Here is a 107,289-nt window from a genome sequence, read left to right as displayed (position 1 = left end):
AACATAAAGGAAAGTTCCTGCTGAGAACAGCATTCCCACTCCTGTTGCATTCATCTGGTTATGAGAGGAACTTCCAGTCTGTCGACAAACACACACACAAGCATGCAACAGGTCAGAACCAGACAGCAGAGATGTGACCCTTACCAATGTGAAGCATGTGTTCTCTCCCACCGCCTGCAGTATGAAGTAAGTGCTGATAGCAACTATGGGCGCTGCTGCTGAGAAGGTCAGTAAATGTCCCTGAATGTCTTTCTTCTCAAGGCCTGAATGCATCAGGAAGGAAACCAAACCAAAAGCAGCAGGAGCCTGTAAGTCAAGAAAAAAGAACAAACAAACAAAAAAAAACACAGATGCCATCAGTTCTGTCACATCTTATTAAATATGTCTACATCTTCTTCCAGCTGACAATTTCTCTCACCTTGTGTAGAATGACCGCAAAAAAAACAATCACTTGTACAGTGGCTTGACCTGTGGCGACGGCAGCGCCCAGAGCAAATCCATCAGCTGGAAGAGTGCAAGAAGAGTTATTATTGTTATTATAAATCACAGCCAATATTTAAGAAAGTGGTTAATGTGATTTTATAATGTGCACTAATGTGGGTTTAAGCGATATCTCAACTCAGCAAATGTTTGTTTAAGCAATTTGAAAGCAAAGCCTCTTAGCCATGCTAAATGAGACTTAGATCTCACAGAGTGCAGGAATCCCATGATAAGTCACATGAAGGAATGAATAACTGGGTTTTGTTGGAAATTTTTCATGCTTTTGTCCCGAATATCCCTTTGCAGTTTAAGCAAATACAAACCAGCAGATAAAGTGGTTTGCAAAACATTTTGTCAGAGTAAAACTGTTTTCAGTTTTCAGTTATGTCTTGTTAGGCATTAAATGGTTTCATATTCTGTTTTCAAATGATGGATTGAATTGTGTTATTGCTGTCATGTGTTTCTTGGCCTCCAATATGCTGTCGATTTATTAATATTCTCAGAAAAATATGTTACACCTTCATAGAGCAGCTGGATTTATACAGCGACAAAATTACACACAAATGGACTGAATGCATCTGGTTATACTGAATTTATTTTGGTGTGCAATTTTTTCTTTTTTCATCCACCTCACAAATATGCCCTACTTTGTTTTGCTCTATCTGTCACACAACTTCCCAATAAAATACATGGAAGTTTTTATTTTACAAAATAAAATAAAAAAAACTTTAAGAAATATGAATACTTATGCAAGTGAATGTCCAGAGGATATTTGATTAATATACCTGCAGCATGGATAACTAGCCCCAGAGTGGCTGTGATGTGTTTGTTATTCAACAAATGTGCTGCTTGACCTGAAACCAAACGTGTTTAAATTATCAGCATACGACTGGAAAGCTTGATATAAAATGAAGCGTAAAGTGAAAGTTATTTAAACTTGCCACGCGTGGAAATGTATCCTCCAATCTGATCAACAACAAACATGAAGGTAAACCCGAACGTCAAAGCCACGCTGATATAAAAGCGAGGTGGGGCGCTTCCCTTTGTGGAAGGCGCCGTTTTTTCACTAGCATTCGGACCAGATGGAGCATCAGAGGAAGACTCTGCAAAGAGAAGATGAAGACAAGAGGATGGGACAACAAAGCAGGCGATGGGACAACGTTCAGACAGGTGAGCCTGCTTTCAGGTATGATTTAAATGGTTTACGATGAAACACTCATGCAAATTTGATGGGAGCAGATGGACTGTATCACATCACATCTGTTGTCAAGACAACAAGGGAGAGAGAAGGTAGAGTGGTGCAATTCAGCTTCTTTAAATTTCAAACAGTGAGCTCACCTCTCCACGAATCCTCCAGTAAGCCCACACCCTCTGGGATGGTGATGGCCAACGCTGTGCCGCACAGCAGACCCGCCCCCAGGATGGACACAAACTGCAGGCTTTTCTGTCAGGAGGAAAGGTCAAAATTCAAAAACACTCAGTTGTTTTCCTATCAAAAATCTAATGTAGTATATTGAGACATCAGGTCATGTGAGGCGGTTTAAGTTAGCCATTGCTAATATTCAAAAATATTTGAGACCCCTCTAAAACATTAATAACAGCCCAATCTAATAGTTCTGAAGCTAATATCTACAGTTTTTTTTTATTTCAGCTTTAGGAGTACAACCAATCAGCACCATGGAAAATGAATGGTGCTGCTGGATTGATTGATTGCTTTGCATGTGTCAGCCAATAATGTGTCAAGTATTTTTGCATTCCAAGTTGCATATTCTTTTGAGTATTTTAGACATGCTCTGCTGAAAAATCTGCAAATAGGTGGGGTTTTCTGCAAATAACTTGGAGTCACATTCCACAAAATATCTGCAAATGGTGAATCCGCAAATACAAAATAAATTTGGTCGCATTAAGCAGCTAAACCCTCAACATCAGTGCAAGAACAAAATAGCCGTAAATACCCAACTTGGAAAAAATTAAGCACTGTGTTGCCTTGGTGGCTGATGGGTTCCTTAGTCACTTCGTGCTTTGGGCTCCACTCAATCTTTGACTGGCCCTGAAAGAGCATCATCGCTATGAACTGAACTATATTAGAGGACTTATTTAAACCAGCCGTGATAAATCTGCCTGCTGACCTTGTTTAACGAGGAAGTTAAAGTCATACTTACCTCAGAGAGTCGGAACAACAGTGGGATGAATCCTAGTAGGAAGGTGCCCACAAACATCGCTACAGATATACAAGTAATAGTCAGTCCCTCGTCCATGGCGACGGAATTTTCCTACAAGTTCTTACTCCGTTTGCCGAGTCTCATTTCATGTCAGCAGATCAGATTGTTCTGAAAACTGAAAGTCTGCTTTCATTGTTTCACCGTAACTTCATTTGTTTACTTCAGGAGACGGAAACGGACGGCGCTGCGGGTTTCCACGTCGCACCTCCGTCTCCCTGTCCCTCCTCCAGGAGAACCTCCTTCACCGCCACAGCCAGCCTCCACAGACCGTCTCATAGAACCAAAGACCAACAGCCCGTGGTTGCTCATCTCCCACCTCTAAACAAGGGCTGAGGTCTAACCGCACCTCACTCGGTTTCACTATGCGCGATGGTACGCGGTATTACGGTATCTTCGCTTAGACGCTTTCAAAATAGAAGCCTATTTCCGGTAAATCTTTGTCACATTGTCGTACCAAGAATATTAATTTATCTTAACCCTGGCAGATTAAGATAAAAAAAAAGTTAATAAAGGGATTTGTTTCTGATAGGAAATAAAAAAGGAAACTCTTTAAAATATAATAAAATTATACAAAAAGGGTATCAATTTTGAAAAGAAAATAATTTTATTTACATTCAATGCAATTCAAAAATACCTCATTAGGTCCAGTGACAAATTAAATGTGTTGTAATTCAGCCAAATTTCTTCAAAACTTTTGTAGACGCCAATGGCTGAGTAGGTCGGGTCACAGCCAGGGACAGTGTGTCCTCTCTTCAATAAAACCAGGACGACTAAAAGCTGATATCAGTAAACATTTAGGACAACAACATTGTTTTGTTCTTTTCTAAGCTATTTGTTCACTGTTAACAGAAATAGATACAGTAGCTTCAGCTGTTGGAAAACAAAAATTCAAAGGAAAGTAACAGAAAAGTTCACTAAATTACAAAGTTAGAAAGCATTTTTTAATTGAGAAAATTTTTTTTAAAGTAATGTCCGGCCAGCATCTGATTCCTGCTAGCTTGGAGAGCCAGACTGCTTTCAAAATTAAGCTTCATTCAGTTTGGTATGTATTTTCTCAGCTTTCAAAAACTGGGTGGAAGTTTTATGGCACATAAAATGTATCTTAAATATTTATTCTGCCGAGAAGAATCTGGTGCGGGTTTGTTGTTTTGTGGGTTTTACTTATACCTGTCTAAACAAGTCCAGATATCAAAAAGTGCTGCTGAAATTTCTCTTTTTTTAAAACCTTTGTTTGTGTTAAAAACAAAACTTGAAATGACTTAATTACCTTAACAGCATGTTTTGCAAATAAATAGGAAATTCATTTGGAAGAGACGCATTAGAAGTGGCAGTAAAGCAGTTCTCAAAGCCTGGAGTTAGAGACTGCAAATTTAAGTGAAATTCAGGCTTTATTCACCATAAACCTCCATTCCTATACATTACACCAAGTGAGAGATGAACTGAGACTAACAGCCAAAGTTGATTAGATGCAGATTTATTGATGAGACATCTCCATGGCAGAACAGATGCATACAGCAAATATCTGCATGGGGCAATGGAGACAATAACAGAGTTATAGGCTGAATTCTACTGTTACTTTAACATGTAACATTAATCTACAAAACAGACATTTAAACATATTTAGTGTGCACACACATTTTACCAGTTTTTCTAAATATATAGTGTAGACATTATTATGATGATCTGTTGGCTGTTGATGAAAACAAAACATTTCTTTCCAGTTATTCCAGTGATTTAAACAGAACTAAATGAGTACAAATGAAACACATGATCAGCTTTAAGAATCCAATGAAATGTGAAAACAAACAACTAGACATAGACGAGTAGCTACAGTATAAAACATTCAATTCCTGATTAGCTGGGAAACAGTTCTTTCAGAGATTCATTAGTAACATTTTATTTATCAAACAAAGACTACAGTAGGTGCTAAAAAACCCATCTCCCTCACAGTGTGACAGTGTTTGTTATCCTGACTGGACACATTCAGAGATCTGCAGTTATCCCACATTTATAAAAGGAGGTATAAAGCAAGTCACCTTATCATGACAAGAGAAGCAGCAGATAAATACAGTAGTGTCAGGTCAACAGTCTTACTCGAACCGCGATGCGTCAACGAATGATGCCATCAAACCAAATGGAGGCCATTTTGGCCTATTGCAGTTACCACGTACTACTCTGTCATTCATATCAGTGAGAGAAATATTAGTGCATTATATCCAACAGTGATTGATTAGTGGTTGTTGTTTTTTTTGTTGCATTATTCACCAATGGTTTCCTTGAAGGTTAATGGGGCAAGTCATAGTGTTGTGTTTAAAAAAATAAAATTAAAGTAAAAATTCAAAAGATCCTGAGAAACTGCATGGGCACTAGATTTTAAATGATTTGTTATGACATGTTAGCATTTGGTTAGAGCCAATGAGAAGAAACTTCAGAGAACTAAATTAATCTGGATGATAAGTATGGAGACATCCTTGTAGGACAGGTGATTTCTTCTTTTATAGTTACATTGTTTTTATAAAGTGGTACAAAAATGTAAAACTTCTTCATTGGAGCATCTATAATGTGAGCGCTTAACTATTGCAGCCAAGACCTGACATGTTATGGGAAATTGTAACAGAACTCAAATACTACAGGAAATTAACATTTCCAACATACGGTATGAGTCAGTTGTTCACAAACAATCATCATTGGCGTGAATGCTGTTAATTTGAGTTTTTTTATGCATGAGTCTATTTTATTCTAGAGGGGATTGATTAAACGACAAATAACTTCAAGGAAGTTTCAAAATTAAGAATTGGGAGAACAAGTTTGAATTACCAAGGATTTTTTCCCCTATATATTCAGTAGAACTGAGGTCAGTACCATTCCAGAAGCTTAATGATTTTAGCTTTATCCATTACAAGATCAGTTTTGACGAGTGTAAAGGATCTTTGATGAAGCTGATGAAGTCCAAGTTTCAACCACCTGAACTTGTTAACGATGTTCAGGAACCAAAAGGCTCAGGAATATAAAACTGGAAGGTATCAAGATAAAAAGCTCCTGCTCCAAACTGAACTGAAATCTGATCACGATGACAATGTACCAACAGTCATGCATCATGCTAAGAGACTGTTTCCCTGCCAATCTAAGAGGCTGATTGTGTGGAATATTAAGGAGGCTACCTCTAAACTCTTCAACTTCACCTCAAATTAACAGCTTGAGGCATATTCAGGAGTCTCAACAGTGCAATGTTCCCAAACATTCATGGAATCAATACAGCAAGAAATTAAGCTTCTGTAATGGCGTAAAGACCTCATGAAAGAAAGCCAGCCAGCTTATATGAAGTCAGCTGTTTCTGATATGAAGAGTGGACAAAGACTGAGACAAAAAAATCTATCAGAAATTTGTGACAACAAAAACTGAGGTTTCTCTACATCTTGCTTAGGACATGTATTGAAATTTGTCTAAACCCACAAACTTGTGCACCCAGTTAGCTTTGTTTAAACACTTTTGCTGAATTTGCTTGTTGTATACCCACATCGCCTGCTTCATTCTGATGATGTGTTGGATAAACGTCTGACTGCTACTGTACGTCGCAAAGTCTGTAAATAAAAAGTTAGCAAAGAGGGATGGGGTGAGAAATGAATTTAAACAAATCATAAAACTTTAAGCAGCCATCTAAATTCGATGCCTATTCTCTAACCTCTACGTCAAGCTGTAAACATTAACGAGAAGATTTAAACAAAAACGATGCATAACGAACTAGTCATAGTGTCATCTGAAAAGGCCTCCTCTGAGCAACAGATTCTCAGCCTCCAGTTTCTGCTGCGATAGCTGTGCAAGGAACCCCGCCCTATTCTGGCATAGGGGGGGGCAACATCAGGAGCAGCAGTCCCTACAAAGGCTCAGAGGTTGAGCATTGTGCCAGTGTAGTGTGCTACGATGAATTAAATACCATATTCCACAGTTTAAAGTAGCATCAGGCTGGACAGAATTTAAAATATCATGCTTACAATAAATATCAGGTCGAAAAAGGCTACTTCACAAATCCAGAGTTGTATAGATGTAGTGTCAAAGCCTCCAGGAGTGTTAGTAGCAATTTCTTTTATCTTTAAAGGCTCCTATGGAATTGGAAGAACCGTTTTAAATCCGTCGCTAAAGCTCCAATTAGGCCGACATTAGTAAGCTGCTAATTCATGGGAAGCTTCTAAAGCTGACAGTTAGACACACCGATGAAGCATTACGAGAAAAAAAAAACAACAAAAAAACAGTTGCTCCATCCTTTGAATTTACATGCGACAATGCAGTACCTCAGAGAAACCTGAGCTCCCTGTTTCTAACATTCAAGTACAATAAAGTTAAGAAAATACAGAGAACTTCTCTCCCTTCACAAAAAAAGGCAAAACCTCTTCATTTGTGCATCAGCATCTTCCTCCATTGGTTGATAAGCAGTGTTTGGGTAGAGCCTTGTCTTTTCCGCTCTTGCCTCGTCAAAGTAGATTCCCACTAGATGTTCTTTTACGAGACCTGATGAAGAAGACGTCCTTGAGAAACAACTATTGAATCTTTAGTAGACGGTGTGCTTATGTTAGTCAGGGGAAGGTCCCTTGATGGAGGCTGAGATGCTTTGGTGAACTGCTGGTTCACTTCCATGTTAACGTCACACATTTAGTGCACTCATCAAGTTTCGTTTGACGTTAGTCTTTGTGTCCCAGACTGCCTCACTGCCGCACCTCGTTCTCAATGAGACTGGCCTCCCCGGACTGGAAGTCGCTGGTCAGGTTGTTTCCAGCCTGGATCATTTCCTCATCCTGCGAGGACCCCTGCCCGTCGTCCTCTCCGTTGCCTGATCCAGCCTCCTCCGACGAGGGATCTTGAAGTACTTGACATATGTATGTTTGCTGTGGGAAAACACAACACAAAAATTACTTAATATTTAAACACATCTCAAAAGCAAACAAACAGAAGAATTGTATGTTATATTTGCCACCAACTGCAAACTTGATCCCAGCATTCTTGATCCCAGGCTATGAAAAAACTTGCTACATAACCCATCAAAAAAGATAAATCTGATGTATTTCATAAATTCCATCTGTTTCAATTTGCTATGTCATTTCTCACTGACTTCTTTATTTAACCTTCTTAGGTTTTATTGCCAAAGTGTAAGAATTGAAATAATTTTCGCCACAAATTGTAGGTTGTTGTTCCAACCTACAACTTTACCTTCTTTGGAAACCTATTTGTTTGAGATTAAGGAACAAGAATGAGTTTCTACCGTTGTCTTGCCGGCAGATGAAGGGCTTGCTGAGTGTCCGTCCTCCATTCCATCCACTTCCTGGTCAATCTGAGGCAGAAAAAAAAAGACACTTACCAAAAGTAGTAGGTGCATACATAATCATAAGAAGTATGAAAACATAAAATAACCTTGTAGTTGTGAGCACTTAAGTACTTAAAATGCCCAAAGCAGACGTGAGAAAGGCAAATGATGATTGTGATGATCAGAACCACAAAAGTAAACATGGATGTTGAAGCAGTAAACCCTGAATAGAAGAGAGACAACCTACATTTAATGGGTTCTCACTCATTTATAGGTTTGAAAAAGTGTGAGACAGGGCACCATAAAATATCTGCCCACAATTATGTGACCAGTAGAGGGAGCTGTCCTCTTACCAGAGCGAACGGTGGAAAAGAACAGAAGCCAAAAGAGGCAGAGGATAGGAGCCGCCACCACCTGGTTAACAGCTCCATAATGGATCTTCTTGTCCAGTTTTGTTGGCAGATAGGCATAGTACATATTGTACCTATCTGCTAGGTGTTTCAGCAGCATGTACATCAGCCCTGCACAGGAAGAAAGACAAGGAAGTCAGCAAACTAATCCAATTAGTCCTGTAGATAAGCTTCTGGACACAGAACAGAACCCCTGCATGTGGCCTGGCCTCTGCATGCCTAACCTGCAGCCACTTGATCAGTGTGCTCTATCGATGAGAAAATGAGACGGAGTGAGCAGTGCACAGAGTTTAAACAGTACGACTCACCAAATGGGACGATGATTGGGCAGGTGATGCTGTAGGTCATAACCACAGTGAAGACACACATCATCCAGGCGTAAGCTGCCCCAAACTGGAACTCATAAGCTTGGTGCTAAAAACAAACAAACAAAATACATTTTTTTTCTTACTCTTTTTTTTTATCATACATCTAACTTTTTGTAAAAACAAAAAAACAGATCATGTAAAAACTTATTTTCAGTGTGTCTCGTTTGGATTTATATGCTGAAGACTGACCTTCTTCACGTTCCTCCTCTCGGCTGCAGAGCGAGCCAAGGACAGGCGGATCATGTACATCAGTAAACCGGGGATCCTCAACAGGTCGTTAGCATTACCAATGAATGCAGAAGCAATGACGTAGTTCACAAAGAAGGCTCCATTGTCAGGGAGGAACACACACCTATAAAAATCCCAAGAGAAAAAGAACAAAACATACATTTTTGAATGAAAATGATGCAAAGCCTACAAATATTGATGAAGGATTATTGAAGTTCACGTCATCAAACACTTTAATGAATAGCGGTAGCTCCAGTTTCAAGTTAAAAATAAAACAAAAACAACTCCTGATGCTGGAATTCTGACTTTAAAAGTCTCAGAGAAGTCAAAATTTCAACACCCAAAATGGCCGATCTGCATTTAAACACAGGAGGGAGAACTTCAAGCCAAAACTCATTAATCAGTATCCTGACTGACTGCATCTCATTTGACCAGTGAAGCTCTTAATACTGTACAAGCTTTATTTGTCGTATTGTCTTGTATTTATTCATTAAAAGTGTAACTTTGCTTAATTTGGTAAATAATGACACTTTCAAAGCAATGTTGAACTTGTACTTGCATTAAAAGCCTATTAAAATTTTAAACTTTGCATTAAAAGTGTCATTATTTACCAAATGACACATCATGTTGGTCTAATGCACATCCCTTCAAATAGTCTTACCATTTATGCCTTTAATCATGCAGAATTTTATTTATATTTTCTCCAAACTTACTTAAAGTTGGATATACTCAACTGAGAATATCCAACATATTTTTGAAAAAATATGTGAAATTAAAACATTTGAGGTTTTTTTTTAGCAAAACTTCACTCCTCTATGGCCAATTTATCTTAACCCTCTGTTGTAAAGTTGGAATCACAACAATCCCACTGATTTTCCACATCACACTAAGCTTGGGTATGATGTTTATTTAATACTTGTTTGCAAGTTTTACATCCAAGGAAAATCAAAACCAGCATAAAAAAATCCAAGCCCACCATACTTACTCAAACCTCACTGTAGCTTCATCCAAAAAACTTTTGTCAAAAAGCCAGCGGAAGAAAACATCCAAACTGCAAAAATGAATGAAAGACATTAGCTCAAAAATATAAAAAAAAGGTCTACAATTATTTCCTTATATTACATATTAATAATTTGTTGCAAAGCAAAAAATAAAACATGTAACACCTGCTGAGTCCAAGGGAGGGCAGCAACAGGACCATAAAGATCAAGAAAGTGTAGCATTTGTGCATTGTGGTTCTGTTCTCTCCTGACCTGTAAAACAACATTAACCATTCACACACATTAAAACATGATGCTCCTAAAATTCAAATACATAAGAAAACAGAAGAATTGAAAGTAGTGAATAATAAACATACCGGGTCCAGTGGGCTTCGAAGAAAGCGGAGTAGTAGACAATGGTGGGAAGCAAAGCCGAGAAAGACCACAGCAGGAGGGTGGGGAAGAACTGGGTTACGATGGGGTTCTGGGATCAGAAAGACATGAGTGAGGCATTAGTATTTAAATCTATTTGACTGACATTTACCTGTTGGTTTTAAGCCAGACCAAATATAAAAAAAAATAAATAAAAAAATGGTTCCAGTTTAAAACTCTAATCTAAGATAACCTGAAGGCCAAATGTCATGTAAAAAGGATATTTTTTTTCTCTATTTGTGATGAAACATATGGTAAATGACAACTGAAAATAAACTAAGGTAAAAAAAATAATATAATTAAATATAATTGAAGCTATTCACCTTCTTTCTATAGTTATTCATTAAAAAATATTATTCACATTCTCATGAGAGAATATGAGATAATATGAGATAATTACTATATTTGTAATTTTTTTGTATGTCACGTTTTACGGTGCAGACTAAAACATAAAAATGTTAGAGGTCACTACAATACCCTCAGTTAAATAGATACAAATCTGAGGCATGTGAGTAAACGTGTTTCAAAATTGTCTTGAGACACTCCCATGCCTGAAAGTGCTGGCAAATTATAACAGTGTTTCTATATTTCCATTTACAAATTGTGTACTTTTTTAGAACAAAAAAAGTTGGATGTTTGGATTTTCTTATTCTTTTTTTTATCTAAACCTCTGAAACAAGGGAGAGCTGTGACAGGATTTGGATTCAGCATTTCAACAGTGTATAATGATAAGATAATTGTCTGATGAAAAGGTAATATATCAAGGTACAAAACCTAGAAACTCTTTTTTTAAGTGTATTTTTCCAGACTTGGGGAAGGAAGATTTTAAATTAAATTACTTTTTCAAAATAAGAGACCCCCACAGATCAGCTTTGGATACTTACATTTAAGTACTCCACTGGTTTGGTGACGTTAAACTTGTCCATGGTGGTGATGATAATGGCTGGGGTGGTCAGAAAGAACAAGAGAAGGAATAGGACGCAGTTGATGATGAAGCAGCGGACCCACCATTTAAATCCTCCCAATGACAGATGCTCCCTGTGGGAAAAGGGGTCACACAGCGGTGAGGCAGACACGGTGTGATAACCTGCAGAGATGGACACAGCTGGCCAGAAAACTAATACGCTAGTTTAAAAAAACACCCACATTATCAAGAGTTTTCCCCAAAAAAGTTCTAATGTGGCATTTAGATTAATACTTGGCATGTGAACTAATCACAACAGCCAAAACCCAGCAATTGTTTTCCTTCTGTGACAAAAGTGTTTGTTCTCACCAGTAGACGTTTTGTGGATCGGGGGCGTAAGTGACGGTCCAGTTGGAGGTGTGCAGCCTGGAGCTGAACTGAGAGCTCTTGGGTTCACGACGGCAGTAGCAGCCTTGGCACTTGCAAGCATTAAAGTCCTTTAAAATTCTGACAGACAAAGATCCAGCGATTGAAAACAAACCAAAGTAAAAAACCAAAACAAAAAAACACATTGCAGTAAAAACGACTAACAAATTTCAGCAGTTCAGAAGCAAATTGACAAACATGTCTTCACTTATCTAAATGAACTTACTTGGCAGTTGTGGCCTCATTTTGAAAAGTGACGAAGGCCATTCCTAAAGGCTTCTTGTTAACTTTCTCTCTCTCTTTCCTGTATTCATCCCTTAATTGTGCCTCCAGCTTGGCATAATAACTCACAGCTTCTTCCTATAAGAAGAAAACACAAGTCCATCACAATAAATTAAAATACAAGATAGTTTTAGTCATTCAATGCAGAAAATGAAATTTTAGAATCAAATGCATTTTTTATACATCAGGAAATGCTTATATCTGTTAAATTTGATGGTAATGGATTACATATAATATTTTTAAAAAATCAGTTCCTCAAAGCAACTTAGAGAGTTAGGTAAAACCCATACAAATATGTTTTTCATACAGAAATTTTGTGACCACTGATTTGTAGTGACAGTAATGATTGAACAGATTTTTACTCAAATATTTGGCAGACATGACCTAATTCCTCCACAAAACCTTAGAAACATTTCTTTTTTTTATGTGATCTGATTGGGTATTATATAAATCAGCACACATGTGTTACTCCTTAGATCATACAAAAAAGGCATCTTGGAGCCATGGTCCAAATGGCACAGGAAGTCAGCCATTTTGTCTATTGTACTGAAGTGGCATGTGAGAGAACTCCTCCGCAGGTTTTAGTAACATACTTCAAAATAACTCAGAACAAACACTCAGTATAGTCTGAAGACATTTTTAGGCAGCTAACAGTGGGTTTTGGTGGATCAAAAGCACGTGGGCATGTCCAAGTCTCGAAATCTGACTGTCCAAAATAAAAAACGAGTCAAATAATTTGCACATGTCATCGCAGACCAGCTCTCAATACGCTGAAAGGAAGTGAGATGTTTCATTGGTGGGTGTCCTTCCCTCAAACTCTGACTCACAAGGTGTCTGATCACACAGAACAAGGTGATCCTCAATACTACTGTGAAGTGTGACTGCTGGCTGGACCACATGGGTGTGACGAGCAGTCATTTCCAGTATCGTTTTCATACGGTTTGCTCTAAATCACACATGCAAGATTAGATTTGCCCCAAACTGGATATGAATGATCTTTGTCAGCCAACAAACAGCTCAGTTAAATTACATTTTTTCTTGCATTTTTGGTTAAAACGTGTTTTGTTCTTCATTAAGCAAAGTTACTCACAGCAAGGATCCAGAAATTTTACTCAAGTAAAAGTAGCAATACTTCACAATACTATTACCAACGTAAAAATGAAAAGCACATCGAAGTAAAACTATGGCTAAATGTATTTTTTTTTAACAGATTACTCAAGAAAATGTAACTGAGTAAATGTTACTAGTTACTACTACTTACCTCTGCATACAATCAAGTTTAAAGCCCAGAGGTGCATACTGAACATCTAACTAAATTGTTACAAGTCAGCCTTTTGCACTCACCTTTGTCAAAAATGGCATCAAATGAAACTGAATGCAACTTTGTTTTCAATAGACATCAATGCTAACTGGGTCAAACCCGTATCCTTCTGTACTAAGTCAGATGGTCAAACAAGCATAGCTTTAAGCAAATTACAGACCTTGCTAATACATTTTTTTTTTAAATAAGTATTTTTTAAATATATCACATGGGATACATTGGCTGTTCATACACTTCTGCCTAATATCAGACCAACCTGTTTCTTTCCCTGTCTGTCCTGATTCTTTCTCTCTTTTTTCTCTCCACCCTCACAGCTGAATGAAATGAACTTTGTGGTAAGTTTGTTCTTTAAAAAATAGAACACATATAAAAAAATTACATTTTAATTTAAAATTATATAATTTGTGGTCCATCCAGGTGGATGCTGGATGCATCACAACAGCACTGCAGTGTTATATTGAGGGAAGACATTTTAACTCAAGTGCATCACTGCCACGTTCTAGAATGTTTTATAACTCACCATCTAGTTAAACAAATAATTATTGTCTTTACAGTAAATTAATATTTTTCCTACTGTAATCTCTTACATTATAAATTCAGCACACAGCTGCAGGACAACCATGACCTGTCATTGTACCGGTAACTCAAACTAACCTGAACATTCACAAGCCTAGTCATGATAGATTGACATGACTTACCTTGTCTTACCAATGTCTTTTAACCACATTGAAAAGCTTTTTTCATCCCTAAAAAGTCTTTATCCTTCGCCCTACTCCCTACTATATCGATCACATCATTTACACATGCACAAAGCTGTTAAATACAGAAAATCCAGACTAGAAATAATTCTTACACCACTGTTTTGGGTGCCCTCTGTAGCACAGCACACCTATGGATTGCATATTGTGCATACCCACAAGTAAAGTATTGGCTTTACTCTTAAGTAAAGCCAATACTTAAGAGTAGGTAAAATATATATGTTGGAACAGTGCTAAGCAATAAAGTCCAATAACTGACCTCTTGGCTTACATATGAGAAGTCTCAAACCAGTATATCACAAAAAATGTAAGTTTCTCACCTGTTCGCAACCTTTAATGATGCAACAGCAAAGGTGTCCACAAGGCTTGGGGTTAATCATGGTTTTCTCATTCTCCTTATCTTGCAGGTCAAGAAAGAATTTTTTGCTACGCTCTGCCTTCTTTCTGAATACATAAATAGAAAAAATAGCCATGTCAGACAGAGGAGGATCTATTTCTGTCAGGGAATTTATGGGACAATTCTCAAATGTAATTAAGAAAACATTTGAGGGCAAACAGACACATCCTTCATCCAGTACCTTTCAGAGCTGAGATACATCAGCTTCGATACATTGTAACAGATACGAGCGTCCAGGACAATGCAGTTTTCGTATGCAAGCCTAACAGAACAGGCAATGAGGGAGAAACAAAAAAAAAACAAACAAATATGTTAATACATTTACCAGCATATCTTTATTCATCTAAATGCATTTGAATTTACATGAGCAGTTTTGTAGGACAGGAACAACAACAACCTCCTCAGACCAACTTGACACATGACTTGCCTAATTCTACTCATCTGATTTCGATTAGGGACAATTACACATATAGGCCTGGCATTGTCCGCTCCCAGACATGGGGACGAGGACAACACAGCTGTTTTAACAGGGGAAGGCATGGCTGTCATACATCTTAACCCGACAACCGCCGTGTTGCTTCCACATCAATATAGTAACTTTACTTGAACACGAGCAGGGCTTGATATGAATTATGGCTCTTCAGTCATAATACATCCATTAATTTTTTCATGTTGCAACCAAAAACCTCAATGTATCTACTGGGATATAACGCAAAGGATATGCAAAAAAAATCCCCAAAAGAATCTTCAAAAAACAAACATTTTGATCAAATTGATTGACACATAAAGTCCCAACAAAATACAATAAAGTTTAAACTTCTGGAGAAACAAAATTAAAAAGCATATACATACACACACACACAGAAATCCCAACTTACTCAAAATGTTGCTTTATCTCCCTCTCTTCTGCATATTGTGAGATGCCATTAACAAATAAAGTGCGTTTCACCTTCATGGAAGAGGAAAAAACAGAAGCAATTACAAACAACATGCAAATGCTTGATGCCATGTAATGATGCTCCAAAAATAAGAATCCATACCAAATCGTCCTCTTTGTAGCGCATCTTTGACGTGTGCCGCCTCATGCTGTACACTGTTAGCAGCAGGTAGAGAAATGCAAAGCTAGTGTGTAGCCATAGTAGTTTGTTCCTGTAGAAACAAATAAAAGAAATAAAACATTAGCAAAATAAAGAGTTAAAAATAAATCCACAAAATATCTTTTATATATACAGTACAGACCAAAAGTTTGGACACACCTTTTAATTCAATGAGTTTCCTTTATTTTCATGACTATTGACATTGTAGATTCACACTGAAGGCATCAAAACTATGAATAACACATGTGGAAATATGCACTAAACAAAAAAGTGTAAAACAAATGATAATACCCCTTATATTCTAGTTTCTTCAAAGTAGCAACCTTTTGCTGTGATTACTACTTTGCACACTCTGCATTTTCTTGATGAGCTTCAAGAGGTAGTCACCTGAAATGGTTTTCACTTCATAGGTGTGCCCTGTCAGGTTAATAAGTGGGATTTCTTGCCTTATAAATAGTCATGAAAATAAAGAAAACCCATTGAATTAGAAGGTGTGTCCAAACTTTTGGTCTGTACTGTATATACAAAGGGACAGTTTATGCAAGACTCACTCTGTATCTAGATTTCCTATAGTGGTTCGTGGAAAACTATAGGCAGTGTCGTCTGTTGGAGGAAAGAAAGAAAGAAGTTCAAGTACAAGTTAAACCTCATTTATTCCTCCTTACACTTTCAACATTCACTATTTGTATTTTCCTCACAGTCACAGGTGTGGCTCACCAGCAACTTAAATAGAAATAAAAGCCGATTCATCATCAGTTAAGTCCTTTTATGCCCTTTTAAATTAACGAACGACAGCAGACATTTATAATTGATAGCAATGTGGAACTAAACACATGAAGTAGGAAGAAAAGCAGCAGCACAAAACTGCTGTCACAAGAAAAATCACAAGAGAAAAATAGAATGTCAAATGCTTACAGTCTTAAAGTTAATAGCTGCAAAATGTCATTCTGGTGTCACATATTTAATTATCTACAGTGTGCATTTACAGGACTTTGGGTAATACATGTAGCCTCTTATACAAAAACAACAAAATGATAAAAATGAAAAGAAAACAAAAAAAGAGGAGTTATAGGACTCTGTCATACTGAAAAAATAAAATATGCAAGACAAAAAAATATATTTTTTTAGTTTTTGTAAGAGTAAACTTCAATTAGCTCACCTAAAAGGTTCCCCGAGAAGTTAACAGGCAAGATTATGCCCACAGAGAGCACACCCACGACTACAAGCAGGCCAATGATGTGCCGCTGAAAAGACAAGTAGTGAACTGCATCTTCACCACACTTGTCCCTTATTTCCTCTTCCCTTCAGAGAGAAAAGAGAAACAGCAGCAGCTACATATGAGTCATTCAGATCAGAAGGAATGTTTTTTTGCCAGCGGTACAGCGGCTTTACTGTCACAAGCAGTGAGGAAGCAGACTCACTTGATACGGAAGACGGCTGTTAGCCAGGAGCAAAAGCCCTAAAATAGGAGAGTTGAAAGAAATCAGTTTTTACAGGAAAAGACATTATCTTCTGCTTGAAAGAACAGTTCAGGTGCAACTCAATAAAATAGAATATCACTGAAAAGCATGTTGTTTAATTTAATGTAAAAAAAATAATAATTAAATATACTAATAAATTCATGACTCCCAGAGGGATTAATGTTAAGCATTTATTTAGAACTTTGGTGATTATGGCTGCAGCTTTTTGAAAACTCAAACAAATTTTTTCTCTGAAAACTAAAATATCATAAAAGACCAATTAAAATTATTTTAGCTCAGAAATGCTGGCCCGTGCACTACACAGTGGATGTACACAGAACTTGGTCAGAGCTCCTTTTGAATAAATATCTCCATCAATGCAGCGTGGCATGGAACTGATCAGAATGGTTTTGCTGAGCTGTTAAGGAAGCCCAAGTCATTTCAATAGGAGCCTTTGACTTGTTTGCATGGCTGGTTTTGAAGCCTCTTACCTTCCTTTTGACAATACTCAATAGATTCATTGTGGGGTTTAGGCACAACACATTCATATCGTGATCATTGAAGGTATTGGTACTTTTATTAATGTTTGCATCGGATCTGGCGGGAAATTAATTCACTGACTGGAAACGTTTTAATGCTGCTGTTCTCACTGTTGACTCAGCAAAAAATAACCAGAAATGACAATTTGAAATATAATCATTCTGGGTAATAAACTGACATGAGTTTTATTTTATGGAAATATTCTATTTTTCATTAAGATGCACCCATATTTCATATAAGACACAAGTTTCTTACTGTGTCTCTCGGGTCCATGTCCATTGAGCTTGATACGGACGTAAGGCGTGCATAGCGTTCATTTGGTTCTGGCAAAGGGGAATTCACGCTGCAAGCAGAAACACACAAGATTTGCATGCTGCTGCATAGAAACGGACAAAGATGACATTTGTGACACCAGCTATGTTTCAGTGCTTGGTGTCATAGAAAAGAGAGGTAAAGTACAGCATTGAAAAGATGATAAAACTGATCAGAAACATTTGCCCTGAAACCAAGAGAGGAGATTTTACCAGAGGGAGCCATGAGAGGAACCTCTGTAGTCACATTTCATGCTAACATGCTTTGTTATCGTTGTTAATAATAAAGACTTACAAGCACTGCAGAGTGAAGGTTCAATGATAATAGTCGGAGAAGGACATAACGAGAGATAAACTTTAGTGATGCACCAGGAATTCAGCCATGACCGGAATTAGGTCATTTTCAGATTTAATCAGCTCCAGCCTGACAATAGAATTTTAAAAATTCTATTGTTACTTAACAGTAAATGCACCGTATTAAGTGTTTGGAGGGCAACCAGTCAACACTCTTCAGTGTGAATGATTTAATTGAGTAAAGAAGACTCAAAGTAAGCCATTTACAGTGTAGTTAAAATACCTACATGTGAATATACTTATTTTGTGTTTGAACTATGTTGCTTTCAACTTGAACTGCTAATGTTGGTTGTCTTCCAAACAAATAGCAAATCTCATCATTTCAAGCTTGCATGGTCAGACAAGTGTGATGTTATTTCCTGAATGCATTGTAACTCATCGTAAATTAACATATAGTAAATGGAGACACTGGTCTCTGACACTTGCACTATGACAACACATCTACTCCTCATATAAATGGCCACTGAGTACTTATAGCACCAAGGTCAGGAAAAAAATACAGCTTTTCTTACAGCCTCCTTTTTTTAAAATAGTTTTTAAAATACATTTATAGAGTGCAGAACTGAATCAAATTGGTATGCAAACCCATTAGAAGCTTCTCTAATAGGTTTGTTGAGTTATTCCTCCAGAGCCATCAGCACCCTTTAATATAAATCAATATGAGCTTATTTAATATTTATAAATTTGATATCACTCCCGCTGGGAGGTAAAAGAAACAGTACAATATAAATTCAGATGGTAAGGTTGAAGAACACCATGACTCTGCTGGAAGTAGATCAATCCTATGTTCAAGTATGAGATCACTGAAGGATCTAACAATTCTAATGAAAAGGAATGAGGAGAGAGCCCGAGGCCTCCTCTCCCACATTCATGTGAGGAGAAATAACTCATCTAAGACACTGAACAACCACCAAATACAGGACCGGGCCCGTCTATGTACAGCTGCACATCAGGGAAGTATTACCTCTCCCCTTCAGTGTCCAGTCTGTGTGGCTCATGCGGCACGCTCACACAGGAGAACTTCAAGCTTCATAAAAGGAGGTCAATACACAGATTAGTACACGCAGATCTGATTAGGACAGTGACAGAACAGGGACACCCGACACCAATAGCACAAGAGTGACATGGAGAAAGAACTGCCAGCAGATTGGTACTCAGAAATGGATCAAAGAGGAACAAAAATAATGAAATCATCAGGACAAAAAAACCCACTGCAGCCTGAGCAGAAGGGATACGAGCGGCGAGTTAGGTCAGAAAAAGAGACAAAAACAACAGAGGAAAAGGGCAGTAAGTAGCTCTGCGATGCGGCGAGATGAACATACTATTCCCGATCATCCAGACGGCTATACCGTTGATCCATCTCTTTTTTTCTGATAAAAAAAACAACAAAACATACAAAACAAAGCAAGAACCATTAAGCTCACATAAAACCACTGGGAACAAAAAAGAAGGGGGGTGATCAATTAAGAGAAAAATCCAGTAGCCATGTTGCATCACACGTATACCAGTGAAAGCTCTGTTCAACCTGGTACAAATTATTTTATCTTACAAAGTTCTGCTTGTTTTCTTTACAAAGTTCCATCATGTATTTGGAGGTTGTGTGAATCTACAACTCCATATCCTGTCAGTTAAAAAAGTCTCCCATGCTGCCACCTCCTCCCATCCTCCCTTCATGCTACAGGCCCATTCTCTGCTCATACGCAGCTGGAAAAACAGTGTGGCTGTGACGCAACACAATCACAGCTGGGGAATGTGGGTAATGGAGCACTGTCAAGGACTCTGTCCGAGGTCCGTCTGACTCTGTCTTTTTCCCCTCATTGTGAGGAAGTGGAACACCTCAGAGCTTGGGGTGACTCATAACCTGGAAGTTACCCAACTATTTTCATTTCTTAGTCTGAAATGAAATATGGGCTAAATTCCTAAATGTTAATAATAACAACTGCTCTGTATTTATACCTGTATTTATGAGCTTTGAAGATCTAAAAATGTGTGGCAGAACTCACTTGTTGCCACTAAAATACAAACTGCTGACACTCTTTTCTGACTCCGCCTTATTATGCCTGTTTCTGTTCGGAAAAACAGAAGGGCGGCCAAACCGAGCCAAGTACAGGTCCAGCTTGTTGTTGAAGAATACCTTCACATAAAAAAAAAAAAAATACGGACCCCCATATAAATTTATGCTACTTTGAAACAAAAGTGACAAAAATTCAAATTAAACAAAATTAAATATCAAAGATAACCTGAGTAAATGCAAAAAAGTAATTTTTAAATAATGATTTAATTTTTAAAAGAAAAACAGTCAACTAAAAGAAATTTTTTTTAAAAATCAACCTTTCCCTAGGATAAGGATAAGTTAAATCTTTTATTAGCTTATTCACATCAGCCACACCTTGGCTTGTTTTCAGCTCGCATTTACTCATAAGCATTTGATTTGATACCTATTGCATCAGTCACAGCCACCATAACCATTACCGTACTTGACATGTAGAATCAAGAAATCACTTAAATTCTCAATCCTGTCTGGCTACATAAAATTGAGTAAAAGACCTCACAAAACAACAGATTATCGCTGAATCTAAAGAAATACATGCAAAGACTAAAAATCAAAGTCGTCTCTGACATCTATCAATTTCATTTCTAAGGGGATTTTTACATCTATAGTTTGTTTACTTTGATACAAATCAGTTGATGAGTGGCTAGGCTGCCAAATATTTAAAGTACTGCAGGAGTCACAGGCTTCATGAAGGACTAGCGATCATGATTCAGCAATGAGAAAGAGAGAGGGGGTGGAGGGAATTGCTGCCATGGGGAAGATCCAAAGGGAAAAAACCATTGTGCCGTGTTCAGTTTGTTGGGCAATAAACAACACTGCAAACAGTGCTGAAACTTGAAGAAATTCCAACAGTTATGTAGATTTAATCCAGAAAAATCCCTTCTTTAGAGATTTAAATAAGAGGTCTCAAATGGGAGAACTATTGGTACATTCAATAATCTTTTTTCAAAAGAAACACTTTCAAGTTAATCAGTTTTCAGAAACTTTTTAGTATTTTGAGGTTTTCTGCAAAGCAATCGCTCTTTCTATGGTAAGTAGTTAGGCAGTTTTGGAGTATCATACCATCACAAATGTAAACATGCAGCGTTTACTGAAGTCTTTAACTAGAACTATGCACTTTGGTCTGACATGACTAAAGTTGAGCTTTTCAGCAGCAGATGCTGAATGTCTGTCAGATGTTAAATAAAGAATAAATATCAGCAAAATCACTACCATCCCTTCTGTTAAGCACAGTGGAGGATATGTGTATTACTTCCCTGAAAAGCCCCAAAAACCTGGTTAGAGTTCACATTATCTTCCAATTTTGGAAACACGGGGACATGAAGTAAAACTAAAACAAAACAAAAAATAAATAACTGCTGCCCTCCTCCGTAAAACTGAAAATAAGTCAACTTACATCTTAATGATCTTAACATGTAGCCAAAGCAAAACAGAAGTGTTTTAATCTCAAAATAAACTTTCTATACTCATCTTAAGAGTATATTGTCTATATTGTCCAGCTCGACTCTGGACAATATAGAGACATTGTTTAAAGAAGAATGGTAAAAGGTCATTCTCTCTGTATGCTACATTAGAAAACTAAGAAATGTCCTATTAAAAAAATGGGTGTTAAAGTATTGGCAGCAGGAAAGCTTAAAAATCTATATTTCTTTATTGAGAAATATTGAATAAATGTTCTATTCATAATAGAGGTTGTGTTTTTCTAAAATTCCCAGTGTGAGATTGCTTTAACTTTAGGGCTTCTAACAAATCTTTACCCGGGGTGCCAAGAAATGTGGCTGTGACTCATACAATGAGTGTCAAATACATACAGTAACTGATAAGTAAATGCTAGCTAATGCATAGCCCCATGACTGAAACGCAATGGTGCTTTTCGTTGTTATTACAAAGTCATTTAAATATTTGTGAGCACTATACCTGGGAAATGAACTCAATAAAAGTCCCTTAAGGTGTGTTTCCAAATGAATTTTATGTTTATATCAGCCAAGTGGTTTATTACAGTTCAGTTCAAGCAACAAAATGTACTGTAATGTTGCATTCATTTCTGTATGCAACATAATCAGGATAGCATCAGCTTTTTTTAACGTGAAAACTCCACAGTATAAATTCTATTCAAAACATAAAATGTTCAGGAAGTGTTAAAGAAGTTGGTATTCTGTATGTGATGTAATCCAGGTTTCTTTAACAAACCTCGGTTGAGGTAAAATGCTTATGCTATCATTACAGTAACCCATAACAGTAACATGCAGCAGGAGTAAAATTTTTGCATAGATTAGATCAACAAAACAAACTATCCATGGATATCACAACAGCTTCAAGCAAAAGGAACTACAATGCAGGTATATTAATAAAAATAAAATAAAATAAAAACAATTTAACTTCCTTTTAGAAAGCTTGAAACCCCCAGGAAAATGCATCTGCTTTTTATACATTTATAATTGATTATATAATTGTGTTTACAAAACATGTGTTATGAATACTCCAACGGGTAGTGACCATAATTCTACATTTCCCATTGTTTGGAACAAGTTATTCCAGGAACCTTGGCACGCGTTTCATTACCTGTCGGCGTCAGTCACCAGGGCGAGGCGCCCATAGTCCCACGCTCGCTTCCTCAACACAGAAAACACGAACAGCAGCAGCTACAGGGACACAACAAACAGTGCTTGTTAGCACCTTCACTACCATCATTTACACTACAGAAACCAACAGCATGAAAGTTGCACAACAGCTTCACAAAGCTCATCATTTCAAAACACTTTCCTGGAAGTATCTTGTTTTAATAAGGAAAGGTTCAAGTACATGTAAGTCATCGCTAGGGCAAGCTTCTGAACGCTGCACAAATGTTTTGGGCTCCTCAAATGAATGACATAAATACTCACCAAAAAGCACATAAAGTCAAGGGCGAGGACAGTAGGGACACCACCAAATGGTAATCCTTGGAGTACGGTGCTGCGAATTCGGCCCGAATAGCAGAATTCTTTGGAGCTGTTGGTCGAGCAGTTCCCATTGTTACACTGAGGCCCCAACCAGGAGCCCATTGTGATCTTCATCAATCTGTAATTCAATTACTGCAGCATGCTGACACCCTGCGAAGGAGAAACGCATTTTTACAACTTCACATACTGACTTAATGTTGCAATAAAGATATATCCTTCCCATATTTGCATCAAGATTAGTTAGAAATGGAAAAGGCAAATCAGAATATATTAGATCATACATGAGAAACGGTTTCCTACTCAGATCTTTATGTCATCAGTATCAAGGTGCATCCATTTAAAAAGTTACGGTTTCTCAACTGCAAAGAAATTTTACCAACAACACTGCTTCGGTTTGATGTGCTTTTGATGAGATCCGAGAGGAAGAACAGAAGTGACCAAATTTTTCTCCAGATGCGTGCCGGTTTTTAGCCAACACTGACATACTGTGACCATCGCATGTGAATCCATGCTTAGCTGTCATCAGTCACATGTTTAGCTGTTGTTGTGGCTGTTGTTTGACCACAAGCATAACATAAGCAAAACTTATAAAATTATTTTAGAGAAATACTTTTTTTGTTTCTGAATTGTGCATGACATACAACAATGTACATTTGGGAAGAAAAACAAAAGATTATATTCACAGCTTAGTTCTTAAATTACTAGAGATGTGGGTTCTCCCCACAAAAATAAACAGTATCTTTCCAGTCCCTGTAATTTATTCAGATTTGTAAGCAGAGAAGTTGACAAGTCAGCCTGAGCAGATGAAGCATGTTGGAACAAGCCTGCCATGGGTTGGCCTTATATTCCATTTCTTCCAGGTTCTTTCCTGTTGATGACACATCTCTTGTCAATAAAGGACTAGTTTCAGCAGAGTATTTGGACACCACAGTCCAAGTTGTTTCTTTTAAATTCGTCAAAACATTTTTATGAACATTAACATGTAAATAAAAGAGACTATAATTTGGTGACTAATTTCCAGCACTAGTCTTATAGGTAAACTTGTGTCAAATATAAAATAATTAAAAAAAAAACCCTAATAAAATATATTTTAAAAAATGTATTAAAATGTAAATAGGTTCATAATGACATCCTGAATAGACTAGCGAGAGTATAAGAGGATTATGTCTGAAATGCACCTGACAACAAAACTAGAGTCTAAATGATTAGCATTTTTGTTTTAGAAATCCTCAGTTTCAGTCTAGCAGTAAAACAGAAGCAACATGTCCCCTGACTAGGCACACAGAATAAATAATGCACAATGCACTTCAAAACACTGTAATGGATCTAGGTTTACGTGAGGCTTTCTAAAACTAACCTCCATGTTCAGGAAATCAACACAATTGTCAATTTAAAGTTAGGAGCAAATTTCCCTTTTAGCTACTAAAAAAGGTGTATTTCCATTTCAGAATCTTATGGAAAATACTTAACTGATTTAATGGTTTAAAGTTAAAGGCGTTGAATTGAAAAACGTTCAAAGATATTGTCCAAAGGATTCAGGAAGTAATGGTTTTCTAACCGTTTCGCAGTTGCACAGCTCGTCTTGTGCTTTTCTGCCCACTACTATCAACCGAATCCACAATGCTGCTCATCTGCCCTAACACTAACTCATTTATCTTCTCCCTGGAATGCTGTGATATCACTGTAGAGCCACAGCCAGAGTCGAACAATAAACTGATAGAGACTACAGGGTTCAAATGGACCGGTTTCAACCCAAGCAGCACACAGCATGCCCCCGCTGTGTCTTCACCCACACTGATGCCCGTCATGGGCGCTTTGGAGATTAAAGACCTGCAACATGGTGAAGCACTTGAAAAAGATTTAAAAAAAAAAAAAGAAAAGGATGTTTTCAAAAACATATGAAACAGTTTGTAATGTATATCTGCAAAGATTTAATGTTGCTTCAATGTAAAAATAAACAGCCATTGCAAGCACACAAGCAAGTTTATTTTAGAGAAATGGTTCATTGAAGTTAATATACAAGTACAAGTTACACATAAATTCAGCAGTTTCATGTTCTAGTTAAACATCTCTGTTCAGATAAAGGTCTGACACAGATGTTTAACAGTAAGTACAGCAGAAACAGGCATTGGAGTTAAAAAGGCATGCTGAGTAGCGCATGATGGGTCACAACACGAGCTCGGGAGGTTATGTCCTGTCATAGAAGCTGGACTTGCAGTTTCATTTCCTTCAAGGACTTCTTTATATTTGCATCTTTAGGTTACTAGTGTGTACCAAGCTCCCCTTACCCAAAACTACAAAAGCAGAACATTCAAAAGAAATGCTTATGTGATCAAACGGTCCAATATAAATATTATCTGTCTACATGAGTTTATTTTAACCAACTTTTTACATTAATTTCTGGTGTTTCTCTGACAGTTCTAGGAAAGTCACCAAGAGCTTTTTATCTACAGCGTTTTCCATTACTGAGTGAGTCTGTTTGATAATGTCATAAGCGAACTATTTGACCAAGCCTTGTTTCATGCTTTGAAACTGCCAACAATCCAAGCACCATCACACTAACTTTCTAGTGTAAACTTATTTATAGGACTATAAACCAAGAGGAATGAGAATGAAGACTCGAAAAAACACTTGGGAGAGAAATTTAAACGAGTAACTGTTCAGCTTTTTTCTTCAACCATTTTTTCCAGCATGTCAACTTATATTTTAGCACATAAAATAAAAAATTAAAATACTCTTCCAGTAATAAAATATGTGTAATTTCTTTGAACTACACATCTTTGCATCTCTGAAGGGAAATTAATGTTGTGACATTGCAAATGCTTATGAACAAGGAAGATACATGTGGTCCAACAAATGTTTGGCCATTTTTTTGTCTACTATTTTTTTTTAGCTTTCTTCATCTGCTTTGGTACTAAACTTTAAGATGTGAAATTGTGACTAAAATAAATGAACACTCTTATTAGAAAGTCATCTGGCTCGTGTAAACTAAACATGTCCACCATAAAAGTAACGTATTCTGTGTAATTGACATGGTTTAGTCATTTGCAAACATTATTAGACAGAATGATAAACTCTAATTAAAATATCCAAGACTATAATGCTAACATTAGCCTGATTGGTAAATCACTGTCAGCTCCCTGAGATTCAATCAACCAACCTTCTGTATACATTACACGTTACATAACAACGTCAAAGCGTTACGCAAAATCCTACCCAAGAGAGATTAACTGCAAACATGGAAAAAGTTTAATAAAGTTAAGGGAAACTTTAAACATCAGTGGTAGATCTAATTAATACTTCTTACAGTAGGTATTAATGAAATAATACTTAATATTAACATTATTGGCAGATTTAACTACAGGGTGAACACACTAATAAGTTTCATGTCATGTTGCAAGAGAGTTAAAGCTGGAAAAAGTGCCAAACCAGTTAAATTAGCCAGAAGATTTCCCAGATTTTCAATGATTTTATCCTATACAGCCAACAGCAGGTGAAACAGAAAAAAATTGCTTTGAGCCCTTTAGTTATTGCTTAACACAGTGTGTTCATTGATTTGCTTTGTTTTGAGCTTAGCAAAAGTAACTAAAAGATTTATCAATACATGACATACCATAATGAATCAAGCACAAAAATCTTCTAATGCTTTTATTTTATATTCGCTACAAAAATACCTCTATCAAATAACCACTGAAAGCTTGTCCTTTTTTTTTTTACTTTTACAGTTGGTGCATCTTATGTTCAACAAAAATTAGAGACTAAGAAATGATCAGAAAAGAGCTAAATCAGAAATAGCTGCTCAAACGTTAAAGAACAAGCACGTGTTCAATCAATGGCTAACATGACTGAAACTTCATGACCTTGGGAAAAAAATTTAGCTGCTACAATCAAATTTTGAAACTGATGTTCCTTGAACAAAAAATGAAATAATTAACAATTTATTAAATAAGCAATCCAAATGATTTTGGTTAGTACTAAAAGCACAATTATTTAACCTAATCAACAAGAGTTAAAAAAGCAAAATCCCACACACACGTTCATGACAACAGATGTTACAATGTAAAAATTAGCCAGAATGAATGTTCACTACCTACTTCAGAAAAAATTAAATTAAATTTTTTCACTGCTCATGTAAATTCTCATTGTCTGAGAAGCTGAATTGTGGGGTTTCATTAGCTTACATGCTCAAAGTACAGAGAAAAAAACACACTTGAAATATATCACTCTGTAAGAAGTGAATCAACAAATTTTAATTGGTAGTCTTCTGCATTTTAAGGCACAACTGATAAAAAAGGAAAAGATCATCAAAACATAATTTACTTGTAAAATTTAGGATATATTTTTCTATCGTATAGTTCTATGTATTTAATATTATCTTTGGTGCTTTGTAAAGCACCAAAGATAAATGTACAAATGTACATTCAATCGTACAAACATACGATTCAATCCAGTTCATCAGGTAATCCATTATAGAAAAACTGATGCTTCTGGTAAATTTTAAACAAATACCGGTACTGTTTATATAGAGCACCATGGCTCATGTATTCAGACAGCTCACATGTATCTCTTTATAGGTTCTCCATATGTATGGGGATAACTCGGAGATTAATTATCTCTGTCAAGCTCCAACTAGTCATCTGTCCATGATGAAACCAGGTCAGTAACTCCATCAGAGGCTAACAGACCACTTGCAAGATAGCTGAAAAACGACAGTAGTATACGAAGACATGTCAAAATGTCGCCCTTTTTTCCCCTACTGCTGTTGAGATAGACCACAATTCTTGCTTAGGTTGTTGCGTTCATGCATGACAATCTCTGAACTCTTCTTAACTTTTTTTAAAAATAGTTTGATCGTTACCGCGAGTTAGCCTTTAAGTCACTATTAAAATTTAATTAGCAACAAATATCCGATTGCGTTAGGCAGGCGAATCCATGGGTCATACAATCCGGAGGTATTAATGAAATATTCTTAATACTAACACAAATATTTAATTTGTAGTCATATTACATGTATTTATACCGTAAAACACAATTTGAGCAGATAGTAAGGAACAATTTGTTCAGATATATTAGCCTGACGCTAATGGTAAAGAGATAGCTTTACGCCTTTATTGTTCTGACAGCACCCAATAAGTTACTTAACAGACAGAGCTGAAAAAAATCGTCTCTACCAGAGAACACATCCTAAAAATTAAAGTGGTCACTGATATATATAATAGAAACAACTTACTTTCTAATAATGCGCAGCAGTGAGGAAAAACTACCCACTGTTTCCAAGTAGAAGCTAGCGACTTAGCTCTTCGAGAACAGGTTGAGACTATCAGGCAACTAACTCTTGGATAATCTAAGTCCAACGAGTGTCAGCGACAAAAACTGAAGCAAACTAAACGAAATTAGTAAGTGAAACTCTATTTCTAGCTGTTAGTACACATAAACATTGCTCCGCCACCGCGGCTGAGTCAGTCTGTATGCCGGTGGGACAAAAGTCGCTAACTAGAACCAGTCTAACACCAAGTTTAGAGATAGCCCCAAAGACATGTGAGATGCAGATTGCGCATGCGTCTTAAACCTCTTTATTCCTCCTTGGGGCTGGATGAGTAACATCTAGTGTATTGTATTTCTACACACACTGTTGCGCATGTCTGTGACGTACACATAGCAACAGACACGCTTCTGGCTATTTTTCCCATCTTCTTCTGGCCTTTTTCCGCGCACAATCTGGCAACATTTATGACTAGGATACTACTCTAAGTTCATATTAGGGTGAGCAATATTTGTTTGTACTTTTTAGCATTTTGTTAACTCGCTAGCTACATTTAGTAGTCGCTTCCAGATGACGTACGCTTGACATTCGCATATAGCAGAAAACAAGGGTTACCTTATTTTGCTAAATGTACACTCTTAGACCCAATCTGATGTATGTGTCAATTTAATTATATTGTTTTTGTCACAATTATTGTTAAACAGAGAAACATTTAGCATATTTAAGTCTTATTACCTTCTCACGTGAAGTTTGACACCGCTAACATTAGCGTATTAGCTGCTAACCGTTTGCATTTCTTCCACAGGCCACAGAAGATTAGTCGTAATCATGACTTTCCCCCGGCTTTTACAACAACTTCCTGTGCTGCTCGTTCAGACGTCGTCAACAATCCTTCAAAGAAAATTTAGGTAAGAATGTTTTTTTGGGGAAAAATGTTGTATGCACGTAGTTTTTGAAAGGGGCAGTAAGCATATTGTACGCATATTTTAAAGATCTTTGGTCTTTGTATTCTTTTTCGAAAAAATACGCTTTAGGTGAAATTTACAGGGCTTTGCAATACTAATGGAACTTCTTGAACTTTTTTTTACATGTTGCAACTAAATACTTAGCTGCATTTTTGGCATCCCCTCAGCATTATGCAGCTACCACCGTGTTGCAAGGCATTGATTGATGTCCTTTTTAGGCCCGAGCAGCAAAGCGCTGCGAAGGCCTATTGTATCTGTACTGTTTCTTATTACGATTCTGCCCCCCCAAAGAGGTGCCTTTTTGGGGGCTTTATCATATTCAAAAACTCACCAAACTTGGCGGTCGCGACTAGAAAATTTAAAAATTTTGAATTTTAAGGCTGTCGCAAAAATCGCAAAAAAAATTGCTCAACGCCAGCAACTAGCAATTTTCTGTTGACACAATGGTATGAACGTACTTCATCGTAGAGACATGAAATTTGGTACACTTGTAGAGCTCACCAAAAGACTCAGAACTTACATTGAATGTTATAAGCCAACTATCACAGAAAGTCGGCCATTTTGTATTGAACGTCCATTTTTTACCTCGATTTTGACGTTTACAGCCTTCGTATTTGATCGAACTCCTCCTAGGGATTTCGATTGATCGGCTTCAAACTCGGTCAGTCTGATCATAAGGCATGTTTGATTTAAAGTTATCAAATTGGTGAGTTTTGGAGCATGTTGAAGGGGGGTTAGCAGGGGTCAAAGTTCACCTACTCGCCATGAAACACGAAACTCTTATATTTCCTATACAAAAACACATAGAGGGATCAAACTTTCAGTGATTGATCGTCATCGGGTGTCCTAAAATACCCTGTGGTGAAATGATGACATCACTTAGGCCACGCCCCCTGAGAACAGGAAGTGTCATGTTTTACTGTGAACGGTCGCTATCTTAGCCCTTTGACCTAATCAACATGAAACTGTGTCCAGAGACAGAAGACATGTTGGTGTGTTGTGGATTCCAACCCCGACCGGCTTTGACATAGCAGGTGGGCGTGGCGGTGTGGCGAAGTGACCTGTAACGCCGTTGCCATACGTTTGGCTCTGAATTCCACAGTTTCGGGCCCAGCTGCTCCAAACTCACTAGGATGGATCCTTATCCACCCGCCAACAGGAATTCATAACAAAATGTGGTGGGCGTGGCCTAATTTCTCTATAGCGACCCCTGGAGTATTTTAAATGAACAGCCCCAAGCCATGCTTTATCCTAGAATTACGAAACTTGGTACATATGTGTATCTTGTCAGGACGTACAAAAAAGTCTATTAGAGCCATGGTCGAAACCCAACAGGAAGTCGGCCATTTTGTATTGAAGGTCCATTTTGGACCTCGATTTTGACGTTTACAGCCTTTGCATTTGATCGAACTCCTCCTAGGGATTTCGATTGATCGGCTTCAAACTCCGTCAGTCTGATCATAAGGCATGTCTGATTTAAAGTTATCAAATTGGTGACTGTATGAGCTTGCTGAAGGGGGGTTACCAGGGGTCAAAGTTCACCTACTCGCCATGAAACACGAAACTCTTATATATCCTGCACAGAAACTCACAGAGACACCAAACTTTCAGTTATTGATCAACAATAGGTGTCCTAAAATACCCTGTGGTGAAATTATGACATCGCTTAGGCCACGCCCCCTGAGAACAGGAAGTGTCATGTTTTACTGTGAACGGTCGCTATCTTAGCCCTTTGACCTAATCAACATGAAACTGTGTCCAGAGACAGAAGACATGTTGGTGTGTTGTGGATTCAAGCCCTGACCGGCTGCGATGAAGCAGCTGGGTGTGGCGGCGTGGCGAAGTGACCTGTAACGCCGATGCCATACGTTTGCTTCTAGATTCCACATGTTTCGACCGAGCTGCACCAAACTTGGCCTGACTCATCCTGGTGTGATGCCTGACAATGCTATGTCATCATGTTATGACGTCATCTAAGCCCCGCCCCCTCGGAACAGGAAGTGCCGTTTTTTTTCCTTGGAAAGCTCTGTTTATGGCTCTCTTGACCTAATCAAGGTGATTCTGTGTTGGATGACAGATAGGAAGTTGGTCTCGCTTGCTTTAAAGTGCCAAGAGTTTTCAATGGCGGCAACGCCGTTCGTATACGTTTGCCTCTACATTCCACATATTTTGACCGAGCTGCATCAAACTTGGCCTGAGTGATCCTGGTGGGAGGCCCGTCGATCCTACGTCATCATATTATGACGTCATCTAAGCCCCGCCCCCTCGGAACAGGAAGTGCTATTTTTTTCCTTGGAAAGCTCTGTTTATGGCTCTCTTGACCTAATCAAGATGATTCGGATGATGAGCTCTGTCAATGCTCGCTTCTGGCTGAACCGTGTGGGCGTGGCCAAATGGCGAATATCAGTCCCTCGCCATATTCATACGTTTGCCTCTAATTCACACATAGATCATCCGATTGGCGCCAAACGGGATATGTATGACCTTTGTTCACCTCTAAAGAGCCCAACGAGTTTGAAATGTAATTTGGCTCCACTGCGCCCCCTAAGTTAATACATCGGCTGTGTCTCCTCGATGCATCGACCGATCTGCACCAGATTTTTTGACAGTCGTCGGGGAGCGCTGCCGAACGCATTCACGCATGTCGCCTGGTGGACGGGCGTGGAAAATGCGCGACAGCTTCTGCGGTGGCTAGCGGGTGGCGGTGCTGGAAACTGCGGCAGAGCTTCTGCGGTGGGGAGTTGGCTGCGGCTCTGGAAATCGTGCGAGAGCTTCTGCGGTGGCTGGAACCCCCGCGGTGGCCAATAGGCCGGAGCGGCGCTTGCTGCGAGGGCCGCCCGAGGCTGCTTGCAGCTTTAATTTTATTTGTTTTGGTGACAGACACATTTTCAGGCTTTCTTACAGCAACTTCTTTTTATCTGACACTTTCATAAGAGAAAGGTTATGAAGTGCAAGCTCAGAGTTCATGGGGCCATGGTGGCTATTGGCTACTAATCTCATTACCAAGCTTTTAGTTACTCTTTCCATTTTCAGATAATGAATTCAACAGTGTTCACAGATTTTCAAATCTTGGTAAATGTTATAGAACATACTGTAGCTCTGCTTTAAACTTCTCACTCTATAAAAGCTGTGTGTTTTGATCTTTATGAAGATATTTGGTCTCTAAAATAACTGCAAGACCTTCACAGAACAAATGTATTTATACTGAGATTTAATGACACAAAGGTGGAGTCTAATTTCTTTTAATGAGGTGACTTAGGATGCACTGGATGTTCTTTTGGGAAGTCAGAGTAAAGAGGTTGAATTCATGCCCATGCCATTCTTTTCAGATTAATTTTATTTGTAAATAATTTTGGAGAAGATGTATTTTTTTTCAGGTTCATCATTATGCACTGCTTGGTGTTAGTCTATTACTTAAAATCCCAATTATGTTGATGTAGTTTTAGCTTGCAAAAGTTTAAGCTGCGTAAGGAAGGTACTGTACAGCAATAATTTTTGCTGCTTGCTTTTTTTCATTTTCAAATCATAACTGAAAATGAGTGGGACCCATTAGAATAATTAGCATGAAGTACTTTTAAAAGGTTGCTTAGTTTAGAATTACTGACTTAATTTTTATCTTTCCAGTGTCTCAATTGCTACGGCTGCAATTCAGAAAATGACCAGAGTGCGCGTGGTAGACAACAGCTCTCTTGGAAATACGCCATATCACCGCCCACCGAGAGTGATCCATGTCTACACTAAGAACGGCATTGGGAAAGTCGGCGACAAAGTGTTGCTGGCCATTAAAGGGCAGAAGAAGAAAGCGCTCATCGTTGGACACAAAATGCCCGGGGACCGCATGACTCCACGCTTTGATTCGAACAATGTTGTTCTGATTGAGGACAACGGCAACCCTACTGGAACAAGGATTAAGGTCCCTATACCATCAAGCCTGCGTCAAATGGAAGGCAATTACTCTAAAGTTCTGGCAATTGCAAACACATTTGTCTAAATTCATCATGTCGAATATATATTAACATTTAGCTCTTGAGAGTTTTCAATAAAATGAAAAATGGTCAATTTGCAGTTTTCTGCATAGTATTTTGTTGCCACACATCAAATGCTAAAGTGTTATTTTACATATTTGACATTTTACTGAGGCCTCATGTTTACAGCAAATATAACCTTTACCTACATCATAGGATCATCTGCTGCCCTGCAGTTTAGTGGGTCAAAACACAGATTATAATACCGTTTTGGGGTAAATATTTATTGAAGGCACAACATACATTCACAAAACATGACATAAAATGGCACATAAAATTGCTGTTAACAAGGCAACCCTTACATAAAAATCATGTCAGTTTAATGTCAGTAAATGTGATTAGTGTGAGACGACATCACTGGTGGCTTCCTTCAGCTAAACTTTCAGTGCAAAACAATGACTAGTTTCTTCAACTTAAATACTGAACTAGCTTAACATAAAAGTGAAAAGTTGGCATTAACTAGGACTCTAGTGTCACCTGGAGGTGGGAGTTAGGAACTCCAATGAAATTCTGAGGTGATTATTTTTGATTAAAAAAATAAATAAAAATGATTATATTGACAGGAAAAATCACAAATACAGTAACACTAACAGCTTTTAGTAGGCATAAAATGACATAAAATTAGGACATAATTTGACAGTAATAATATTAAAATAAACTTAGTAAATAAAAATGTCAAATTATGATGCAGATTCCAGCTGGTGTATCATGCAAAGGCACATGCTGCTATTTCCAGTACTGGAGATGACTGATTTACATGACTTTTTTTTTTGCTGTGGTATTGCATATCTTCAAAAATATTTCTAGGACACATGTGGCTTTAATGCACCTGCACTTTCTTATAAAGCTCCTATGTTAGGTTGTGTTTGCACTGAGGTGGGGTGTTTTACAGCCTGAGGGGTCCTCAGAGCGGCAGGCACTATAGTTTTGCAGCTTCTCCTGAAACTGCAGGGCTCCTCATCCACACATGGTCAGATAAAGCCACTGAAAAAAGAATCAGAAACAAAAGTTAGACACAACAAAAGTTTTAAATAATATATTTTTTACAATATCACTCACCTCTGTGAGATTCATCTCAGCAGCTCCTGATCCCTCCTTGTCTAGCTGCTGAAAAGACCCTGTTAAATTGAAAGATTTAAGAAGGTTAAGTTGCTTTGCAACACTAGCTGTATTGCATCTAAACTTTAAGTTTTAACCACACAAGTAAGTATTTTATGTGATAGATCAATGGAAAACCCTGATCATAGTTCTCTTTGCTGATTCAGTCAGTGTAGATGGACAGTCATGCCTTGGTAGGCCAGCAGTTGTGCGATAGTCCTAATATTGAGATTAATCAATTGAGCAAAACTCAGGTGTTTGAAGTTTGGATATATTTAGTGCAGAATTACTCACTGAACATGGCTTCAAGCTTGACCAAGCAGCAGATGAAGTTATCAAAATCAATCAGTTCATTCTCTGCATACCGCGCCACCAGAATCTGGTGCAACCGGTTATTCAGTTTAAAGCCTGCGCAGAGAAATAGTACAGGTTTAAAATATGAAATCATTATGTTTCTTGAAAGTATTAATGTCAACAAGAAAGCTGTGAACATTAGACCTGCTGCTTCCACAGCGAGTCGCATCTCATATGAGCTCATGGCTCCTGACTTGTCAAGATCAAACTCTCTGAAAGTGACCTGGAAAATAAAGAGGCAAAAATGTGAATAAAAACAAAGGGATTAAGAGTACACCCCCATTTTTCTCATTTTTACCAGCCACTTTCGGATTTTGTTCCACAGGATCTGAAATTCTACCAGTCCCAGGCGAGCACTGCCATCTTTCTGGCAAAGTACGTGTTAAGGCAGCAAATGACACATGGAGGCAATTATTATGCTGACAAATGCACACATTTTCCAAAAATATAACCAGCAGAACTGGAGTTAACTAGTTTATTTTCATGCAATAGGTCATAAGGATACATCCATCAGATTGACCATGGTTCTGCATGATTCTATGCTGAAGCCATCAGTCTTTAGATCTTTGTCTGAAACAGCAAAATTGTGATTTTTATTGATAAACCATAGACACACTACAGTTTGTAAACAGTCTGAAAACTGGTGCACAAACTATACACAAACTGATAAGACTCCACAGGAACATTAAAATTACTAAACAGAAAACTCACGTCGGGTGACCACTCTGTTGAGAATTGTCCTGAGCTCACGAATAGAGATTTCCATGTCCTGTATAACCACAAAGAAAGAAAAAAAATAGCAGTACCAGATCCATGTTCTTTTTTAACTGCATTAAAATCCTGCTTTTTGCTTAATAAGGTTCTACACCTGAGAACAATCCAAATGCTACAATTATCAACACCATTCCGTTAAATTTCAGGTTACCTCTCCTGCTAGTTGGGCAAACATGGACTTAAATGAATCATCAATATCATCTTCCGTTATTTCCTCCTGCAAGACAAAAAGTAAACATAAAAATCAGAGCTCTATATACTTCAAACAATTAGTTCCAAAAAGAAGAGGTTTGAGAAATTCATCCTTGATGCACACCTCATCTCCAAAATCAGCAGATATTTCATCATCCAGTTCCCTGCAACAAAAAATAAATATGAGATTTCCCTTCCTACATTGTGCTAATGATGAAAATGAAAGAAAAAAAAAGACACACTCTGTCTCTGACTGCTTTTCGGTGAAAACCCTGAGGACGAAGTCGGCCTCTTTGCCAGGCTCGAAGGTGGAGGGCACAATGAGGTACTCCCCGGGCGGCAGTCGCAGCCGAGTGCTCACTTCACGAAGGTTGATGAAGGTCTCAGATCGAGCGCACGATGAATTACTCAAGAAGAAATTTTTCTTCAAGTGGACATTCTGGCAGCCTCTGTACTGAGGACAGCAGGAGACAAATGACTTAACATGGATTTTCATATTTCCATGTCAAATAATATAACACAATGCACTGATCACTGCCAGGTGTGTTTAAAAGATTTGAGTTGCTTTAGTGAGTAGTTTGGTTGCAGTTTAAGGAGCTCTTGTAAATGAATGCAAAATGTTTTTCTGTTGCGGTGTTTCATGTACGTAATCCCAACACATACCTTTAAAAGAAACTCTTCATCTTGCATATGTGAAGCTATATTTTGAAAATTGCCAAATGAGTAACAAGTAATAAGGTTCTCAATAAGGGATCCTGTACCTACCTCCTCTGGAATCTGCAAAAGGAACAGAAGGGAAGATTGTTAATGGGTGGCATGAGGCAGCAGACATTTTTAATAAACTACAGGAGCAGAACAGAGGGGATCCATGCAGTTCATCATGGTTCTCACTTCATAGACAGCAAAGCCAATGGTGTGCATGTCCTGACCATGGCGTCGGTATCTGCGCCGGTCCTTCTGCATGAGGGCTACAAGGAAACTGCACGCCACCTCATCATCCTCTGGGTCATCATCCTCCTCCAGCAACGTGATCTTATACTGAGGATTTATCCAAAATGTGTCTACAGAAATGGAGCATTTATGTCAAGCCAGTTTTGTGAAAACCTACACATTTTATTGAGTTTCTACACATAGCCACTTTTACATATTTATAAAAAAGAATTCTTATGGAAATCTGGACTTTGAACAGTAAGCATCTCTTATTATTTTTAGTTTTCAGTGCTACTGAAACAACACAATGCTGAGACTGGCCTGTGATTTTCTGAGTGTGGTATACAGCAACTACTTTTTTTGCATCTGGAACTACTTAAATTGGCCCTATTTTAAACTCTATAACCCTTGGACTAAGCAGACTCTTTAAAGAAAAGCTTTGTTAATTTTGTGTCTTTGTTAGTATAAATTTCCCTCCAGAATTCCAAGCTGTTTTTTTAATAAAAAAAAATTGTTGTTATTAATTTATTAGAACTTTTAGACACAGTCTAAGCACTACAGGTTCTGTTCAACCTGAATAAAAGGCGAGGCAAGTTTATTTGTATTTTAGCACCAAGCACAAGACAATCAAAAGTGATTTAATTTCACATCAAAGGAAAACACTAAAAACAGAACAAAAAACCTTAAAGCTTTGCTTAAAAAGAGAGCAACATGTCAAACACTTAACAGCATTAATAGGAACAACTCCTAATAAGAAATTTGAAACAGATTAATCGCCTTAGAAAAACTGAATACTGTCTTCACTGATTGGGCAAGCAGTTCATTATTGGGACTTTTTGATCAAAAGCTTCAGTGAACTAAATATTTTGTTGATTCAAAAGAACCAGCAGTTTCTCTGGATATGTCAGGTTTTCAGAGAGTTTGTTCAAGAGTTTAGGAGCAAAACTAAATGCTGCCACATCTTGTTCGATTCCAGTTCTGGGAAAGCAGTCAGCAAGTATCTGAAGACTTTAAAAGCTCATCCTGGGCTATACTTGACAAGAATTTTGGCTCATACCCATTCAGTGATTTATAAACCCATATCAACACATTTTTAAAGTTGTTTCAGAGACTACAAAGGTAGTAAAATGGGACTATTTTGATTGCAACTTGTACACATTTAGTCAATAAATTAAAAGTCAGTAAGCTGTGGGGCAAATCAAAGATAAGAAATTTAAATTTCAAAGATATTAATGTAAAATCATTGCATTTATTAAGCACCAGTAGACATTTGTCCTTTAGGAAAAAAGACTGAAGAAAAAGTCTGGGAAAATTTGGTCCTACTAAATTTTCTTTTTCCTTCAGGATCAGGAAAATGACACCAGATACCACACTGGTGGTATCTCTTCATGACCGTGAAGGAACGCTGATGTTAATATTCTGCTACATGTTTTTGGATTTTTGCTGTTGACTCACTGGGATGGTTCCTGCAGCCCCCGGCCGTGCTGCCTCTCCTCCATGTGCCGTAGAACTTCATAGTGTTCCAGTGACTGAGGCTATCCTCACTCAGGACGTCCGGAGTCAAGTTACAGATTTCCAGTCGGGAAAACTGCCTCAAAAAGTCACTGAAGGACATCCTGAATCCCCCCAAAAAACCAGAAACATTGTTACACTGTGCAAACAATTTCAATAAAAGTTAGATTAAATTAGTTTGAATCACATTAAGAAATAATCATGATAAAAATTTTTTTTAAATAAATCACCAGTGCCACACTTCTTTGCCTTGTCGCAATTATGCAAACCTCTTTTTTGACAATGGAGAAGCTAAATCTTTTCCTGTGACATTTTACAAGTTTGTATCATATAGAGAAAGGAATGTTTGGCTACTCAAGTGTGTTGAAGCTGGGATGTATCTAAAAATTGCAGGGCATTGGGTTTCCAGCACTGGATTTAGGTACTCTGGAGCTAATCTACTATTCAATTTGCAATTTTCTTGTTGAGTTCTAGAGATTTTACTCAAATGCCCTGATATTTTAAAGAGTTCATGATAACATGCAGCCCAGCAACGTTATCTAGGGCTCACAGCATTATAGGTTTTCCATTGTACTTAACAGTAGGCATGAAGTCCTTCAGCAAACTGTCTTCTCCTCTCAATATATGTTAAATTAATAGGATTTTATTTTTCTGACTTTTTCAGTGCCAGATTACGTAATTGCAATGCAACATGAAATAATTTTTAAGGCTTTTCATAAACCTTTATGAGAGAAGACACTGGAGGGTGTTGTATGAAACCAAGCAGTTTGCCAAACAGAAATGTATATTATTCCTTTTAACTTCTTGTTGTATGTGAAGATGTAAATCTTACCAAAACTCTCCGTCTTCCATGCTAAGATGCAGGTCTTCCCTTTCAGATGGGTCAATTTCATCCCATTCACTGGAACTATGAATGACAGACATGACATAAGAAACAACCCTTTAAAGCTAAATGTTCACAAAATTTAAAGGTACATCTCAATAAATCTGAACATCACTGACTTAACTGGTTTAATTCTAAATTTGAAACTCATAATTAGATTTACTGCAAAGAGTGGTATATTTCAGGTTTTACAACTGTTAAACTTAGATGATTATGACTAACTGCTCATGAAAACCTGAAATTTAGTTTCTCATAAAATAATGATATTGCATTACAATTAAGAAAAATCTGTAGAAGAGTGTGATTTTATGGCCTATTATGCTACAATAACAGATGTCCATGAGACAATCAGCAATAACCTCTACAAGGACGATAAGTCACATATGATAATTGTTAATCAAGATGGGTATTCACAGGGTGCAGTCCCCAAATATGTGAGTAGAAAGTTTAGCAAAAGGAAAACACACATGTTGAAATATGCCCTATGTGTTTAATGAATCTACATGATATACAGCTTTCACTTTTTGGATTCAAGTACAGAAATAAATTCACATCTTGAGATGGACCTGTAAGTTTGAATACACTCACTTGTCACTCCAGGCTCCAGTCCACTCCACCTGGCCCCAGGGGTTACGTATTCGGATAAGGCGCACCATGTTGCCAGCGTAATCAACCTGTCACACAGCAAAGTGGTGAGGAAATGTCAAACCACAACTTTAATGCTTTGTGTTGACCGAGTTGCAGAGAGACAAACCTCCTTCAATGCAGTGACAGAGTAGGCATGGCCCTTCACAAGCTTCTTGAAGGTCACAGCCTCCATGTCGAAGGCACTGGTGATCTGTGAGCATGTGAGCAGAAATTTATAATGTAGAATTAAATTGCCGTTCTAGATGAATAGGCGCAAACGACACTTACATCAATAGAGCAGCCCAGCAGGGAGCCCCTCTCCAAGGCTTTACTGATTATCCTGTAGAGATCTTTGGGAGCCTTGCGCAGCTCGTACATCTCAGACACCCCCCCTGTGAAATCCTCAAAGCCCTCGGTGGTGCTTCCTCCAGAGAGAGCCTCATAGGAGCCATTTAGCCTGATAGCAAATAAAAAAAACCTTCAGACTAATTGCTTTTAGCAGCAACACTTCAGAATATCCCTCTGAACAAACTAATGCAAGCGATTTTTCAAACCTACTTGGCATAAGCTTTCTCTAAGAGTGCACTCCAAAATTCATTGCCCTCAGCTGAATGGACAAACATGAGCTCTCCGTCTTTGACAGGCAATCGATCGTCAATCACAACGTCTACCCACTCGCCGAACTGCCAGAACTGCAATGCAAAGCAGTGCATTAAAAAAGAGATCCATCGAGTTTGCGTGAATAGGAATAAAAAAAAAAGGAAGGGTAGAAAATTGTAAGTAAAGAACCTGGAAGTGAAAGATTCCAGCGTAGTCATCTTGGAAGGACTGGCCGTGTGGAACAACCCTATGAAGGAGCCTCTCATTCAGGGTCAGAGAGCCAATGGCTGCCAAGAGCCAGCAGTCGCCTGGAGGGGAAAATCAGAGGCCAGAACCTCACATCAGAATATGTTCTTTTAACTTATTTTCACAACAAATTTATAACTCACCAAGAGCACCCTGACAGATGTCTGTTCTGGTGGCTCCACCCACAATAAACTGGGGATCACCTGTCAGTTCCTACAAAGATAACAGAAATGAGTCATGACAATCAAACTCTTTCAAAGAAATCACTTCTTTTTCTGGCTGCCACCCTCCCATGAGGTTTCACTCTGTAAATACCAAGGAGCTGTAAACAAATGTCAGAGAGGGGAGAGGTCTGAGATGCCAACAGCTGCAGAGGTCTGCAAAGCGCCCGTCCCTACAAGTCTGATTCTGTCCAGGTTTGCAACATGTAAAGTGAGACATGATATGCCTGCTTACATGCAACAGTCAAAATCAAATTCCTGTCCTGAAATTCCTGGCCATCAGTTTGCCGGCAACAAGAAGACATTAAAAAGTTATGTTTTTTAAAATTATTATATTACTTTGTTCTTTAAGATATACTTTTTCAATTAATGTAGCTTCTTTCTACTAACTTAATTAGTTATTTTTATAATTATTTTAAAATTCCTCTGGCTTAACAGAGTGATTATTAACACTCTGTAAGTGTTGCGGCATACTGCCATTCCGCTGGCTGAAAGAAGACTACAAAACTTCCTTTCTTCACTTACCAGAAAATGTGGCAAATTTCTAGTTACAAAAAAACAGTGATAGACATGGTGTGTAATCTATAATGGACCCATTCATCACTGTTTTAAAACCACAATTTTCAACTTAAGCAGCCTCTTAAGCAGTAGCGTGCAGGCTGGCAGCTAGAGTAGGTAGTCTGACTTATTCACCAGCCTGTTAAGACTTGATTTATTATTAAAAGAAGAAGTAGATAAGCTGTAAACATCTTGAACAAAAAGATGTTTAGAACTACAACTCATTTTAGAATGGATTTATGTAATAGATTATGTCTCGTATGTCAAACACACATGTGGTCAAAGGGCCGCGGGCCTGATCTGGCCCGTCATAACTATTTATGTGGCCCTCAAGACACAGAGCCTCATAAATAGAACTTCAAGATAATAGTGGCATGCTTAAATATTATTATACCAGTCAAATCAAATCAGTTTTTATTTTTATAGTGTAAAATTATATGAGTATGTAAAAATGTTCAATATTATTTAATTTTAAGAGGTACTCATTGAATACAGAGAAAGCTATAATATTTTAACAATTTAATATGTAGTTTTATTAATGCATTCAGCCACAAATGGCCCTTAGGAATAATTTATGATCTTCATACGGGCCAAAATGAAAAGGATTTTGACACCCCTGGATTATACTATAGATAAAATGATTAACTAATTTTCTGTTTGACAGTTGTGAATACTGTGATAGCAGTTTATTTTCACTCACTGTTATCATTCACCAATAACGACCAACAGGACAGCATAAACTTTGCCTTGATATTTTCTTACCGTGGGTCTCATCCACTCCACATCTCTGGTTTTAGATGAATAGGGTGCAAGCTCTTTGAAGCCCAGAGATGGGGGCTCAGCGGGGAAGCAGGGGTCTTCAAACAGGCAGCCCGCCTCCACGCACTCCTGCTTCAGAGCCTCGTAGTCCTGGCTGGCAAAGTGCACGGCCTGCTCATTGGAACCCATGCCCTCTGACCGGAGCCTGTTGGCGTATATGCTTGCAGATATCCCACCAACCGGATACATACTGGGCGCAGGACAGAAATATGGAGCGCGTAGACGGGTGCAATTTATAAATAGAAGCAAGTTAAACAGTGACACGCTCTTGTCTGAATGTTACAACATCCAGTGGTATAAGTCTGGTTAGAAAAAGAAAATACAGAAATCTGCTTATAGCAAAAGTTTCTGAACGAAGCTGTAGCACTAAGCTGCAAACCCCCTGGACTATAGCTTTGATTTGCACACACACACATACACACACACACACTCATGCCCTCACACACAAACTTCCAAAGCTGGAGATTTCACAATAGTACTCCTGCACAAATTCATGCACCTACTATTTTTTCTTGTCATATTTGAAAGTGAAAAAAGCTGCATTTTTTTTTTTAAGTGTGATGTGTGTGTATTTAGCCCTATTTTGCTCTGATACCCATAAATAAAATCCAGTGGAACTAAGCCCAGAGATGGGGGCTCTGGGCTTAGTTCTGAAATCACAAAATCGGTTCAGTTTCACATGAGTGTAATTTAATCACAGTAAACATACTGGAAAGGAACCTCTTTGAGCAGAAAAATGATAAACCTACAGCCAGAACTACAGAGGAGGTTTAGATCAAACCATACTCGTGTGTTTGAATGGCCCGGTCAAAGTCCGGACCTAAAACCAATTTAAAAAATTCATGGTTAAGAATTGACATTCACAGATGCTGTAAGTCGAGTTTGGCTGAGCTACAAAATATGGCAAAGATGAACGGGGAAACATTTCTGTCTCTAGAAGTGCAAAGCTGCTAGAAACTAAACCTAAAAGACTTGCAGCTGTCATTGCAACAAAAGGTGGGTCTACAGAGTACCGATTCAGAAGGCTCAATATAAACACACACTGCACTTTTGTAAGTGGAAATTACTGAAGCTATTCACTTTGTGAATGTGCACTACCTTGTGTTATTCTAACACAAAAAGCTACAAGAAAAGCACAAAAGTTTGTATCTGTGAGCATTTAGCTTTCAGAAAAACCTAATGATTCCAGTAATTAGATTCAGACCGTTCTGTAACAGTACCTTTCATTTTAAGTTGAAACATGGCTAAGATGTAGCTGCATATCAAGAGAAAGCAAACTGACCTGGAAACAGTTAGAAATCAATAAAAATAGAAGCCAGCAGAGGATAATTAGCAAGCAAAAAGCATGCACTGATTAAAAAAATTAAATACAATTTAAACACACCAATGCCCAAAATTAAAATTAAAATACTAAAAAATGTGTATATATGATACCTTTTCTTTATGGACAGGCTGAAAGGGACTATGGGGAGGAAGGAAACAGAGAGAAATGGTTATGCATTGATTTAGAGCTGGAAATTAATCAAATGACCAAAAATATTTACTATTTTAACTTGAAAGATGTTCTTTCACACTAAAATTTCTCCAGAAGTTACAAAAGCCTAACATAATCAATACAAAGATTCATCTGTGTTGCTTTCTGGATCTGTGCTAAGGGAAAACTTAAACAATAGTGTAGCTCTGCTCTACCTGAAATGAATCCTAATGAGCAGAGTCTGTGCAAAATATACCTTTTGGGAGGTTCTTTACACAAGTATTCACATCAAATTACTGACAAAGGGTGAATTTTATTGAGATTTTAAGTAATAAACCAACAAAAAAATAATATATAATGAAATGAAAGAAGATCAAGAAACACAGCAGTCATGTGGAAGATGTAGCTCTGTTCAGACAAGACAAAAACCAGACTTCTTGGCTCATTGGTAGTAAGCTAATACTTCACATCAGCCTGAATACAACATCCCTGTCATAAAACACGATGGTGGCAGCACCATGCTGTGGGGATGGTTTCTTTCAGAGTTGACGGGGAAAAGGAGCTAAACATAGAAAATAAGTAGAGGCTCCAAAACATTTGAGATCGCGTTAACGATCTCAAATGTTGTAACACTTTTGGACACCGTGTTTGATTTTACTTCCACTTCATAATGATTCACTGCTACATAAAATCTAAGTGCAATACATAAAGTTTTATGACTGTACCAAATGTGAAAATGTTCAGGTGTTATGAATAATTCAGCAAGGCCCAGGAAGTGAAAAAATAATAGAAGTGAAAGATGTGTTAGGAGCCAAAAGAGGTTATGCTTCTGCCCCTTTAACAGGGGCATTGTTAAAGGAGGCCAGTCCCCAAACGGAGGCCCCTCACGCCTGTGGAGACTCTAGGAATGTCCCTCTGTCAAAATCACACCATAGATCTGAATGGATCTGGTTTTTCTTCAATAATGGGGAAAGAACACAACACTGATCCCTACAGTAACAATGCTGATGGTGTCATCCACAGGACTTTAACCCTAAACAATTCAAAAACAACATAGGCTACCACCTCTCTGTCAGGTGACTGCAGGGGCCAAACAAATGCTGTCCATACAATATGTTAAACACTTTGTGAAATCCTCAGTGGATTCTCTCTTTCAGATGCTGTAAAAAGTCGCAGTAAGTGAGGCCTGCTGCTTGAACCAGAACTGTTCTGCAGCACCTGTTCAGCAGGAGCATACAGGCCTGTCTGCAAGCGGCCTGCATGTTACACAAAAGATTCTCATAACTATAGATGAAAGCTGCTCTGATTTTAGAGCTAAAATCAGCAGCTGAACTGATTCTTTTCACCTCACTGCGCAGCTGTCACTTCCTTTTCTATTCTTACCAGAGCGACAAGGTGCAGCAGATTAAATCCAGCTCTCCGCACCACAATAAACCTATCGGGCACCGTTAATCACACACGGAGTAAATAAAGTGGTTCACTAAAGCGACGCGATCAACTCACCACCGGTTAGGAAAACTGCTTCAGGCTCCCAGAATATGAAACAGAAAGCGGTTATTGTGCTAATCTGTGAATCAGTGACAGGGGGACAGTCTGAGTGGTCCTCCCTCCTCTCAGTCTGCGCTCGCTGCAGATCAGACCAGCCCACCTCTAGAGGAGGGCACACTGCAAGCCGCCAGTACCGCGCCGTAGCCGCTAGGGGCTCTAAAGACCAAAAACATGCTCTCTGACTTGAACGAAATTATAAATCAGGAGAATTAAAAAAAAAAAAAAAAAGATATGAGACGCTGTTAAAAATAAACTACGTATCATGTAATTCTATGAACATGTAGATATTTTAAACTACTAACAAAGCTAATGCTTGGTGGCAAAATTATTTTCTTATTCACAAACTGTTGAGAAACTATAAACGCACCAGGATAGTCTTTCCGCTGTACTGAAGATCAGAGTGGGGTTGGGTGTCACACTTTTTGCTTAATCAGTCCTATTTCTCTGTGTAATGGAGGCCTACATAAGAGTGCCTGGTTAGAATAACCTATCTATTCTTTCAACAGGTACACACCGCCAAATGCAACTTTGATTGATTATATCAATTAGAAAAGCATTTTGAAAGGAACTTTTCTGAAAATTTGTATTTTAAAATTCAGTCTTAATTTTATATCTTAACAACAACATCTAATAGAAGCACCTCTATAATGTTATGAACTGACAAATAGTGTTAAATAAAAAGAACAGAATCAAACTACCAACTCATTTTTCTGCTCCTTACTAAGGATTAAACTATTTCTAATGGATACAGTTAGAAACTAATTTTTATTGCTGTACATTTTGTTAGGGCCACAAACTTCGTTTTATTTCTGTGGTATAAATCACAAAATAGCACATACTTGTGAGGAAAAATGAAGATGATATTAGTTTAGTATTATGTGGGTTTTTAAAAAATTACAAATAAAACTCTGATATTAACTCTTTCTTTTTTCCAAAATTACACAGGCTCAGTCAAATTTTTACGGGGAATGTAGTATGTGGAAATAAATTTTCAGATCTTGACACAGATCCTTGATCACCTCGATGTGAAGTACTAAACTGCTGAGTGACGATACCTTGTCTGTGGCCTCTATGTACATACCAACATTTTGTAACAGCGCCTGTAGGGGGAGAGATTTACTGACATCCCGCTCCGTTCTGCCCTATATAAGCAGTGCATTGCAAAAGTAATCTCACCCCTTGAAATTTTCCATATTTTCACACATTACAACTACAAATTTCATGTTGTTGAGATTTTATGTAGCAGCTCATCAAATGTTAAAAATGAAATGAAAGTGATACATGGTTTTCTAAATGTTCTACAAATAACATCTGAAAGGTGTGACATTGATTTTTATTGAGCTCCTCTAAACATTTTGCAGATGCAAGTTTTTGCTGTTGCTACTAGCTTTACTAGCAGACAAATTTTCTGCAGATGAATACAAACTTTTTTCAATTCAGAAAATGGTTAACCTCGAGTTAAGTGTATAACTATAAACAAAGCAACATTCAGCTCATTACTGCAGACTGAATCAGATTTTTATCACTTGAGATATAATATGTGACAAATGGCAGCAAACGTTAAAAATCATCAGGCTGTCTTGTCATGAGATAAATAAAACTTTTACATCTGACGTTTGTTTAAACTCTTGAGACTTGTCGTGAGGGTAAACAGGAGACATGCCTGCAAGAATAGCAGGCATTTATTTTATGAATCTGCTATTCATAAAATAACCAAGCCTGCCTTTTTTAAGGTTTGGTATTTTTGCCATTTCTCTGTCCTTTTTTTAATACATGACTGGTTTCTTTTATTTTCCTGTTTGTTTTAAACAGGCAGCTGCCATCAGATCAGACCTGCTGTTCATGTTTATTTCTGGTGCTTCAACAGGTTCTCTGTCAGGTTCCTTTGCTCATTTATTGTATCTTTGCTTCAGCTTCTTTATTGCTTCTTCTTAGTTTGATCATCTTTGTACTGCTGAGGGCTATTTGATTCATAAAGCCTCACCTTTTGTTTTGAATTTGTGTACAGCTGAAACAGGTTTTCATTTAGGTTCCCCCCTTCCAGTTCCTCTTGTGGTTCCAGCTCACCAAAACCTCTTTCATGACTTCAAAGACTGAATAAATTTTCCCAGACTTATTTGCTCTAAGCAAAACAGGTCACACAGATGCTAAATGATGCCTTTGAGTTTTAAACCTGTAGAAGGATTTTGAAGGGAGACAAATGATTAACTTTGATCTACCTGGAATGTGATCAGTTTCATAAGGTGAATCCATTTTGAGATTTTTCCTTCCACAAAGAATTGTCTTCCAATTAACTGAACTGTGGTTAAATGACTATTAGTCATTTAACCACATATTTGCTTGTTATTGATACCAAACAGATTGCCTTCTCTTCTACCTTATCTGTCTGGAATCACGGTGGGTTTGGCAGCTGTCCCAACAGAGAGCAGAAAGGGAGTGGTGTACACCCTCAGACAGGGTGCCAGCTTTTTTTAAAACACTGATAAATAATTTATATCTAAAACTGTTATCATCAGGGCAACAGTCATTCCTAACCAAGATACTCTCAGGTTCTCCCAGGCCATAAGGGACATTTATTTCCCCCAGTGAGTCCATAGGTGAGTCTCAGATTGTATACAGATTCGGATAGGTCGAAAACTTTGCTGTTTGGATCATCTCTTTCTTCTCTGTGACAGACCGGAGTAACACCTGCGTTAATGTGGTTATTTGAAATGATTAAAGCATTGTCAAGTGACAATGACTGCTTTAATCATTGATTTTCAGATTTCAGAGTGAAATCTGAAACATATTTCATTCTATCCTCTTCCAGTTTCACATTTGTTTCTAAAATTGAGATACTGAAGTTCAAACTTCATAAATAAGTTTTCACACAATGTAGACTCCTTTTCTTTTATGAAGGCTTTCCAGTCAGCCATTTGATAATGAATTGAGAAGAAGCTGCTTGTTCTGTCTCTGAGGAATGATGAGCTAATAATCCCCAGGTAGATTTTATGCAAATGTGATGGAAACAAGTACAGGCAGATAAAACATGAATTCACAAACTGTGTTCCTAACATTTTTCTAGGAAATATGGTCATCTTTGTTGATGTCTATGGACTTTTGTGAATAATTATTAAGAATTTTTAATCATAATACCATATATGCACAACTTTACAAAATAATTTCCATATTTTGTCATCTGAAGGTCACAAACCTTATTGTATTTTATGGTATAGAACACAAATCTGACGTTGCACAAAAGGATCAGTTTAATTCCTGATTAAACTGAGTTAAAATAACATTTGTTTAGGGCTTTGGTGCTCTATATTTCGGTTGGAGGATGTAAGCACAAAATGAGGATGTTACACTACAACTCTTGACTGGGTGTGTCGGTGCGTGCCTCAGGTTATGAAACACAGCATCTTAAATTTGACCTATTTAAACTGTTGCTTCAGTATGTTGAGGGATCTCTTCCTCAACTCCCACCCATATTTACAGCACACAATCTGTTTCTACAACCATTTTCGGGAAATGTACTTTTATATATTATTTAGGTTAAGTTTTATAGTGTGTTAACTTTGTCAAGCCACATAGATGTTTTTACAAACATTTCCAGTGTCTAATATCTACATTTAGTCCTGAAAATGAAATGACAAAAGGTGGTAGGGGTGTTGTTAGTTTAAGGTGTGTTCTTGTTTTGTTTCGGTTATGGTCACATCGAGCTCATCGTGGATTTGCTTACGCCTGCTGCTGTCTGCACCAGTTGTCTCACCTGTCCACAAGCGGCTCCTCCCTGTTTGTTATCCGACTCCATCTTCCCATCCGTATAGGTAGCTATAAAGGACTCCAGCACAAAAACACTTCTGGGAAGTGTCCCTTCATAGAAGAGCTTCTCACAAGGCAAACAAACCCTGTTATTAAATAAGGAAATCCTGCAAGTGAGCGCTCAGAAAGGGTGAAGATGACCTCCACAGCAGATCGACTGGCCCAGCAGCAGCAAAGGGTGGAAGGCATCGGCACCAACCAGAAGGCAGTGAAGTTTTGCGATCAGGATTATGAGGCCCTGCGGCAGCAGTGTCTGAGCAGGGGACGCCTGTTTGAGGATGGCAGCTTTGGTGCCGAGAGCAAGTCACTAGGCTACAATGAGCTGGGGCCGTACTCATCCAAGACGAGAGGCATTGTTTGGAAGAGGCCAACGGTAAGAAGCAACTTAAAATAATAAGTCTATTGCACAAATATAATTGATTTTTTCAAATTGTTCCATCTGTCATGTAGGAGCTGTGTTCAAACCCAAAGTTCATTGACGATGGCGCCACAAGGACGGATATTTGTCAGGGAGCATTAGGTGAATTTTATGCTTCCATTTTTAATGCGTTACCAATCCGTCTGTAACAATCCCTCCCCCAACTGCTGCCATTACATTTGCATTTGAAAAAACTGTGCTGATCCATTTCCAGCGTATGGTAACACACGATGAGTTTTCTTTTCCTTTTAACCCTTTAACTTTGAAGGCTTCAGAAACCTTCATGTTATACACTAAAAGGTCAAACCTACCAGTGACATTTCAGCACTTCTGATAATTGTACATTTAGTCTAATTTCCTGAAGCTCAGTGGTGTAAACTTTATTTACAGGCATGTGAAGTTAGATGTACTTTCATTATTTGATAACAAAGAAATGTTAAAATGGTTCTCCTATGTGCACACATCCTACTTACGTACTTAAACTTGCTGAGACTGATTTTAAGTTTTAATTTGGTGAAAATCAAGTCCATTTAAATTTACCTGATTGTATATATTTCATTTCTCTCAGCTGTGCACATATTTAAGCTTAAAACAGTTTGGTTAGTTAAAAAATATATGAATTGCTTAAACGCTTCTTCTTTTCTTCAAGCCCCCAATAAAGGGATTTTGGGAATGCTCTTTTTGCTGATTTTTTTTGTTGTTAAAAAAAGGCAACATGTTTAAAATTTGCATCATTTCATATCTCTGAAAACACCCTGACAGATACAAACAGATCTTTATCAATGAACGAAAAATGTAGTTGGGTTTTACTTTTAAAAAATTGTTCTGAGTTACATTAATACCAGAAATAAACTATTTTAGCTTAATTAGTAGAGGTGATGACGGTAAACCTGGACCTACTAAATCGCCCGTGCGTGATTCAGCTAGATGTTCACAAAGCTGCTGCAGTTTTGTCATTTTTGAGAATTAAGGTTTATTAAAAGTGCCATTTAAAGTTATATAGAATTTTTTTTTATTACAACTTTTACCCTTTTCTTTAGCTGAATGTTGCTGATGAGCGATGACCTTGCATCACTAAACTCAATTTTTGGTGCAAATTTCATTGTTCATCCAAGACAAAATTAGCAATGGCAAAGTCATGACTCAAATTTTAGTTCTGTATAAATGGTGTATATTAGTTTTAAGGCAATTACATATTTACTTTAAGCTGAAAATAGTATTATAGTTTGCAACAAAAGTAGTGGCCCTGAATGAAAGGAGTGTGTGTTGAAGGAAATAACACAAAAAACATTAGATTGAAATATTATCATTTTTCGTGTTTTCAAAATGTAAATAAAATGCACAGCAGATCACAAGTGTCCATTTCAATCTCTATATGTATTTCAGTTCACAGTTATTTGCTCTCATGTTTCAGGGGATTGCTGGCTTCTGGCTGCCATTGCTTCTCTAACTCTGGACCAGCGAATCCTAGGACGGGTGGTGCCCACTGAACAGAGCTTCACTGAGGATTATGCAGGGATATTTCACTTTCAGGTCAGGAGAACTTAATACTCACATTTACTCAACAGGCTTCTTTCTTTGGGTATTTTTGATACATAATAATAATAATAATAATAATAATAATAATAATAATAATAATAATAATAATAATAATAATAATAATAATAATAATAATAATAATAATAATAATAATAATTCACCTGCTGAGGGTCTGTTCTGCCCCTCTTTAAAGTTTGATATTGAATTATTTCAAGGAAATCCTTGAAATAATTTTCAAGGATTTTTTAAAATCGTTTTATGAGACCAGATTTATATTTTTGTGTATGTTTTCAACACTTACCGTTTCTTTCAGTTTTGGCAGTATGGTGAGTGGGTGGATGTCGTAATAGATGATCGTTTACCCACCAGAGATGGGAAGCTTCTGTTTGTTCACTCAGCAGAGGGCTCAGAGTTCTGGAGCGCTCTCCTGGAGAAAGCTTACGCAAAGTACAAATCACTCAGACGTGTACGTTTGTTTATTTTAGTGGAGTGTAAACTGAGGAGCTAAATTTGTTCCTCTCCCTTGTGCCTGGCAGGGTGAATGGCTGCTACGAAGCTCTGTCTGGAGGAAACACCATCGAGGGCTTTGAGGATTTCACAGGAGGGATTGCTGAGATTTACACCTTGAGCAAAGCTCCACCAAAACTCTTCCAAATCATGCGGAAAGCCCTGAGTCTGGGTTCACTCCTGGGCTGCTCTATTGATGCAAGTCTCATTTTCATATTTAACTGCACTTCAGTTTGAAAAACGGACAATAACACAGTCATGAGGGCACCTGATTAAAGTGTTTATCTCTGATGGGTTTTTTTTTAGATTACCAGCGCCAGTGAGACAGAGGCAGTAACCGCTCTGAAGCTTGTGAAAGGACATGCATACTCTGTTACTGGTGCAGAAGAGGTAATTATTTTAGCTTCTTGTTTTGTATCATGCCCAAATATACTGCACATTCCTGTTCTTCCAGGTCAGCTACCGAGGCAGGGAAGTTCAACTGGTCCGTGTCAGAAACCCATGGGGAGAAGTGGAATGGACAGGTCCTTGGAGTGACGGGTAAAATCTGACAGTTCAGCAAATTGATAACCAGCGGTCTGTTTTTCTTTAATGTGGACACATAAAAAAGAAGAAGGAATACACAGAACTGGTTCTTTTTTCATGTTAGTCTGGTATGAAAAAGTGTTTGAACCCTTTCTGATTTCCTATATTTTTTTTGCATGTTTGTCACACTTCAGGGTTTCAGAACATCAAACCAATTTTAGTATTAGTTAAAGACAGCACAAGCTAAAACAAAATTCAAGTTTAAAACAAAGTTTTTATTATTAAGGGAGAAAAAAAGCCATTCAACACTTCTTTCACCCAGGACCACATAGGTTTGGATTTTTTTCTGCGTTAATAATAAAAATGTTATTTTGAAAACTGTGTTTTGTGTTTATTTATGTTGTCTTTGACTAATATTTAAATCGGATGTTCTGAAACACTTAAGTGTGGTAAACATGCAAAATATATAAAATTAGGAAGGGCGCAAACACTTTTTCACACCATTTTGCTTTTAAATTGTACTTTAAATGAAATAAGCAAAACATTCACTGCTTGTTATTTTTGTAAAATAGATCCTATGAGTGGAAGTATGTCAGTGAGGCTGACAAATCAAAGTTGGACCATGTGGCAGAAGATGGAGAGTTCTGGTATGTTTATGAACTGCATTTTCGTGGGATGTCATGTGATAGATGACACCTCACATACGTTTCTATATGGGCTTTTAGACTCTACAAATTAAACCTTCAAGATAACAGTTGTGTGCTTAAATATTTTATCAGTCAAGTCACAGCAGTTTTGTCTGCATTCGGCTGAAGGGGAGTGAATATCTTTGCAACAATCTGTAGAACAACGGTGCTCTTGATTTCAGGATGTCCTACTCAGACTTCATCACGCACTTCTCCAAGCTGGAGATCTGCAACTTGACCCCAGATACGCTGGAAAGCGATGAGGTTGGCCACTGGAACAACTACCAGTTCGAAGGGATGTGGAGGGTGGGATCCACCGCTGGCGGCTGCAGAAACAATGAAGGTTGAACAGAAACCTGGAAAGATTCCTGCATTTCAGAGCTCAAAGCTCTGTGTCACTTCCCTTTATTAGACATTTCTCCTCCTTGATCTGTTCCAGCCACGTTCTGCTCCAACCCTCAGTTCGTCATGCGTCTGGAGGATGTGGATGACCACCCTCTGGATGGGAAGCACGGATGCACCTTCCTGGTGGGGTTGATGCAAAAGGATGGACGGCAGAAGAGGAGGCTTAATTGCGAACTGGAGACCATCGGCTTCGCCATTTACAAGGTCTCATGAAGTCATTTGACCCAATTTAAAGATATTAAACATTATCAAAGTATTTTTTCTAAAACATTTGTCATTTTGCTTTGCAGGTTCCAGATCAGGTTTGTGTTTGATTAGTTTTTCAACTCTCTCTCCTTCATTTCAGGCTCAAACTTGTATATAAAAAACTACAAAAGAAAAACAAAACTTTCTCTTCTAAGTACAAAGGCCGCGGCAACGTTCGCCTCGGCCCAGATGTGTTGCTGCGTCAGAAAGCCGTGGCGATGAGCAGCACCTTCATCAACACCCGCGAAGTGTGCGAACGCTTCAGACTTCCCCCTGGAGAATACGCCATCATTCCCTCAACCTTTCACCCTCACAAGAATGGCAAATTTGTTCTCAGGGTATTCTCAGAGAAAGAGGCCAATACCAGGTATCTGTGATACTTTTGCATATGTTGCTGTTTTTCCAGTTCATTAATTACAGGAATAATTCTAGATTTATATTTCAGGCGGCTGGAGGAGAAGATTGATGCTAAAATCAAAGAGGTAAACTTGAAGCTTCTTTTATCTTCAACAGAGCGTCTGCTCAGCTTTCAAAATGCTGGTGTTTTCATTTGTTTTCATCACTCTTTTATAGAAGCAGGTGTCTGAAAGTGACATTGATCCTCACTTCAAGAAAATCTTTAAGGAAATTGCTGGCACTGTAGGTCCAGAAGCACACATGTTCCCTTTAAATTAGGGTTTCAATCATTTTTTTCAAACTCCATTATGGAAAACTAATAGGTCATAATTTGCCCCTTTGTTGTTGAACAGGACATGGAGGTATCTGCCTTTGAGTTAGTTGAAATTCTGAACAACATTGTCTCTAACAGTAAGTATGCCGAGAAGTTAAATATAAAGTGTCTCGCATGTGTTACAGAATTCCTGCTAAAAGTGTGTAAAACCTTTAAAGTAAATTATTTTTTCATTGCAGTGAAATAACTGCACACTGAGCCTAAAGAGTTTGTTGCAGAAAATCTTGCAACAAACTCTGTCTCATCTGAACAAACATCATTGTCCAAGCTAAAGTCCTTTCAAGCAGCTGCAGATGTTTATGTTTCTGATAGGACACAAACAATGGCACAGAGAAAGCATCTAATGGTTGGCATGAAAACTTTGCAACCACAAGATCCTACTCTTTGTTGCACTTCTCTGAAAGTGACCTTTGGAGATGTTTCCTGGAAATATAAATATTTGTTTTCATGCAGCTTTATGCAGAGGCTAGAAATAGAATAAATGTACTGATTAAGATTTGGCTTTTTGACATTTGTCAATGTGTGGTAATGCAGCTGCAATAAAAGATTAACTCATTTTAAAGTTTGTTACACATCTATAACAGCGGTGACAATTATTGCTTCTTTTGGGGTTTTGGGAACTGTAGTTGTGGTGTCTTTCTTTTCATTGGTATCTTTCTTTTCCAGGCTTTGACATCAAGACAGACGGATTCAGCCTCGAGACGGCGCGTCTCATAGTCGGTCTGCTGGATGTATCCTCAATTAAAGATGGCACTCAAAGCAGTAATTCTGTAACAATGTAAAACTCCTGATGTTAACATGAATTGGCAAACCTTTAAAGTCTTAACATTGTCAGAAAGATGAAAATGCCAAGTTGGGGCTAAAGGAATTCCATGTTCTCTGGAACAAACTTCAGAAATACCTGGTATGACGTGGTCTTCTCCTCTCATAAGGCATTAATAATCACTTTTTACAGCTTTACCAGGGGTTCAAGCTTGCTGTTCAAAACACTGATATCAATTTCCATGTTTGAAACTGAGAAATATGTAATATTGTGTAAGAAGAAGGGTGAGTATGAAGATATCAGAACATTGCCAAAGGTTGATAATATTGTGTTTGAATTGCTGAACATGGGCATCAGTGCATAACACAACCATCACTCAAGTCAGTGGCAGTAATAGCAAAGTTTCCATTTGAGTTAGTGAAGTGAAAACTTATATAATGATTTATCCAGTAAGAAAAATGGACTCCTAATAGACAGGCACTCTACGCAAGCATTTAAAAGCTCACTGTTGTGAGCTAAGTCTGTTAACCACCACTGTGAAAAGAAATGTTTGTGACTAGTTATAATCTACACTCTTACCTGTTTATGTATGGCATATTTCTTTAAGGTGGTGCCATTACATACACATCATCATCCATATGGTAGAGCTTTTGTTTCAGAAAAAGGTTATTATAAATGACTTAGTGTTTTGAGGCTCAGTGATACAGCAGATAGACCACAGGCAATTTCCTACCTGTTTCCTGTCAAGTTCATAATAAACGAAGGTCTTTAAATAAATAAATAAACTGTTTATTTGGTCTGAAAACCAAAGAATGTAAATTGTAATTTATTGTGATATTTGCATATCCTGGCTTTCCAATGCGTTTTTAAATGCCCTACAAATAACTGTCAACCAAAAACCTGGCCATGTGATCAAGCTGTTAATGTGTCAATGTAGGAAATCTTCAAGAGTCACGACACAGACAACTCGGGTACGATGAGCTCCCTCGAAATGAGAGCCGCCGCTACTAAAGCAGGTAACAGACATGTTAACAAATGTTCACCGCAAAAGCTTGAGATGAAAAAAAAACAGCTGAAATAAACTGCTGAATGATTATTTTTATGGTTTTGCCTTCTCATTAAATTGCTTGCAAGCCTGCTTCTCCAACACAGCTTTGCAAACGCATGGTGGTGCTTCTTTTTCTGACTCTGTGTTGTGTCTGACGAAGCACTGCAGGAACAAATAGCAAACTACTGACTCAGATGTTTGCGGACGTGCGTGTGTGTGTGTTTGCAAGAGACATGTGAGGGCAGTTACAGCAGAACTGGAAAAGCCAGTTAAGCAGCTCCTGCCCAGCATTCAAATTTTGTTTCATGCATGTAAACTTTGGCACAACAATAAAAGGTGCACGTTTAAAACGGCACAACATAAAACGGTGCTGGTGCCTGATACCTTCCAATAACCATACCTGACCAGCAGCTTGAGGACTAACACCCTTTATCTTTAAGAGTGACACAGATCAGCTACGCGATAACACACAGCTCATCTTTCTTTTTGCAGGTTTCCAGGTGAACAGCGCTGTGCTGCAGGCCATCGTCAATCGCTATGCGGATGCTCAGTTTGCAATCGACTTTGACAGCTTTGTGAGCTGTCTCATTAAGCTGGAAATGCTCTTCAGTGAGTGACACCATAGCAAATAGAGAAATTTCACAGCAATGTTTTTGCAATTGAGCCGACAGAGAGAATAGTGGTGTTTACATTAGTAATGTATATGTTTGTCCGCCTCTCCCACAGAAATGTTTAAGGCCCTGGAGAAAGGAGACTCAGGGAAGATTGAGCTGAACATACAACAGGTGGGGGACATAATAAAATGTCTTTACATGATTGCTATTTGAGAGATTTTTGAGTTAGTTTTTTTTTCTATTTCCTCTTGCAGTGGATGTGCCTGGCAATGTATTAGCTCAGAGGATAAGCACAAGAAATATTCAACAACAAGGAAGAGAAGAATTTGAAAAGAAAATGAATTTATCTAATCCATTTTTTTTGCGCTATAGATTCCACTCAATAAAGAAAAAATAAAAATGCCTCCTGATGTCTGATTTTGAACAATATTACCTGTTTTCTATCTCTACTCATGTCTGAAGTGAGAATTATGGTGACTGAACTGTCCACAAACATGCGAACCAGAAAGGTCCTTCTGGCATGAACAATAAGGGGTGTGGAAACATTTGATCTCACATATCACACAGAGCCTGTTTAACCGAACACACAGTCACATACAAGGGAGAGGCAGCCAACCTCTATAACATATCTACAATAGTAGTAAGCTGCTGATAGCAGACGGTAACTTCTTGTTTTCCCACTCAGGATCTGTTCAGATCAAAAGATGTAGATCAAAGTGAATATATGAGCTCCTCCAAGATGCGGTTGGCCGTCAAGGAGGCAGGTGAGAAACATGTTTATCAAGTTATACTCAGAGAGATGACCAAAAAGGAGCTGCCATAACTGATTTGTAGAAGGTCCCTCATAAAATAATGGAGTTAACGGAAACCCCAAAGCCTCCTCTGCTAATGAAGCAGCAGAATCACTGGAGTCAGATGATTCTTCAGAACCGTTTCACCACAGACTGCTACAGGAGATCCCTCCTGCTCACAGCATTAACCACATTTAAATTACTCATTGAAGAAATTTATGTAATTACTGTAATATTTTTATTTCTCCACTAGGACGAAGAAGTTGTCATTGAATTGAACTGAATTGAATTAAATGTACATGTCATTACAGCAGCTTCACCAAGTCTTAAATGTGTGGGAGTCCTATTTTATTTTGAGGTTTGGAGTGGGTGAGAAACATCCTTGTACCAGTGAATAAGACTCTTTTCTTCAAGAATAAAACACAAAAAATGGAGAAGTTGAATTTCTCCTGCATGTAAGTTTTACAATACCAGTGCTAGCCATTCGCATTGCAATGCTATTTAGAAACTTGTCAACCAAAAATAAAACAGATTTTAGAACCATTTCTCTTAAATTGCTACAAGTTTGAGAGATTTGAACTTGGTTGTTCCTCTTTAACCAAACAAAATTAAAATGTATAGATTCAAACTCTAGAGTTTATATTTGAATCCATTTTGTGTGTGTGTGCGTGTGTGTGTGTGTGTGTGTGTGTGTGTGTGCGTGTGTGTGTGTGTGTGTGTGTGTGTGTGTGTGTGTGTGTGCGTGCGTGCGTGTGCGTGAGTGAGTGTGTATTTATTGACCCTTGTTAATGTTTCCGGCTTAATTCTCACAGATATCAACCGAAAACAGAGTTCAGTACTATGATACGCCAGCAGATGTCCCAGTTCTCACAGATTTGTGAAGTCGTTGCTCTTATGTCACTGCCTCTGCTGGGGCCAAACTCCCAGAGTGCTTGCAGCAGCATGAAGGCTTCAGCTCACAGAGAGCTATGCAGCAGTCATTTCCTGCCCTGCTACGCTCTGGCTTGCATTTCCCCTTTTGGTGCTTCTAATGTTGCTGCCGTCTGCAATTTAAGTCCAGTCTGACCACATTTCCACAAAATCTTTTCTCTTATCATTCCTTTCCTAAACAAATGATCCACTGGTTGACATATATAAATTGTGTTTTGCTACTCTCATACTTTAATGATGACATTGTTGACAGGTAAGCTAGGACCTAGAGCTTGCAATAAAACCGTTGCTTTTTGTCCGGATGTGAGGCGGGACTGCAACTCTGAAAACCATAAATCCACCCTTAGGGGAAGTTACGCCGCTGTGATGATGAGGCAGAGGATCTGTATTTAGTTTCTGCTCAGAAAGGGGGGGGAGCTCCACCAAAGCTGTTGGTCTGAATAAAAAGAAATGAACTCTGTCTACCCTGAGCAAAGATAAGGAGCATTTTTCTTCCAGTGCTCCTTCTAATTAAGGGTGATGTTGGTCAAGGAAATGACAACTAAAGCATGCTAATTATAACCTGTACCTCTTTTTATAGTCATTTTCAGAAAGATCTTGGAATAAAACAAAGTGTAAAAACAAAACTGTATTTCAAAGTGCACTAATGTGGATGTTGCTCCATTAGTAGATTGCTAAGACTGCTAACATTTTTCCCCTCTTCTCAAATTCATCCCTTGATGTTTACCTCTCCTCCTTCAGTGATCAAAACACAACAGAAGAGGAACGTTTTGTTCTCAGTATTGATTTTAAACTTGAAAAAACCAGGGAGCTATTTCCACGGTGGAAACCATTTCTGTTGCTGCAACTCTGCAGGATCACCTGCTGCTTTGTTTCTCTGTTGTGTGGTTCTCTTTTATTGCTCATGAAGTGTCTGACATGGGGTTAACTATACATTATGTTTATTTGATCAAGGATGGTTATAACTGGTATTTTTGATTCATTAAGACATTTTTAATGTTATGATGTTTAATCATCTCCCATCAAAGGACTGAGTCACCTCATGCACCTCATGCAAGTCCTCCAGAGTCCAACTCATGAAAACAATAAAAGTAACGATAAGGTAACTGTATAACCGTGATTTTATGGTACAGAAATCATAATGCCACAAAGAGCTCATTTGTTTTCTACAAATGGCAAAAAATATTCCCATTTGTAATATGTTTAGTTTGAACACTGGTCACATAAAGAAGTGTAATTTGTATCTAAATTGCACACAGTAACTGCATCTAATCATATATTTAAAAGTATTGATGCTCTCATTAAACAAACAGTAGAAAAAATTGTAAAACTAAAATTCCTGACAATACGGATAGTTTTGGAGGATTTTAAACAATATTAATTAAAATTGATTGTGACAACAATAAATTAAAATTCTTCTCATGATAAGAAATTCATCATGATAAATGATAACACAATAAATGCCCAACTCTAGTCCTAAGGTTCCACAATTGATCAAATGCATGTTTGAAATTATTTGGAAACTGTTTATTGTATTTTTACCCAGGCTAACCTTACCCAATGACATTATTAAAATTTTCACCTATTTCAGTAAATCATTTTCCAACGTGAAACAAGTCACAGATTAACTACAGTTTGATGTTTTCAAGTTTTTATTTCTGTTAATTATAACTGTCCACGTACAGCTAATAAAAAAGACAAATTACATCAGATAGATTTAAATAGTACAGAAATGCAAATGTGTGTCTAATAAAAAGTATATTTAACACCTACTTAAAGGTTGTTATTCTCATAAGTTATTTTTAATCTGATAAACAAGCCTTGTCAGAACTCATATTCTACGTTATTGAATATGATTGTATTTTATGAGAAAAATAAATACATGTTTGAGGTGAGGTATTTCATAGAACATTATAGTAGCATTCATAACCTAGAGCTGCAGAATCTGATGGTAAAACCTACATGATATCAGAATGGGACTCCATATTAGTAAGTGCCTCATTGCACGTCACTCATATTGGCACCATTTTGTGTCTCTGTGTTGTAAAAGTTTATAAAATGACCTTATTCAACATTATAAAATGACCCAATCCAGCTATTTGGATTAAATAGCTGTACTGCATTACATTAGCTACTTTCAGTAGGATAAAGCACCAGGACATAAAGGTCAGAAGTGGTTTCTACTTGGAAAAAAGGTTCACCGTAAACTAATAGCCAAGGAGCCGATCTCAATCCAATGAAGAACCGTATCCACCATATCCTACAGTTAGGATGTGGTGGAAGAGGAGATTCCATCACATCCTTAAGTGTTAATCTCCTTAAGGCGTGGAGTTTTACACCACACCTTTAGGATGCGGTGGAAAGGGAGATTCACATCATAGATATGCAGCAACTGTGCGATGCAATCAGGTAAACATGCACCAAAATATCTGAGGAATGTGTCCGACACTGGGACACAGACGCCGAAGACAGCTCTGAAGGCAAAATGGGTACCTAATAAAGTGGCCTGTTAGTGGAAATTGCAATCAATGGAAGCTGCCAGGTCCTGAAACTGTGTAAACCTACAGTGATTGGCCAAATGTTCTTTAAATTGGGATGGAGTCCAAGCTCCCCTTTCTGTCACAAAGAAGCAAAGGCATATAAAGTGGTTTCTTTTAGCTGCCACAGTGGGAGGGATCTTTGTTATTTGTAGACATTTATGGTCTGTTGGAGCTGAACCGTTCATGTTCTTGTTTATCCCACTTATCACTGGCATGTGCTGCCCCAGTTTCAACAGGTAGCTTCTTAAATTCCTTAACCATCTGTCTCCACTTGTCCTACCTTTTACCTTAAAAGGAGACCTAGCTGCGTCTCAGCAGCAGATGGGTTAAACGTGGACAGGTTTGAGTTCCATATAAGGCTATGAGTTGCTAAACTTCAACACCTGGAGTTTAACTTGGAAAACTTAAGTCAGTTTATGGATTTGCACCACTGAATCAAATTATAATGGGGACTTAAACGTTTGGATTTTGTAACGCAATCCAAGCAATGGCAAAAACTGTGATTCAGGCTTTGCACGAGCTATAATTAAAAGCCGAGGTTGCAGCTGTAACTGTATCACACCTGCGCCGAAGTGGGTGGGTCGGTTGTTGGAGGTGTGCTCACTTAGTGCAGCTCCTCCTCTATGAGTCAACCTGCTGTTCTTCCTTCTTATAACCCGCTCAGCAGTCTGACTGCAGCTGCCATTTTTCCTCTGCTGCCTCTATCCTTCACACATCACAAGCACAATGGTGAGTGAGTGAGCGAGCACACTTCCTGTGAGATTGTGGTGGATTTTAGATTTAATGTGATCTTGAATAAGAGTTAAGTTTTATTTGTTTGGCTCATAAGAAATGCAAGCATTGTGTCTTTTTTTTTGTTTTAGTCACTTCCTTATTTTAGAATATGCGGAACATGTGAGTTTGTAGATATGTGGTTTTTAAATAATTTGAAGTTAAAGGGGGTTTAGTCTGTAGCTTCTGAGGCATGAAGTATTTAAGGGGGTGAAAATGAACCTGCTGGTGAAAAGGGTTTGTACAAGGTGTGGTTTGCCTCCAAAATGGAGGGAGCTCTGAACGTGTTTGAAACTTGTTGAGGGTCGCTCAGGCAGTGTTTCTTGTGCTAACTTGTTCCACAATGACTGGAATGCAATTGAACCAAGGCCTAAGACTGGCTGGGAAGCAACACTTTAATTCAAAGAAGAGAGAAGTTTAATGGAGCGTTTATGAACTTTATTGCCTTAACTGGACTGACATTTTTGCACTCAGTTTTGAAGTTGTGAAGAGCTTCCTGTTTCTTCATCTCTCTGTTCTGCTTTTCTTCTCAGAACCAGAGTACAAGTAAAGGGTAGCTGCTGAAGCTCCAATCCAGGCCCAAATTTGACAGAAGGGTCTGGATTGTGGCAGTTTCTAATGCATTAGTAAATTTTTATAGCGCAAAACTGATCATTAATTTCAGCACGCTCCTTCGAAAAGCATTCCCCCCCTTGTTTTTCAGGAATACCTGTTTCAACCCTAAAATGTGAATTTCTGTTTTCTCAGGCATCTGGAGTGCAAGTCGACGACCAAGTGAAGGACATCATCAGTGACATGAAGGTGGTGAAGAGCGACGCGGATGCAAACGAGCGCATCAGACTTGTGGTCTTGGAAATCAAAGAGGGTTATATCAAAGTGGAAAGCATCTTCAGAGAAAAGGATTTGAGTGGGGAGGATGACATCTTCAAGTTCTTCTTGAGTCAGTTGGACAAGGATAAGTGTCGCTACATGCTGTACGACTGCCACTTTGAGACCAAGGAGTCGAGCAGGAAAGAGGAGCTGGTCTTTGTGATGTGGTACTTGCAGATATTTCTTTCAGGCAAAATCAGTCATTTTTAAGTAGTCAGAAATGTGGGGCTACTGTGTTTATGAAAATTGAACAGGATTGGCAAGCTGGCTGACTATTTCTTTGTTCCAGGGCTCCTGAAACTGCACCCATCAAGTCCAAAATGCAGTACGCTAGCTCAAAAGACTCGCTTAAGAAGGTCTTGACAGGTAGGTTTTTGAGTTCTTAAGAATTTAGGCAGTGTTGTAAAAATCCCATGTTTCGACACGAGTGACTTAATTTTTCACATTTATTTAAGGAAATTTATTTTAAAAAATTTTTATGTGTATATATCTTCTCAGGCATCAAACACGAGCTGCAAATGAACGACCTCTCAGATTACGGCACCAGGGACCAATTTGCAGCAAAGATCAGCAAAAACGTTATCAAAGTTGAAGGCCATGATGTCAAATAAATCAAATCCTGTTTTTGAAAAGCCAAATCTGATCACAACAGCTTCTAATCTTCTGATTCAGTTTATTTAATTTGGTCTCTTAAAAATTAAAATAAAATGGGGTCGGGATGAAGTTTCCATATCCCTCCTGTTAGTCTAAAGTTTTGTACATATGGTTAAATTCTCGCATGTTCATGTACAATTGATCTGGGTACATAAGCTGTAAAATACCTTCAGATTTACAAACTCAGTATGACCGGTCTTATAGTTTGACCCACATCTGCATTTCTTAGACTATTACACTGTGGCCACTTGGAAATACTGTACATCTTTGTATCTAAAAGAACTGAAAGTTACAAGAAAATCAATCAATGCATTGTCAAATAAAGTAAGTGAAACAACTTTGTACATTTGCTTTTATTTTTTTTTTAAATCATTTGTCTAGTGGGGAAATTTGCACATAAATTGAGGTTCAGCAGTGTAGATTTTATACCTCCAGAAAGCTGGCTGTTCTGCAGAACGTGGATGCAGCAGAAAAAGTAAAGCGCATTAATTGACTTTAGCAAGCTGCTAACCCAAAAACAAGTAATTCTGAGATTTGACCTATTTTAATGAAATTTGAATGCAATTTAGGGGGAGAATAACTGCAGTGTTCTGTCTTAAGCATAAATACCTTTGATTAAAAATGTGAATGCCTAATTTATCTGACCAACTGTCTTAATGCATCTGATAAACTTAAGTTTTCTATTGAGGCAACTAAAAGCTTTGTGCTCAGCAGCTAACTTAACTTCCCAAAAGTCATTGCATCTTTAAGGAAATAAGATTTCCTGTTTCAAACCATAAAGGGCTGAGCAAATTAAAAATGCAACTCGTGTGTAGCAGTGTCTGTGATGTCACTTCTACTTCTCAGATTCGAACCAAATAAGGAATAGTTTGGCAGGAACTCATCTTCAATTCAAAATGGACCTGCTATTTGCTTTTAACTCTGCATCTGTATGAAACCATGCACCACAAGTTGGTAAACAATGCTGGGTTTTAGTTTCACTTCTACAAAGAGTCTTTTAAAAGCAGATATGGATCAAGCCTGAAACCAAAGCACACAATGTTCATTGTGCAAAATGTTTCCTGGTGTAACTCAAGAGCAAAGAGGTTGAAACTATTAACGTGCTATATTTATGACCAAATTTGACATGTAGCAAGAACGTTGCAGTGTTGTAATACTTCCTGACAACAGACCTGTGACAGTTTTTTTTTTTTTTTTTTTTAACCCAGGCAGGATGTGCGACTGTTAATGGGGGTGTTTTTTGCATGAATGCCACACAGGGCAAATTCTTCTAGGCCCCATCCATAACCACACACAATTCCAGTAAAGCTCTTCAAGCATTAAAGCAACTTTTTTTTTTAATATTTATAAATGTATTTTAAAATTTCACATTTATTCAAACATGTCACAAAAAGTAAGAACTTGTATTCAGTTGATTTATAATGGTTATAGTATAGCAAAGTATCAAAATTTGGCCCAATACATTGGGGCAAATTTATACAACAATATATACTGTTATGGCTAATACCTGATATTTGTTAATATTGTATTATTGTATACCCTTTCAACACCTTGAAAAAAAACAACCATCCTGTTCTTTTCTTCTTCAACTAAACTCCCCACAATCCTGTGCTGTGTCACTATTACTGTAACATGACCAAAAAAATGACTAACTTGTTCCACTGCCCATCAAGAAACACATGGTAATAGGTTGGAAATAAAGATCAGTTAATATCAACCCAAGTTTATTTCTCAGACCGATACAAATATGGATAATATTAGCCATTGTTGATGCTAGTCTTGATATATTGCAAGGTCTTTCTGGAATTGTGATTGCATACAACAATGCCAGATCACAAATCGTACTACCATCATCAAAAGCTGCTTAATTTAGCAAGTTTTTTTTGGGATGCTACTCAGAATCAATTCTGCTGGTTTTTCACCCTCCAAAAATACACGTTTCATATAAATGTAGCACCATCTAAGGGGAAATAAGCTTTTTTTAAAAAAAGGTTTTGTTACCTCAAGAAGCCGATGTCAGACAGTAAAGTGGGTTGTGAATAGAGGGGGACGACATGCAGCAAAGGTCACCTAGCCAGGACTTGAACCTGCGTCGAGGACTAAGGCCTCCATACACAGGTTGTGCTTTACCCCTGCGCCCAAATAATTTTATTTCAGTGGTATGAAATGTATAATCCCTTTATCTTAGATTTTCTCCTTGTTTGAAGCAATAAGTATAAATGATTTATTCCTAGTGCTATTTTCCGCCTTCATGTAGACAGGGGAAGGTATCATTAGTTCCATAGTCCTAAGGTTGATGGAAATGGTTTGTTTTTAACCACTGAGAAAAATGGTGCGTTGTTGTCTCATGAGGATTTTTTATAACCATTATGCATTTATTAGTTTTATTGTTCGTGTTTTCAAGCATACCAGCACCCATATGTTATTTGACAAGTTTTGTGTTTTTAACCCTATTGGGTGAAGCAGGGGAATTTAGTGCCATGCCCTCTAGCTAAATAGTAATGTGTGTTGTTTTTATTGTGACTTGCTACAATTAAATGCCCATTGGGGCATGAATAAAGTAAGATGGAAGCTATCTATCAATAGCCAAGAAGCACTGTTACAATAAAAGTTGGGTCTAAATTTGTTAAATAGATTGTCAGAAAAGTTTGCTATATAAATTTCAGGCTATAGAATGATGGGGAAGAATGCTTACTTGAAAGTTGCCCAGTATACCATCACCAACATCCTCCATGGCAGAGTGAACGACGACACTTTGTCAGGTTCGGATATACCATGCTAGAGTTCAGAGTTCTGAACTCTAGCATGGTATTTTAAAGTTTATTGGAAGAAAAATGTGTGATAGAAAGTGTTTCACACTGAGACAGGGAGAACCGCAGCCATGATTGTGAAATAAAGTTCATCCAAGAGTTTTGACTGTGGCTGGATTCAGTGCTTCAAGAAGTAGAACGGCTGGTATCCATCCACTGATTTCGGTGGAACTGGGCTTGACTAGTCAGCAAATTTTATTGACCTGAACTCCATAGAGTCTATGGAGTGCAGTTGAGAGGAAGATGAGAATCAATGCAAAAACACAACCTGAAGGCCTATTTTAAAGCAGTCTGGGCTAACACCTCTGGTGTGGAGCATGGAGGCATTCACAGTCTGATTGCCTCCATGCCACACCACACTTATGCAGTATTTTATGCAAAAAGACCCTCATCCAAGTACTGATTACATATTCTGTCTATAAAAATGCTTTTTAATATAACATATTTTTTCTTTTAAAAATGCTTAGCTGTAAAATGGAATATCTGGATTATCTGAGAAAATTTTATGTTTTCATTGTCTTCAAGTAAAAAAACAAATTAATTAGCATAAATAATATATAATTAAGAGCACATTGGTTTCAAAGTTTGAACTTAATTACTGAGATTTTGACTTCTGATTTGACATCCACATGTATAACTTAGAATCAGGAAATAAAAAAATATTCTGAGAAAAGTAGGAAATTTCTTGTCTTCAGTTATTTTTACAATTTGGAAACCGTTTTACAGAATCTGTACAAATAAATTATCATCTCAAGTTAAGGCTATGTCCATAACCAACTTTTTTTTTGGATTATTTAGGGTTCCAGCTTTATATTTGTGTGTGAATTTTGATATTTTTGTGTAATTCTTTTGGTTCTGCATTATTTGTGCCTAAAACCGTCTCACCGTTCTTAGGCTGTTGAATTTTTCTATTTGTTACAGATGTAGTTCTTGGTACAACTTCGTCACTTCCGGTATGAAAACTCAGCGCTTCCTCTCTCTCTCTCTCTCCATTCTTTCATGCCTCTTCACAGACATGCAATCGGTAGTGCTCAACTGTAGTTTATTCATTCATACAAATCTGATGTGTTTGTCAGCCAGCTGCAGATTAAAGCAGGCTCTACAATGAACCTTAAAGTGTTCCCATCATTCAACCACATAGAAAAGACATACAAAGTAATTGCACAGATTGAAGCACGTCTGACGCGCATTCACATTCCCTTTTTAACACTGAACTATGGGGGAAATGTTTGGACTATAAAGCAAAGGGATAAATAACTTCTGACATAGTCAGAATCGTAGATGGAATGTGGGCTTCAGTAAAGACTGCAGCAGGATACTCTCCTCTAATCTTACTTTGAAATATTCATTACACAAAAATATTTGATCCCTAAAAGTTGCAATGAAATGCAAACAACTACAGTACAAGAAAGAATAAATTTGGAATGCATAACTAGGTAATTATAAGGCATATTTGGCGGTTTTATTGTAGCGTTCCTGGTGAGCTTCAACTCAGACGGATGTTCCTTCCTTCAGTTCCACAAATTCCCCCTAAAAAAATAAATAAATATGAAAACGTGACAAAATATGTAAAGATTTAAAGCCAATCCGTGTGTTATAGCAGTATGAGACGCACTTTGACCTTCAGGTGTTCCTGTAGTGTTCTCACAGTCTCTCTCTCTTTGGTCAGCTGCTCCTGAGTGGCTTTAAGAAGCTGCTGGAGCTTAGTGGCTGCTTGGCCAAGGTCTTTGGACAGCTTCTTCTCCTTCTCAAGGCGCTCCTGTTCAAATAATTATAGCAAACATAACTATGAATCTGTAAAATGTTTCAAAGATTTGAGGAAAACAAACTAAATAGCCACATAATTGTACTGGTCTCACAGTCAAGTATATACAATTTTTCATACCACTTAAAGTGTTTCCATATTTTTTCATAACAAGCTATAAGGAACTTCATAGGAAACAACATAAACTGGTTGTTTTTGAACACCTATAATCTGAAAAATGTGGGGTAGATTTGCACTTGGATTTCTACCTAACCTGACAGGACAGGAGGGCATTAATTTGTAAAGCAGCCAAGAGGAACATGGCAAGTCTGGAGGAGCTGCAGAAATCCGTAGCTCAAATAGAACAAGATTCCACTGGCAAAACGACTTAGTCTTGCACAGAGCTACACAAATCTGGACTTTACTGAAAAGCAAAAAGAAGATGGCCACTGTTCAATGTGCCACAAAAAGTCCTGTCTGCAGTTTCTTATGTCAAATATGGAGAACAGCAAACATGTAAAAAGAAGGTCATCAAACATGTTGAGAGGAGATCAAATTTGACTTTTAGGAATATGAGCAAAGCTATGTGGATAATCCATATAGCATGTGAAACATAGTATGGGCAGGATCATGCTGTGGGATGCTTTTCTTCAGCAGGTTGTGGTGGATTCTCAGTCGTCCAGGTTATGATAGTCCTGTGTGCTTCAAACAAACTGGTTTCACAGAACTTTTGAGAATTTCCCAGTGGAAGAACTAACTTGCACCCAACAGGATGCAAGTTGGGTAACCATATTACCATTAACAATGGTAACATGGTTACCGTCGTTAATATATGATAACCATGGTGCCGTTTTTTTTGTCTGTTTAATTTGTTTTTTCTTTAAGGATGTTGGTTACTGTGTGACCTGCTGTGTGTTTACCAATTCTGCTGAAATTCTTCATGTTATGAGGGGGGAAAAGTTATATGATGTAACTGACAAATGTACGATAAACATATCTTTAAAAAAACAAAACATAAAAAATAACTTTTAGTCTTCTCTTGTATGAGAGGTGAAACGTCTTTGAGAAATAGAAGAAATCCAGTTACCGTCTAAACACTCAAGATTTACTTTAACAGGGACAACGAAGCTGGTCAGAGTTAATGGAAACATTGATTGAGATCGTAAACACCGCACAACTTTAGATCAATATACTCTCACTTGTATATTTGGGGCTGACTGATTTTTGTGGCTTCTTTTGAATAATAAATAAAGGAAAGTGTTTATCACAGCAGAATGAAAAGGTGCGGTACTGAGCTAAACGTTACATCTGGGTATCCTAACACACCTTGAGCTGAGCTACGTCTTCTGTGTCAGATTGCGGCGCGTCTGCAGAAACTTTTAAAAGATCCAGCTGGGCCTGGAGTTCCCCCACCGTCTTCTGGGCCTGGAGGTCAAAGAGGCATCTCAGTGTGACTCACTACAGCTTCACAAGAACACACGACCAGCGAGCGCACTGGTAACTTCTCTGCTACCTGCTCAAATTCCTCCAAGAGCAGCTGCCTCTGAGTCTCCTCTCCGCGCAGCTTCTCCGTCGTCTGACTCAACTCATTCTGAACCTGGCAGCACACACACCATCAAAAAGCTGTAAATACACACTTTTCCATATACGCATGTGTCAAATCAGCACACTGAAGCTGGTCCAAGTTAGTTTCTTGTCGATATGTTTTAGCTGAAATGTTCAAGTAGAGAACTTATGTTCTGTTCTGTTAATGGAGAAGAAAATTAGTTAAAACAAGATGGATGGGAGCATGCTAACATAGAGGAAGAGCAGCAGTGAGGGTTAAGTGTACTTAGCCAACGCAAACAGTTGTTAGCATACAGAGCCACTGTCAGAGGAGTACTGGACAGACTGGAAATGAAGCAAGTCCTGAATCTAAACTCATCCGTTTATGTTTACACACGCTCGCTTTATTATTATTAGGACGTCAGCTAAAAAACCTGATGGCAAATAAAAAGGATCTTTATTTAAGATTAGACCCAGCTCCTATGGGCCGAGTTCTGGGTTGCTGTTCCAGTCACTGTCTGGTACTTTCTGACAGGAGGTGGAGGGTGCCCTGTGATCCTCGCACCCTGACCTGACTGGGTTCGGCCTCAGCCGGGCCGTTCTGCTCTCCCTGAGTCCGCTTCGTGATCTCGCCCAGCTGTGCTCTGACCTGAAACAGGAAGCCGTCGCCAGTCACTCATTATGCAATCGCTGTGGGTGAATCCCTTGACGTCACTGAGAACCTTACAGAGCAGGTTGTGAGCATAAAGGAAGGATTTCCACTAATTCCTCATGCCTCCCCTCTCAATGCAGTTGCTCAGGTATTTGGATTTGTACAGGTTTGTCTTTGAAGGCCAAAAAAAAAAAAGACAGGAGCGTCATAAAAACTCACCTGTTGGAGCTCCTCCTTGTGTGCCCGGACATCCTTCTGGGCCAAGTCCAACTGGTTCTGGCAATCTGACAGCTGCAGCTTCAGCTGAGCATAGAGGGAACAAATAGAAGATATGAAACAGATGGAATTGATCTAGGTTCAGCTTCTTCACTCATTCCTAAGTAAAATCCAGGGCAAAAAATTGCCTTGAACATTAATGAACAACCAGCATCAGGGTATAAAACAATAATGTAAGTTTTGATCCTCTGATAGAGGTCTGCTCACGTCATCTAAAAGAGTATGGCAGAGGAAAGGTGCTCTGGTCACATGAGGAAAAAACTGAACCTTTCAATCAAAAAGATATTTTAAAAATTCAATTTCAAACTTCCCTAGTTTGAAACTGGAAAAAAAAAGTTGAGTACAAAACATTTAACATTCAAATGTTGTAAATCATGAGTCAACACAACAGTGAGTTTGGCTTCTTTCACAGCTTTTTAGGGCTGGATCTCATTTAGAGTCATCATATCTGGAATGGTTTCTTACACTAAGTTTCTTTTAAAAAAAGGTCAGTTTATGACAACTTTATGTAGCTTAAAAAAAGAAAAAGGGAAATCCAAGGATTTATAATCACAAATTCAACCCTGATGAAAAGGGGTTCAAAGTTGAACGAGTAACACATGGAGATTTAATAAAAAGACAGCTTGTATTTATTGTGTATTTATATAAGAGATTGGTTTCTGCTTGTGTACCTGCTCCACTTCCTCTGAGGTCATTAGGTTGTCTGATTGCTTTTCAAGCTGAGCTTCCAGGAGCATCACTTGTTCCTTCAACTGAACAAACATACAAAACAGAATATTTAATATTTTTACTCAAAACCTCCCTAAAAATGTGTTTTATAGTAAGAAAAACCAACCTGTTCTACACTTTGGTTTTCTGCTTCCAGCTTGCTGACTTTCTGCAAAGCCTGTCAGAGTCACAAAGGGAAGAGCGACGTCTCAGACAGAATCAGACTGAGCATGACCAAAGGTCAGGCTTCCACATACCTCCTTCAGCTGTTCTTCTGAGTTTGCCATCTTTGACTTCCAAACCAGCTCCTCCTCTTCCACGCTTTTCTGCAGATGTTTCAGCATTCCTTCCTGCATCATAATTACACAAGTAGTATTTATTTAATACTAAAAGCTAATGACTGTTCCATGTTATGCTGATTTCATCCACTTACAGTTTCAGCCAAGACCGTCCTGTACTGGTCACATTCAGCCTGAAGGGAACTGTAGTTCTCCTCTGATTCCTTCAGTTTCTCCAGCAACTCCTACATCAAAACAACAAAAACATCCAAAGCTACTTCTGGAAACATTTTCATTAACTTTATATTTGTTTATGAAGGAAAAAAAAAAAAAGGAAATGCTTACTGGCGATGCTGTGCTTGAATGAGACTCATTACTCTGCTGCCTAAGGGCCTCCTGAGCTTTCTGTGTAAATGCTTTTAACCAGTTGGGCTAAAAGAAAAAGAAAACAGAAAGATCATCACTGTGAATTGGATCGCTGTAACAGTATCGGTTAGTGATCTCCATTACTTACCTGCTCTGTCTCCATTGGTATCTGTGGGAAGAGCGACTGAAGAGCTTCTTTGGCTTCGTTCTGAAGAGCTGCTAGTTGAGCAGCACCATTCTGCAGCAGAGGACGATCTAATCAGTTGGCTCATAAACATCAAGTCATTCATGTAAAAAAAACTAAATAAAAGCTTACAGCATCTGTGGCAGCTTTTGCTTCCCTCAACTGCTCTTGCAGTGATGCAACAAGGGAATCCTTCTCAGACAGACTGACAAAAAACAACAGCATAGTTCCTCAGTTCTCAGTTCTGTTGAACCCAAATTAAAGCACAGATACAACAGTTCTCTATGAATTTATGGCAGATGTTCCTACAGTGGTCAGGCAATAAATAAGAGCAATAAATACACCAACAAAAGCAAATTTTGGCCATTACATAAAAGGAATAATCTCTGGAGATAGATATTTTCCATACTCATGTACATTTCTGCATCATATTTCAATTATACATGGTATAATAGTTTTCCCACAGCACAAAAATCAGAGACCAAATGAAAGTCATGAGTGCATTTGTTTAAGAAAAAAAAAGTAATGGCAACAATAAAAGCGATAAGCAACAATATTTAAGACTTAACTAGTACGGAAGATATTTAAGATATTGAGACTGACTAAATTTAAGTAACTTGCAGAACCTCTCAATCCCCGATCTATGTAGGTTTACAGGACAATAAAAAAAAGAAAGTAGTAAATTGTCAAGTTTTGCTTTGTAAACATTTTTCTGTGGATGTTTCGTCTAGTCGGAGGCTAGATGAGTTTTTCCTCACACCAGCTTATTTCCATGTCTCTACACATCCAGACTTTGAGCAGAGTGAAGGAACCCTGGAATCTTCATATAATCTTCACAAGTATTACCAAATCACTTTTTAACACCTTGAACAAAAAGGAATGAAGTAAAATCCAGGTGCAGTATGTTACCTGTTCTGCAGTTGTGCGAGCTTTGCTGTACTGTCCGACTAGAGAAACACAAAACGACAATTTTTGTTCAGTAACACCGCATCGGCCATAGAATAATTTACATTTAACACGGAGAAACTTACTTTTGCGTTTCCAACTTGCACCATCTCTTCTTTGAGGTTTTTGAGTTCTTCCTGAAGTGAGCTGATGAAACTGGCATCCTCACTAAACAGATTAGCATCAGTTAATTTGAGCCTAGCCAGCAGGGATCTCTATCCCTTTGTTTTCCACGATAAACAAAGGAAAATGTCTTACCTCTTATTTTTTTGCTCAAGTTCAGTAATAGTGTTCTCCTATTGGATCAGATTCTCATTGTTAGCATCAGGAATAACAGTGGCTCCACTGGACAGTGGATTTAGTACCAATTGATTGTAACACTCACTGCAGCTTCCTGCTTTATCTGCAGCTGCTTCAGTTCTTCGTGAAGTGAACTCAGCTGGCTGTCCTTTTCTTGAAGGCTGTAAAAAAATAAACAAAACAAAAAATTAGTAAAAATTCTTTTTAAAAAATCTTCCCTTTTACATGTCATGCTTGCAAAACACAAAAGACGACCCACTTACCTGAGCTTTAGATGTTCCAGTTCTGCTGGCTTCACCTGCTGATATAGTGATAAAAATCACTCAGCGTTTTGTCCAAGCAAAAGTCAAATTGAAAGATCAAACAAAAATGTCCTACCTGCTTGCTATCCTCATCCTGTTTGCTCTGACTAGCCTCCAGCAGTGAGTTGATGGAGGCCACCTGTTGCGTGAGCTGGCTCTTCTCTGCCTGCGTCTCACCGAGCTGGGCAGTGAGGGTCTCCACCTGAGCAGAACGCTCCTTGACCTCTGCCTCCAACCTCTCTATTCGCACTTGGTACTCTGCACGGACAAAATGCAACTTGCTCTACACCATAGCATGAGAAAGATAATGAACACAACCCTGCCACGCCTTTCTCTGACCTGACACTGCACTGCTGTCCTGCTGGCTCTGCTCCAGAGTGGCCTGCAGGCTGCTGTTTCTGCTCTGCGTCGTCCTGAGCTCCTCGCTCACCTCCTCCAGTCGCTTCTGCAACGCCTGCTCACTTTCTGCACGGCTCGCCTGGGGGATTTTGGTTAAAATGCATCAGACAGCAGGGGGCAGCAAAGGCTCACTGAATCATTGATTAAGATATGAACTTAGAAAAAAGTGAATTAAATTTTTCGAAAAAATAAACATAAACATACCCTAAGTGTTAGAATCAGTTTGGTAGGGAGGAGTTAACATTTTAACACTTTTGCACAACAGTCTTGCAGAGAGGAATGTTAAGGAATTTAGAGATGATTCAGACAAACAGCTCCCGCACTTTTAGAATGCCTAGTTGCAACATAGTAAGACTCTGGCAAACATGAAACAGCTGTGATGGAGAGTAGGTTAATGATTAAACAACAGGGCATGTCAGCTGTGCTCACTAAGTCGCTACAAATAACCAGTAATAGAGGAAGATGTGAGCCACTGACGGTACAGACAAGTTGCAAATGAACTGAGACGTACTTCCTTTCAGTAAGCCACGGGGTTTGACTTGAAACCAGGAAGTGAACAAATATAAAACCAGTTTCAAAGTCTACATGGGCAATTTATTTACGTTTCATCTTTGATACCTGAGAAATTTGTAAGCTGTAAATAATTGAGTTCTGATTATTTTTCTAATGCATAGTTTCTTCGGATCATAATTCTGCAATCAAAATTCTAATGTTTAAAAAGAAGTGCTAAATAACATTTTTGGGTTTTGTAAAAGCATGCAATAAAGACGGGTGACCAAAGTGTGATGCAGGGGCCATTTGCATCCCTTTGAGTGATTTTTGACTAAAACGGTATAATTTCCACTGATTAGTGCAGACAGACACATTTTTAAATACATTTAAGTGTAACTACAAAAAAAAAAAAGAAACCGTCAAAATAGACACTTCACATAAAGATGTTGGATACAATGCTAATTATTTGTCTTGCGTTTGCTTTTCATTTAAGAGTAAGGAGGATCCCAAACTGGACACACCCAATTATTAAAGCTGGCTTAATAAAGCAAGCGGTTTCGTTGTGACTCGTATCCTCTTCTTCCTGCTGAGAATAACTTAAGATTTCTAGAACAAGAAAACAATGTGTCCAAAAAATTCAGGACATCAAGTGCCTTTCTCTGATATGATACTTTTTTATTATGCTATTGTTATTCATTTATTGTTGAGCAGGTGAAAATTTTAAATTGTGCATGAAAACCACAAAGAGCCTAGGCATGTTTTCTGTCAGGCTTAAAGGCTTAAGCTCTTTTTAAACACCTACAAATCCCTTTATCACCCGTCATATTTATTTAAGATGTTTTTAATCTTAAGAGTCCTCCAGAATCCTCAAGTATGAGGATGGGTTTAAAAATAAAAAAGTTAGAATAAAACATACAGGAGGCTTTTGTAGTTCTTTCCTAGAAGGACAGCTGACAGTGTTGGTGAGTTTAAAAGTGAACGAAAGATGCCTTTTTGTTAAATTTAGTATTTTTCCTGATATTTTCATTGCATGTAATTTTCTTTGTTTACTTTTAAATAAGCTTTTTATTTTGATCTCAATTTTAATTGTGCAATTTTATCTTTGATTAAATATTTCAGCTTTTTTTATTCCCATTTTCTTTAAAACTATAAAATTTTATTTATATACTGACTTGTATTTTATCTTACTTTATTTCTTATTGCCATCATATCTTAAATTACTTCCATCCATTTCTTAGTACTATCAGGGGTTTTGTTTGATTGTATTTGTGCCCAATTTAAAAAATATATTTATTGAATTTGATTGATAAAAATCCTTTTAATATTTGGTCAAACAAATATTGGGCCTTTTAAGCCTAGTTTTTAAACGGTTTTCTGTGTTTTGGTTTTGACACGGTGGGGGACAGGCTGTTTCTTGTAAAGCACAAAGTTGTATGAAGGGTCCTTACAGAAATATTTAATAAAGCTTACCAGATTTAGAATCTTTACAGTATTTTTCTTGAAGGTGAGTTATTACACAGCTACACCGATTCCTAATCCCTGCAGTAACCCATTCCCTGAACACGAGAAGGTCAGACAATAGGTGGGAGAAAAGGGTAACTTTTTTTTCTCCATTTCATAACCAAGTGGCTACTGAAATATGATACTGGATTTAATAGAAAACAACAAGAATAAATCTGCTTCCACATGGAAACCCGAGTACGTCTCCTGTATATTATAATAAAAAAAGTGCCGTTCCCACAGGCCGGGCCAACCTGCAGCAGTGAGAGCTGCTTCTCTGCGGCAGAGAGCTTGGACTCCAGCCCTTTCCTGATGTGCTCATCAGCAAGGAGACTTTCCATCTTCTCTCCGAGCTCTTTGGTTAGCTTTGCACATTCCTGACGCAGCTTGGCCAGCTCTGCATTTTGTCTGAACGGAGAATGACGGAGGAAAAAAATAAAGGAATGCGATTAAGTGAAGAAAAATTTAGAAACTAAGTAATTCAATCACAAAACACCAGGTATACTACATATAAGGTCTATATTTAAATGTAGTTAGAAACTCACTTGCTCTCAGCTTGACTAGTTGCCTGGTTTAGAGCATCACGAAGGATTGAATTTTCCTGCTGCAGACGAGCAAGTTGGGCATTAGGACCATTTTCCAGCTGGTCCTGCAGGCTCAGGATCTGCAGTTTAAAGGTTTTTTTTTTATCAGTGACACTGCAGAAAGACTGGCAAATAAAAGCATCTTTACTTATACTACAATATATTTCAGCAGATAAGAATCCAAGATCAAGTTCTTACCAAATGAATAGTGATATTAATTGAACTAACCTTTGCATTGAGCCTCTGGGTCTGGGCTACATGGTCCTGGTAACTGGCCTGCATGCGCGCTTGCAGAGCGATCATTTCTTGCTCCCTCTTACTCAGCTGAGAGCTGAGCCGCGTCTCCACGCTGGCCACCTTGGATTTCTCCGCCGACAGCTCCTGATGAACGCAAACTACAGTCAGACCCGTTCACTTCACGTTTCTGAAGTTGCAGAGTCACTTCAGGGTGAAGAAAAGTGAAAATAGCAGTCACTAATTTCACTTTTTAATCTTTAAGTGAGACTTTGGTCTGGTAATATTATTAAACACATAGTTTACGAAACAAATGTGATTCGGTGTGAAACAGTGAGGCAACATTTAGATTTTCAATTCAAATTATGGTAAACATTAAAGCTGAGTACTAACAAACTCCCACCTCCCTCTGAATAGATTCTGACAGGAGCTTTATAAAGATTTGTTCCAATAAGAAATCTGGTTTTAATCAGCAAGTTATTCTGTGTGCTTTACTCCAACGCCACCTTCAGGACAAAAAAACCCCAAAAAACCCCTAAATTTAGAGTATGCATGGGTAAGTATGAGACACTTTCATAACCTTCAGTAAAAACATCCCTGCAACACCATATTAAAGCAGAAATGTTTACTAACGACTAACTGTTTTTATTTAACCTTTTGGCTGCCTTGATTTTTTTGTTTAATTTTTACACAACACTGTGTTGATTCAACTAAAGCGTGGTCAGATTGTGTGTTTCAGGGTAATTTTAAATTTTCATTATTTTCCTCTTTCCTTTCAGCGTGTTTGAGCCATCGACTCATTCAAAATCCATTTTCTGGATGCAGAAAAATTGCAATCTGACTTGTTTTCCGTATTTCTGTGAAAACCCCTCCAACATGTCATGTTTCATAGTTATCCAAGAAGGTGAAGATAACTTTTTTTCATGCATTGTAATTCTGCAATTTCATCTTTGACTTCACAACTTTACACAAAGACTAAAAAATGATCAGATTCAGTGCTACAGACTCTGATCAATAAACCTTGGACATACTCAGGCTTGGGTATGACGAGATTTATTTTTTAAGATGGGAAATTGATTTATTTTCTTAGATTCCCAGGGAAAAGTGAAGTGTCTTAATGTTTGCCAGCAGGTAGGGGAGGGACAACACTGTAAGGCAGAAATCTCTGGTTTCCTAAAACTTTCTCTAATATCTCATTAATAGGACTTTTAAATCACAGCAGAGATTGACATACATTTTTTAAGTTTGGTTTGTTTTGTACCTTGGTTCACCTTGACACTAGCCTATGAGCAAATCTGAACAGCAAAACCTAATTTGAAGGATCCCAGCACAGAAAATGTGTCGTGATGAGCATTTCAGTTTTGAACCTTGGTCAGTTCTCGAAGACGATTCTTAGCTGCAGAAGCATCCTCCTGCTCTGCTGCCAGCTGTTTCTCTCTCTCCTCCAGCTGCTTCTTCAGCATGGCAACCGGATCTCCCTTCTGAGTGGCCTAAAAATCACAATACACAGAAAAAAGTACATACCTCTCTTTATGTTGTGGTTCTTTTTTTCCCCCCCAATCACCAACTGCTGAGTTTCATACCGTGTGCCAGGTATCCTGGATGATGCCGACTTTCTCAGAGAGGATCTCGATGAGCCTGTGCGCCTCCCCCTCACTGAACACCATGCTGCTGATGGTGGAAACCAGAGATTTATAGGGCAGGTAGAGAGGAGCATCAGCACAGTCGACTACCGCCGCCGCAACAGCTGCTGGAGAGAAGTAAACATGATAGCAGCAAATTGAGAGATAAGAACAAACAGATTTATTTTTGGAAAGCTTCGGGCTTTCCTGAAGATGACTGCATGTGAGGAAAAAGGACAAGGTTGAGGCTTGTCCTTTGAGTCTGTAGCACTGGGAAGTTTCAGATGGTAAAATGCTGGGTTGCTGTGGCACCAGGCAGAGACCAGCTGCAGGGAAAGGAGAAGGTCAGCCCCTCCTCTCTGCTCATTGTCAGAGGCACTGAAAAGCTTTGTAAGCTAACCAAACAGGGCCAACAGTGTTTGGACAAGCTGCTGTGCTCTACGTCCCTCAGAGCGGCGTGCCAGTCGTTACCCACCGCTGCCCCTTGGTACTGTGGGTACACAGCTGGAAGCTCATCAGTACTGACAGGTTGTTTCTGCCTTGCACTAGACTGCACAATTATATAACCCAACTATGCAGGCATGTCTTCGCTCTCGATTCAGCAGCACAAAACGCATAATCACCAGTGTTGTGGCTAATGTAGTTCCTGGCTCCACGACCGCTTCCTGCACTTCAGAGGAGACGACTAATTTCTGCAATGGAAGCTCTAAAAGCAACAGCAGCTCTGAGCTTTTGGTGACCAGTGACTAGTTTCCTTTTAGTTATTCATATATATTACCAAACTAAGTAAAAATATATAGTGGCGCATTTAAAAATGGAAATACAGCCATACTGACACCACTAAATCAGGCTTCCTACATGTTTTTCTATTTCCGATTCCAAACTTTTCCAGACTCAAATTTCCAGAGTTTCCAATCCTTCCAGCAAATAAAAAAAAATGCAAATGTTTTCTGTGATTTTATGGCAGATAATTATTTGAATGTAGAAACTGTAACTGCTGAAAGAAGTAAGGCGGATAATCTAACAAATAGACACATATAGGTAGAAAGGAATTAGACAGATGAATGCGATGGACAAAAGGACAAATGGACTGACAAAACAGAAAGAACAGATGACATGATGGATAGATTTCTTTAGACAATGTGAAAAGAAATAAACATTTCCATAATTTCTTTTTTCTTTCTGTGATTATCCAGATGTGGAGAAATCTTTAATCCAATGCTACATTTTTCACAGACTGTGTAGGAACTCTAAAATGTTTAAAATACGGCCAAACCTAAATATACAACATGGCTTCTAAAGCAGAATGAAGTAAATTTGTCCTGATTATATTTGCTTACCGGGCTCAGACTTCTTCTTGGAAGCCTTCTTTTTGGGTTCTTGTGTTTTAGCTGGAGCAGGAGCCTGCTGAGACCCCACTGGAGGCACGGCCATTACTGGGACATCTTTGGTCACCACCTCCAGCACTGGGGCAGCCTTGGATGGAGCTGCTGCCGACTTGGCTGGGGCTGTAGCGGACTTGCTTGGTGCCGGGGCAGACTTGTTTGGTGTGGGGGTCGAAGATTTAGCCTGAGCGTTGGTGGATTTAGCCAATGCAGGGGCAGCAGCAGAGGGAGGTTTGGTTGATGGAGGAGCCGAAGCAGATGCAGGAGTGGATTTTGAAGATCCGGAAGCAGACTTGGTTGAAGGTGGTGAAGAGGACGAGGCGGCTGCTTTGCTCTGCACAGCTGGGGGAGGCTGGGTTGCAGGAGAGGCTGCTAAGGACTTTACTGGCACTGCAGCAGACACCATCGGGGCTTGCTGAGTTGAGGCTGGCTCAACCTTCGCCACCTTCTTCTTCTTCTTGTCCTTAGGCGAGGGCAAAGGTGACGGCTCAGCAGCAGTTTGGGGTTGTGTCTCCGCAGCCACTGGAGCTGAAGACGGTTTAACTTCGAGGACTGGAGCAGGCTGAGGAGCAGGAACAGCAGATACAGCTGGAGCAGCAGCAGCAGCAGCAGCAACAGCAGCAGCAACAGCAGCAGCAGGCTCAATGGCTGCTTCAGCTTCAGAGTCAGCAGCTTCTTCAGCTTTCTCCTGTTCCGGGATTTTTCCATTTGGCTTTTCCTCCTTTTTCTTTCCACGGCTCTTCTTCTCGGCTACTTTGTCCTTTTTCTTTTTCTCCGAGCGAACTGACTGTATTTTACCCAACTCTTTGCGTTGTTTAGCAAGGGCCTCCTCATAAGAGGTTTCCTTCATGGAGAAGGTGGAAACAAGGGCGATCCCTATGGCAGAGATCACCATGAAACCACCAAATACCATAATCCCAAGAGTCTGGGGGTCGTAGATATCCATCTTTTGCTTTCAGTAAACCTAAAAGGAGAAACAGGAACCTATGAACAGAAGTAACAATCAAACATACTGTTTACAGCAATAACATAAGCCAGTAATTAGGGTAGTATGGTATTACATGTCAGGTTAAAAATAAAAAAACTGCAATAAACATATAAAGAAATGCTCTAACAAGGTCTTTACGTTTAATAACCTCAAGGTGCCGCTAATATCCCTAAATACATTTGAGTGAAGGCTGCAGTGACCAGACTGTGCAGCTCAAATCTTACCTAAAAAAATACACACTTCTACTGGGGCAAAGCATCTGCTTAAATAACTGAATCCTCCTACTCCTAATGCTGTTTAACAAAAAAAAAACCCAGCATCAATAAGCACTGAAAGAAGAAAAAAAAAACAGAAAAACAAACTAAGCAGGAGTCTGTATTACCCAACAACTTCTTAGCCAATAAAAACTTTTTTTGGGGTGGTGGTGGAGAGATATATTTTGTTTTGCTGTTTATTTGTAATATTTTTTTAGGTTATTTATACTTTTTATATACATGTATATGCATGTTTATAATGTTTGCACTTCCTCTAAAAATATATATATATATTTTTTTTCCTCTAAAATATATAGCAAAGATTCATTAGAAGTGCATTTTTGTTGGCATGAATGTAAATGTTATCACACTTATTTTTTATACTAATGTCAAAAATGTAGACTGTTTTATGAAATTTTGTTAAATGTTTAATAAAACTAACAAAAAATTCTGATAAGAGAGCATGAGCTGTTCTATCTTTAATTTCAAATTCAATAATTAAAGTAATGTAATAAGTATTTTTAGTAGCAAACACTCTATAATTTGATGTATTAATAATTATTAATGAGTATCCACACAAAGAAAGATGTTTCCCTCAAAAGTTGGCAGGTGGTTCGCATTTATTTCCTGTCCTGTTAACAAAAAAAGGCCTGGAAGGTTTTCAACCTACAATCCCAGTCACAAACCAGAATGCTGAGCCTGCGGGGCCAGAAAACCTTCCTTAGATACACTAAAGCACCTTCCTTACTTTTTATCCCAGCACCAGTCTTGGCTTTATTTGTCTATCTATCTATATATTGAAATCCAGGAAATAAAAAAATAAAACAAAGGGAAAAACCATAAAGACCGTTTTCTGTAAAAACAAATTTATATACACCTTTTTAAAAAGGTAACTGTTTAGCAATTTTAGTGCGATCAGAGTCCAGAAAAGTCCCTGTTCATTGCAGGGAAAGAGAACGCTGAAAGGAGAATGTGCTGCTTCCTGATCTGCGGTGTCACACGTCAGTGCATCTCCACTGAGACTGAGCAGAAGAGGAGGACTTCAAAAAAAAAAAAAAAACAACCAAGGATGATTTCAGCCTCAACAGGAGACTCAACCTACTGATGTGTTACAGGCTACGTGTACTTTCCCAACTCTCTGCCTTGTATTCGTGTGCACCGGATTCCCTCTGTGGGAATTAAAATAAGTCTTTATCCGCTATTTATTTCTCTCTCAGGCGTACTGTTAGCAATATCTCTGCATAACTCGTCAGTTTTTATTACACAATAAAAGCAGTGGTTCCACGAAGTTTTTGACTAGTTCATCTAACACATTTAAAGGGATCTGAGGAAAGGGGGGATAGAGGCAGTTAAGACACATTATATGCACAAAATCCAGCATAACAATGACATGGTGCAAATTATCACAAGACATAAAGCTTTAAAACGTTACTTAACAGCTAGCTGTAGCGCTATCAGTATTAATCAATGGATTTCGCTAATGTCCAGCATACCAACTGTTGGTCTACGCAAGAAAACGCTACAAAGCCCGCAAGAAAACCTGAAAATAAATCAAGAACCAAAAGTCTAAATAATCCCTCTTAAGTTTTAGCCGCAGTCTTTCAATCCAAGTAGTTATTTAACAGTTCATCTCGAAGATAGCTGTCCAAGCTAGCTAAGCCTGACTCAATGAATAAAATTTTCCAAGAATCCCATACTTACTGCGCTGCTGCTCCTGGTAAAGATACAGCTGCTTGCTTCAAAAAGGTGCTGGTTGAGGGCAAAAAAAACAGGCTCTGGGTTGGAGATGATGTGACTTCTATGGAAAGCTACCTCTATAATCCAGCTAACTTGAATCTTATTCTTTTTTTCCTCTAACGGCGCTCCCCCCCCTCACTCCGCTGGATCCGTGGTCTGCTGTGAAGTCGTGGCACTTCGAGCTGGCTAGACGCGCTGGCCCCGTGCCCCTTACAGCTACCATAAATCTAGAAGGGCTCTGATTGGCTGAGAAGGACCTCAGACCGGAAGAGGTTCCTGCTGGGAGATGTAGTCCTTCACTGTCAAGTCAAACAAAAGCGGTTTGTTTTTGAATGGAGACCTTCCACAATCACATCAACACAGCGATTAATACTGTTAGACTTTTCAAATACTTTAAGTTAAGTGTAGCAGTCTTTTTAGAAATAGAAATAGAACTCCATACAAGGGAAAGATGAAAGGATTTTACAGATTGCAGAACGGGTTTTTCCTTCTGTAGTCCTAAGGATGTCAACGTGAGAAACCTAAAGATTTCTAGTTGCAATCTGACAAATTATGTTTTCAAAGTATCAAAGGGTTGGGTATAAATTAAAACGCATATTTAGAATAAATACAACCACCAGACAGCAACAGAAAAAGGGGACAACCCTATAGGAACCACCAACTGTCAAGAGAAGCATAACAGAACTTAAAACACCAGAACTTAAAACACCAGGAGAAACAACTTACTGACTAAACGAAGTAAATTCAAAGAATAAACAAATTTTGACAAACTTCACATCTATACTATTGTTAAAACAACCTGTTACACATATATATATGTCCTTTAGAAGAAACAAAATTAAACTGCAGAAGTAGTATGAAATAAAGCAGTTATGAGAGGCCTTTTGATGCAATCAGTGTTTACCATCCTTGTGGTGGAACCTGCTTTTCATTGGGGTGAATATTTTTGGCAAATTTTCTCCTATGATAATCTCCAGGCATTATGAATATTTCAGTTCATATTGAGTTTTTCAAACACATTCACACAACTATTCAGTGAAAGCATGATTTATAATCAATCCTTTTGCCTTTCATTAGGGGATTTAAAGTTTGAGTTGAGTCATATGTAGACATCATACACTGTATGCTGTCTACATATAAAAAGGCCTCTACATCCAGTGCTAAAGTTTTAAGATGAAAAAGGTACGTTTCTGTGCGGAGTGAGAAGTGGTCCTTTAACTTAAAGAATTACACAATTAAAAATTTATGTGGAAATGATTCCAAATTGAAGAAAAATAATGTACAATTTGTTTTAGCCAATAAATTAAAGGCATCTATGATGAAGATGCAGCCTTCAGAGAGAGATATGCTGCCACCCAGATAGTGCCTTATTCAGCAAAATCCTTGGCTATGTTGGAGAGAAAATGCCAAATCACATTCTGCACGTTCCATAACAGCAAAGCTCCGCTGAAAAAGAGTCTGCATGCTGAACATACCTGTCGGTACAATTTACAGTTACTGTGGAAAACAGATTTCTTGTCTTTCTTTTTTTGTCACAGCTACATACTTCAGCTCAGTAAAACACAATGTTAATATCGAACAAATATACCCAGAATAAACTCCTTTCAATCTGTGCAGATTTGTTTATTAAAATATATACTTCACACACTGAAGTAGGTAAATGAATCATCTTTTGGAACAATTACTATTGATTACTTACATAAACTTCAATAAAGTTCTGCGATCAGGTCACTTGAGATGAAAACTAAGCTTCTTTTGGTCGTATAAAATGCTATTTGTGGCATCAAACATCATCACTGTAAAATGCAGTTGTGGCAACGTTATGGCTAGAGGAGGTTTTCTTTCAATGGGGACAGATAAGATTTTTAGAGTTGATGGGTGAAATCAAACCTTACAAAACATGGTTAGACATTCACTTTCCAACAGGACAACATATCCATGTCTTAGGATGGCATAGTCAAAGTAGACCAAAAGCCTGTTGAGAATTAGTGGCAGGGCTTATTAATTTTTGTTTACCTTTGCTTTCAACCTAATGCAACTGAGTTTGGGGTGATTTGCAATAAGGAAGCTGTAATTGCAACAAAATTGTCTCCGCCAAGTATTGACTCAGGTAGCCTTAATTCCTGTACACTCCACACTTTTCTGGATTTCCATTTATGACAATGTGTGGAAGCCATGTATTTTACCCTACCACTTCACAATTATATATAGCTTTGTGTGCTTAATAAAATGCATTGAAGTTTGTGTTTCTAATGTAAGAAAATGGGAAAAAAAGTAAATGGTGATAAACACTTTGTCACAGAGGAAGGCATATCCTTTACTCTGACTTGACAGAAACAAGAAACCAAAAAGTCAGTAAATCTGTAGCTGGATGAAACATCTGGTTCTGTTTCAGTAAGGAAGCACAGATGAATCAACTAGATCAGCGAGCCCTGCAGGTGCACCATTTCTTTAATAAATGCCCTTCAGGGGACACAGTTTCTATTTGAGGAGGCTTTTACGCATAGTTTCTGCAAGTCCTGCTTCAATACTTCAGCCTGTGCCTCATGTAGAACAGTGGGACATCAGGAGAGCACTTTACTGCCCCTATCAAGAGCATGATGATGGTAGAGGTCACTTAACCATGAAGCAGACCAAAGTAGTATTAAGCTTGGGCTGCTTTTCATTCAACAACATGAAATAACAGACTGAGACTGAGAAAGTCTTTGTCTTTTTAGATTTTGCTGCTTTTGTCATAATTCATCACAACAAAGTAGCAACATAAAATAAACATGAAAATACCAAATACAGAAACTTCCAGGAGTGAAGCTGCAGCGATGAGAAGCAATAGCTAAAAATAAAGGCCTTTGTTTCATGGAGTAAAAACAGGCTGCTCGTTTAATGTCTGCGCCTCATTAATCATGATGTTACAAAAGCAGGCCTTGCTCTTTGGATCCGGCATGGTAATATCTCTTTAATGTTGCACTTTTAAATACTGTTTGCTCTGACCACAGCTGGCAAACTAATCTGTTTGCACAGATAATTTGCCATCAGCTCATTGGCTAGAGTCTCTGGTGTTATCCAATCAGTGAATAGACCAAACCTTGGAGGTCATTGTGACTGCAGGACTTGGGTCATCACTATTGACAAATCCATCAGGGACATATATTCTGCTTGTGTAGGAGTCACAACTTTGAAAGTCTCACACATAACCTTTTGCCACCATAGTCCTGGAATGTAAATGTCAGCCCTGATTAGATAAGTCAGTATAACCTAAAACATTAGGTTTCAATTATCGTAAAAACAATAAAATATTACTATACGCTGCTATGATTTAAATTAGACTAGTTAATAATGCGTCATACAGTAGACAAAAACGTTTTAGCCTATCCTGGGTAGCAGTTGTTCATGAATGAGGACATGCAGTGTACGCAGTTTGCACATCATTCCCATGAGATCCTTGGCATTTCCTTAAAGTTTACCTAACACACCACGGTGTCCCATTCTGAGATTCACAGTGGTCAATGGATTTAACACAAGCATGCACACAGCTGTGTTTAAAGGACCCATATGATTAAACTTTGTGGGGGCAGGATACACTGCAAGATAAATAGATACTGCCCCCTGGTGGAGTTTGTAACCACATTTTGTGTAGTATAAATTAGAATGTCACCAAAACGTTCAATTATTTAAGGGATTGAATCCAAAATGTTATAGTTTCACATAAAAATATATTTTAATCCCAAAAAACTAATAAAAAATATATATTTAATACAGGAATGCTATGCAATTGCCATGTTATGTTCCACACATCACAGGGCAGACTGTTGACCTGACACCAAAACCACCCACATAGAAGGTAAGCCACAAAAGGTCATTGCTAAGGAAGCTGGCTGTTAACCAAGCGCATTAATGTAAAGTTAAGTGAAAGGAAAAAAGTGTGGTAGACAAACTGTTCTCAAACTGTACTGCACAGGGTGTTTATGCGGTACTAAGCACCAGATCTATAACTATTGAATAACTTGGGCATCTATTACAGCTCAACAGTCACAGGCTGATTGCCTCCATACCATGCTGCACTGATGCAGTAATTAATGCGAAGCAGACACAACCAAATATTCAGTGTATATACTGTACAGCACATTGCTATACGTTTTAGTAAGTCAGCATTTCCATATTACAAATCCAGTAATGATCTTACGTAATATTAAATTTTTCAGAAAACTGAATTTTGGGTTTCATAATGCAAGTCAATCACAAAAGACTAGAAAAATAAATAAATACATCACTGAATGTAGTGCATCTTTGAGCTTCACTTTTAAAATTATTTACTGAAACAAATCTAAGTTTTATTGAGATGAAGCTGTGGAGTCCACATGGGACATGCAGAAAAATTGACTCAACTTCAAAAAGATTATACTTCTGATAAATTTATTCAATGCCTTTACAAATCCATAAAATGCTATTGTTTGTAAGAAAAGGTATTATGAAAAAGAATGTGAACAGTTGTAATCTTTTAGAAATACATTCCATTTCTTTAAAAAACTATAATGCATTCTAACACTCCAATGAGTAGGACACGATTGTAGAGGGCCTTTTTCCTTTTAAGTGCATTTTCTTCAATTCACAATAAACAAACTGTTTGCAGGATGTTCTACAAATACCTGGTTCATTTTGTAAGACTAATAATAATAATCAAATGAAAGGGGAGAAAGTAAAGACAGACAAATGACATTGTCAAAACTAAAGAAGTAACTTGCAAAAAAATGGTTGGGTGAAGTGAATGTCCTCAAACATATTACAAACTGGTTATCATTGATTTTTTCTTCCGGTTTGTGTTATGCTGTTCTTCAAAATTTTGCGTAAACATCCTTTATAAATGTAGAACATGAGGCAACTTCCCTAAGAAACAAGGACCAAGTGTGAATCTAATTTTGAGCATTGAAAGATTAACATTTTTATTCATTTTTTTCCAAATTCAGTCATGATTTTCTTAGCTGTAAATCAGCGTATGATTTTGAATACAACCATATTCTAGGCACGCTTTTCACTTATGCAAGAGTTCCATTGGAAAACAAAACAAAAATCCTCATGAAGCACATGAATGATGAAAAACAAAACTGGTGTAAGTGTGTTTTTAAAGTAATCTAGAAGCAAAAATGAAGGAGAAAGTTAGATGGTAAGCTGAGTTCAAGGAGAGAAAAAAAGGCAAAAAAACAAAAAAACAGTATGTGCATAAAACTTAGAAATGGAAAGATTTCACATCCATTAAGGGTGCATATATTTATGGAAGGCCTTCATGATGGCAACCTAATTCTCAGGAGACATTCACATTGAGCTATAGCTCCACATTAAATAAGACAGATGGACCAAAGGGCAGAAGACAGGGACTCTGTAAACATGAGGACATTGTGCTTAGAGAATACAGGTGTATCTTGCGGGGATTTAAAGGCGCATCAGATCCAGGTTGGAGCAGACACGGTGTTTGGAGACATGTTGATGCAACATCCCTGGGATGCCGGGATTTGTGAAGATTGGTCACTTAGTGATGCTGGAACATTAATGCTTGAAGACATGTCAGTTGTTCTTGAGGAGATCAACGCATCCTTGCAAAAGAGCCACATTGTTCTGCAGAAATAGAAGAAATTATATGGTTGATCTGAAATAAATGTTTTTTGGGGTTTTCTTTAACTTTCCAATCATGAATAGTTTTAATGTTCAATCTGACATTGTATATGGTGTTTATAAATAGGACACAAATAATCATATGAGAACAGTGACTATTCAATGACTATTCATGGTCCGAGCAAGAGGTTTCAACTACAGACAGCTAGAGAAACGCAGAGGGAAAAAAGGACACTGCTTACCTTGGCATGTTTTATCTCAAGCTCAGCCATTTCTATGAGGTTTTTCCTGAAGGCCACAACTCGTCTGCCCTTGAAGCTCGTGAGTTCTGAAATAGATTGTTGTAAAAAAAACGTTTGCTCAGTGTCAAATATTTTAGAGTTAAAGAAACAACCACAGAACAAGTCTGTGTCCTTGATTAGAGTTGTATCTAATCAAGGACGCAGACTTGAAAATGTTGCAGGGAAGAAGGGAACAGGCTGGTTAAATCTTATTTGTCCCACTGATTCCAATTTGCTTGTGTACATGATAAATTGTCTTCACACTCCACAGTTACTTGTGGAGTACCACAGGGTACAGTGCTTGGGCCACCGATTGCTTTAAAATTTCTGCTGCTATGCTAATGATTTCAGCTTTTAGTTCTTACTCTTCAGACAGACTTTTGTTCTGTTAAGCTGCGACACTTGCTTAATATTTTCCTCTAAATGATGCGATTGGCTTTATCTTTCTAACTCTGACTAACTGTGTGTACTCTCTTTCATCCTCTTGCCTTTAAAACTGGAGCTATATAAATAAAGTGAACTGAATTGCCTCTGAAACACATTAATACACAAACCTTTCTTGGCAGATTCTGACAGCTTGTCAAATTTCTGCAGGGACTGTCGCTGGTGTTCCTCTGCCTGGGGAATGTCCTTGCTCTTCAGTCTGGCTTTATCCAAGGCCTTGTTCGAGTTCTCGTAGTCAACCAATGCTCGGGCTCGCCGGTACAGAAGGTCCTTAAAAATTTTAAACAATTTCACAGGAGAAAAAAAGAAATACAAAGAGCATTTAATTAAACACAATTCCAATTAATCTCATTTTAGCTTAGTGTAAAACAGCACTGTGTCCGATGTTTTCAGCTTGGGTTATTTTCTTATTACCTAAGCCAATTTTAAACTTCTACAAATCTTTATTCTTGTCTTGTGTGGTTGCACTTAATTCGATTTAGGGGAATCAGAATAAAGGCAGGCTGAATACCATATTGTGCAGATTTTTATTTGAGAAGATAAATGAATACCTGAATCTTTTTCCTTCTAAACAATTCTAAACTACTTCATATTAGTCTGCCATATACAATGCATTGAACTATGTGAATAAAAGCTAAGTAAATGTGTAATGGAGTAAAATGAAATTAAGCATTTTCATTGAGGTCGGAACATTTTACCTTGGCCGCCTGGATGTCCCTCATGTAGTATCTCAGCAGCTCTGTGAGTTTCAGCTCTTGGTCTGATGCTACTCTTCCCTCCACTTTCTGCAGATGTATAAAAAAGGCCAAGTTCAGCTTCCATAAATCTCTAGGCAAATTGTAGGCATTCAGATTGTTGTGTGACACAGTTATACTTACTCTTAGTCTCTCAAACAGGTCTGACAGCTTCTCCAGGTTTCTGAAGTGAACATAGAAAAACGTCTGAGCAGTAGCACTAAAAACTTATTTTACTATGTGCAAAATAAGTCTATGTATAGCAGTCACATATGTATTAACCTCACTTCTTATTTGGTGTACTGTCTTCAGCACAGAGGCTGTTCAAAGTGGCAGAAATGTGAATGTAATCATCTGCAATATCTGCAAAAGCAAAAATTAAAATTATGCAAACGTAACATCTCAAAGATTTTTTTTTGGCGATGTTAAAATGATCAAATACTTTTGTGTGAACGCGTCATTTTCTCCGCTTTGGCAGTGGAATCTTTTATTTTGCTGTAGTAGTCTAGCAAAAATGTTTTCTCCTGCTCAAAAAAGTCATCTACTTCCTGTTCAGGAAACAGAAACATAAAATGTTATCTGAGGAAGTCACTATAACACAGCAACTGCCATATAAAAACTAAGCAGTCAATCATCCATGAACTCCACCTTTATTCCTGAGATGAGGACCTCATCTGCAGACTTCACCATGTTTTTGAAGAACCCTCCAAACATCTCCTTGGCATTCTTTCTCCTCACACTGAGCTAAAATAAGAGAATTCAGAAAGTGTTAGAAATGAGTGTGTAGTGGACAAACTTATGTGTATGATAAAGTCTTCAGAAAATTAAATTAGATAAAGTTTTGGTGTCCATAACTGAGTTATCTTGGCATAGTCAAATTTAACAGTAGCCAATGTTTTATTATCTCGCTGCACTCTTCATTACACCACATAAAGTGTCCGAGATTGGCCAGCAAACACAGATAAGTCTAACTGCTGATCGCAGCAGGATGCACGCCATGTGTCACACATTTCTGGTAAACTCTTCCTTTCTTTCCAACCGACAACTCGGAAAAGGAAGTCAGCAATATGAGAAACTCACATCCTGGTCATACTCTAAGAAAATCTGGAAGTTTCTGTCCTTGCTTAAAACAGGGTGAGAAGACAATCTCTGCAGGAAGACTTCGTGAACTTGAACTGTTTTCTTGAAGACAGCCAGGTATTCACTAGAAAGCAACAAGAAATTATAGAATTTAAAAATATATATGTTTGTGTATTTTAACAGCATTTCATAAAATAATAATATTAAACTCACGCCTCCAACTCCTGCTTCATTTTGGTATATTCCTCTTTAGTCATAGTGGCTTCACCTTCCCCCAGTTTGTGCATCTTATCTCTTGGACTCTCAAAATCCGGCTTGGGGGGAGCTGGAGGGATCTAGAAATGTTTACGTAAGGCATAAGATCACTCAAGGATTCTAACCAAATCAAAAGCACAGTAATAACATGAATGCTTCATAATTTACATGTTAAATATGTGCTTCATCTGTGGTACATGCAGCCACCAAAGACAAACTATTATGCAATAACTTCAGTCCCTATTAGACCAACTTACGATCAGACCAGCATAGTCCTCGGTTTCAACCAGAGCATCATGCAGCCAGATGAAATCTTCATGCTGCCTGGGAACAGAAAAGTCTGGCTTCTGGAAGGAACTTAGTGTAGTCTGAGAAAAGGGATAATGTTCTTTGTTAAAAATATTCTTGATAAATTAATTTAATAGAATTAGATTAGAAAAGAAAAGTGCAGCATTTTCATGTTGGGGATTTTTTTTTTTACCTTCGTATGGACTGTGAACTTGACTTTATCCCTTTCACACAGAGCATCAGGAATGTCAATAAGCAGCGAGGTGTCATTGTTCAAGTCTACCGACACAGAGCGCAGCTAAGGAAGAAAATGAAATAACTTAACAAAGATATCCATTTATATTTGTTACATACAGTGATATTTTCAATGTCTATGTCTGTTAATCTTGATGATCATGGATTACAATTACAAGGGAAAAGGCAAAATGAGGCAAAATGAAATGAACTTAAGATTTAGTTGGGACTCCTTTTTGCATATCTGGCCTAAAAATCAAAATAGCCTCTCCATTAACATTGTCAAAGGAGAGGAGCACAGACACTTCAAAATGTCCTCCCACAAGGCTACAGTTAATTTGTATTTTGTAATAAACAGGAGGGAAACACCACCAGGAGACACAGCTTTATCACTAACTGTATAAACTTTACTCTGGACATCAAACAATTAGAATTTGCCTTCTCAATATTGCCTTGAGACTCTGGGCTGACAGGGCTTTGGACAACTAAGCAACAGTGCAGTTAATTTTCTCCTTAGCTCAGGTACAATATTCCAGAGGTTTCTCTGGTTCAAGAGTTGATTAACACAAGAGGCATTTCAGTTCAAGCTGTTGTCATAAATATGTTTGTGTGTTGCTCTCAAAGCACCAAGTCTGGCTGAAGTCTGATCCCACCTTTGTTTCACAATCCTTTTAAGTCTAGGTTATCTCCATTGTGTTCTGCCACACTTTTTCCTTCCATCCAACTTTCTATACAGCCAGCTACTTTAGCAATCACCTTTTGTGGCTTACCATTGTTGTGGAAGGTGTCGACAACTCTCAGCTGTACAAGTGTCAAGTCTTCCAAATGATTATGGAGATCACAACAAAACACTTCAACATCAACATTATTTTTTTGTGTGTATTGGTTCTACTTTTCTGAATTTTTCTGAATAGAAAAGTAGAACGTGACCAAGAGTTTTTATTAGTTGTAAGCCATAATAAGTAAAATTAGGAGTAATAAAAACTTCACCTATATTTCATAATGGACTTTCACTTTCAGTAGCCAATTGTAATTCTAATTTATTAAGATGCATCTGTAAATGTGTCAGCAAAATCTTTGCAAAGCATCTCTTCAAATCTTCAGCCTGCTGATTTTTGTAGCCCAACAATGCACAAGCTGTTCACAGAAATGCTCTGTTTGCAGACACTAGTTTTGCATGCCAAAAGCTATTTCCCACCATCACCATCCGGTATTGTTGGGTAAGACAAATACAAAAACACACTATAAAGTGAAATACAAACTAACCTACTGGCTCCAAAAATGAAAAACAGTGCAAGAGACTTGTGACCCCTATTCACAAAGTATATCAGAACGCTAAGAAAAGTAAACATGGTTACAAAGGGGGGGAAAGAACATGATTAGCAAATATACTATAGCAAATATCTACATCTATTTCAGAGTACTGATATAATTTATAGATAGATGCTGCATCACTGTTATCTAGTTTATTTTCTGAAGATGATATCTAGACCCCACACTTGCTGATTCGCTACCTCAACTGTGGGAAACTACTGGTTAGCCAAATACCACCACCACAGGAGGTGCATAAAACTGTAACACTTCCAAGTACTTCATCCTTAAAGTAAGCAGCAAGCATGGAGAAACTTGCTTGAGCTTAGAAGCAAGGCCCACACCCATTTTGTGCAAATCCAACTGAATTAAGTTAGTTCTTTTGTAAGTGGAAAAACATGCTACTTATTACCAACTTTCATTATTTGACAAAAATGTTTCAGTTGGATACAAAGTGTAACTTCTGGTGCAGCTCGCCATCATTCTTTGATTCTCGAGGAGGAAAGTGTAAAACCCTCATGCCATCTTAGACTTCACTGGTGACACAAGTTAGATGATGGGCAACAATTTTAGTATTACAAAGAGTAAATTCTTTGAGTTGGGCGTTTAGAAAGGTAGCCTGGTATTTTTGCTACTTTACCGCTACTCGGTGTTCACAGCAGGGAAAAACAATAAAAACAGGGGATAAAGTTTTCAGCACTGACATTTTCATGCAATGGGAATCAAAAGTAATCAACTATTTTAACCTACAGACATCCTAATGACATTTCACTCATTGATTAGGCTATCAATATACCGTTGGCGAGTTTTAGCCAGAGGCTAACACCACCAGTCAATAACTTTGCTACGAAAAGAAGCAACCGTTAACATCAGCTAACCGTCTCAAATTACATATCACTAAGCAGTTACCGTACCTTTTCTTTGTCACTTTCGTCTATGGATGTCATGATAGTGCTCAAATTGACGAAAAAGAGGAAAAAAAGAAGGTCAAACTAAATCAAACTCGATGCAGGAAGCCGTCTTCTAGGTGGCTGCGTTAGCTTCCTAACAAACTGTCAAACAATTTTTCCGCCCCCTTCCTGGTGACGAAAGCTCGAAAATACCGCCTTGATTCAACCTGATTGGTTAGAAATCTGAAACGCTAAAGCTGCAATTGGATGAATACTTTAATCAATCACGTCACATGCTCGCTTCACGAAAACTTTTTTATTCTAGATAACAATGTTTCAACATTTGAAAACAATAAAAATGAAAAGCAGTGACGTTTGAAAAATATAAGTAACAAAAACTCAAGGAGAAAATGTATTAGTGCTACATAAATACAGAGGTACGTGAACGTTGCCACCATCGTGTGAATGGCCTTTTACTCTTGCAAACAGTACAGAGGCGGGGGTTAAAGTTTAAGTTTTGTAACTCAGTAATGTAAGGCATTAGTAGCATACTTCTATTTCACATGAAATTATAAATAAATAAATGAATACCCATGATGTGTTCCTATAATAATAATAATATTTTTAAATCATGTACAAAGCTACAACTAAAAAAGGCCCGAAAAGGTCTAAAGTTACACAGTGCAGCCCACTTCAGTCGTGACATACATTTAATTTCTGAAATCATAAATAAAACAATGAAGAGGTATTAATTAGTCAGTCCTTAGTTGTAGGAAGCTACTACGCAGAATTTTAATTTCTTTAAATCAACATCAACTCTTTGAAGAATATGAGTTGCAAAAACATATAATTTCCTTTTGGGGTCAGTAAAATATTTTTAATGGAATTTGAACGAGTGGTTTAGTGTATTTTCAGAAGTTAGACAAAATGCTTATTTTAACGTAATCGTTCTGTCAGGCTTATATTTGCATTTTTTTCAATTATCATAATTATTAATTTATAATCAAAATTAATTAACCATAAACGTTAGTGTTTATTCTTTCGGAAAACAGTTTCCGAGCATTTGTTTTCAAAATAAATTGGCACTCACAAAATAGCGCTTTACGTATTGTTTCGATAAGGCGATTGGCGCCCAATCTTTTAGTCGTCTTCGGGGATGCATTTCAGTGTTACACCTACCCACATAGGTAATGTAGTTTTTGCTGTATCAAACTACAACCAGAAAGCAGCATTATAAACTTCACTTCCCATCTACAAGTTGTTGTGCCACCATAAAGGCGCGCCGGCTAGAAACACAATTGTTTACTTGGCCGAGTTTTAGCTGGAACATGTTGGGGCAAGAACCCAAGTTGTATAAGTGCTAAACTTTGATTTAAAACGCGAAACTACCCGAGACTCGTACTGTTTTGCCGCAAATAGCATCGTTGTCTGAGTGTGTTGTGTTGAAGTCGCAAGAATGTTCGTTTTGAATCGTGTTTTGTTTGCTGGGAGCATCATCGTCCCTGAGAGCACCTCCCTCACAGTGTGCCACTTTTCCGCTGTCCACCGCCTGACATGCCCCAGACGGAACAGTCCCTACAGCTCTGTGGATAGTGAGCGCTACTCTTCTCTGGTGAAATCCGTCATGTCCTCCACTGTCAGCTCTCAGACCCCAGAGACCCTTCAGGCGGAAGATGGCCACGTATATGGACCAGTTGTCAAAGCTCGGACGCCTCCACGGACCGAGCCAAGGCTCCCCAAAACTCTTCATCCTTTCGTAAATCCTGAAAGGACTCTAGAAACGGAGGAGCCAGAGGCGGGACCCCCAGCCCGGATTTTGTTAAATCGGGGTAAGAGTAGGCCGTTTATCCCGAGTGTGACTCGCATTCTTCAGCAGACACTTTCTCCAGAGCAGATCTTCTACCTGGAGAGATGGAAGAGGAGGATGATCGCTGAGCTGGGAGAGGAGGGCTTCAAGGAATATACTCAAAGTAAGATTTTTAAAGATACTATAAAGCGTTTTCCCATACCCAAATATACACTTAAAAACATCTTCACACCATGATACAGCTACTACCATGTCTCACCTGTCTCAGTCAGGAGATGTGTTCAGGAAGGTATAAAATCATTGACAGTGGAACAATTGACAATGATGGTTCCATTGTCAATGGAACAATTGACAATGATGGTTCCATTGTCAATGGAACAATTGACAATGTTCCACTGTCATAAAATATTCTTTATACACAAGAAAATGTTTTATTCTTGTGTCTCATTTTGAAATCTGCTGAAATTCACAGTGAAGTTTATTGTTTTATATTTGTAACCAAACATAATGTGGTTAAAAATGTCCCGTCACACCATACCGGGGGTTTGAAGTTAAATGTGATGTAATACATAAATTTTATTTACATGTTCTGTGAGTCATAAATCAACACAGTGCTGCTTCTCCCCCACCTATTATTGGCCGCTGCCTGTTAGCTACCTCCAGTACTTCTCTTTTGCCTATAGCAGAAAGGCTAATTTGGCTGTATATAAATATTTCTGTTCAAGAAAAACATGACCAGTACAGTGGATGATTAAAACAAAGGTGCTCCACTGGAGTCTTGTCTTGCAACCCTATCATAAAGTTACTGGTGACAAACTACAAATAGTATAAATGCACACTGGCTACTCAAGCAGATAAATACTGTGAAATCATTGTACATTATACCTTGCAACCAAAGCTGATATGTTTTTTTGCCCAGATGTATTTAAACAAGGAAAGCTTTTCCATTCTGCTCTGGAGGACATTCTGACCTCTGCCGACACATGGAGGAACAAGAATCTCTCAGAGACACCACAGTGTCCTCCTGAAGCGCAAGGATACATTCAGAGCATCTCTCACGTGCTGGAGGACGTCAGTGCAGTGAGGGCCATTGAAAGCTCTGTGCAGCATGGTCCCCTGAATTACTTGGGAATTGTGGACTGCGTTGCGCGCTACAGGTAAAACTCCTCTGGAGTTCAGTTTTTCTTACCGCCTTCATGTCTCCCACAGTCCACTTCTCTCCACAGGGGTGTGCTGTGTGCCATAGACTGGAAAACCTCAGAAAAACCCAAACCATTCTTGAGCAACACATATGATAACCCTGTTCAAGTTGCAGCATATGCCGGGGCTCTGAACAATGATGGCAACTACAAATACCAGGTGATCTACCTTGATAAAAGACATCTTATATTTACTTGTGTTGTATTAACAGGATGTAGTTAAATTCCTTTTATCTTCTCTGAATTTCTTGTGCTCACAACACTGTCTCATGTCTTCTCACTGCAGGTTGAAAATGGTCTCATAGTCGTTGCCTACAAAGATGGCTCCCCTGGTCACGCTCACCAGATAAATTCAGAGCTGATGTCAGAGTACTGGAAAACTTGGTTGCTACGGCTAGAAGACTACAGAGAGCACAAGTAAAGAAAAAATAAGAGTCTTTTTTGTTATTAATTTGTTTTTTTTAAGCCACTAATAAGTTTTTTAAGCCTCTTAATGCTTTCTTAATGCCATCAGGAGTGGCAATAAGTGTAACACTTTATTTCCTAATGTTTTTGTAAAAAAAAGATTTTGTAAATATCATTTTGTGGCATAACTGTTGTTAGCAGATTACTACATAATTGATATAAAGTTGACCAAACAGCTCCAAGCATCACTAGTCATTATACTAATCCTCTAAAGCAGATAGATAAAAAAAACGTTGCTTAAATAGAGATTTTAGCTCTTCTGGTGTTTTGGTTTGAATAGAGTATTGTTAAAAGGCATGACTTTCTTGTTGTTATTTATAGTTTACTTCTTAGCAATTATCTGGGTGTAACCAGGCAGATGATTGTTTTTTTTAAATGGCACCACATCCAAACACACACAAAAAAAAACAATTTTTTTGTCTCCTCTCAAACAGCTGTTTATTTGTCAATTATCAAGCGATGTTTCCCATAATCTCACATTTTCTAATGTTTAATTTTCAGGTCAAATGCTTCATCAAGTATGTCTCCTGAAAAGTGATAGATCTGCACTGAAAAGCTCCAGCTTAACAACTGAAGCCTGGATTTGAAATGGCAACTAACAAGTTAGGAATGTTGTTTTTAATATTTGTGACTAGTTCTCCTGTTATTTTGAATGAAAGTCAAACAACTTTCAAACACCTTATAATTATAAATTTATGAAATGTATTTTTTTCGATTAGCTTAGCTTTTGTCATTTAAAAATCATTGAATCCATACCATGTTTCTCTGTACGAGGGATCCTCAGAGAATCCCATACCTTTAAAGAGTTGGTAAGAGGTTTTGTTGTCCTCCTCTATGAAACAGAACACTGGGTAGCCCTGACCACAGAATTTTTTAGCCATGCTGCTAATCAAGGCTTTAGCGTAGCCTTTCCCTCTGTGTTCTGGTAAAGTATACAACATTCCTAGGGCGCAGCACACGTAGGTCAAAATCCAGGAAACAGGGTTTCCTTCGGGATCCAGAACGCAGCAGGATGGGAAGTTTGTAACCATGTTTCGGATCATCCTGGCAGCGCCTTCATTATTTCCAAACTTCCACATCTGATTCACCAAGTCAAGGTGGGATTCATCCAGGGAGCTGAGGCAGATCCCAGAGCTGATGCACAGAAGAACAAACTGACATTTTAGAGCAGATTTCTGTTCTTGTAATGAGATGCTATTTTATTAATCATTTGCCAGAATCTTTGATTTTTTTTAATTTAATAGATTTTTTTTTGTTTTTTTTTAAATAAGCATAGTGTATAGTTGGTCATACCAATCTATAGTAGGAAGCTTGGATGCATCTTCCAATATCATCATGTGACAAAGTGACAGTTGGTTGCTGGGAACATTCCTTTCTGCTGCAACTGCTTTGACTATCTCCATGTGGGGAAGACTGATTCCTTTAACACAAGCAATCATAGCTCACATGAGTAAAACTTAGTTTGCATTTTTATTTCTTTTCATTACTGATAAAATTCAAATAAAATATTTTTCTGTCTGCAGTGCATTGTAAAGGTTATTTCAGTTTGTCACCTTACAACCACAAATTACAACATGTTTTATTGGGATTTGTCTGTGATAGACCTAAACAAAGTAGTGGATAATTGTGAAATGGAAAGAAAATGATGCAAAGTTCTCAACCATTTTACAAATCTGAAATCTGAAAATGTATGCATTTGTATTGTTTATTTTAGTCTGATACTCCTAAATAAAATGACCTCCAGAAGTCACTTAATTAGTAAACAGAACCCACATATGTCTAATTTAATCTCAGTATAAATACAGCTTTTCTGTGAAAGTCTACGAGGTTTATTAAAGACATCATTAGGATCAGACAGATCAGGAACAAACCTGGGGAACACTTTATAAACCATATCACAATACTTGTTAAGGTAATGTTAGATCAGACAAAAAAGTGAAGAGTATGGCACAACCGCCATGAGATGTCCTATTTGCAGCTTGCTACAAACCATGTAACACCACTGTAAACACTGAAGAATCCTGTGGTCAAATGATGCCAACATTTACCTTTTAGACTAGCTGCAAAACACTAGTGGAAAACAAACTGCACGCCACACTAAACATCACATGATTTCTATGGGTAGATAGTTCAGTCTCTAGATGTGCAAAGCCGATAGAAGCAGACCTAAATAAAACTTACAGCTGTATTTAGTGCACACGGTGTATATACATATACATCTCCACGCCACAATTATGAACCTTTCTGGTGGTTTTGGATATAAAATCCCAATAAAGAAACATTTAAATTTCTGGTTATGATGTTACAGGAGGTGTGAATACATTTGCAAAACACTCTATATGTATGAATGTATCGGTACAGGAGGAACCTTCCTACATGATGGTGGAAAGGAGGTGCATAAAGAGTGTGGAAAAACTACAAATTTCACTCAATGAACATATAAAGAAGAATCTCGTTCTGTTTCACAAAGCAAGCACTGATGTGTTGGTTCCACCAGCAAAACCTTTCTGTAATAAAGGCTTTTGAGTACAAGTGGAGCATTCCAGCATAAATATGAAAAGGCTTATTGAAACCTAACAGATGAGAAAACAATATGCTCTTATATATTGTAATCTTTCTAGTAGTTATACGATACAGTGTGAGTTTACAACAGATATATTTTCCTATCAGTGAATTATGCACAGGGAACTTTGAACACAATGACAATTCAAACCAAAGTAACATTTTAACTTGAACTCTGGGGTAATAAAAACAATGTCAGTCTATCATAAATGTGTTGATTCAGTGTACTATGATAAAAAGAACAAAAGAAACATGTTATTACCAAGACAAAGGTACCTGCTCCAGTCAATTACAGAAGAGTTCCTTATTGTTTCGGTGAGAATAGCTTCATCATTTGCAAAAACGATTGTGTCTTTAAACAGATCCGTTTTCTAGAAAGACAACAGGTATGGAGAATTTTAAAAAACTAACATACATAAAGTCTGCATGTATTTCTTCGATAATAGTAATTACCTGTTTATACTGGGGTTTGCAGATAATTACGCTGAACTGTGGCCATCTGTCCACTAAAACAATATAAGAATCTGATTTCACTCGGTTTCTGAGGACCAAGAAACCGTAAATCTGGAAAATAAGACAAGAGTTTTAATCCAAAGTCTAATAAAGTAAGTGAAGAGCGGCAGAAAAACAGTTAAGTTGTGAAATGCAGTCGCTAAATGAATCCACGTGCAGACCATAATTTATGCAGCAAACACACCTTTAGTGACTGAGGAAGCTGTCTTTGCAGTTCAAACTCTGCAACTTTCAGCTGGTCTTCAGTCAGCTCCATGATGTTAAACTCTGAGTATTTGAAGGGAAAACGTAACGTCAGTGTCTCAAGGTCCAGCAGCGAGGGGCGGGGTTACTTCTTTCTCCTTTCGCACTTTCGAGAAAAATTACTTCTTGATCAAATAAACGCACTAGCTATGTGACCATTTCCAAAAGCATAATAATAATAATGATAATAATAACATTATTAGTCTTCTTCTTATTATTATTATGCTTTTGGAAAAGGTCACATAGAAACATGTTATTACCAATAACCACTATTATTATTATTGATAATAATAATAATAATAACTGCATTATCTTTTATTTTTAGTATACAGTATGTCATGTTTTAACAGTATCACAATCTAAAACAATAGATCGTAGAATGTCCTAGACTAACAGATAGGCCATTGAAGACATTTTTAAATCATGTAAAATCTTTATTTTTGAAAATTAGCAAAAAAAAGAAGAAAAAAAACGACAAAAAAAATCAAAACAAGTCCTGGAGTAGAATCAAGTTCTTGTTGACTTACTGAAAATTGCACAGGAATAAACAATATGCCTGATTGGAAACTATTGAAAAGCGTGTCATAGTTTGCATTCATACATGTGGTGCTTTTAGAATAAAAATGCACTATAGTTACATTGAAAGTGCCAATGATAGTTATGAATCATGTTTGAGTCTAAATTATTATTTAATTTGATGCAAATGCAAATTCATCTTTTAATGCAATTGAACAATACACTTTAGGTTTTATCACATTTTGACAAAAAATTAAAAGCTGCTGCTTCATAGTCATTTCCAAGGTTAGAAGTTAAACTCAAACCATGCTGCTCTGTAGGAAGTATCCTCAACGAAGCCCATGTTTTGGAAGAGTTTGTAGGACACCATGTTGTCTTCCTCTATGAAACAATAAACTGGGTAGCCATCTGCATGGAGCTTTTTGGCCATAGTGCTGATCAAAACTTTGGCATATCCTTTTCCTCTGTGCTCGGGAAGCGTGTACAACATTCCCAAAGCGCAGTATTCATACACCAGGATCCAGGCCACAGGCACACCATGGGTGTCCAATATGCAGCAAGTTGGAAAGTTGCTAATTATGTTTTTAAAGTGCCTGTAACCCTTCTCATCCCCACCAAACTTCCAGGTTTTATTCACCATGTCAATGTGGGAGAGGCTGAGAGATGAAATCCTTGATTCAAGTTGACTGTTTGGGGAGAAAAGAAAAAACAAAATTAAAGTTTTCTTATTTTATTATATTGAGCTGTGATGAACTGGCGACCTGTCCAGGGTGTACCCTTCCTCTCGCCTGAAACGTTCGCTAGAGATAGGCACCAGCACCCCTCCCAACCCCGCTAGGGACAAGGGTGTAAGAAAATGGATGGATGGATTATATTGAGTTAATTGTATTTTGAAGCATACCTGTCAACATCTGGTGCACGTAGATGGCTGATGTCTGGAAGATACATAAGATGCACCAATGTGAAGCTCCTGTTGTTCACTTTTTTTTCTGAAGACACTTCTTTGAGTGTGGGAACATGGGAAATATCAAATCCTAAGGGGAAAAAAATCTTTAAACGTCCTCTTATCTTGCTGCTTCAATTCAAAATAGCAAAAAAACATAGAGAAAATGAATAAGTGCGGTTTGATAAGTTCCTTCTTTAGCTAATAGAATTATGCTACTGTAATTATGTATAGTATATTGAAAGCTCATCAAGCTATATACTGCACCCTGCAGGATTTTGTCTGAAATAATGAGAACAGCTGTTGGTTTTCAGCACAACTGACCTCCAATCAGGAAACAACTGCTCCAGTCAACTTCTTCGCTCAGCAGTTTCCTTAAAACTTCCTCATCTGTGCTGAAGAAGGACACCTTCTTCATGAAGTCCTCGGATTGCTTATTCTATATTAATAACCAAAAGTGCAACATTCCAATAACAATAAATCATTAGAAATATTTAGATATGTTATAATATGATACAGTAGAAAATGTGTACATTGAATAAATAAACAAATGTATCTATGATTATATGATATTTGGTGTTTTAATAAATTATACTTAAATAATAAAAATGCACAAATTAATAAAATTTGAATTATGATTTTTTAATTTTTTAAAGAATATTTATAATCCTGTTTTGCAGGATGTGGATTTATTCTATATCAACCCAAACTATCAATGTCAGTGGGCGGTATTAATACTGATATAAATAAGGTGATTGGTCTGCAGTTACGCTGCTTTGCAGATCAGCCAATCAAATATTAGGGTTTATTTGACTAGTAGTTGAAGAGAAATAACTTCAACTACTTTCAATTATTTGGAATCTGATTACTGCAAATAATTTTCTGATTTATTATTTTGTGTATTTAATAAATTGACACATTTATGCAAATATTAATAAAACATATTTTAAATTAAAAAATTCGATTAAAAATAGAATTTAACAAATAATTATAGATTCAATTCATTTTTAGCTTTAAATATTCATATAATAATAATAATAACAATAATAATAATAATAGGCAAATAGTAATAACAAATCATTTCAGATTGTTATTATGATTTTATTTACATTATTACATATATCAATATTTCTTTGTGACTCTTAAGGTCCACGATAATAATGTAAAATTATGCAAATCAGTGATAAAACATTTTTACAGCGTTTCCACATTCGGCCGTGCTGGCCGTGAACTCACCTTAGGATCCGGACGCAAAAGGATCACTTTAAACTCTGGCCACGAATCAACGACAACCTCCACAGTGCTCGGCTTGTTCCTATTACAAGTGTAGAGGAAACCGTAAACCTGAAAACAATCAAAACAGCGGTGATATATATTTTTTTCTTTCTTTTAAGCAGAAAGTGCAACTAATAAAGGCTACCTTATAACTCTTCGGGAAATGTTTTAGCAAAACTCTCTCAGCGGTCTGAAGCTCGTCTTTATTTAGCACCCTCATGTCTGGTTTATGTGTAGCTTGTTTTTCAGTTTTTATGGCGTGTCTCAGGTTGAAGAACTCGATACTTCAGCTTTTTATATACGTATATAAACAATGATTAACAACCGGTTCATGGATTTTCAAGTTGTGGAGTTTAAACAACTTCCTGTTTTAAGTTTTTGAAAATAAAAGCCTTGGATTTTTTTTGTTTGTTTAGCGTTAGTCTGGCATTACAAGCCTTCCTTCTTTCTGTTCATAAAGGTCAGATTTTTAGAGTTAATGCTACATTTGATCTGTAGCATGACTGTAGATCTACCAAATAGAATTTCAGCTTCAAAGGATTTTTTTGTGGTTTTTACGACTTGTAACATAAAGCACCATAAGTAGTGTCAGTAGGGCAGATTTTTGAGTTGTGGATTTGTCCATATCTTTAATTTTTCCACAACTTTATTGCTGACCTACCCAGTGGTTCATGATACTGTTTGTTCAATCACTTTCCTTCCACTTCTCTATCACACTGTCCAATTTGCTGGTCTACCACACGACATCCAAATAAACACATTGGAGTTTATGGTTGTAATATTACCAAATGTAAAAAAAATCTCCTAAAAAAAATTTTATGAATACTTTCGTCAGACTGTATACTGAATTGTTTACTCCCCAGGCAGTTTCACTATCATTTACACAACAAAAAACACCTCATGTATTTGTTTGTTAGGAGTAACTGCACAGCAACCCAAATGACTCACAGGATTAACAGCTGGGTCAGAGAATCATGCGACCTTAATCATGCTATTAGTGAGATTATTCTAAGCAAGTAACTCCTAGTGCATGATGAGAACTGAAGAAACATTCTGGTTAAGAGGTCAAATAGAACTTGACATCTACACAATGAACGGTTCTCTTTATGAAAATTTAACCTTACAAAGAAAGCCTTTTTTATTAAAAACATAGGCACAAATCTACTGCACTAAAACTTAAGCTTGTGAAGAATTGTTATCTCAGCAGTTGGGAAACAAAAACGGTTCTGCTGTCCTTTTACAACATATTCAGCTTAGCTCTGGAGGCTCAATTAATACCATATTAATAAAAAAAAGAAGAGGCCAATTGCTATTCACTTGTTTCTCAACTTAAAATCAATTACAGTACATGCCAGCACCTTAATGCATTGTGGCATGTAAACGTGATGAGGATAACCAGATGAAGTTGAAACCCATCATCAGAATGCAGCATGGTTGTTGGTGCCAGACAAGTTGTTCTGAGTATTTCAGAAACTGCTGATCTACTCTGGTTTTCACTGGGAACCATCCCTCAATGGTCAGAAGAAAAAAAGAGATTGAGCAGCCATTGTGTGGATGAAAACGCAGTTTATGTTAGAGAAGAATAGAAAGACTGGCTATAATACAGTAGCTCAAAGACTGTGGCATATAATATCTGTCAGCAACACATTATTATACCTTGAAGCATATGGGCTACAGCAACAGAAAACTACAATAGACAATATAAAGACAGATTGGACAAAGAATATGGTGTAAACATCACAGAAATAGGCCTTTATCCTTTCTTCTCCCAGTGGTGTAACCTTGTGAGAGGTTTATTTTTGGCACTCTTTGGGTCCTGTAGTACCAACTGGGCTTTGTTTAGCTCTCCTGATTATGATTGCTTCATTGTATTCTTGTACCTACTTCGTGTGCCTACTTTAAATTACCAAAGCACAAATCACCTCAACCTGGTTTATTGAACATGAGAATTACCTCACAGAACTCCAACAGCATCCACAGTTACCTGATCTCCTTGCAGGCGTCATAACATGGATGTGCAGGTGACACATTTACAAAAAATACATCTAAAGTTAAAACAAAAGCAATCAATCGCCTCCTACTATTTCTACTAATGAAGTGGCTGGTAAGTGGATGCCTTTACTAGAATTTGTAAGTAACGGGAGACCACATTTTCCATTCTTGATAAATAACTGCATCCCTTTTGCGTTGCCGTTGCCATTTAACATGCAGAAAATCTGACAGATACCTAATTAGTGAAGCAAAATAGAAAGATGTATTTGCATGGAGACTTTCAAAAACAATCCAAGAGGAACTTTATTTCAAACAATTTGATGATATTTTCCATGCCACATTACTGTCCAACATAATGTGTACAGTGCAAACAAAGAATATATTTAGAATAATTACATTTAGACATTAATAAAAGTTCCAAAGCAACTTTATTTTAAAACTGTGTAGAGATTACAAGTGAAATAAACAATTTAATGCTGTATTTATTTTTTCCCTGTTGGAGCTAGTAAGTTTCCTAAAAACAGAATCTCAATGAGGTGAGAAACAGAAAGTAATATAGAAAAGATTTCCTGTGATGGCTATGTTAATTAATCTAAAAGAAAGATGTTACATGAAGTTTGCTCTACAAACAGTGCTGAGAAGTTTCCTTTCTAGCATTTCTCTTCCGTCACCCTGATGTCATTGATCCAAGGGCGGCTCCACACGGTGAATTTGCACTGGTAAGACTGAAAAAAACAAAGCCCAGAATGAGAATGAGTAATGCAATCTTTTTAGCTTTGTATACTTCCCAATTCAGATAAAGGGAGAGAGAGGCCTTGTAGGTTCATCAGCAAGATTTACCGCAGCATTATCTGGCAGCCTTTGGGCGTCGCACACTTGATTTAAAGTGTTCTTTCTGCAGGAGGTCTTTACCATCTTCACAGTTAGGATGTACTTCAAGCCTGCCACCACCTTTAAAGAGAAGTAAATAATAAACACGGCAGAGAAAAAAACAAGGCTATACCTCTCAGATGCTTTACTCTCGGCTTACTGTTTTATAGACCCAATTTTCAGGCAGTTAAGGGATTGTTTACGGGTGCTATGTTAGTGGTATCCTGTAATAATCGTCTTATCGGACTTAAATAAAATACATAAATACAAACGTTTCAAAGTATTAAAGGATAACATACCTGAACCTGAGCCTTGACCACTTCAGCTGCTTTACGGAGGAATATGTCGTTGTTTCCTCTGTTGTGTTGGGCGACAGCGAAGTTCAGCGCATTTTGGACACCGTCACTGTGGATGTCTATATCTGTCGCGCCACCAACCAAAGACCCCTCCACAGCTAAAAGAGCTGAAAGTAAAACAAAAACAATCTTCCACATTATTGTTATGCGTGCTGTGCGGCAGAAGTGAAATAGAAAAGCACTGGCGGAAAGACTTTACTGTTATATAAACAAGACCCGCCCTGTACAGGCAGAGGACGCAGCCAATCAACAGTCTCTATGCGACTCAAACCCCGCCTCCCTATTACGTCCTGGTTATTACATTGTTTTGATTTGTCATTTCCGCTTCCGCTGTCGCAGGAAACCATGTTATTTTATAAGACCCGAGTCGATTGAAACTGTATTACTACTACTACTACTGCTACTACTACTACTACTACTACTACTACTACTAATAATAATAATAATAAAATAAATACAATTATTATCAATATAATATAATAAACATTTGATATAATATAATTAATATTATAAATATAATCAAATTTATGGGTGTGTCCACGATATCTTTGTTTGAGTTTTCTTCACTGTAACAGTTTTAATATACATTTTACAATACTACACATCATGGAAGTAAAACATTATATCTAAACAACTTATAGATTTAATGTTATTATTATCTCCGCTTCTCAATTAGTTACTATTCAAAAAACATGTTGATCAAATTGATCAAATTTACATTAAACATAAATATACCACTGATGTGAATTATTTTGAGTTTGAATTGTTTTCACACTCTAATGTCAATGTGAAAACTCGTCCACAAGAGGTCGCAAAATGATCAAGATAGTCGCGAAATTAACTAGATATACAGTACGTACTTTCATTAAAGAAAGTTGTAAACCCTTCTAACATATTCTAATGTTTCTGGTGAAACTATTAAGCTTTTCCTACT

At 37.8% G+C, this 107,289-nt stretch overlaps 12 protein-coding genes across 20 annotated transcripts in view; 4 read left to right on the top strand and 8 right to left on the bottom strand.

Annotated features, from left to right (window-relative positions):
- Positions 1 to 3,067, bottom strand: part of LOC102225125 (zinc transporter ZIP9-like) — a 3,569-nt gene extending 502 nt beyond the window's left edge. The window contains exons 1-7 of the mRNA XM_005811005.2: positions 2,643 to 3,067; positions 1,819 to 1,924; positions 1,422 to 1,583; positions 1,266 to 1,334; positions 419 to 504; positions 172 to 306; positions 1 to 78 (exon numbers count right to left, since the gene is read on the bottom strand). The exon at positions 1 to 78 is cut by the window's left edge and continues 502 nt beyond it. Of these exons, the coding sequence (XP_005811062.1) occupies positions 1 to 78; positions 172 to 306; positions 419 to 504; positions 1,266 to 1,334; positions 1,422 to 1,583; positions 1,819 to 1,924; positions 2,643 to 2,738 (732 nt within the window). The 5' untranslated portion in view covers positions 2,739 to 3,067. The remainder of the gene's footprint in view (positions 79 to 171; positions 307 to 418; positions 505 to 1,265; positions 1,335 to 1,421; positions 1,584 to 1,818; positions 1,925 to 2,642) is intronic.
- Positions 3,068 to 4,159: 1,092 nt separating this feature from the next.
- Positions 4,160 to 29,332, bottom strand: LOC102222549 (CSC1-like protein 2). Of its 3 annotated transcripts, none has more exons than XM_023327387.1 (24): positions 28,489 to 28,772; positions 23,202 to 23,408; positions 22,882 to 22,961; positions 19,589 to 19,636; positions 17,857 to 17,944; positions 17,023 to 17,060; positions 16,761 to 16,903; positions 16,153 to 16,204; positions 15,545 to 15,653; positions 15,383 to 15,453; positions 14,686 to 14,766; positions 14,428 to 14,551; positions 11,973 to 12,106; positions 11,690 to 11,827; positions 11,301 to 11,454; positions 10,362 to 10,468; positions 10,171 to 10,257; positions 9,990 to 10,055; positions 8,966 to 9,128; positions 8,717 to 8,822; positions 8,352 to 8,519; positions 8,106 to 8,221; positions 7,957 to 8,025; positions 4,160 to 7,582 (listed from the first exon to the last, which is right to left on the bottom strand). In XM_023327387.1, the coding sequence occupies exons 2-24, from the start codon at positions 23,370 to 23,372 to the stop codon at positions 7,403 to 7,405; spliced, it is 2,493 nt and encodes an 830-aa protein (XP_023183155.1). In that variant the 5' UTR covers positions 23,373 to 23,408; positions 28,489 to 28,772; the 3' UTR covers positions 4,160 to 7,402. The 3 variants fall into 3 exon arrangements, with proteins under 3 accessions (XP_023183155.1, XP_023183154.1, XP_005811052.1); XM_023327386.1 differs by lacking the exon at positions 28,489 to 28,772 and adding an exon at positions 29,257 to 29,332 and having other exon boundaries at positions 7,403 to 7,582; XM_005810995.2 differs by lacking the exon at positions 19,589 to 19,636 and having other exon boundaries at positions 7,403 to 7,582; positions 28,489 to 28,773.
- On the top strand, positions 28,888 to 33,551 carry mrpl14 (mitochondrial ribosomal protein L14). 2 transcript variants are annotated; one of them, XM_023327388.1, is made up of 3 exons: positions 28,888 to 29,021; positions 29,327 to 29,429; positions 33,111 to 33,551. In XM_023327388.1, exons 2-3 carry the CDS (start codon positions 29,350 to 29,352, stop codon positions 33,475 to 33,477), a joined length of 447 nt encoding a protein of 148 aa, XP_023183156.1. In that variant the 5' UTR covers positions 28,888 to 29,021; positions 29,327 to 29,349; the 3' UTR covers positions 33,478 to 33,551. The 2 variants fall into 2 exon arrangements, with proteins under 2 accessions (XP_023183156.1, XP_023183157.1); XM_023327389.1 differs by lacking the exon at positions 28,888 to 29,021 and adding an exon at positions 29,089 to 29,175.
- Positions 33,552 to 34,240: 689 nt separating this feature from the next.
- On the bottom strand, positions 34,241 to 45,446 carry LOC102226708 (calpain-1 catalytic subunit-like). The gene is made up of 23 exons (XM_005795108.2): positions 45,303 to 45,446; positions 43,760 to 43,787; positions 42,269 to 42,515; positions 40,871 to 40,940; positions 40,671 to 40,789; positions 40,440 to 40,573; positions 40,170 to 40,338; positions 40,009 to 40,092; positions 39,843 to 39,928; positions 39,204 to 39,278; positions 38,315 to 38,475; positions 36,821 to 36,990; positions 36,695 to 36,706; positions 36,172 to 36,383; positions 36,054 to 36,093; positions 35,889 to 35,954; positions 35,675 to 35,732; positions 35,469 to 35,533; positions 35,262 to 35,330; positions 35,108 to 35,186; positions 34,904 to 35,017; positions 34,571 to 34,629; positions 34,241 to 34,495 (listed from the first exon to the last, which is right to left on the bottom strand). The coding sequence occupies exons 3-23, from the start codon at positions 42,512 to 42,514 to the stop codon at positions 34,469 to 34,471; spliced, it is 2,115 nt and encodes a 704-aa protein (XP_005795165.1). The 5' UTR covers position 42,515; positions 43,760 to 43,787; positions 45,303 to 45,446; the 3' UTR covers positions 34,241 to 34,468.
- A 3,702-nt stretch (positions 45,447 to 49,148) lies between these two features.
- LOC102227133 (calpain-2 catalytic subunit-like) lies at positions 49,149 to 57,033 on the top strand. Its single transcript, XM_023327006.1, has 21 exons — positions 49,149 to 49,524; positions 49,602 to 49,671; positions 50,984 to 51,102; positions 51,422 to 51,555; positions 51,645 to 51,813; positions 51,922 to 52,005; positions 52,070 to 52,155; positions 52,713 to 52,787; positions 53,009 to 53,169; positions 53,266 to 53,435; positions 53,522 to 53,533; positions 53,633 to 53,844; positions 53,923 to 53,959; positions 54,051 to 54,116; positions 54,227 to 54,284; positions 54,874 to 54,938; positions 55,043 to 55,111; positions 55,908 to 55,986; positions 56,511 to 56,627; positions 56,745 to 56,803; positions 56,887 to 57,033. Exons 1-21 carry the CDS (start codon positions 49,288 to 49,290, stop codon positions 56,908 to 56,910), a joined length of 2,103 nt encoding a protein of 700 aa, XP_023182774.1. The 5' UTR covers positions 49,149 to 49,287; the 3' UTR covers positions 56,911 to 57,033.
- A 4,484-nt stretch (positions 57,034 to 61,517) lies between these two features.
- Positions 61,518 to 63,532, top strand: LOC102227392 (cofilin-2). Its single transcript, XM_005795110.3, has 4 exons — positions 61,518 to 61,622; positions 62,412 to 62,701; positions 62,824 to 62,900; positions 63,033 to 63,532. The coding sequence occupies exons 1-4, from the start codon at positions 61,620 to 61,622 to the stop codon at positions 63,143 to 63,145; spliced, it is 483 nt and encodes a 160-aa protein (XP_005795167.1). The 5' UTR covers positions 61,518 to 61,619; the 3' UTR covers positions 63,146 to 63,532.
- Positions 63,533 to 66,158: 2,626 nt separating this feature from the next.
- On the bottom strand, positions 66,159 to 82,689 carry rrbp1 (ribosome binding protein 1). 6 transcript variants are annotated; one of them, XM_023327483.1, is made up of 27 exons: positions 82,458 to 82,689; positions 79,470 to 80,498; positions 78,091 to 78,257; positions 77,875 to 77,997; positions 76,502 to 76,654; positions 76,235 to 76,353; positions 75,944 to 76,097; positions 73,638 to 73,776; positions 73,375 to 73,556; positions 73,260 to 73,297; positions 73,082 to 73,157; positions 72,955 to 72,992; positions 72,783 to 72,864; positions 72,661 to 72,698; positions 71,884 to 71,956; positions 71,716 to 71,805; positions 71,547 to 71,633; positions 71,357 to 71,446; positions 71,181 to 71,273; positions 71,051 to 71,101; positions 70,887 to 70,967; positions 70,159 to 70,242; positions 69,859 to 69,936; positions 69,256 to 69,339; positions 69,069 to 69,167; positions 67,614 to 67,757; positions 66,159 to 67,528 (listed from the first exon to the last, which is right to left on the bottom strand). In XM_023327483.1, the coding sequence occupies exons 2-27, from the start codon at positions 80,458 to 80,460 to the stop codon at positions 67,490 to 67,492; spliced, it is 3,393 nt and encodes a 1,130-aa protein (XP_023183251.1). In that variant the 5' UTR covers positions 80,461 to 80,498; positions 82,458 to 82,689; the 3' UTR covers positions 66,159 to 67,489. The 6 variants fall into 6 exon arrangements, with proteins under 6 accessions (XP_023183251.1, XP_023183254.1, XP_023183253.1 ...); XM_023327486.1 differs by having other exon boundaries at positions 67,620 to 67,757; positions 79,470 to 80,478; XM_023327485.1 differs by having other exon boundaries at positions 73,260 to 73,294; positions 79,470 to 80,478.
- A 4,197-nt stretch (positions 82,690 to 86,886) lies between these two features.
- snx5 (sorting nexin 5) lies at positions 86,887 to 93,790 on the bottom strand. The gene is made up of 13 exons (XM_005795111.3): positions 93,639 to 93,790; positions 91,373 to 91,477; positions 91,149 to 91,259; positions 90,850 to 90,971; positions 90,637 to 90,760; positions 90,205 to 90,300; positions 89,999 to 90,104; positions 89,844 to 89,919; positions 89,701 to 89,740; positions 89,521 to 89,607; positions 88,933 to 89,092; positions 88,340 to 88,425; positions 86,887 to 88,100 (listed from the first exon to the last, which is right to left on the bottom strand). Exons 1-13 carry the CDS (start codon positions 93,669 to 93,671, stop codon positions 88,050 to 88,052), a joined length of 1,197 nt encoding a protein of 398 aa, XP_005795168.1. The 5' UTR covers positions 93,672 to 93,790; the 3' UTR covers positions 86,887 to 88,049.
- An 899-nt stretch (positions 93,791 to 94,689) lies between these two features.
- mgme1 (mitochondrial genome maintenance exonuclease 1) lies at positions 94,690 to 97,676 on the top strand. Its single transcript, XM_005795207.3, has 5 exons — positions 94,690 to 95,584; positions 96,341 to 96,578; positions 96,648 to 96,780; positions 96,907 to 97,037; positions 97,587 to 97,676. Exons 1-5 carry the CDS (start codon positions 95,071 to 95,073, stop codon positions 97,621 to 97,623), a joined length of 1,053 nt encoding a protein of 350 aa, XP_005795264.1. The 5' UTR covers positions 94,690 to 95,070; the 3' UTR covers positions 97,624 to 97,676.
- A 124-nt stretch (positions 97,677 to 97,800) lies between these two features.
- Positions 97,801 to 100,535, bottom strand: LOC102230171 (glycine N-acyltransferase-like). The gene is made up of 5 exons (XM_005795208.2): positions 100,345 to 100,535; positions 100,101 to 100,211; positions 99,910 to 100,018; positions 98,379 to 98,505; positions 97,801 to 98,219 (listed from the first exon to the last, which is right to left on the bottom strand). The coding sequence occupies exons 1-5, from the start codon at positions 100,414 to 100,416 to the stop codon at positions 97,820 to 97,822; spliced, it is 819 nt and encodes a 272-aa protein (XP_005795265.1). The 5' UTR covers positions 100,417 to 100,535; the 3' UTR covers positions 97,801 to 97,819.
- Positions 100,536 to 100,895: 360 nt separating this feature from the next.
- LOC102227910 (glycine N-acyltransferase-like protein 3) lies at positions 100,896 to 103,459 on the bottom strand. Its single transcript, XM_005795112.3, has 5 exons — positions 103,283 to 103,459; positions 103,099 to 103,206; positions 102,187 to 102,301; positions 101,821 to 101,953; positions 100,896 to 101,605 (listed from the first exon to the last, which is right to left on the bottom strand). Exons 1-5 carry the CDS (start codon positions 103,355 to 103,357, stop codon positions 101,206 to 101,208), a joined length of 831 nt encoding a protein of 276 aa, XP_005795169.1. The 5' UTR covers positions 103,358 to 103,459; the 3' UTR covers positions 100,896 to 101,205.
- Positions 103,460 to 105,404: 1,945 nt separating this feature from the next.
- LOC102228167 (cystatin-C-like) lies at positions 105,405 to 106,579 on the bottom strand. Its single transcript, XM_005795113.2, has 3 exons — positions 106,299 to 106,579; positions 105,970 to 106,080; positions 105,405 to 105,854 (listed from the first exon to the last, which is right to left on the bottom strand). Exons 1-3 carry the CDS (start codon positions 106,491 to 106,493, stop codon positions 105,780 to 105,782), a joined length of 381 nt encoding a protein of 126 aa, XP_005795170.1. The 5' UTR covers positions 106,494 to 106,579; the 3' UTR covers positions 105,405 to 105,779.
- Positions 106,580 to 107,289: the final 710 nt, after the last annotated feature.

This window comes from Xiphophorus maculatus, chromosome 22, assembly GCF_002775205.1.
Source record: "Xiphophorus maculatus strain JP 163 A chromosome 22, X_maculatus-5.0-male, whole genome shotgun sequence".
NCBI lineage: Eukaryota > Metazoa > Chordata > Actinopteri > Cyprinodontiformes > Poeciliidae > Xiphophorus > Xiphophorus maculatus.
This window is presented reverse-complemented; position numbering and strand designations above follow the sequence as displayed.

What these genes read in the sequence shown, in the direction of transcription:
- LOC102222549 (XM_023327386.1), bottom strand. Translation starts at nt 23,372, where the DNA reads ATGAAGATCACAATGGGCTCCTGGTTGGGGCCTCAGTGTAACAATGGG. An exon ending in TCATTAAAGGTTGCGAACAG is followed by an intron (nt 12,107 to 14,427) that starts GTGAGAAACTTA and finishes TTCTTCTTATAG; the next exon opens with GAAGAAGCTGTGAGTTATTA. An exon ending in TAAGTGCTCACAACTACAAG is followed by an intron (nt 8,026 to 8,105) that starts GTTATTTTATGT and finishes TTTCTGCCTCAG; the next exon opens with ATTGACCAGGAAGTGGATGG.
- mrpl14 (XM_023327388.1), top strand. Translation starts at nt 29,350, where the DNA reads ATGACTTTCCCCCGGCTTTTACAACAACTTCCTGTGCTGCTCGTTCAG. An exon ending in ATCCTTCAAAGAAAATTTAG is followed by an intron (nt 29,430 to 33,110) that starts GTAAGAATGTTT and finishes TTATCTTTCCAG; the next exon opens with TGTCTCAATTGCTACGGCTG.
- LOC102226708 (XM_005795108.2), bottom strand. Translation starts at nt 42,514, where the DNA reads ATGTATCCGGTTGGTGGGATATCTGCAAGCATATACGCCAACAGGCTC. An exon ending in TGGAGTGGATGAGACCCACG is followed by an intron (nt 40,941 to 42,268) that starts GTAAGAAAATAT and finishes TTATCTTTGTAG; the next exon opens with GAACTGACAGGTGATCCCCA. An exon ending in TGCTGGGCTGCTCTATTGAT is followed by an intron (nt 40,093 to 40,169) that starts GTAAGTGTCGTT and finishes ACATGCTCACAG; the next exon opens with ATCACCAGTGCCTTCGACAT.
- LOC102227133 (XM_023327006.1), top strand. Translation starts at nt 49,288, where the DNA reads ATGACCTCCACAGCAGATCGACTGGCCCAGCAGCAGCAAAGGGTGGAA. An exon ending in GCAGAAGATGGAGAGTTCTG is followed by an intron (nt 52,788 to 53,008) that starts GTATGTTTATGA and finishes TCTTGATTTCAG; the next exon opens with GATGTCCTACTCAGACTTCA. An exon ending in TAAGCTGGAAATGCTCTTCA is followed by an intron (nt 56,628 to 56,744) that starts GTGAGTGACACC and finishes CCTCTCCCACAG; the next exon opens with AAATGTTTAAGGCCCTGGAG.
- LOC102227392 (XM_005795110.3), top strand. An exon ending in GAGCTGGTCTTTGTGATGTG is followed by an intron (nt 62,702 to 62,823) that starts GTACTTGCAGAT and finishes TCTTTGTTCCAG; the next exon opens with GGCTCCTGAAACTGCACCCA. An exon ending in GCTTAAGAAGGTCTTGACAG is followed by an intron (nt 62,901 to 63,032) that starts GTAGGTTTTTGA and finishes ATATCTTCTCAG; the next exon opens with GCATCAAACACGAGCTGCAA.
- rrbp1 (XM_023327483.1), bottom strand. Translation starts at nt 80,460, where the DNA reads ATGGATATCTACGACCCCCAGACTCTTGGGATTATGGTATTTGGTGGT. An exon ending in CTCGCACAACTGCAGAACAG is followed by an intron (nt 71,957 to 72,660) that starts GTAACATACTGC and finishes GTTTTTTGTCAG; the next exon opens with TCTGTCTGAGAAGGATTCCC. An exon ending in TCTTGGAGGAATTTGAGCAG is followed by an intron (nt 69,168 to 69,255) that starts GTAGCAGAGAAG and finishes TTTGACCTCCAG; the next exon opens with GCCCAGAAGACGGTGGGGGA.
- snx5 (XM_005795111.3), bottom strand. Translation starts at nt 93,671, where the DNA reads ATGACATCCATAGACGAAAGTGACAAAGAAAAG. An exon ending in ATGAAGCAGGAGTTGGAGGC is followed by an intron (nt 90,761 to 90,849) that starts GTGAGTTTAATA and finishes GTTGCTTTCTAG; the next exon opens with TGAATACCTGGCTGTCTTCA. An exon ending in ACCTGTTTGAGAGACTAAGA is followed by an intron (nt 89,608 to 89,700) that starts GTAAGTATAACT and finishes ATACATCTGCAG; the next exon opens with AAAGTGGAGGGAAGAGTAGC.
- mgme1 (XM_005795207.3), top strand. Translation starts at nt 95,071, where the DNA reads ATGTTCGTTTTGAATCGTGTTTTGTTTGCTGGGAGCATCATCGTCCCT. An exon ending in CTTCAAGGAATATACTCAAA is followed by an intron (nt 95,585 to 96,340) that starts GTAAGATTTTTA and finishes TTTTTTGCCCAG; the next exon opens with ATGTATTTAAACAAGGAAAG. An exon ending in ATGGCAACTACAAATACCAG is followed by an intron (nt 96,781 to 96,906) that starts GTGATCTACCTT and finishes TTCTCACTGCAG; the next exon opens with GTTGAAAATGGTCTCATAGT.
- LOC102230171 (XM_005795208.2), bottom strand. Translation starts at nt 100,416, where the DNA reads ATGGAGCTGACTGAAGACCAGCTGAAAGTTGCAGAGTTTGAACTGCAA. An exon ending in GCAAACCCCAGTATAAACAG is followed by an intron (nt 100,019 to 100,100) that starts GTAATTACTATT and finishes TTGTCTTTCTAG; the next exon opens with AAAACGGATCTGTTTAAAGA. An exon ending in AAGCTTCCTACTATAGATTG is followed by an intron (nt 98,220 to 98,378) that starts GTATGACCAACT and finishes TCTGTGCATCAG; the next exon opens with CTCTGGGATCTGCCTCAGCT.
- LOC102227910 (XM_005795112.3), bottom strand. Translation starts at nt 103,357, where the DNA reads ATGAGGGTGCTAAATAAAGACGAGCTTCAGACCGCTGAGAGAGTTTTG. An exon ending in CAGTTGTTTCCTGATTGGAG is followed by an intron (nt 101,954 to 102,186) that starts GTCAGTTGTGCT and finishes TTTTCCCCTTAG; the next exon opens with GATTTGATATTTCCCATGTT. An exon ending in CGTGCACCAGATGTTGACAG is followed by an intron (nt 101,606 to 101,820) that starts GTATGCTTCAAA and finishes CTCCCCAAACAG; the next exon opens with TCAACTTGAATCAAGGATTT.
- LOC102228167 (XM_005795113.2), bottom strand. Translation starts at nt 106,493, where the DNA reads ATGTGGAAGATTGTTTTTGTTTTACTTTCAGCTCTTTTAGCTGTGGAG. An exon ending in TGGTCAAGGCTCAGGTTCAG is followed by an intron (nt 106,081 to 106,298) that starts GTATGTTATCCT and finishes TTCTCTTTAAAG; the next exon opens with GTGGTGGCAGGCTTGAAGTA. An exon ending in GGCTGCCAGATAATGCTGCG is followed by an intron (nt 105,855 to 105,969) that starts GTAAATCTTGCT and finishes TGTTTTTTTCAG; the next exon opens with TCTTACCAGTGCAAATTCAC.